The sequence below is a fragment of the Sander lucioperca genome, chromosome 19, assembly GCF_008315115.2.
Source record: "Sander lucioperca isolate FBNREF2018 chromosome 19, SLUC_FBN_1.2, whole genome shotgun sequence".
Taxonomy (NCBI): Eukaryota; Metazoa; Chordata; class Actinopteri; order Perciformes; family Percidae; genus Sander; species Sander lucioperca.
In genome coordinates this window covers 19,642,442-19,785,170 of record NC_050191.1, presented here as the reverse complement: position 1 = coordinate 19,785,170, position 142,729 = coordinate 19,642,442, and the positions used below count along the sequence as shown (strand labels likewise).

At 40.4% G+C, this 142,729-nt stretch overlaps 10 protein-coding genes and 1 long non-coding RNA gene across 32 annotated transcripts in view; 5 read left to right on the top strand and 6 right to left on the bottom strand.

Moving 5' to 3' along the window:
• Positions 1–3,464, top strand: part of LOC118493796 — a 12,228-nt gene extending 8,764 nt beyond the window's left edge. Inside the window, exons 2-3 of the long non-coding RNA XR_004895810.1 lie at positions 365–367; positions 3,392–3,464. This is a non-coding gene — a long non-coding RNA (uncharacterized LOC118493796). The remainder of the gene's footprint in view (positions 1–364; positions 368–3,391) is intronic.
• Positions 3,465–24,645: 21,181 nt separating this feature from the next.
• Positions 24,646–28,342, bottom strand: LOC116066252 (terminal nucleotidyltransferase 5A-like). The gene is made up of 2 exons (XM_031322210.2): positions 27,150–28,342; positions 24,646–26,213 (listed from the first exon to the last, which is right to left on the bottom strand). Exons 1-2 carry the CDS (start codon positions 27,573–27,575, stop codon positions 25,398–25,400), a joined length of 1,242 nt encoding a protein of 413 aa, XP_031178070.1. The 5' UTR covers positions 27,576–28,342; the 3' UTR covers positions 24,646–25,397.
• A 20,467-nt stretch (positions 28,343–48,809) lies between these two features.
• Positions 48,810–50,332, bottom strand: LOC116066506 (leukotriene B4 receptor 2-like). The gene has a single exon (XM_031322619.2). The coding sequence runs from the start codon at positions 50,309–50,311 to the stop codon at positions 49,265–49,267; it is 1,047 nt and encodes a 348-aa protein (XP_031178479.1). The 5' UTR covers positions 50,312–50,332; the 3' UTR covers positions 48,810–49,264.
• A 2,082-nt stretch (positions 50,333–52,414) lies between these two features.
• Positions 52,415–56,159, top strand: LOC116066058 (serine protease 23-like). Its single transcript, XM_035995169.1, has 2 exons — positions 52,415–52,659; positions 53,263–56,159. Exon 2 carries the CDS (start codon positions 53,267–53,269, stop codon positions 54,665–54,667), a length of 1,401 nt encoding a protein of 466 aa, XP_035851062.1. The 5' UTR covers positions 52,415–52,659; positions 53,263–53,266; the 3' UTR covers positions 54,668–56,159.
• Positions 56,160–56,169: 10 nt separating this feature from the next.
• snap91b (synaptosome associated protein 91b) lies at positions 56,170–81,638 on the bottom strand. Of its 16 annotated transcripts, none has more exons than XM_035995156.1 (23): positions 80,983–81,637; positions 80,592–80,866; positions 74,107–74,249; positions 73,632–73,707; positions 72,598–72,700; positions 72,354–72,447; positions 72,141–72,252; positions 71,933–72,039; positions 71,802–71,843; positions 71,114–71,187; positions 70,877–70,882; positions 70,311–70,323; positions 70,094–70,218; positions 69,345–69,418; positions 69,133–69,147; positions 68,371–68,541; positions 66,405–66,503; positions 63,004–63,069; positions 60,506–60,592; positions 59,896–59,957; positions 58,749–58,826; positions 58,523–58,636; positions 56,170–57,612 (listed from the first exon to the last, which is right to left on the bottom strand). In XM_035995156.1, exons 2-22 carry the CDS (start codon positions 80,719–80,721, stop codon positions 58,550–58,552), a joined length of 1,764 nt encoding a protein of 587 aa, XP_035851049.1. In that variant the 5' UTR covers positions 80,722–80,866; positions 80,983–81,637; the 3' UTR covers positions 56,170–57,612; positions 58,523–58,549. The 16 variants fall into 16 exon arrangements, 15 of the variants coding, with proteins under 15 accessions (XP_035851049.1, XP_035851051.1, XP_031177679.1 ...); XM_035995158.1 differs by having other exon boundaries at positions 60,506–60,577; positions 80,983–81,636; XM_031321819.2 differs by having other exon boundaries at positions 59,926–59,957; positions 80,983–81,635.
• Positions 63,078–66,394, bottom strand: LOC118493825 (clathrin coat assembly protein AP180). 2 transcript variants are annotated; one of them, XM_035995171.1, is made up of 4 exons: positions 64,442–66,394; positions 64,108–64,182; positions 63,674–63,760; positions 63,078–63,187 (listed from the first exon to the last, which is right to left on the bottom strand). In XM_035995171.1, the coding sequence occupies exons 1-4, from the start codon at positions 64,794–64,796 to the stop codon at positions 63,183–63,185; spliced, it is 522 nt and encodes a 173-aa protein (XP_035851064.1). In that variant the 5' UTR covers positions 64,797–66,394; the 3' UTR covers positions 63,078–63,182. The 2 variants fall into 2 exon arrangements, with proteins under 2 accessions (XP_035851064.1, XP_035851063.1); XM_035995170.1 differs by having other exon boundaries at positions 63,078–63,760.
• Positions 81,639–82,197: 559 nt separating the features above from the next.
• Positions 82,198–87,455, top strand: pgm3 (phosphoglucomutase 3). The gene is made up of 13 exons (XM_031321966.2): positions 82,198–82,290; positions 82,949–83,157; positions 83,502–83,686; positions 83,876–83,943; positions 84,078–84,211; positions 84,362–84,557; positions 84,954–85,111; positions 85,197–85,280; positions 85,364–85,462; positions 85,650–85,769; positions 85,906–86,028; positions 86,562–86,735; positions 86,817–87,455. The coding sequence occupies exons 2-13, from the start codon at positions 82,951–82,953 to the stop codon at positions 86,904–86,906; spliced, it is 1,638 nt and encodes a 545-aa protein (XP_031177826.1). The 5' UTR covers positions 82,198–82,290; positions 82,949–82,950; the 3' UTR covers positions 86,907–87,455.
• Positions 87,456–87,494: 39 nt separating this feature from the next.
• Positions 87,495–91,532, bottom strand: ngs (notochord granular surface). 5 transcript variants are annotated; one of them, XM_035995124.1, is made up of 12 exons: positions 91,065–91,531; positions 90,673–90,838; positions 90,312–90,458; positions 90,017–90,136; positions 89,783–89,878; positions 89,208–89,342; positions 88,940–89,050; positions 88,743–88,853; positions 88,487–88,611; positions 88,271–88,348; positions 88,055–88,225; positions 87,495–87,942 (listed from the first exon to the last, which is right to left on the bottom strand). In XM_035995124.1, the coding sequence occupies exons 1-12, from the start codon at positions 91,259–91,261 to the stop codon at positions 87,849–87,851; spliced, it is 1,551 nt and encodes a 516-aa protein (XP_035851017.1). In that variant the 5' UTR covers positions 91,262–91,531; the 3' UTR covers positions 87,495–87,848. The 5 variants fall into 5 exon arrangements, with proteins under 5 accessions (XP_035851017.1, XP_035851019.1, XP_035851016.1 ...); XM_035995126.1 differs by having other exon boundaries at positions 87,495–87,937; positions 91,065–91,530; XM_035995123.1 differs by having other exon boundaries at positions 88,055–88,348; positions 90,673–90,835; positions 91,065–91,532.
• A 230-nt stretch (positions 91,533–91,762) lies between these two features.
• ccnc (cyclin C) lies at positions 91,763–100,147 on the top strand. The gene is made up of 12 exons (XM_031321969.2): positions 91,763–91,915; positions 92,279–92,385; positions 94,278–94,362; positions 94,870–94,939; positions 95,054–95,105; positions 95,214–95,269; positions 96,550–96,585; positions 96,690–96,781; positions 96,892–96,959; positions 97,064–97,143; positions 98,044–98,162; positions 98,410–100,147. The coding sequence occupies exons 1-12, from the start codon at positions 91,884–91,886 to the stop codon at positions 98,462–98,464; spliced, it is 852 nt and encodes a 283-aa protein (XP_031177829.1). The 5' UTR covers positions 91,763–91,883; the 3' UTR covers positions 98,465–100,147.
• Positions 100,148–101,113: 966 nt separating this feature from the next.
• Positions 101,114–109,056, top strand: faxca (failed axon connections homolog, metaxin like GST domain containing a). 2 transcript variants are annotated; one of them, XM_031322283.2, is made up of 6 exons: positions 101,114–101,592; positions 103,313–103,448; positions 103,794–103,990; positions 104,230–104,447; positions 105,193–105,309; positions 105,700–109,056. In XM_031322283.2, the coding sequence occupies exons 1-6, from the start codon at positions 101,333–101,335 to the stop codon at positions 105,996–105,998; spliced, it is 1,227 nt and encodes a 408-aa protein (XP_031178143.1). In that variant the 5' UTR covers positions 101,114–101,332; the 3' UTR covers positions 105,999–109,056. The 2 variants fall into 2 exon arrangements, with proteins under 2 accessions (XP_031178143.1, XP_035851020.1); XM_035995127.1 differs by lacking the exon at positions 101,114–101,592 and adding an exon at positions 101,642–101,722.
• Positions 109,057–117,862: 8,806 nt separating this feature from the next.
• On the bottom strand, positions 117,863–121,039 carry pou3f2a (POU class 3 homeobox 2a). The gene has a single exon (XM_031322437.2). The coding sequence runs from the start codon at positions 120,273–120,275 to the stop codon at positions 118,899–118,901; it is 1,377 nt and encodes a 458-aa protein (XP_031178297.1). The 5' UTR covers positions 120,276–121,039; the 3' UTR covers positions 117,863–118,898.
• Between the last annotated feature and the right edge of the window lie 21,690 nt (positions 121,040–142,729).

Genomic DNA, 142,729 nt, shown 5'->3' with positions numbered 1-142,729 from the left:
AAAAGAAAATAGGTTTTCCAAGACTCAATACTCAATTTTTTGTTTTCCTTCCTTTCAGAGATGCTCCTGGAGCTGATTCACCTCTGTCAGGGACTTAAAATGTGCATCTGTGAGTAGCTACCTCTTACTGACATCTTTGATTATACTCACTTTTGTCATTTTCCCAGTCTGTCCAACTACATCCTCTAAACCCTCTTATATTTATATATATATATATGCTGTCCCAATCCCATACTACTGTACATATATATATATATATATATATATATATATATATATATATATATATATATGTAAATTGATATGTAAAATGGGATTGGGACAGCATTAGTTTGACTGTAGGTAGGCACTGCAGGTATAGCAGTCGGTAGTTAATCCTCTGCCCCAGAGAGCTCAAAGCCTCTCAGCCCTGTCGCGTTCTGTTACTGTTAATCTGAACTGGATGCATGGCCAACGGGCTGACCCACTGCCTGCGACCCTGCCACGGCTGAAGTCAGCATCTGACGTCACTTAGAGAAGCAAGGTTGACCTGTGCCAGTGTGTTGCAATGTGAGAATTACCAATTACCCGCCAGTGTGCCAATTACCTGGTTGAAAATGCCAATGACCTTTGATAACATTTTGAAACTGAAAGTTTTGGAGTTATTTGGTGGATAAATAATTATTTTCACATTCCAAAGGCATATGAATAAAAAAGGAGAGTAAATAACTATATGTGTATATATGTGTGTATGGGCTATTACTAGTTTAATTTGACTTGCTTAGCAGACAATGAGAGAGACCAATTTTGTTTTAATAGATCCACTGAGGTGAGTTATTAATTCAGAGGGAAAGCAGATCTGCTGTTCTGTGTACGGATGCTGCACAAGATGTGCCAGCACCCTCTTTGTGATGGACACTATGTCTGAAAAGATGCATTTTAATTTAGCACACCTCACTACCACTCTGTACCACATAGGCAGCCGCTCTGTGAAATGACTGCATCGAGGAGACATAACAGTTGTTGTTTTCAGGAAGGAATTCAGTTGTTTGAGTGGGTCTTATTCAAAACATTATCATCACTCAGAGTATTGTGGGCTTACAGTCTAGCCCATGAGTACACAGAATAGACCAGGCATGTAGGAATTGGTTTGCTGCATGCACTAAAGTGCTATGTTTTCTTGTTGCTTTTAAAACTGGGTGTTTACAAAATTTTGGGGGCAAAAAATAGTAATAAGTACATAAAGTTGCTGTTTTTTTAATGTGAAATGAGCCCACATTAAAATACATACAGTAATCCTTGTGCCAACATGAGTAAATAAAAAGCATACTATTGCTATTATCAGTGCTTTTATATGTAACAGTGTTTTTTTTGCGAGTGTTAGAGATGGAAATTAAATAAATTGAATGAAAATAAAATTATGGCTTAATGTAGGATTAGGATATTAGCCTAAACTTTTAAATTATACAATTTTTTTCCCCAAAAATCTTGGGTTAAAAGGAGAATTTAATAGAAAGTCTGCATGCTAAAATTGATCCATTCTGTCCAACCTAGCTATCAACCCATAATGTTTTATTCAATGTTATACAAAAGAATAACCTCACTTTTACCTTATAAAAGCCAACCTCCAGCAAACTTTTTTGAATGACATGTTTAAGGAAAATGTGCACAACATACACCATGCTTTAATAATTGCAATAGCAGAGCCAAAAAAAGAACACAATCTTTACATGGGTACTAATCTCTCATAGCCATGATTTCATGGCTAAACTGTTAGTAAATGTACAGCTTTGGCTTGAAAACAGCTACAGAAGTTAATTTTAAAACATCCAAATTTAAAAGCCTGCATGAGACATTTATGTGAAACACCAGTTTTCCCCAAAGAGAGATTACTTTTTGAAATGTAGAACAGAACAAAAAAAACCCCAACATTTCCCCTGTATGATCTGGAGCTATTTACCATATCTAAGGCTATATACCAAATTGATTTGAGATATTTGTTATCATTGGGGTATGTTTTTAGCTGGCTAGATGCCATGCGTACAATATGAGCGCACACAATGTTTTTATCTTTCATTACCTTTCCTCTATTTATTTAGATTCTGATCCTGTGTACAGTAAAGCCAAAAATACAATGATCGTAAGTCACCAAAGGATAATCACATTTTACGTAGGAATAATTTATTAACACAGGCAGTAACTCAGTATAGGAGAATAAGCAGTTTGGGGCCTTTCAGTTTCCTGCTAAGAGTTAAATGTGCAGTTCAAAGGGACTTTTTTGAAGAAAGTGGCCTGTTATAAAGCCATGCTTTTCAGTTGTAATGGATCAGTGCAAAACGGGTTGTATTGAAGACTTTTTGAAGAAAGTCTTTGTTGTTTGTGGCCTGTGATCTAATTTAAAGACAGCATTAGGGGTTTGTCTTTGAATGGATAAAAAGGACTTTATTTGTCTATTTTCTAACCAGAGTTTAATTTTTTTGTTTGTGTAGTCATTTCCAGTTGTCCTAAGGACTTTTGGATGTTTCACACACACATTTACATTGTTAGTTTGATGAGTGGCATTATGTTGTTCTTGCAGTTACACTTACAGCAACAAAAATACTGTATATGGTCTTTGGTGTGCATGAATAAAGGACAAAGTGAGACAGAAAGTGGGAGAGTCAGTGTGTATGTGCGAGCTTTTTCATGCATGTTTGTTGGGTGAAAAGATGTTTGTTGCATATTTTTTAGCCCGTTGCCAGCTGGTTGACTAACCCCATTCTACCATAACTCTTACCTACATGCAGTAAAGCTGTCTCGTAATATTTAATGAGAGACTAAGTATTGCTAATTGCTCATTTCAATTACACCAGACATTTATGTTAATTGATCCTTCCCTGACCAGTTAACCAAAACCTCTGTTTTGGTTGTGTAATTGTGGCTGGGGAAAAGCATGATTAGCATTCTTTTGGGGGGTTGAGTTTCATCAGTTTTATTTAACAACAAAGAAGAGGATCCTATGAAACAACATTAGAGGAATAGTTGCATTTTAGATATATGCACTTAAAGGGTAACCTTTGTGTTTTTCAACCTGGACCCTTTTTTCCTATGTTTTTGTGTCTATAGGCGTTTTCTGACCAGAGGGATTTTTGCAGTTCCTAGAACATAACGTTCCTATAATCCTTTTTTTCTCGTGTTCCGACTGGACCAATTTGGGGATTATTAAATTCCTCTGACTGCAGTTCCTGTAACTCTTTCAGCTCCTACTTCAGGGCAGAGCCTTTTTCCTTTTCCCTTTTCCACATAAGAACCCTTAGTGACCTAGCAACGTCTGAAATACAAACTACATATTCTTCACTGTCTGTTACAATTCGCCTACGTATGCCAACTCATCATGCATTCCTGTAACTACTTGGTCGGAAAGTGGCTTAAGTGACTGATGGGAACAACAATCTTTGACATCGGTCCAGTATTAAGAGAGAACGCTGCTGTCGGCAGTCAGCGAATCAAGCTACAACGTAAGTTAATAGGGCAATTGTGCAGCTTCTATTTCCGTTCATAAAAGTGCTTGTTTTGCCATTGACAGGCTCAGATTAATATTCTAAGCGTCTGACAACATTATGGAAAGGATTTCTAAAGAGGTTGTCCTTTCTGTTAAAGAGTAAGATCCTTTTTTTTTTAAACAAGGTTGTCTTGCCATGTTTGTAGTAAATGAAACTGGCAAGACTTTCTTTTGTTCGACCTGATATTCATCTTATTTATTCATCTGTTTCTTCACTGTGGAACCGGATGAACAGTATATGTGTCATGCTATTATTTAGCAATAGGAGTACAACAGCTAATGGATTCAATAGATTTTAAAAAGTAGTTCATTTTCATCATCGATTAGTTGGGACTATGTTATGATGCACAGCATCATACACGTGTCTCTCAGAGTCAGATCTCATTTTGAAACCCAGATACAGTAAGTTTTGAAAAAAGTAGTGATTATGTAAAACCTGACACACAGCAGAATATTTCCTCAGGGAAAGGGCTGATTTAGATTTTCCTGCTGAGATGTTTTCAAAATGACACGGTAGATTTTGTCCTACATCCAAGGAGCTCATAATTGGAAAGCATTAACAGAAATGCAATTCAAAAGTGTTCCATTTTCTTCAAACATTTCACAAAACCACAAAATGTCATGCTTAAGATGAAAAGAGACAATATTAGTCATTATTAAAACATAATGCTCTATATGTTTCGGAACAATAAACTATTGTCTGTCTGAGTTGGAAACTTGCATGTGTGTGCTTCGATTGTTGTTCTTTATTACAAACACTTAATCAGGCTATCACAACTTCACCCAAAATGAATTATTGATTAGGTATGAGACCTGTGGAAGACACAGCTGCCATTAGAGTGGTTGATGTTGTTGTGAAACAAAAATGTTTTGCTTGAGGAGTTAGCAAAAGAGAAAACAATTGCACCAATAGACGGATAGTTTGAAGACTTGTTCTTGAATTGATTTTCTCATTTTAATTGCCAGGGAAATGTTTTCTCACCAAATTCAAAAAGCAAAAATGCTGGGTTTGATTGTTTTCTAAATAGTGCTTGCGTGCAAAATGTCAGAAAAGATTACTGGGAGATCGTTGGCAATGCAGTCACATATTTACTCCCTTCAGCAAAATTGTACAAATACCAAGATTCAGCCGACTTTAAGGTCTTTTCTCAAAACACCAAGGACGCGGAGATTTCTGTTACAGAGGACACAAAAAGCACATTTCCACATACAGTACCCTCACACACAGACACACGTGCACACCATCCAGACACCCCTTTGAGCTTCCTCTGGGATGAATCATCCAGGGGTCTGATGTGGTTAACAACGACCAATGTTTCCGTGTTTGCTCAGATTTCGCCCTCACAGCCACATGGGACTTGATAGGTTGAGAAGCTGCGTTTAGCTTAGTCATCACAAAGTTTCCCTCATTCCCACGATTTTTCCAGTGGTTGCTGACTGGCTGAAAGACACCATTTTTCGACTGAAACAATACAGCCAGACTTCTAAATATCCTTTGTGACATTTGAATATATTTCCAATGACTTAACAGTTGCGTTACCTGGCTATATCTTACAGATCTGGTCTATACAAGACTTTAAAAAAAGTACTCCACCAATTTAGCATTAGGCTCCTATAACATTGTCGGACTCATCATGAACAGTTTTTGTTAAAAAAAGGATCAAAATCGCTGCAGCTGAACAAGAAATGTTGTCGTTATTTATTTCACGCAGTCTTACCTACATAACCCACAATTCATCTTGATTGCTGACAGTTGGTTCAAAGATTTGGATGTGTTATGGTAGTAGCAGCTAATGTAGCCTTGAGCCAAAAGCAGATTTCCTTTTATTTTTAAACTTTAGGTCTTCAGCCAATAGTATGAAACGATATACACTTCCTGTCTGATACATGGGCGTAACCTCATTTGAAAGTGTAGTGAACGTCATGGATTAAAAGTTAATATTTGCTTTTGCTAAGATTAGATATTTACATAGCTAAAAGCCATATTTAGCATTAAGAAAATTTGTTCTGTTAGGGCATTAATTGATGTTAGCTTATCCATGCTACCAGATCTCGTGAGAGTTTGTTCCTGAGACGGAAACAGGTCTCGAACAAAGTACATTTTCACGGAATTTATCCGTCTGAAAAATACCATTTTAGTGTTAGAATGTTCAGGAGATATGTGGCTTGTGAAAAATAACTCCAATATTTACTTACTACATGGTGACTATGGGGCGAAATAAGTAAGGGATAATCACCTCAAGGCAGAGCAATAAACAGTTTGATATGCCCGGCTTGTGGACGGCTTACCGCCCGAGACGAAGTCGAGTGCGGTAACCTTCCACAAACCGGGCATATCAAACTGTTTATTGCCCTGCCTTGAGGTTAGAGCTTAGATCGGCCCAAAAAATCAAGCCCGAACCTACCCGAGCCCGAGCACGTTGCGTCCGAGACCGATTTAAACCCGACATTTTTTTAATACGTGGGCCGTTATAACTGACGTTCTCAACTACAATTCAGAGTCGTTTGAACTGCAGAAATCTGTTTAGAATAATGCAACAAGGACGAAGCCTGTAAACTGCTGTTAGTTTATTCAGAATGGAACGGATCGCAAATGGATCCCAATGAAGAAACGTAAAAAAAAGAAACAATGATGAACAACATATTGTTATCACTGCCCACGACTTGTTTAAACTGCTTCCATACGTCCGACTTTCCTCCACACTTGCTCAAAGGTAATTCTCCTGTTTTTCTTTTTTTCTTTACATCTTCAAGCTCCATGTTGCACTTAAGATACACAATACAGCACAGCAGGCCCGGTGTGATGCGTGATCAAGGGCCCGGCCCGGTCCGAGGTCGTGTCGGGCTCGGGTCAGGCTCAGGCTCGGCGAGAATCTAAACTCTACTTGAGGTGATTATCCCGTTTATTCTACTTCTTGCTTGCCAACATAATAAAACAATTCAAATACTTTAATAATTATGCTTTGTCTTATTCATATTGCATGCTTATTAAATGTATACTGTGTTTGAGTTCATCTCCCTCAAAAAGTAGTCCCCTTTAGAACTACGGTGAATAACGTTAGCTCAGCTGTAGCTAATTAGTTTCTATAGCAACCACACAAGGTTCTTCGGCGCTGCAGGTGTCCGGTCAGTTGTCACTGTCAGTCTATCCTTCAGATCTCGGAAACGGGTACCCTGGGCCTTGTCTTTTTCTTTTGTCATTCCGTCGTCCTCGTCGCTCTTTAACCAGTCCTCAAATGTCTTCCCTACTCCAAATATATTAAAATTGACAAAGAATTCGTCCATTTTTAAAACACTGTAATGTTTAGAACTACGGCGAATAACGTTAGCTCAACTGTAGCTAACGTTAATTAGTTTCTATAGCAACCACACAAGGCTGCATCTGATCACTAACGTTAGTTTAATAACGTAGTTGCTACATTGTATCTCGCTTGCGAAACTATGTATCGACTGACCCTCCGATAGATTTCTGACACATTTTAGAAACTTTTTTAAACCTGTTTATTTTTACAATGGACCTCATGTTTGAAATTTCTGTGATAGAAAAAAAATACAAGCGGCGTATTGATCTACTATTTGATGACGCTGTGCTCAGTCAGCGGGCAACCTGCCGGGTTAATGCCCTCCTCCCAGCCAATCAGAATCAAGCATTCTTAAAGAAAGTAGAATAATCAGTCATAATCTGTGTTCATGCTCACTTCTCCCATTGGTATCAATACACTCAGGACAGAAACCCACGTGACACAGATACAGGAAACTAGAGTTTCGGTTCTAAACCCTCGGCCATATCTTGTGTACATCATATCTTCTTATCTCTCTGTCTTACTATCTTTCTGTGTGTGTGCGTGCGTGCGTGTGTGTGTGTATCACGCTCTCACCCACACATAAACAAAATGACACGCACACATGCTCTCACACACACTCACAGTGTCTGGAAGAGATCGTGTTAAAGTAAGAGATGATTGAATGCATCGCAGACGTCTGCCGTCACTGAAATTCCTATTCTTTCTGATAATTTACCAGACCAGTGGTGGTGGTGTGTGCAGCTTTTCCATTATACAAACATGTCTGAGAGAGTCAATACTGTGACATTGTACCAACAAACTTATGCCTGTGGGGGAAAAAACATTCTTTGAGTATTTCACTTTGTTTTATCGTCAAATATGCATTTTCAAAACCCTAACTGGAGATAGGTCTGTTCTTTGTTTGAGCAGTCGGTGGAACATGTGACCAGGCAGTATATTGTGGGCCTGTTAAAACAGTCACATACTGTATGTGTGGGAAGTCATCTTCTATTTAGCATGACATGCAAATAAATAAATGAATGTACCTTAGAACAATTGTAATCAGCAGCCTTCCACATTATTAATTTTGATATGCCCTTTTGTTTGTGCAGACTCTGCACCTTTTGCAGCATGTAAAGATTACTATATAATGAACAGTCACATAGTGATACAGGTTCAGGCTCCTCCAGTAACACAAGGACATTAGTTGAGCCACATCAATCATTTGTCTCTATGAGAACCAGATGAAACATATTGAACAAAAAGTGGTCAAGTAATAGTCTGGAACACCAGGACCTTGTGTTGTATTAAAATGGCTTTGTCAAAATAGCCCATTGTCACAAATTAGTGGTGATCCTTAGAGCATGGCCTACCTAGGGCAACCATTTTGTCTCCAGACATGCCAGTTTTGCTTACACTAAATGACAGAATCAGGGTCTAGCTCCAGGAAGTCATGTAAATGTAAAAGAAGCGGTTAAAGTGATTCTTTAACCCTGTCTTGTTTTCCAGTATACTCATTGAAGCAAAGAATAAAGGTGAACTTCTCTGAGGCAATACATTATGTCTGTTATACTGAGAAGTGACAGCACAAATGATGTGACTATGTGCTGAAAGAAGGTAAAGGCTGTAATTTGGGAGAGGAGAGGAATAAATGCTATATTTTTATGGCTCTTCACACCAGCAGATCACCACGTTATTTATGATTCTGTCAGCGCAGGGTACATGGGAGGGGTTGGTATATTTTTGTCAGGGATGTCAAATGAATTCTCGAAGTATTCCTACCAGCAGGAAGGGGATGGCCCGCTGTATATCACAATCTGGAAATGTCAACTAATCCCATCAAAAGGCCAAAATGAATCATGTGTTAGTCCGTCTCTTAATGCTTTCCTTCCCTACTATGTGTGGCTCTCAGCCCCAAGTCCATTCATTCCTACCGAAGGACGTAAATCTTTAAAACATTTTGTAAAAGGCTTATAGCTTTCCTAAAACAGCTGGGCACTGTAGTTTTTAGCAAACATTACTCAAATAGGAGTAAATGGTGCATTTGTTGGGGACTATTTTCAGCTGCGGATTTAAACACATTATGTCAGCTAGTGAGTATTTATGGCAGCAGGATGGTGTATGTGGGATTGATTCAAAATAAAAACTATAGTGCCCATGTTCATTGTAATAAAGGAACAATGTCAGCCAGTGCAAAGGTATGGCTTTATTTGATTTAATAGTTTGTGGACAACAATGGAGCTCTATTGCACAGAGGAATAATATATATCTGGCTTTGGATACTCACACACACACACACACAAACACACACACACACACACACACACACACACACACACACACACACACACACACACACACACAATTGTTGCTAGTAGGACACAGGTTTAGGTCTTTTCAAGGAATTTCTTAACAATAAGAAAAACATATATCCAGCCTTATCCTTTATTTATGTAATTTAGGTTTATCATAATCTATATTATAAATATTCCACTTGAGTAAAAAAAATGGTTCCTTTATTTACCAGAGCCAATTCAAAACACTTTTTTTTTAATGTTATTTATTTCCAACCTTTCTATCTTTTATACACATACAATCATTTTCTGCTCATTTTCTGTGGATGGTGCTTTGAAAATCATAGTTGAGTGTTACATTTTCTTGTACAGATCATATTTTAGGTTTAACATCAGCAGCATGTCAAATGGGGAACTGAGTTTCATCATCATTTAGGAGGAATTAAAGAAGGAAAAACATAAAAAGCCATCTGTTTCCAAATGACTCAAAAAAAATGTAATAAGCTGCTGTATTGGAATAAAAATGTCAGTGTACATTGGCATTTATATTCATCATAATTTTTGTAGTTAAACCTTTATGGGGCCTTCTGTTGTGATGACCATTTTATTTGATTTCAAAAGGTCATGTCCCATAAAAGCAAATGACTCAACAAAAAGTAAATCACTGTATTTTGCCGCACAACTGTACTGTAAAATATTTTTTTTATTCTCGCCACATACAGTATGTTTTATTATGTGCAGAAGCGTTGTTATCCATGTTTGACATAGCATGTCTTTGTGAGAGGCAAATGGTTTTCAGCATCTTCATGTTTTGTTTTTACTGCCTCAAACATCCAAATGGGAAAACGGTCTCTGCCTTATTAGACCATAAATAATCTTTTATCTGCTCTTGTTTTGTTTTTCTGATAAGCAATAACGTCATCTCTGGAAGGTAAAGGCTGCTCATCTTCCTTTCCGCTCTCTTGTGATGTCTTCCTCTCTCCCTCCTGCTAGAGGACAGTAATCAGTTAACTCCAGACAGGAGCTCATTTCCTTCTCTTTCCATCTATTTAAATACACTTTCTTAGGACTTTTTATTGGATCTCAGTATGAAGTTTTCCATGGCAGTAACCTCACAGTGCACAAACTAAATCTTTGACCAGCAGCTTTTCACTGACTGGTGTGTTTATCTGCGTATGTGTGACATCTTTAAGAATGCGTTACATCCCTTGTGTGGAGATATAATGACTTGGACACGGCCTTTGACAAACTGTTTGCTGTTGTTGGAATCTCCTGTATAGTATCTCGAAAAAGTGTTGTTAGGCTACAGCCGCTCAATCTCCTCTCCTAGATTGAAATAACATGGACGTAAACAAAACTGTCAGGGGTGTGACAGAGTGGAAAAATCTGTATGTGATCATGTGAAAGAGGGTCAGAATGTAAACGAATGGGTAGATGTAGTCCAAAAAACACATCAGTAAGGAAACTAAACAAACTACAGAACTAAACAATTTCCCCAGGAAAATCTATGATAAACGCAACTGCAAAACCCATTCAAACCTGAGTATCTACTCCTTCCCAATCCCTGCAGACCAAAAGCTGTAAGAAAGTGAGCAAAATGTGTCATTCTTTAAGCAATAAAAATAAAAATAAAATAATAAGCATGTCACCAAGGAAGCTTTCATTTATTACTAGAAAGAAAACCAAACTATCACAGCTGTACACGTTTCCAGATGCCGTGACCCTGCTTGGATTCTAACTTACACATCCATATTGATAGATGTCTCCCCCTGTATTCCCTTTGTCCCCGCTATCACCCCCTCTCTTTTTCCCTCTCTGTCTAACTTTCTTCGTTCCTCTCTTTCCTTCCTGTGTCTCCCCAGCTGTCTGCTCACCAGCTGTGCTCAGATGGCTGAGAGGAGCAGACACGATGGGTTTTATTAGAGCGTGCCCACACACAGACGCCCACGCAAACATACATGCATCCCAGAGTGACCCGCCACAGCAGGGATCCAGGACTTTTGTCCCTGTGTTGAGAGATTTCTCTCATTTTTCAAATTTTTTTCACTGTCTATGACCACATCAATATGAAACAGATGCCCCTAACAACAAGTCTGACTGCAGACAAACTTGGAATATGGTCCCAGAAGGTCAGGCATTTGGCTGTTTCTCAGCTCTAATCGGATTAGTGTTTCTTTTCTGTGTGTTTGACTAATATGGAAGTGATTAGACTGCAGCTTTGGGCCCAGACAATGATGAACGTTTGTCGTAAAAACAGGGTGATTGAATAAGCTTTGTTAAGTCAGTATTTCTCTCTATGTATATGATTTATCCCGAAGCTAATAAGAAATATCTGCTCGAAGGAGGTCTCTAGTGTGCCTGCTCAATGGCCCGCACAGTGCGGAAGCAGCACAGCACCGATCATCCGGGTAACTTTTGGCTCCATGATGGCTTCATGCGCTACTAAGCAACTCTCATAGGAATGAACCGGCCTCCCCCTTGAACGCTGTATCCAGTTCTTATTATACATTCATGGTTCTTGCATAGCACATATGCTGTTGTCACACTGGCAGATTTAGAATTCAAATGTCTTCCTAACTTTAAAACAATGGGTCCTTGATCTCAGAAAGAGGCAGACTAAAGCCAGCTGCTCAATTGTAGTCGGTTAGCGTCCATTTTGTCAGCTGAAATTATGTCACGTGCAGATTTGATCAGCTGTAGCTAGCTAATTTAGTTAATTAAGCTAAAGTTAGCGTCAAACGTTGTCTCCGACTGACTTTTTTTATTGTTTTCAGCTGAATCGTTTTAAAAAGAGAACCTAGAACAAAAGGCAATTTACCGTAATATACACTTTATGGCTGCATACATGATATCATGCTAATAGATGAGGCTAAAGCTACATGTAGGCAGAAAGTCAGCATCCTCACTTGTTGATAATCCATGCAGAAGGCAAAGACATGAAGAAACAACATTTATTCTTGTATTTCCATGTAGAGCTAGCTAGTGTTAGTATTATAAGCATGATATGGAAAACATCAAAACAAGATTAGACTTGTATTATATTCCAACATAACCCTGTATTGATGCTTAGCTGACTTTAGCTGTTCATATTTTCAAACACTATGTTTTACCTTTAATGTTACCAGAGAAAAAGCTTTTAGAATGAGGACTAACCAAAGTGTTTGGCAAATGCTATGTCAGATAACAAGTTTGGCTACAATTCAGTTTAAACTTTAAATCCAATATAGAGCAGAACAGATCCACTACCCTTACCCATAGTAGCATCTAGGAGTGGCTTCCATACAGTGTGAAAATTCAACAGTTTTTTATATAACCTCTAACCCCACAAAGTATGAAGTGCTCCTTGGTCTGGGAAGTAACGTTGGGTTACTATAGTAGGAAGTAAGCTCTTGCTCATGTCTTTGTTTTTGGAAAGGCTGATAAAAAGATGCAACCCTTCAAACTCTTTACTAGTGCCCCATGCACACCTCTTCAACACGAGGAGAAGATTCAAAGCTTGGCAGGCCTGACTTGCCTAGTTACAGTTACCAGGCTATTATTGGACAATCGTTCAGGGGAGGGTTTAGCAAACTGTCAATTAGCTTAAATTCTCACATTTTACTGCTAAAATGGCAGTCTATGTTTTCAGTCTGTGGTGTTGCCATGGTGACAGGAAGGACGGTGTGATGGCAGTCCCTCTGACCTTGAGTGAACCGTGACCAGATGTACGACTGTGTGTGTGTTTGTGTGTGTGTGTGTGTGTGTGGGTAGGCGGGTAGGGGTAAAGGAGGGATTGAAGGGGAGGAAAGAAAGGTGAAAGTATGGTCATGGGGCAAATGGACTGAACAGGTTTCAGAGGATGTGAAAGATGGTCGGCCTCATGGGTAAACATAGCTCTAGCATGAGATGAGAGAATACTTTGAACTGTGTGTGTGTGTGTGTGTGTGTGTGTGTTTATTCATATCATGAGTACTTTCCCATAGTTCTCCAGTCCAGCTCCTCCTGACCATCACCTTGGATTTCCAAACTTTGAGATGATAAATATTCCGCTCAGTTCATCAATCAGGACATGCGAGTGTCCCAGGCATGAAAGAGTGAAGTGTTTGGTCAGATCTACAGCTTCTTTCTAACACTTTGCTCTCTCTTTCACGCCCTCTTCTCAGCTTTCACTCTCTCCTTTGTTCTACCAGCGCCCCTGATCTTTGACCTTTACCCCGGTCATTTGAGAGCCCACATTGGAAGGCTATGAATTTGTCGACAAGCAGTCAGTGATCAGTGAGATCAGCTTTTGGACCTAGTTTTTAAAGGAGATGTTGTCCACCAAGAAGGAGTTGTAGTCCTAGCATGCGCACTAAATAATCTAGGAAGAAAGCTTCCCTCACCCTTGGCAGTACTCCCTCAGTGAGAATTCAGAAAACCTTTTTCCCTTGTTTTCTTTAATCTAAATTTCACACACAAACATCTACAATACAAGTCAAGTTAATTATTTTGGTCCATTATCACATATAATATCTCCCTGGGCTTTATAGTCGTTCATCAACAACATTCTCAGACCAAACTCTCTATTAAAGAAGGAAAAAATCTATTTAAAATGGATGGGGGTGCAATAGTAACAGTAAGTGGGAAATTACATTACAATGAGCAGGAAATTGTGACAATATACAGTAGTTACATAGTCCAGGAGCATGCTGGTAGCCTACTGGTTAAGCCATATATCTCCACATCGCTGGTTTGACTCCAGCAGGGGACCTTTAGTCACGTTTCTACCAAGCAGTCTAGTTGTTAGAATCCACACTTTGAACAGGTGGATTGGAGATTTTCATATCCTTTGTGTTGGGGCACAAATTCTCAGTAAAAACCTTAAACAACAATTTCTTTTAAATCTGCACACCAATTGCTCTTGACGTTTTACCTTCCAAAAAGTACGAACCACGAAACATAGTTTCCACTATGCACATCAAGCAAGCCAATTTTCAGAAGGAAACACTTGATGAGCACAACAAAAACACAGCTCTTTCTCTCTGAGGCCATTCTTGCCATTTGTGTGTAAAAAAATATATGTACAAACCAAAACAAAGCAAAAAACTGATTCTCTATAAATCCCCTTGATCAACCATAGCCACCAATTAAATGATAAATGGAATGCAGAGGAGAAAGTGAGCGAAAAATAGAAACACCAAAAGAATGAAATATAAGGGAAAAGTGGAAAACAGTCCAAAAAAAAAGGTCAAATGTGGAGAAAATGTGAGAGTGGAGAAAAAGAGGGATGTTGAAATTTCACTGTGTGGGTAACTTTTCCTTTTTCTTCATAGAAATGCAAACATGTTGGTGAACTCGGTTTGAAGGCCACGGTTGAATGGGTACCGTCTGACCGTTGCGGTCACACCATGGCGCTATGATTTACTTGACTGCAATTAAAATACACATTACCATGCAATTAGTTGTTCTGTTTTTAAAGATTTTGCTTTTGTAAAAGAAGAAAATGGTTGTAAAAACAACCATCTGTTTTCCAAATCGGTCAAAGAACGCTACAAAATCCCGATAAACATCTGACCAGGCAATCGGATAAGGAAGTAACTTTTTTGCAGATTGGTAACGGTTGGATTGGAATCACTGGTTTGTCTGACAGGCCAGAATGGGATGTTGATATTGGCACTCAAACCTTCTGTAACAAATTAACGGTCTGAGAATTCTTCTTCATGAATATAGACTCAGTAATTATTTTGAAAGGATATCGGCCAAAGAATGAAGGGAAAAAGAAAGAAATACTGTAAGCTGGTTTAATATACTGAGTATGCTGAAGCAGGCATATCATGTATTGTTTTGTAGCATTAAAATAGCTGTCAACTATTGCCCATTAGTCTGACTAAAACATATTACTAATGTACAGAAATGTCACATTCCTGCTGTATGTACCCAACATGTTTATCTTTTAACATGTTGGCATCATATTTACGTTGCTGGAAGTCAATCAGTTCTTAAAACTTAACTCTCTTTTGTTGAATGAATAGAAACACCACCAACTTATCACTCTTGTTTGCTGTGCACACATGCCAGACAACATGCACATCCAGTGGCAGCGACGTGCACACACAACTAGTCACACACACAGGCATGGTCATGCACACTTTCCATGGTGCTTGCCAAAGACCAGGAAATGGGATGTACAGCCACCTCTGTTCTCTGAAGGAAAACTATAACTTCTCTTCTCTTCTCTTCTCTTCTCTTCTTATTCTTCTCATCATTATTGCTGATAAAAAAAAAAGTTGTATTCATGGCGATGAGGTTAGCCGGTACACTTGACTGATGGTAGCAAGAGTTGGATTAAAAAAATATTTTTTCAGCTGATTTTGAGTGCATCTGCATAGTAACTCCCCCGGTATTAGCTTATTGATGACAGATGAACAGTACTCTCTCTCAAGCACTTTATGCAGTGAGATGACAAAGGAGACAGAGCCAAAGAGGCCCAAGATCATCCAAACTAGCTTCCCCTTGGTGATTGATAGAGTTCAAAGTTAACAAGTTTCACACTGATGTAGCAACATGTGATAGCGCTCTGTCAAAGGCAACACTTTGGTGCATCAGTTACAAGACTGACTATGGATACAGTATAACTAAGGGCCACAAGAAAAACATATTTAAAGCTGGTATCCATAGTGTTTTTAATCAATAAACCCTTTATATCTATCTCTGTGTTGTAGTGTCTTCCGCACATTGCCCAGACTGTCACATACTCTGCTGTCAAGAAATACACAACAATACACAGTTGTTGTAGCTTGACAGGTTGCATCTCTCTTGTTTGCCGAACTAATAAAGATTAACAACTGTTATGTCTCTGAAGCAAAGGCACATAGCTTGACATTGTTATAGAGCTGCAAAACCTCTTAGGTTTGGGTGGACGTGTACACAACGAGCTTGACTTTGATGCCAGTGACTGCAGTACAGTAACCCTGTCTTTTTCCAACAGTCAAAACTGGTTTCTTTTAACCATGATCTTTCCTTAGTAGTTTTAGCTGCCAAACCAAACTCTAAACATAGGGGTGGCAGATTAGAAAATGCTAATGTGAATCATTTTTGTGATGATCATGTGAGTTAATCATAAGCTAAGTAATATCAGACTCTCCTACGTGGGTATTTGTCCAAGCTTGATGCCTGTTTGGAATAATTGCCAGACTTCCACACAAAAACTGACAAATGGAAAATGACAGATTTAAACCTCTAAATCTAAGAAAAGTAATTTGCACAGCTGGATCCAAGCTATGACAAAATCTGAGTAAAGGATTTATCTGATATGGGCCATTGGTCCATTTCCACACAACATCCATTCAGCAAAATGGCCTTTTACATTACATGAGCATGTGTCAAGGTACAGTAGGTTAGCATAATAACATATATTGTTTTATTTAAGAGCCCTAAAGATTGGTTTGTCAGGTACAAATGCACTTCTTGGATTAACGTGTACATTACAGTAAATTTACCCTAGTAAAGGCAGCTGGCATTTTGTGTTTATCAGTGTTTTAAGCCCCCAACGTCTCCTTCCAGGCAGCGCTGCCTGGAAGGCACTAGGATTAGGCAATGGTTATGGTTATGGTTAGGGTTAAGGTTAGGGTCAGGTGCCTTGAAGTCAACGGTCACAGCGCTGCCTGGAAGGAGACGTTGGGGGCTTAAAACACCATCGAGCGCATTTTGTTTCTCTCTGTATAATTAATGTCATTTGCAAATGTCATACTGCTGCAGCAGCAGAATTTGATGAAAAATGAGCAGCTGTGTCAAACTGTGGGGCTTTGGGTGTTTTGTTTTTTTTCTGGCTGGGAACATTGCTGTGAAACTGGGACCAACAAACCCAGTCTGCAGACTTAGCACAGTCTGCTTGTGTTTTTTTTCTGACCAGCAGCATTAAAAATGCATAACTCCTCGAAAACATTTGTCCTGGTTGCTGTTCGGAGACAAACTGTTGTGACAAAAATGGTTTCTGTGATTAATCACACAGTGCAGCCGCTAAAACATGTTCCCCATTTTCCAGCTTTTTCCTTCATGTAGAGGGGAAATTGTTTAATTCTCAGACAGCCTTCAGGAAATGATGACACATGAATGATCAATGCCATACAGATACATGGATCGGATGATATATTATGCTATAAAGCTGAAGAAGTAAACATGCCCACATATGCACGATCGTTTCTCGAGGCCTGTTTCCCTATAGTGACAAAGCTGTACTTAACCACATACAGGTGTGTTTTTGGCACGAGCAGCGAGCTGGCAGGTGTGTTTGCTATTACAATGTGATAATGACTATCATTACAGCCCAGTAAGAAGAGACCTGTGAGCAGGAGGCTGGGACCAAGAGGAAAGCAATAATGTTTTTATCAGGATGTGCGTGCAAAACCAGCATTTCTGCGTCTTACACACACACACACACACACACACACACACACACACACACACACATATGAACAGTATGAGGGAGAGACACAAACAGAAACATCAGAAACAAGCATCTTGGTGATTTAAATTTAGCTCCAAATGAACCCTTTAGAAGGTATCTGTGCTGAGAATAAATGCCCATTACAGATTACCATTGTTCATCGAAGAAGGGCAAGTCAGTGTTTTAGACTATAATTGCTTATAGATAACATGCAGCATAATGATAAAATGCTGGACCTATGAACCTAAATTCTATTAAATAGCACTCATGATTCATAAATTAATACTTTACAGTAAGTGGTTTGCCTTTTTTAATCACCAATATGTGGACAACCAGGAGATGTGTTTCACAGATATATATATATATAAATATTTTTTTTTTTGGACATTATTACATATACACACGGACACACACACACATACACACACACACACACACACACACACACACACACACACACACACACACACACACACACACACACACACACACACACAGACAAATCCAGGGTAACTGTAGTTAGGAGACAAACTGATATTTTCTCAGGCTTGCTCTTCATTTCTGCTGCCTCACCATCTGGGGCAAATCCATCACAGCTTTACAGCCCCTCCTTGGGTGCTGTAAACAGGCAGATGTGTGCTCACGTGCATGTACACACATGCAACACACATCTTTGAATGATTATACCTGTGAGGGCTTTCACTGACTTTACTTCATGATCAACTTTGTCCCTTAATCCTAATTCTGATTTTACCTTGAATCCTAAATCCATGTCCTAACATAAAGCTAACCCTTGAAGTAGGTAAAGTATTTAAGGATCAGCAAAATGTCTTCATGTTTCTATTATTGCAAGCTAGGGGTGTCCCCGATGAAATTTATTTTTTATTTTGCAGGAGAGAGGAGACCAGCCTCTCATGGCCATTTGTAAAAAAGCAACACTGATGTGGTAAAATAGAACTATCTCTGACGCTACAGCAGTCTGAAATGTCTGAAACTGGTACCACTTTCTAAGGTACCCTTTATGAAGGGTTTATACATTTTAATTAATTGCTTTCTTAATTGTTAATTAATTATTAATTAATGCTTTTTAGATTAGTAAGAAACTATTAATAGGGACAACTTTGTAGCTGGTTTGCCCACAATTGCTTTGTCTTTTAAGATAGTGGTTTTTAGCTAGCTTTTTACAACTTGATGAATTATTGAATGAAGAACTATTTATTAAGAACCATTTATTAATCTTTGTAACTGCTTAATAAGTGGTGTTGGCAACCCCCAGCGTCTTCTTATGAATGGCATCTAACTGATTTATAAAGCATTAGTGAGGGTTAAATTAATTATTACTTGCAAACCCTTTTAGCCAAATAGCAGCATGTAGGCTACAGTAGTTAGCATGCTGATGTTAGCATTTGACTCAAAGCAAGCTGTTGTACCTACTGTAAGAACAGCTTCTCAGAGCTGTAGCATGGCTGTAGACTGCTAGTCTTGTTAAAGGGGGCCTTATTAAAAAGTGATACCAAAACACTGAATTTAACTTAATTACATTTAATAGAATTATGTTGAATTAAACTGAATGTTTTTGTGCAGCCCCGTGCATTCATACACACATGCAGACACATGAGAGACGTTGCACATCTACGTATTTAAGGATTTATTACTGACTCCTGTTCCTATTGAGAAACAAGCCAATCATTTTCATTTCTGTGTGTCAAATTACCACTATGTCTCTACCTCTCTGTTACCGGCTGGTTTCTGCCCCGTAACAAGCCAATCGTATTCCGGCCCCAGTCCAGCTGGCCAAACTATTACACACAGGCATAACGACTTTAGCTGTATTGCTCCAGCCAGCCAGTTGTTTGGCAACTCATGTCACTGAAAGCAAGTAGAAATTATTATTATTGTGTTGCCTAATAATCAAGAGGATCGAGTTTTGCTTAAGGCTGCTATTCATAATCTCTAAAAACAACTTCACCCACACATGTCTCACACTAAAAACTAGACATGTTTTCCGGTAACACAAATACACAAACAGCACAAATACACAAATGCAGACACACAATGCCCACACACTCTTTTTTTCTCGATCTCACAGATCTCTTTTGCTCTCTTTCACACACACGGACAGACACGCATCGTTGTTTCTCACAGTCTGGTCTTGCTTTTGTTTGATTTACTCGGGGGCCTCTGACCCTGGCTGGGCTGAGCTGGATGGACTCTTGGTCCTGCTTCTGCTCCATCTGGTTCATCTCCAATTTAACTCCTCTGTGTGTGGAGTGTGTGTGTGTGTGTGTGTCTATACTGATACACATCTTCACATGCTATCAATTCCTGTGTGTCACTCTGTGGTCCAAAAAGCACAAGTATCATGCATAATGTGGCTCTGTTATTTTTAAAAGTGCATGCCTAATAATCATTCCATTGTGTGTCTGTGAAAAGCTGCATCTGTGCTACCCGCTGCTTCTAAATAAGAGTTAAACCAAATTAAGTTGTCTTCATGTACTTCTACGCAAATGAAAACCATCTTTTCAGCACTACACCCTTAATTCCATTGTTTTACAAGCTGCTAACTGACCTTTTGGTGCTATTCATTTCCTGTTATTATGAAGCTCAAATCAATTAAAGATGGCAATAGTGATGTGACTCCATCCAACCTTTGCCTGTGAAAATACCCGCACATGAGCCTGAGAGAATAACAGTGAGCAAGGAAAGAGTTTTGATCATTAAAAACACTAAATGACCACTTGAATAATTCAAAAAGTACCTTATACAGAAATAACATCACAATAACTTTCTATTTAAAAGAAAAACTGAATAAAAAGTGACTTATAATTTGAATGAGCTTCCTTTGTGGTTCACTTAGCCCACTTTTTTTTTTTAAACCACATCTCCTTCAGATCTCATACCCCATCTGTCTTATGTTAGATTATGGATAGGCTTCTTCATGGTGGTCCTTAACAAATGTAATTATCATTTCATTTAGACAATTATATCCTCTGAGTACTTACATTTTAACTGACGTTTTAATGTTAAATATAATACATCATTCCAAATAGTCAGCTTCAACAGATCCATCGGCACAATGTGGATATCTATCATGCCGTCTATAAATCTCTCTCTCCAGTCTGAATCAGTGTCTGTAAAGCTAAAACAAAACAGTGTGGTGATAGATATAATATCCTCCTGGACTGCAAGAAATAACTAAATCTTCAGTAAATAAATCTGCCAGTGCTTATTTGAACAGGTAAATCACAAAGAAATCCTTTTGTCATCATATTTCTTTGATGGCTCCTGCTAAAGTCGTAGCTGTGGTATTTTTCTAAACACAAGACTCATCTTTCCATAGCTCTGAGTTTTTCAACAGATTCCTACTGTTTTCTGCCTCACATGTGCCATCCCAAAAAAAGAGTTGATAAAGACTCACTGTGGGTTACAACTTCTTAGAACAATTGTTTGACATTTTTGGAAACGAGGACAAGTTAGATGAGAAGATTAATACCACTTGGATTTTTGTATGATAAATATGAAGCCTGAGCCAGCAGGTGGTTAGCTTAGCATAAAGACTGGGAACGGGGAAACAATTATCCTGGCTCTGTCCAAAGGTAACAAAAAAAAGGTGGATTATGTTATATTTAGCCAGAGCCAGGCTAGCTGTTTCCAGTCTTTTGCTAAGATAAGCTAACCGGCTGCTGGCTGAAGCTACATACACTGTGTACAGCAATAAGAATGGTATCAATCTTCTCATCTATAGCTTGGCAAGAAAGTGAATGAGAATATTTCCCCAAACTCTCCAGGTCAGAAATCAGGGCATTGCTTACATTTTTCATCAGCTGGACATGAGCTTTAAGCATAGACTGTATAAAACAAGGCTTTAACCCTCTTAGAAAACTGCCTAATACACTTCCTCAGCTCAGCCTACCTGTCAAGATACTACTTACTGTAAATGCACATATAGTAACACACTACCTACACTAACGAGGAAAAGATTGTCTGTGTTTTTGGTTTAGCTCTTTTCCTTGTTGTGCAACACACTACATGCCTCAATCCCTAGTTCTCAGTTCCCCTTAAACCCTTGAGAAGGAAGTGGCGAGAGTGACCTAAAAGACGGCGGGAGATGGGGGAGCTATGTGTTACAGTACAATAGCTGGTAAATCTCTCGGCAGTAACCACACCAGAGCACTGAGCACATGCTTATGGAGGAGGCTAATCAGCTTTCTGCATATGGGCTAATGTCCTTACAGTGGCTGAGAGGGGGGGCTATATTTAGTGTCCACTCTCTCCCTCCTAACAGGGGATAACATTGGCCTGTTGCCTGTTTTCCTCTCCATAGCTCATCTCTCTCTGCTTGAATTCATCAAGAGGCCCATGCAGGCAAAGATGAAGGGAAATAAGTGAGGCCAAAAAACAGAAGGTAAAGATGGCATAAAGCTGTGTACTCTGTGACACTAAAGTGGCATTAGACTTGCACACAACCACTTATAAAAAGCAGTGTATCATCAAAGAAATAAAGTAAAAGTTGAAAATAAAGAAGAGAGAAAAAAACAGGACATCAAAGAGACAGACGGACAAAGAAAAAAAACATGAAAGAGAGACTAAGGATTTTTTTCTTTCTCAATGTCAGCAGGGAAAGTGACATCTGGAGGCTGGGGCCTTTAGGCATTAGAGTACTGCAGACGTGGAGCCAATCTACTCAATCAGATTCCCTGGAGACCAAGGCTCTGCTGGTAGTAAGTTATGTGCATATACATGACATCTACCTGCTGTTGCAAATACATTCTCATCTAATGAGGTCTGTCAAATGGTGCGATGAGCCTGCTGACGCTCGTTGACACTCGTGACGTCTCGTGGAGGGAAAACCCGTCAAGTTCAGATGTCACTTACTGGCAGCAGCAGTTGTGCCTTCTGGGATTGTGTGGGCATCTCAGGGCTTTGACCTGATGAAGGCTTTTCCTCTGTCTGCCAAAGCCTGGGCACAAAACCTAAATGCCGGAGCTAATAACCTCGGCTAAACTGAGGTTAAATAAGGTGAAACGTCTAAAAAAAATATGTCATGCAGATTGTTATTGTAGCTGGTAGTGTGTATGTGATGAGGGGGATAACAAAAATGGAACTGAACAACTATTGTTAGGTGGTCTTTTTTTTGTTGCTTTTAATTCTCAAGTTGGTCAACTTGGACACATATCATTATTTTCATGTCCAAACAGGACAGCAGTTAAAAACATGTAGAACAGTGAAACAATCTCTTTAGAGCAACAAAAACCCAAATGAAACACAAGCTAAATCGGCATCTCAGCATAGCCGCCGTGTCCACCTGCACTGCTCTTCATCAGCCAAAACACAAATTCGCACACACCACAAAATACTCAACACAGCTTTGAATCCCCCTGCTACATCAGCCAAACTGTACAAAAATAGAGATCGATAGAAAAATAGATCTGACATGTTTGAGAGAATACGCGGAGTCTCTTGCACTTGTAAAGCTAGAAATGTACACCTGTTATTTTTACAATAATCACAAAAGCCTACTTATCTTATTGCCCTTCAAATATCCATGCGATGGTCTTTGGTTGGTTTGGTTTGGTGCTTTTCCATGCTAAGGAGAGATAACATTTTGACAGCTCGCAATTACCTGCTTATACAGCCCACATTTCTACACATCCCAAACTTTGACTCTTTTCCATAAAGAAGATGAGAAGATGAAATATACATTGGCCAATATTCACTGAGCTTACATCATCTTTGAAGCTTTTCAGGCTTCATGCAGCACATGTTCTGAAGATATTCTCTGACTCTACCAGTAGTATGTTTTTACTCCTCTTCATTCAAGACTTGCTCTGCTGCTAAATCCCTGCACACACAATTCATCCTCCACCCCGCTGACATCTCCTTTCTTTCTCTCTTACAGTGCATACAGCATGTCAAAATGATTTCAAACTGTGTACAAATGATGTAAAAATAATTACCATTTTATATATTTGATAAGAAGAAGAAAATATAAAAATAATGTAATTATATGCAAGTGTATTAAAACTTTCCAGTGTAATTTGAGAAAACCGTTTGTCCCTGTTTTAGAATGCATTTCAAACACATTGGCCCTTTTTTGAATGTTTAATACGTATTTGAAACTTAAAGGTGCCGTTTAGAGTTCTTGACCACCAGTAGCGCTATGGAGCAATGTTTTTACCAGTGGGCCCGTTTTGTTTTTACTGTGCACGGCACCAGGGTGCTTATGAACACATGCAACCATGCGTCTTATATCCTGCCTTTTTAAAGGCAATTCAATTCAATTTTACTCAGTGTCAAATCATAACAGACGTTCTCTCAGCACACTCTTCATATAGAGCAGGTTTAGACCACACTCTATAATTTAAAGGGACCCAACATTCCCCAGGCAGTAATGAAGAAGCCCGCTGGCTAGCAAACATGTATGTAAACAATGCATGGATTTAAATATTCCAAATCAACACTAACACTAACCCTACACACAATGCGTTTTGGTGAGACTAAATGTAAACATAACTTCATTTTTACAATAAGACATGGCACCTTTAAGTAAGCTTGAGTCTAATATCTCAAATTTTAAATGCATTTTGATATGGGACTACATGTGATGAAATTGCATTTTGAAATGCATTATGGGCAAAACGTTTACATATCCAAATACACTTCTCTATGTTGCATTGCATCCCCCAGAGATGGTTACATTATCTCCTGTCTGTGATAAATTGTTTTTGGTTATTAAGCTGTGCGTTGGACCAGCTTATTTTTGCAATCCAATAAAAATGCAAATAAGAGCAGTTTTCTCTCTCGTTTGCTCTCTTGCTGCCAAACCACTTTTTTTCTCTGTGCATTTCTCTCAAAATCACCATCTATTTTCCCTTTTATAAGCATTTTTGATCCAACCTCCACCTCCCCCCTTCCTCTACAGATGATGAGATTATGTTGCTACTTCCTCTTTGGTAATCAGGGTGTGTGTTTGTCGTGCAGGACTGCAGATAAGAGCAGAGTCTTTAACTAAACATTGTCGTGAAGAAAATCAGTTGGACCAAAACCTCCCTCAGTGTAAGAGACCTTACTCAGCATAGGTAAACTCTCTGTTCTGCAGTACATTCATTATCACCTTGAAAATCAATTACAACTCAACAGTTCTCTAAGATAAAGAGTCACAAAAATATCTCTTCCCTTTAGGCTTTATCTAGGCACTTAAAGACAATTATTCCTGTACAGAAATAAAGCATGCATTGTTTTGTTGTTTTGTCTAAGAATTCAGATAAAGTTCAGTATCAAACTAGATCTTTGGATTTGTAAACAGTATCCAGTTCCTCATTTTGCATTGCTTGTGAAAATGAGTCCCATACAAACACAGTGCAAATGGACATAGTCACAAGGTCTCCGTTGTTTGACCATGAATGCATATCAGCACGTCAAGTGTGTCCTCCGTTACTCTCTGTGGCTGCATGTGAGTTTGTTTTTTAATGTGAAGAGGATGTGAATATTATACATGTTCATCATTTCAAAAGTAAGTTCCGTAACTCACAAACGGACAAGAAAAAAATCCTTGTATCCAGGCTGTTGGTCACTCTGAGGGTCTGCCAAATCAATCTTAGTGCTGATGAGAAGAGAACCTTAAAACTGATGGGTCAGCCTCTCTCATTGGCATCTCTCCCTGTGTGCTCAGCTGCTCCTGCTGTGGCACCCTACCCCAGGGAAAGGCCTTTCTCTGGCCCACTGCCTTGATCCAGGTTCCATTTCCCTTTTATTCTCTCCTTTTATCTAATTTTGTCTCATGTTCTTCCTTCTCTCATTTCCCTCAATTCCCTTCTCAAGGAAGAGATAAAAAAGATCATCTCTTTCAAGAAGGTTCCGCCGGATACACAAAAGTGCATGAACGTACACAAAGTTTAGTTACAGGGCAACCAGGTGGCGTACATGGGATGGTGATGAGAAGGAATGTACTGCTGGGGAGGCGAGGGATGACAGGGGTAGATGGGCTGAACCTGCGCTACGTAATAGTTGCTGAAGTTGCCGTCTGAGACATAAGGAGCTGGCTGATAGAAGCAGGTGACGTTGGCGGCGTTGGGGATTGCGTTCTGCTCGGCCAGGACCCGCAACGCCAGAGAAGAGATGAGGCTGAGTGTCTGACGCCTCTCATGGCTCATCAGGCACACCGTGCTTTCCTGCACCACCTCGTACAGCGTGGCCAGATAGTCATACTTCCTGTCCTCCAGGTCTACAAAGTGGTTCTGCAGATAGGACTCCAGCTTTCTCCTCTGCTCGCTCACATCAGGAAAGTCTATGAAGAAGCGTGAGCACATGTAGCGCTGCAGCAGTTTCATCTCTGTGTCAGAGGCTGCGCGGAAACCCCGCACCAGCAGGTGGCAGTACTTCAGCAGACCCCCACCTCGAATCTCCTCGGGTCTCCTGGTGCAGATGAGGCGCTTGCGCAGGTGATCGAGGGCGGTGGGGAAGTCGCCGTAGACGCTCTCCCCAAGGATGGTGGGATGGAAAGTGGCAGCCATGGGGTGCTCCGAGCACTCGTAGAAGAGGAGAAGTGAGTCCAGGCGGATCTGGAAGGAGTCCACGCTGAACTCAAACTGCCGTCGAAGAGAGTCCACAAACTTGAGCTCCACGTTCTTGCCACGGTTGTTGGAGAGGGAGATGAGACTCCAGCGGTCTGAGTCATTGCACACTTTCACCATCTTTTGCACATAGGCTTCCTAAAACGGACACAAGTTAAAGCATTAAGTGTCATCACAGACTAAGTCCAATGCATCTCATGTATGTGCAAGTTTTAGGTCAGTGACTGAAAACTAAAGTCAAGAAATTGAAGACATTGTTGGAGTTAATAGGTACATATAGGCAGCTTTAACTTCCATATCCATACTTCCATGAATCAAAAAACACCTGCATATAGTTAACCAATAAACCATCATAAAAGCATTTGGCTCTGTGTTATATTAAAGTTATAGTGTGTTTTTATATTATTATATTTTAGTGTTATACTGTATATTTGAGTCATAAAGGCCTACTGCCTCCTCTGTGTCTGTTCACTAACTCCTCCTCCTCTCTGTCCCTCCTTTCACAGCTGTTAGTTCTTGCACCAGTGCATCAAACACTTTTTTTTATTCTTCTGAAAAACACAATTATGCATGGTAGTGTTTAAGTGTTAAAAACCAGTTATGTTTTAAGCAGGCTTCAATAACCAGACAGTACTGCTGTTTGCACCAGATACAAATCTTGGATTTGGTCTGTTAGTCATAATGTTGTGCTGATTAAATATGTTGGTGAGCCATTAGTAGCCTAGGTAGTCTTCGGTATCCAGGTAACTGAGGGCTGACTTATTAATGTGGATCCGACTCCAATTGGATTAAACAGAATCCTCTCTGAACTGGAAACCAACCTTTTCACTATCTGAATTCATGTATTCAGGGCAGATCTGAATATTGTTTGTGTAAGATTTATTTATATTTAATGTAGGTGCATTTGCAAACAGAAAATGCACATAGCTGCTGCAGGGTGTATAGTGTAAATAAGTGTGAACGGAAATAAAACCATAAAAGTTCAATATCTATCCTGTAAGGTTTAAAACTTTGACACACACAACATGATATCTACATATGTGAGTCACATGTTATAATAACTCAATATACTACCTTTAAGGTCATTGGCGTGATCTTTTCCTTATTCACTCCCTCGGGCAAGAAGTCTAGAAGAGAGTCCAGCACTATATCTTTAACTATCTGAAACTCCATCTCTCCTTTCAGCTCCGCGCAGAATATTAAGTCCAGGTCTTTCCATCCCAGACCACTGTCCTCGTGCAGGACGTAGCTGGCCGCGGAGCCGTTCAGTCGCACCTCCCGGACATGTATCCGCTTCTCCTCCATGCGGCTCCGGACCACCTTGACGATATCCCGTGGCTTCACCTCCAGAGTGGGGAAACTCCACCGGCCATGGATGGGTATGGAGCCGGTTAGGATGGTGTCCAGCCGCTGCACTTGCTCCCAGTTGAGCACGCTGAGGTTGATGCTCTCCCCGTCCGAGCAGCTGTCGGACGCTGCAGACTCAACACTCTCGTCCATGTTGAGAAGAGGTAGACAGAAGGATGTAAACGACAACACGTTCCCCTGACTCCTGCTGGAGTAGTGGCATCAGGCAGCTGCAACCTTTTGAAGAACTGACCGTTCAGAGCTGGAGCTGATGTCTATCATAACAACAAGATGCTGGACGACAAAGCGTCTTTACGCATGACAGAATTAACTAGTCGGGCGGTGTTGCGCTTGTCCTACTTCTAACTTAGACAAAGTTTGTAGTCCAGACAGTTTCAATTCATGAGCTTTCCAGCCACAGGCTTAGTCACTGTCCAGCATCTGCTGCCACGATGCGCGCTCCGCTCCGGCGCTATCGCCAAACTCTGGAAATCAACTGTAAAGGTCGAAATGATTGTTCATCACAGTGTCAGCCCAAAGGCTCACTGACGCATCCATCGCAGCCGAGAGAACGTCTCCACCACCGCACAAGTTTTACCTTTGTCCTCTTTTGACTAACTTTTACGCACAGATTATTGCGCGTCCCTACTGCGTAGCAACAACTTTACGCATTCGTTTTAAGACTGCTCGACTTCTTCACTGCACACCTACTTTCATAAAGTGGAGTATGGCTGTTTTTCCTTCACATTTTGGCCGTCTGTTGCTCGTTGGTACTGCGTCATGCCACAAAGGTCCCACTCCACAGCTGCTGTAGAAGTTGTGAACAGAGCGCTTCCCGTCTGAGAGGCGTTGGGGCGGGTCGGTTTGATTGACAGCCCACACCTACTAATAGCTGCCGCTGCTTCCCATAGTTAGTTCGAGTGGAGACTGAGGCGTGTCCGGAGAATGGGCGTTGGAAGAGAAGAGGAGAAAGGTGGCAGACGCTGACCCCACACAAAAAAACTTTTCTCTCATTGAATCGATTTCTCAGCACTTTTCTCTCCTGTCCAAACGCCACTCTGCACCTGTCCTACATTTTTCATTATCAATAGTGCAGCTTATTTTAACAAGTAGACATTTGATGAAGACTGTGATTAATTTGAACCTGGCACAGTTATGGTCAGACAATCACAAGGGATGCTTTGGCGGCTGCACAATGATGACTACTGAGCAGTAAGTCTGTTCTAATTCCCTCTGGATAACAGCATCGCAAATGTATATCATTTCACTCTTATATTACAGTTCGTCAGAAGTCTGATCATTCACAGGTGAGGCTGGGAATGCACATGCACCCAACGCCCCTCTAGGGGTAGTTTTTCACCCACCATCATTTGGCCCTGCAGGCATTTGTGTGTGCAGGGGGTTACTTTACAAACTTAAAGCGCAATTGCAGAAAAGCTACCTGTATGACTATCTAATGCAATATATATTCAATTAACGATGAAAGATCTGTATTCAGTGTTTGTGATGAGCACCTCTGATGGATGTAAGCCCTGTGTCAGTATGTAGGGTATAGGCCATATAGTCTGGCAGGTTAGTTGTCATGAAGAATCTATCAGTGCAGAGCTTGGCGTGGATATCTGCGTCACTGCAGACGAGCCCATAAACCAGCTTACTGCAGATTACCCTATATGTGCAGTGACACACACATTCACACAGACACACACAGGCATGCGCACAGATACCCATGCATATGTGTACACTCACACCTCTGAAGATATTATAATCCTTTTGCCACTTTAAGGTGTATTACTGCATGCTCTGTGCATGCTCAGATCATTAAAAAAGAAAGCATACTGTACATACTTCCACACTTTTACATAAGAGTAGTTTCAAAACCTGTGATATCTAAATATTTGTCTCAATATACTCTGTATCTGAGAGCACTCTATCCTTCGAGCATTTGAGTCATAAAGGCATATATATCACATGCAATATGATACATATTCACATCATTTATATACACATACATATATGTTTGCTGTAAGTCAAGTTTACTGGAACTAATTTCAGTATTACTGGCATTTGATATTTAGTGAAGTATTTGGGAGCGGTTTTCAGTTCTTGGTATTGTTTTTTCTGAGTCTCATTGGGAAACTGTGAGCAGAGCAGAAGCTACTAACAACTCTAAGTTAAGGAACATTTTAAATGTAAATACATTTCAGTGCAATGCAAAGCCTGAAACGTTATTCACGGTAAATTAAAGACAATTATTGCATCAACATTTTCAGACAATGTAGCTCCATGGTTTGACACAAAATAGCAGGTGAATCACACTCTGCACTTTCACTGTTCACCAATAAACTCAATGTCTTACTGCTGGGGATGCTTACCATGAAGCTGCTACTGTGCTTACCTGACCTCTGACTTGTCAAGTGGATGACACCGGCTTGGTTCCCAATGTCTGACGACATCAGAGGATTGGCGAGGGTATTTCAGACAGACCCCTTGTCAGGCTGCCAAACCAATCGCCACATATAGAAACAAATGTGTGTGTTTGTTTGTGTGAATGAGCCATTTGTGCATACATCCCTCTTTATACTCAGAAACATGATAGTAATTTGAAGATACGCTTCATTCAAAAAGTCAGAAAGACTTGTTCAACACATCACTGCTTCCTGATCACATCTAAAGTATCTCCTTCACCCTGTCAATCCCTTATTCCCTCCCTCCGTCCTATCCCACTCTTCCCCCTTTTTTAGCTCATCCTCGTTTCCATTTCCTTTTCCACCATTCCCACACGTAGAAGTTCATTAAGAGATTACAGTTAGCCCGTTAGCTGAATGTGCCTCCACTTTCTTGCTTCTTCACTTTCCCGCCTCACTCGCTTAACACCTTTAACTATTTTTATTCTTTCGTCTGGATTTTCATTAGTAGGGGAAAATGTTGACCGAACATACACTCTTTACTGAGGCCATCTAAGTACTACTCTCTACCTCCTCCACTGTTGTGAAGTAAAATAAGTCTTTTACAACTGATACAAGATAATATAATCACCTTGTCTTTGAATTGGTAAAGGCTAACTTGTTTTAAGGTAAAAGAAAATAACAGACTAATAATCTTTTTTCATTATGATTATATTTTTCTTTTTACAAGTGACCTGGCGTCCACATTGCAGGTGTTGGTGTACAAAGTTGCTAACAGGGACATGATTCAGTGTCCTTTTTAGTAAAACATATTTTTTGGTATGAATATTTTTATAGTCGGCTATCCTTCGGCATCACGTTGACTAACAACCAAATCTTTAACCTAGCTAATTTGAGCTAATGATACCAGGAGTTTAACACGTTACAGTAAATACAAGCTAGTGGTGAGCTAATTTGTGTTTCTCCAGTTTAGAGACACCACAGGGGGCAGTAAAGATGTAACGTTAGCTGGTTGAAATTTAGCTACCTTCTTTATGTCGAATAATGTGTTTCAGTGCATTGTTGCACATTAGTGTTTGGTGTTAACATTGAGCCAGATCACATTAACAGTAAGATTTTATTTCAAGGGAAGAGTATATCTGCTCTATGGAAATGAAGTATCCTATAACATCTTCACCCGGTTGCTATTAGGTCCAGACCAAGGTCTGTATAAGAAAGTGGCTAGCTAGCTACAATAGATTTACCTCACCTTCCATTTTAAACGAAGAAACTTCTACCTCCTTTTCTTTCTCAAGCCGCCTACACCTGATCAGTGGTAAAACCGCCCTGTGCTTGTCGTGCTATAGTTTACCTATTGGGGGAGAGATGGCGACATCTAGGCCGGAGCGCTATCCTTGGCGTTGTGCACCGCTCAAAGAAGCCACCGAGCGCTGCACTCAGTTAAAAATATTTCAACTTCAGCATTGGTTGTTGCTGACCTTTTAAAGCGCAACCAACAGCTGCATGTGACATAGCCAGAAACAATGATGACATATACTTACGCTGCGCCTTGCCTTTGCAAGTGTCTGCACTATGCTCTGTACCTTATCTTGCGGTGAGCAAAAAGCAAATTTCTTATCATCTGGAAGCAGCTTTAGTCCCACAACCTCCTCGCATATCTACCTCTTTTAATGAAAACAGAAATCAATACTAAACTTCCTACTTTGCTACTAATTCCCTTGCATGCCTGTATCTTAAAATATTCCTGTGTCACAGTATTTTATTGTCAAGGAACTCTAATCCTTTAACTTATATTTTAGTTTGGGAACCAACAATTCTTATCTATCTTGTATTATCCAGTTTTTATATCAGAGTTGACAGAAATAATCCATGGGGTTGCAGAAATAATTGTACTAATACTGGTTCATGCTGGTTGACGAACAATAACTGCTGAAGTTGTCAACTTACACTTTAGCAAGCAGTTACAGCACTTCCTGTTCCTGCTATAGCCTATGCATGAAATTCACATTCTCAGTCCATTGCATAAAGCACACAGTAGCTACGGACTCTGTATGCAGGCAAAGACAAACCTAAACAGTATTTCCAATCAGTTTTAACCCTGACCTCAGTAAGAGACCTTTCCTGAGTAGTAGTGTAAGCCCCCTCTAAACTCTTTCACAGCCGCTAATGAGATTCGCTAACGTGCCCTGCGCTGTAAGCCATGCTGCAGCGCTCCAAGAAGGTGCTCCATGTGGGACTATGTTAATGATACATATAAGGAAGTGTGGATGTTGTGTGTCTTATACCTGCTGCTGTAACATATTAGTTTCCCAGTTTGGGATTAATAAAGTCCATCTATCTATCTAAACTGTAAGAATATCGTGTTGAAAAGAAGACAGACACTTCTGCAAACGTTTCTGTCTTTAAATTTAATTTGTGCAACAGTTACTGTAATTGTCCGAGCACACTTGACCATGCACACTTTCACAAATATGCATTACCCAAGCAAAAACACATGTACATCTATGTCTTTGTAGTCATAAAATGCAAACAGCATTAAATAAAGAGGTTTACAATTCCCACAGTGGCTATTATTTGTACAAAAACATTCTGTGAACTGAACTCAGGCCAAGCAAACACAGGTATTTTTAAAAACTGGGTTTGTCTTCAGTAGTACTAAAAGAAAATCTGTCCACACATGTACTGTTTAGAAAAATCTCCGTCCACATGATAACGCAAAAATGCAACTGAAGAGCTGTCAAGAGCATGCCAAGCCAACAGGCGGCGATATAACCCCAGTCGCGCATAGAAAAAGAAGATGTTGGCCAATCAGAAGCCTGCCATAGCACATTGTGACTCGTCTGTTCCACAATACAAAAAACGAGTAAGTGTACATTTATGTGTAAACATGTAAAAAGTCCTGGTAGAAAGCCTGTTACCAGTACTGTTTTGTCCACGTCTGCCATTGCAAGAAATGTCGCCTCATTTGTGACGCCTCACAAAGGAGATAATGGTGCACACTCTGGCTTTACACGCCGAAAACTCTGTGTTCCCTGTCTTCATGACCACACACAAACAGTGCTTCCAAAAGTCTTCACCCTGGCCAGATTTTTCCTGAAGGTCAGTTTACAATGACCTAAAATGCTGTTTGTGTATGAATGGAAGGCCAAAACGCATAGAAAAAGCTAAGTTTAAAAAAAATACCTGCGTACGTGTGGACTAGGCCTCAGGGCGTTTTCACACATGAAAGTCCGGACCAAGGTTCCTGTTTTTGTTACATTGTATACATTTGATCCGGTAAGTTTTGCTTTCACACTGCAGTTATGCAAGCGCACTAAAGATCTATACGTGACAAAACTACGTCCTGCTGTCATCACATACGTGAGCTGCGTCTCCAGATACTTATAATTGATTGGTTTCGTCTCTTCTCTCTGTGTCGGAGTTTTTTCAGCTGACTGCTGCTCTCCCCTACTGCCGCGGCTCTTTTTGTTTTGTTGTGATGTTGAGAAGCAAGACACTGGAACTTTCTGGAGAATTTATTCAGAGACAAACGGAAACCTACACTGTACATTTACTACCACTTAACAAATAAACTGCTGATGTATTCTCTGCTCTGATAGCCGACAGCTGTCTGCTCTGAGCGCATTCACCGTCACTCTCACTCTCTCATGTAGCCTACACACTAAGCACCAAGTTATTCCTTAAAGGAGCTATTCCCCGGTCTTGTAACACAAGGAGAGCCTGCCAGAGCTTCTTGTATTTGGTCCGAAAGTCCGAACCATCCAAAAAATGCTTTCACACTGTAAACGAACCGGACCATGGTTCAGTTTGGTCCGGACCAAGACCACCTCTTTTGGTCGGACCAAAATTTGGTCTTTTGATCCAGACCGTGGTCCGGGGGAGGTTTCACACCTCTAATTTTGGTTCGGATCAAACTGAAAAGTCCTAAAGTCCGGACCAAATGAGGTATGTGTGAAAACGCCCTCAGTCTAATACAGCCCCAGAGACTCAGAGAATCCCCCTGCCAATATGTTTCCCTATTTTGCTAAGATTGTTCTGCTTTCTTGACCTGCCATGACTGAGGGCAACAAACTTGGTGACAAAATAAACAGGAAGTAAATTGCTCTCGATCAGTGACTCAGCTTCCTGTGTGGTACTGTGGCAGGAGATGTCAAGACCACATTGATACATTGTGCTCTCTGTCCTATGTAAACAGACACATGCAGAGACACACATGTACAAACACACATCATGAATTGACTCCTGGCCCTTAGCTGTGACAACAATTTTTTTTAACAAGTTTTATAAGCAGTTTGTAAACCAGTGGTTCCTAACCTAGGGGTCGGGGCTACCACAAGTGGCCACAAGATAAATGTAAGGGCTCCTGAAATTATAAATAAGAAAAGGAAAGCAGGATAAAAAAAATCTGCAAGCCTTTTAAAAAGTATTGAAACAAAATGGGGAAAAATCTTTAGTCTTTAGTTCAACTGGTTACAATAGTAATAAAGATGGTTCCCGTGTGAAAATTTTGTTTTAATATCACTATTCCAGTTTTGTGTGTATATGTTGCAAATTCCTAAACGTGTTTAATCAGATTTACCAAACAGCAAATATGGCGCCAGGTAGTGAGCCTTCTGAGAAATAAAATGACAAAGAAAATGAATTAATTGTGGCTCATTTACACTCATAATGAGATAAATAACTTCTTAACTCTCATCTCACTTTTCTTTCAGTTTCATGGTGAAACTGGAAAACCCCTGTCTAGTCTCAACAAAGATCACACAGCATGAAGGTATTACAGTGCCATCTGCTGATTTGAGCAAACTACCCATTTTGTACTGGATTGACTGGAGACACACTGACTGTTGAAACCTCCTCTGATATCTCACGAGGTGGCGCTCTTTTCACACTCCTAACCCAGTAGTTCATTATACACTCTTCCTTTCTTTCCTCTCTCTTAATTTCATGTTCCCACACTCCAGACTCCACTGAAATGTTAGCACATGTATCTGTACAGCTGTGTTGGGTAAACAGTGTCATCCACGAGCCAAGTTAGGTAATTTTATCCTTTAATGTGGCGTATGATTCTGCTATTAAAAGCTGTATGAGTAAAGTGCACTAATGAAATACATGCGGCTATGACAAAATAACCCAAATTAGCCATCAATCACTCACAGCGTCTCCTTCTCTCTTTACATGTGTTTCATATGTGTGACGTGATTTAGGGTGAGACTCGTGTTCTGTTTTGAATAATGCTGCCATTGGAGATATTGTATGTATCTGCTGTGGGAAATCTTTGTGTCATTCAGGTTGCATGACTGATTTAACCGCTGTCTCAGCAATTCAACATTTTAATTATTTTCTGCAGATGTATTGTTGTCGAGACCTGTGTCAGCATTATTATGTAGCCACGGCAACAGCTCACAACTTTGTCTGTTCCTCGTCTGTGGGTCGGATGACTCAAGTGACTGGTGCAGCAGAGGCGAATGCTTAGGATCAGCTTTCTTTTGATTCTGCAGGATGATTTATGGCGATGGAAAAGCAGCTTTAGTCCCACAATCTCCTTGCATATCTACCTCTTTTAATGAAGACAGAAATCAATACTAAACTTCCTACTTTGCTACTAATTCCCTTGCATGCCTGTATCTTAAAATATTCCTGTGTCACAGTATTTTATTCTCAAGGAACTCTAATCCTTTAACTTATATTTTAGTTTGGGAACCAACAATTCTTATCTATCTTGTATTATCCAGTTTTTATATCAGAGTTGACAGAAATAATCCATGGGGTTGCAGAAATAATTGTACTAATACTGGTTCATGCTGGTTGACGAACAATAACTGTTGAAGTTGTCAACTTACACTTTAGCAAGCAGTTACAGCACTTCCTGTTCCTGCTATAGCCTATGCATGAAATTCACATTCTTAGTCCACTGCATAAAGCACACAGTAGCTACGGACTCTGTATGCAGGCAAAGACAAACCTAAACAGTATTTCCAATCAGTTTTAACCCTGACCTCAGTAAGAGACCTTTGAGGTACCAGCCAAAGTTGTGTGTGTGTGTGTGTGTGTGTGTACGTGTGTGTACGTGTGTGTACGTGTGTGCGTGCGTGCACACATTTCTTGCATTTCCCTTGTAATGGTTACTGTTTATTGACCTCATCTTACTGTCCGTATCTTCTGCATGTGCACAAGTGAATGTTGTGAAAGATGACATTTCCACTGTGCTTCTGCATCTGCAACCTGTCAGCTAGCTACCATCATAAGTGTGGCCTCGGTCATACCACATGTTGAAATGGGACTGAAAAAAAGCACACCAAACCGTCACAGTGCAGTCACACCCTCCTGGTGACAGTCTACTCAGGAGTTCAAAATATGACAGTTTACTGCTCAGATCAGATTCAGGGTGGCTTTTATGGAGCTGTGTTCAGCTCCAGAGCAACAAATACAATCTTACTGGTGAGATCTTGAAGAAAATCCACTCCTTGGTTTGGTGAAGCCCTGCGCGAGCTGCAGCTGCAGGTGATGTGGCAGTAATTTTGTGCCGTGGTCAGTCATTTGGCACTTTGCTCTATCATGAAAGGTTTAGGGTGGAGCCCCACTCCTCTGCTCTTCTGTCTCGACGAGTACAACCTTGGTTAACAGTGATTTAGGGTGAGGTGTTCTTCTCTAACGCCCAACAAGCAGAACAGTGGTGGGTGATGGGAGGGAAGAGGACAGTGAATGAAAGATGAAATGATAAAAATAGTCTCTGGTGTATAATTGAGGTCTTGGGTGAAGAGACAGAAGAGTAGACTAAAGTGAAGATTGCATAGAGTGATGATAAGTTGGACATCAGGGAAGGGTGGGAAGGAGGGAGGGGGTTGGGAAGCATAAACAAAACATTAGGAGCAGAGGTGGACAGATGATGAAGAGCCTGACATAAAATTGCTAACTCAAGCCCCAGAGGACCACGTCACCGCCTCACATACGGCAATCCAGCCAGCTGGGTCCATCTGCCTGATGTCACATACACAGTTTACTCTCTTTAACTCTCATGCTTTCCTTCCACGACCTACTTCTCACACTGGCCCATATTTCCTCTTGACTTTGTTTGCCTTTTTAAGTTTCCTCTACCTTTTTATCCTTCTTCAAAGCCAGTTTTTAGCTCCTGATGGAAAAGCTTTCTGTCTACTCACAATACAACTTCCCTATAAACTGTGACTCTATTTCCCATCCAAGGAGACATATATGACATGCCCTTTCTCTTTTTGTGCAACACAAGAAAAGAATGATTTAGTTTAAAAATCTGAAACGTTTGATAGTAACATCAATATAGACAAATATAAGTGATAGTAAAATTCTTCCAGTTTGGTTCACATTGTATAGACCAGGGGTCACCAACCTTTTAGAAACTGAGAGCTACTTCATGGGTACTGAGTCATACGAAGGGCTACCAGTTTGATACACTCTTCTGAAATACAAATTTGCTCAGTTTGCCTTTAGTTATGTATGATTATTAATGATTAATGATAGTCATCTATGTGAGGACACTGATCACGTTAATGATTTCTCATTATCAATTATCAACAATGACTTAACAAGGTGGGAAACAGATAATATCAATATTCAATTTTCATTTTTAGAACAGGCCTGAGGGCTACTCATGTGGTCCTTGGGGGCTACCTGGTGCCCGCGGGCACCGTGTTGGTGACCCCTGGTATAGACAAACAATCCAGGATGTGCGCTTGACAGAGGGGTAGAGAACTCATGGTAAAACATGGAATTCCAGTGAGAAGCGGCAGCTAGTAGCAATGATAACGCTAACATAGACTACACAATGTTAGTTTTAACTGTTACAGGACAAATTATCTGTGTCCTAAACCATCAATTGGCAGCACCGGTTAAAAACACAGAAGCCCTCACACAAACGTTAGCATAAAAAAAGAAGTAATGTTAGCATAAACATTTGTTTTTCTTCTTTTTTTTTATTGTTAAAATTGTTTAACAATGATAAACCCACCATTTTTTTGTCATTCAGCAGACAATGTTTGGTTACACTTTACTTGAAGGTATCTACATAAGAGTGACATGCCACTGTCATGAACATGCCATAAAGATTATAAACAAGTCATAAACGTTTATGACATAACGCTTCTTTTAGTGTCATTCGGTTTTTGTCATAACAAGTTATGGTTAGGGTTAGAGTTAGGGTTCATGTGTCATGACAGTGTCATGTGTTCATGACAGTGCCATGTCACTCTTATGTTTTTGTGTGCTGCAGAGAAAATTGTTAGATGTGAGGACTTTGGAAATTCCTTTTGGAACATCAGCCTAAGTATTAAACTGCCTTATGTTTTTTTATATCTCTGAGTTTATTTTTTCAGAAAATGAAATGCATTGCTCTGTGACTTGAATGTAATTATAATACATAAGAGGCACAAACTAGAGATAGAATATATGGCTCTGCATTTTGCAGGTTAGAATCATTTTTCATTTCAAAGTGTCTGTGTGTGTGTGTGTGTGTGTGTGTGCGTGTGTGCGTGTGTGCGTGTGTGCGTGTGCATGCGTGCGTGTGTGTTTCTGTTTGCATGTCACTGTATGATTGTAATTGTGAATTTCAAATTATATGTTTTTTACATTCAAATCTTTACCACAATTTGATATAGCCAAGGGACCATCAACAGCTTTCAGTGATCATTCGCACTGGTTCAACTCTTCAACTATTTGTATTATTCCTGGACTGTGTTTCACCAAAAGTATTTATTGTACTGGATTCTCTGCTGTTGACTCATAAATAGTGTGTTCATAATCAGAGCCTTTCCTGTTTGGAACAGAGACGAAAAAACACTTAAAGGTTGATTGTGGTCATGGAGACGTGTGTGTGAGTGTGTTAGTGTCTTTGCATGTGTGTGGTGGGTAAGAAATGGCCAGAATTACACCAGAGGGAATATCTTTCTTTAAAAAATAATTAATAGATGACTTCGCCATGTAGCCTGTACATGCTGAGTTGGACCAACACTTCACGTTTTGTTCCAACAGATCATTTAAATGAAACTCAGTGATCCATTCTGTTATTTTTACCCTAATATTAAGTAATTAGGTCATCACACCTTTGTGAAGCTACAAAACTATTAACGCAATGGACAGCACACTCTAATCCATATCAACGTTTAAAAATCTAATCAGGGGCGCCTGGATATCTCAGTTGGTAGAGCGGGTGCCCACGGATAGTGGTTTACTCCTTGATGCAGCAGGCCCCTTTGCTGCATGTCATTCCACCTCTCTCTCCCCTTTCATGTCTTCTGCTGTCCTATAAAAAATAAAGGCTGAAAGTGCCCCCCAAAAAAATCAAATCAATCCAAATTTCCTGCCAGCTGGCTAAAATTTGGAAACCCAATCATAGGAATGTGCAACAGACTTGTATGTAAAAAGCCAGATTAAGATCAACAGCTGGATTCACTTCATTATTATTCTTATTATAAAAAGTCTTGGCCAGCCACATTTCAAGTATCCGTATCAGCAGGCTGCATATGGCGTTTGGTTCTCTCTGTAGCTGTAGTTTTTCCTCCTAATTTCATTCTTTCTTCTTCCTCTGTTCAACCAAGATTGCATTTTATTTAAAGGAACACACCCACTTATTGGGACTTTAGCTTATTCACCGTATCCCCCAGAGTTAGACAAGTCCATACATAACCTTCTCATCTCCGTGCGTGTTGTTACTCTGTCAGAGGCACCCACCGCTAACCTCGCTTAGCACAGATCCTGGAGCTAACCGGCTCCATCTAGCCTACTGCTAGTGACAAAATAACGCCAACATTTTCCTATTTACATGTTGTGATTTGTATAGTCAAAGCGTATACAAATAACAACGTCACATGAGACACAGCCATCTTCTTACCGTACACATACTAGGAACTATTATTCTCAGAAAGGCGAAGCACTGCTACTTCTGCTACTTGGGCGGAGTGATTTGCTTGCAGCACCTGAGAAGCGCTGTGGTGAGGAGCAGAGAGTAACAGGGCGTTGTGTCTGAGGCGAGGTTACCATGCAGCAAAATTGCCCTTAAATTACACTGATGCAAGCTTGTAGTGTCCCCTTTTCCAGGTCCTAAATCCTCATAATCGAGATAAAGACACTATTATTTAGCACCACACCCTAAGATGAAATGCAGTTTAGCAAAAAGTCTGTCTCCTACAAAGTATACATCCCAGAAAATATTGGCCTGTGTCTTCAAATCATACCGTAACCAAAAGTAACCAGTTTTCATCCCAGATTAGTTTCCATAAAATGCTTCTAGCAGGCAACTGTTTTTCCACAGAATTCGAAATTTTGTCCACATGATAATAATATAATGCACAATGATTTAATTTTCCAAGATGTCACATGTTGTAATTACACCAAGACTGCAACTTCCTGGCTGATTACATTTAAGCTACAGACAAATACGGATCCAATTAACTTCCTATTTTAACAGGGCAAGCGTGAGTCAATTGCCCATGACTCCAGTTCTCATTTATTACACTGATGAGCGTTCAGTCCACTTTTTCCCCTTTTGGTAAACACGCAGAGAGCCATTTTTCAGCAAGGAGGAAGAGAGAGAGATACACTACCTGGCCAAATTTATGCAGACACTTAAGTATTACACCCAAATGTGATTATTGATCTAATCATTCCAAAACTATCAGTAGTGATAAGCTGCTGTAACACCCTCTTCTCTTGAGAAGACACCTGGATGCAGGGATTATGCCACAAGAGCATTAGTGAGGTTAAGAGATCGACCGATATTGGTTTTTCAGGGCCGATACCGATTATTAGTAGTTAATGAAACCGATAACCAATATTTGGAACCGATATACATTTACAGTGAAAATGAAAATCTTTAAGTCAAAATTAAGATTTTGGAATGTTACGAACTCCAACACAAAACTTTGTTTAAATGCTTTAAGCAATAATTTAATAAATTAGAAACTTTCAACATAATACACAGTAAAAGATAGTAAGATAGTGTTGTGGGCAGGACATTAAGTCAGACTCAATGGTGAGTGAAACCGAAGCAGAGGGATAGACACAGAGCTGTAGCTGAGCCAAAGTAGCGCACTTTTAAAATAAATAACTTTATTGGTTGTCAGGCAAATAAAATGCAGATACAGATCATCTGCCATCTGCCAAAATACGAGCCGATAATCGGTCTATCCCTAGTGAGGTTGGGCATTTTACTGGGCGATAAGGCCTTACTTGCAGACGCCGTTCCAGTTCATCCCAAAGGTGTTGGATGAGGTTGAGGTCAGGGCTCTGTGCAGGCCAGCCAAGTTCTTCCACAAGCCAAAATGTTGGGAACCACAGCTTTAGGGAGTTATGGGGAAGTCACAATAAACTGTCACTCATAGATCAATTCCTCTGAAACTGATAGGAATTCAGAGGCACACCTGGCCCCCATTTCAGAAAGCTGGTAAGGGCGAAAACTCAGAGTTAGTTGACATAGAGTTCACTGAAACTCTGGGTTTTGGGTTTCACAATACATGACAAAATTTAGTTGGGGGGAGGCCTTTTTTTCTTCAGCCTTTTTTTCTGTTGGCTAAAATGGAGTTCAAATTTGTTTATTAAGCACAAATTTGGAGACTTACATGCATAAGTGCATTTAGTGTTATTTTTAAAGTTGCTGCCTGTAAATCGGGAAGATATGACCGTGAATTTGCAGTGTGTTTAGTGATTGTTGCCGTAATTCTAAGCCAATAAAGTGTGTTCAGTCGGGTGGCGAGGACGGCAAGGTAGTGTTATTTTTAGCAGTTCTCACCGTAATTCTAAGCCGAGGAAGTGTGTCTGTCCGTCGAGTGGAGAGGACAGCGAGGTTGTTGTGTTTTTAGCGTTTCCTACCGTAATTCTAATCCGAAAAAGTGTGCCTGTCAGTTGGGTACAGAGCTCTGGGCTTCTATGACTGTCAATATAGCCATCATCTAACGTTAGCTACTCCGCTGTGCTGTGAAGTAATGTCTGACTATGTGAGACAAGCGTCTAGCAACATTGTTGTGGATGCCGCAGTCTCAGCCTGGCAACCGGGTCTGGGGAGGAGGGGGCATGGGAGACGACTCTCTCCACTATTTTGAATTTGTACTGCAGTAACTATTTTAAACACTAGCTGTCAGTATTACATATTGCACCTTTAATGAGAAGACAGAGTCTTGCATTATTTATCGTAAATGGACACTTGAGCCTGTTGCTAACTACAGTTTTTGGTTCACTCTCAGCACTCATGAGTCTTATCAGCATTGTTTTCAGTAACAGCTGTTGCTACGCTATGCTACCTGCCTAGCACCAAAACACAGACGGACAAAGTTAGCAACTAGCTAGCTGATTAACATTTAGCAGCTATAGAGCCAGATTTTTCGCTCAGTTTGCGGAGACCAAAAACAGATGAAATCAATGCTAATGTTGTTTTAATTAGGTCTATGTGCGCTTGTTTGGCCTGCTTTTGCGATTGCTGCATTCAAACCTGCCCAAACTAACCACACCAAGGGGGAAAATAAACCTAAATGAGGCAGGTGTGAATGCCCCCTAAGACAAAATATTTTGTTATAAATCTTGTGAAAATAATCAGTGTCTAATACAAAAAAACACTACATTCAACACAACAAGTAACCGGAATTATTGAAAATAACTTTAATTTCCTAGGCATTAGCATTTGACATACTTTACATAACATGTACATTAAAACCTCCAACCCACCCAAAATATTGGTATAGTCAAATGCAACACATCACCGCAAAACCAAAAGTTGATGCCTAAATAACCACATGATATAAGGGACATCTAATTGTGGAATACTTGGTATCTAGTGGTCAGTGAATAAAGCTCTTGGTGGGAACCAATCATGTACAACAACCATTGCTTTTTAATTACATTGCAATTAGATTATAAGACATTCATTTTTCTATGATCTGTTCAAAACATTACTCATGCCCAAATGTATAACATCTTTAACCCTTTGTTAAGTTGTCTGAAAGATTTAAAGTGTCTGTATCTACTGCCTGTATCCTGCCCGGTTTAGTCCACAGCACAACATTGTTTTTCTGTTAGCTAAGAACTACACTGGCCAAGCAAATACACACCTATTTCTAGAGAACAGGCCTGTAATATAAATCGTCCACTGAGACTGCTGAAAGCCAAAAACACAGTGAGCTCAAATTGCCCATAACATTGATGTTCTCCATCCATTTCTGAGCTGTGGCTGATTTGTTTATCTCTCTCTGAAAAGATGTTAATAAAGGCATCTATAGGCAGCTGTGGGAAAGTCCCTGTTGTAAGTTATTGAAGAACTCAATTTGAATGTCCCTGAACTGATGTTTTAAAAAACGTCAGATCTCATTCAAATGAAAACAAAAAGTTTCTGGAAAGCTGTGTTGCAGTAGACTGTTCTGTTGTCTGGATTATTTCAGGCTAATGCATGCTTGCTTTTCATCCAGACTTTTGTATTTTCTTTATATCAGCCAGTCAAAAGCTTACAGATGTGCCTCTTCACTAATGTAAAAAAGGAACGACTAATCACTTTTATTCAGCTAATTTAAGTGTTAAACCTACAGTCATAAAATGCTTGTGGGTTAATGTGATTGCTCAACACAGCCTGTATTTGATTTACAGGGTGACGCCCAGCTTAGTCTCTTTCACTTGATTAACAAAAGCAGGTATTGATCATGTTGTAGTTTATGGTTTCAAAATAGGAATTCACAGCTGTTCACTGAAAATGGTGTGTGTAGGAATGTCCGTGCTTTTGAGTGTTATTGTGGCTCACATGAACATATAAGTGGATGCACGTGTGCGATCTCTGTTTTTAATTTATGCATCAAATGCATTTTCTACACATACATTTACAGTATATATAGTATTTCCATTTAAGCAACTTTAAACATCTCAGATGCAAATGTGCATTTTACTCCACTACATTTTTCCGACAGCTTTTAGTTACTTTTCAGATTACAATTTTTTCATATCCTTCCTGTCCAGTGAAAAACATGTATCTCCAGATTTGGTGATTTGGAATGTGAATGTTTCTGATAAACTGAAAGATGAAATTTTCCTTTATGGGTTGAGAAAATTATTCTACTTCTTAAGCTAAATAAAGTCTTTAAAAAGCCTCTTGGATCAGCTGGAAAACCCATCGTCACAAAGCTGAAAGCAGGCTGTTTTTATAATGAAAAGTTGACTTTTTAGAGATATGTGGTTCTCACAGGACAGAGACGCTACACACATATGGTGATCTTATAAAACATGACGCATTGCTGTAGATTAACCTACCCAACAGTTTATAAAGCAGTTCAAATTAGCACAACCTTAAACATCTATAGCAGTGAAATGCAGCATACACATTAATGCAGCAGTAATGTTAATCCACAAACATCATATAAATAGGAAAACACTGACAGGGAACATTTTACTGCACAATGAGTACTTTTACTTTCAGTACATTTTTCTGAAAATTCATACTTTTTGTAAAGTAAGGTCGAATGCAAGACTTTTACTTGTATTGGAGTATTTTCACAGTGTGTATTAGTACTTTTACCTTATTAATGGATCTGGTCTTCCACCACTGGCATTACGTATGTGTGAATTTGCTTTGTTTACCATGTCAGACATCTCATGACATTACATCCTGCATACCCTGGAAAGTAAACAAACAAGAAGCCATCCATCCTCCCATCAGAGCATTGTTATTGTTTCAACCAATATTGTGGTGCACTCTGCACACACTGCTTAATTATAGCTTTTAGTGCGTGCACTTTAATACCTGTCTGTCTTTATGACTCTTTTCACTTGGAATGCTCTGTCTATATAAAACAACTCACCCAGCAACATGTATGCACACGAAGAATTAAACAAACACTGGTACACACCCACACAGTCCTCTCAATATATCTTTATACTTGCAGCTGGAGATATCAAAGCATCCCAAGGTTACGTTATTAAAAATATCACAAACGCCAACTCAGCAGGTCACGCCGAGCCTGAATATTCTATATGGGGGGGGGGACTTTCCACTTAGCTGCTAAATCCCACTCAAGCTAAGAATTATGATAGGACAGGAACCAGTAAAGCTCTATAACATGACACGGGGACGTGTAGAGAGCCAAGATAAACCAGCTCGTCTTATCCTCCCTGCTTTCTCCTCACACTCTAGAGCGCCTGGCTGCTCTGAAGACTGCCAGCTGGAAGAAACCTGGATGAGAGAAAGAAAGAAAAACTTACTAGTTGTCTTTTTTTAAAACTCAATAGAAAGAATGAGGATAGAGTGAAAGAAAGGGCAGGATGGGACAGATGAGTAACTGAAGGATGAGGAGAGGGGGAAAGGCCAGCAAATCCTAGATGCGTGAGAAGAGGAGGAACGAGCAGGCAGCAGTGAGTCATCTACCATCCCAGGGCAATAATGTGAATGTTATCACTAGTCCTCCACAGACTTGACCCAACTTATTTGAAAAATTCTCATTATGTAACAGCAAGTTTCTTTCCCATTGCTTTGCTTCCCACATCTTCAGTTATTAAATTATCTAGAAAAATAAAAAGCATTTTCCTTTACTGACTGAATGTTCTAAATTGGTTGTAGGCCTTTAATTAAAACCACAAATGATTTACCAAAATCACATAGCAAAGCACTATTTAAAAAGAATAGTTTTACATTAGAGAAATACACCTGAAATACACACTACGCTCTTTTTTTGCAAGAGTTTTATGAGAAGATTAATGCCACTCTCATGTAAATATGAAGCTATTATGCCAGGAGACGGTTAGCTTAGCTTAGAATAAAGACTGGAAACGGGGAAACAGCTAGCCTGCCTCTGTCTGAATGTGACAGAATTAAAGTGTAAAAACAGCATGTTGCTGGACTATTTCTTGCCATTCTTGTCATTTCCTTTAGTCGTCTTCACTGCTACAGTAGCTAGCTCGTCATCTTACACACACACACACACACACACACACACGCACACGCACGCACACACACACACACACACACACACACACACACACACACACACGTCAGGGTTGGGGCATCTGTGTGGTACAACTTCTGTTCTCGTAACTTTAACTGTCCTGTTTTTGTGCTTGTCTGTCTGGTACACAATGCACTTTTATGCTATATAAGGCCTAAACTATAGGCTTAAGCTAAACCACCTGTGCATCGGAGACTGTACTTTGTACGGGGAGTGCAAATGTGCCTCGCCTGGAGTACTTGTAACCACTTCCTCAACACAGCTCTTTTGCAATGAGCACAACTTTAACTGTCAATATTTCTACATAAGCTAAGCTAACCTTCTCCCGGCTGTAGCTTCATATTTACTGTACAGACATGAGAGTGGTATCAATCTTCTCATCCAACTCTCAGCAAGAAAGCAAATAAGGGCTTTTTCCAAAATGTAAAACTATTAATTAAACATCAAACAGAAAAAAAACAGGACTAAGCTTATTGCGTTATAATTAGCTTCAGAGTTTTTGGAAACACGCCCTGATTAGATGGGTAAAGCAGTGAGTTGGAATTCATCATGGTGCAATCTGAGTGACTAGAATCTAATTATAATTTAAAAAGTAATTTAAAATGCTGGATGTGATTTATAGGCATCATAACCTTAATTACACCATCATGTATTCTTTGCATGACTGAACTGTATCTTTCACCACGCTGTATGCAAAGCATTGACAGAGAAATAATAAAACTAATACAATTTGTTTTTAGGTAATTTTGTTTTCATGCTCACAAACAAAAAAACACACCTCTACACTGCCAGACTTTCATCATGCCCATACACTTAAAAATGATTCCTAATCAGATGATTTCTTACTACCTTACGAGGGTCGGGATAACCCCCCTTGTGTGAGTTACAGATCATGAAAATTGTAAGCGAGCATCTTGGCAGCAGTACATACACTGAGGAAAAGTAATCCTTGCATGGGAAAGGGATGGTTTCGTTGCTGAGAACTGGCCAGAGAAAACCCTGCCTGGGCCCAAAGGAGCAGCTGGGGGAAATAGTGAGTCACAAACAGCAGAAACACAAACTCTCTCCCGCAGCAGTCCTGACCCTTTGGTTAGACTGTTTTTTATTAACAGTGGCGTCTAGACAGAGTTCAGCACAAAAAGGGTTATGAGTTGACCCAGCCTGCTATCGACACAGCCTGAGGAGAGAGGACGTAAATGATGGCGTTTCCTCGGCTTCTGAGGGCACGACCGGCAGAGATCCTCCAGGAGAAAAAAAAAACTCTTCTCAGCCACACACACAGGGGAAGACCCCCCTGAACCTTCTGGTTCACCAAACATATCAAAGTGTCAGTTCCAGTCGCGCCGGAAATTAATGAAAAGAAGCGCAAAAGGTGAAGGCTGGAGAGAGTGTAAAGAAAAGGAGAACAAAAGGATGCAATGATGGATGTAGCCAACTATCATGAGACACAGTAGAACAACAAAGAGCTTTATTAAAAAAAGTATCTGCACAGCAACTAAGCATATTCACAGAGGCCGTAAAGGAAATTAAGTGAAACATTTAACAATAACAAAGAAATTCCCTGGAAGAATACTATTTGGAAGCACACTGCTACTACTAGGGGGGACTGCTTCTCATGTACTGTTAAAGGTGCTGACACACCAAGGAGACCGTTGGCCATGGGTCCAAGTCGGGTCGACGGTGAGCGTCCGTTGCCCTAGTTTTTGCAGTGTGCCGCGTACCGAGAAGCTGGTAGCGAGAAGCCAGGAAGAAGACATCCTCACAATGACCAACATAATATTTGAGCACAGTCACACAACGAGTCGATTATAAACAGTTAGCGTGTACTCAAGTACTGTACATAAAAACAAGGTATTTATACTTTACTTGATTATTTCCATTTTATGTCACTTTTTTAGATTTTTTTTTAGATTTCTTTATTTAAAAGGGACAACGCACATTAATCAACATGAGTACAAGGTCCAACATGTAAATGTGCCAGATTTAGCCATACAGGCTAATTTTCATCTGCAGTCCACTTTATACTTCTACCTCACTTCACTTAAGAAGAGAATATTGTAGTTTTTACCCTATTGCAATTATTTGACAGCTGTTAGTTTCTGGTTAGTTACATATTGTACAAAACATATGATGATAAAAACATTTTTTTTTATAGATTAAACTACAGTTACAGTAAACCTCGACCAACTACAAAAGTAAAATACTGCTCACTTATCAGTAACAGTTACTGTAGCCTACTGTAACAGTCACAGGGCAGGGACATGTATCTGCACTTTTCCTTTTGATACTTTATGTGCATTTTGCTGATAATACTTCTGTACTTCTTTCTTCCCGAGAGTTAGACGAGAAGATTGATTCCACTCTCATGTCTGTATGATAAATATGAAGATACTGCCAGCAGCCGGTTAGCTTAGCTTAGCATAATGACTGGAAACAGGGGGAAACAGCTAGCCAGCCTATGGTAAGATAACAGATTAGTGCTATGCTAAGTTAGTCAGCTGCTGGCTGTAGCTTTGTATCTACCACACATGAGTGGCTATCAATCTCATCCAACAAAATGTCAAACTTTTCCCTGTGTAGCTTTTCTTTTAGTAACATTTTATATGTTACAGTGCGCCACAGTTTACTGGAGACAAACATATATACAATATACAAAAAACAATAGCTGAAATAGTCTGCCTGAAAATCTGTCTAGTTTCTACTGGACATAGACAAAAGAAAGAAGAATAAATGAATCAATAAATGAGTTTATACATCTGCTGGTATTATCAGTAGAGCACACTCTCCCTCTCTCTGTGTCCTTCTTCTTGTCTGTATGTCTGTTGCTAAACATTAGAGACAAATGGTTATTTCTCTTGTCGGATGCCCTCCAACACAAACATTTATTCAATCTTTACATTAATTGTTGTTTCCTCTGACTGGATTGCTCCCTTTAAAGCTAAGATGCGATAGAAAATGTAATTATCAGTAAAAAAGGGTTGTTTTACCACATACACATCCACAACAACAACACACACACACACACACACACACACACACACACACACACACAAAATGAAAAATACATGTATGATGGATGAAGTAGAAAAACATATTTCTGGAGATTATGACCTACATTCACTAAAAACATATGTGGAACAGGAAATCAAAGTTGTATTCTAAATGCAAATGAATCAATAATTTCCACATTGTTATTTAACGCTTTGCCTGATTCATTTTACCAAACCTTTATTTTTACAGCTCTGGCTGAGGACCAGTTGTAATCAGCACACAGTTGATTTTAGAGAAGAAAAAAAAACATCATTATACCAGAAATCATGCACAGCTTTCTGTGACAATGAGAGAACCACACCCTCAAACTGTAAATCAGCAGAGCAGATGAGATCTTTTGACTAAAAACACCTTATTTCAGGATCTGGGCTCTGGTGGCTTTTCATCGATCATACTAAATCAAATGATTAGACTTCCTGGAACGGTGAGCTTCTGCATAATAACAGTACTAATGTTCTCTTTTCTGGCACACAGTGCACTTGTTTCTAAACGCAAATGCATAAAGGAATGGATTCAGGCAGCTATTCACAAATGCCAGTGCTGCAACAACGCCCCCGCTGTCCGTGTAAAACTTCAACAGGCCTTCGTTTTTGAGAGAAACAGCAGCCACGCCAAGCACATTTGTGATATGATATGGCATCCATAGGACAAAAAAGGACACAATGATACTTGTAATCAGCCGGGTGGTCTGTGCGTGGTTGAAGAAAGCTGCCTGGTTCACTTTTCTGTGAAGACCGATGTATGAAAATGCCACGACAAAACAGCAAAGAAATCCAATCAGGGTCTCTGTCAGCAGCACGGCCTCCTGCTGGGCCGGGGAAGAGTAGTGAAACTCGCAGTGTATCCAGTTCTGGTCTGGGGTCAAATGTCCATTCACTAAAGCAGGGATGGACAGGATCATTGCAGCCAGCCAGAGCAGAACCAGCAGCCTCTTTGATCCTACGTGATAGAAGTACCTCTGCAGGTACACCACCTTTAGGTAGCGCTGGACACTCAGCACTGTCACTGTCATTAGGCTACCATAAAGGCTGCAGTATGTCAAATATGCTACGAGCTTACAGGCCACAAGGCCAAGTGTCCAACTGTACAGTAAAGTGTAAATCCACAGGGGCAGGGGGAGCAGGCAGACCAGGTCTGATATGGCCAAATTCAGCATCAAAATCTGGCTCAAACTGGACATGTGCTCCCAGTTTGGTCTGAGGATGATCACAGTGATGTTTCCAGGAACTCCCAGCAGGAAACAGAGGGACAGCACCACTGCAGGGGCCAGACTGCTGGAGTCCCAGGAGGCAGTAGATGGATGTCCAGGAGAGGAGGAGATGTTAGAAGTGACCACAGTGGAGTTGAGTTGTTCCATGCTGCAAACTTGCTGGCAGACAAGCTGAATGTGCACCCAGCGAGTGATGATGGAAACTGTGCCAGTCAGTCGAGTTAGAGGATGTTCCATTGTTATGCATTCAAAGAGGAAATTACAAAGAAACAGTATTGTTGACATGCAAATGAAGTTCCATCATCGCTTCATTATCTGATGTTTTTTTCCAGATTATATTTTCTGCACAGGGAACAGCTTTCACCACAACACCTTCACAGAAGTAAAACAATTGTATGATAAAAACTAACCTGAGGACTACTTTTCATCAGTGGCGCAAAAAGTGGGTATGCGCTATATGCGGCGCAGCACCATGGGGGGTGCCAAAGCATGGTTAAAAATGTATATGTAGCTGCTGTTGTGCGTTTCTAAATCATTTCTGCATTTCCTCAATGTTATTATATAACATTTTAACATGTATATAACAGGCTAGAGTAGGCGCCCTGTCTCATAAGATTCCATCATAGAATGTTGACATAGAAGAGGGAGCGGGGAGCGGGTGGGCGCCGTGAGCGCAGAGCAAGCAGGTACGAATAGTGAGTTGTCTATGGAAAAAGAACAAAGCAAAACTTTGGGGCTAAAAATAGAAGAAAGAGGGAAAAAGAGATGACATGTTAAGGGATGTGACAGCAGTTAAATAAGTGGATGGTGAAAGGCAACAGGTAGGATTTAAATCTTGACGTCTGTGCTTGGAGGCGTGCAATTATTCATGTTAACAGACTAACTAGTGTTTGCTAACACTGGGAATGTAGCAGCCAAATGGGTTTACAGCTAGCTTAGAATATGCAAAACCAAGGTTGCTGAGCTGAAAACTGGAAAATATAAGGTAGCATGTACAATAAATGACAAGAATCTGGAAAACATAACTAATGCAATAACTCTGGTTTACCATGGAATCATGCATAGATTTGCTACCAAACTTGGAGGCTTGCAAATATTTATGTTAACAGACTGGCTAGTGTTTGCTAACTTAATGCAAACCAATGTTGCTGATAGCTACATTTAGATTTTGGTTAAACCCTATGGTACCAATTCCATGCATGACATATCTCAATTTTATTAAGGTCAAATAACAACTGGTAAATATAAGGTAGCATGCACAATAAATGACAAGAAGAAAAACAAATAAATATGAAATATATATATATATATATATATATATATATATATATTTAAAATACAAAATGTGAATGTAATTTCAACAGCAGCACAACCTTACTGCATAATAGTTGTCTTACCTGATGCCATCACTAGGCTGATTTAAGAATTGAATTTAGGCTGCTATATTTAACAGTGAGTTCATTTCATTCAGGTGTGAGGATGGTGGATCAGGAAAGACAGGGGAAGGCAACAGGTAGGTCTAACATTAGGTGGAAGAGTAGGGGGAGCCACTTGATACCAACAGATTCATTTCTTAATATTATTAATATGGAAAAATGAATCTCCAACGGAAAGTTCACCGATGGATATGCCAAATGCGAAGCAATCCATCTGGCGGAGTCAGGTTAGGGGGGGGTAGTTGCGCCCCTGCTTTTCATATAGATACTGCAACAGTGTCAACTCCACATATTCAAATAGGATAACAGTATTATGTCAAAATCAAAGCATTTTTCCCACCTCAGTCATTTTTATGATAAAACAACTAATATGTGTGCACATGCTTTTACCCTAAATGTTTATACTACAATATATTATAGGCTATATATTCTAATAAACCTTCCGTGTTTAAACAAAATAATCTCACCACAAGGTCCATTTTGTGTGTGTGTGTGTGTTCGTTTGCGCGCGCGCGCAGTTAGTGCACGTGTGTGTTGCTGTTTCACCATCTAATCAAGGAGAAAGGAGGAGTTCCTGCTCTGAATTAACTCTTGTTGCACCAAGCAGAGAGACACTTGGAAAAATAAACAGAGGTTAAAATACAGGATCCCCAGATCTGTGTGTGTGTGTGTGTGTGTGTGTGTGTGTGTACACACCTGAAATCTAAACTTACATTTTTTGACCGCAAAAGCACCGGATAAACACGCGCTCAAAGGCAACATTTTGTCGGTATAGCTCTGTAAATAGCTTTACATCTAAATTAATTTCCTACTATTGAAAGCGTCACTGTTCTGCGCGTATTCCCGACGTAATCAAAATATTTGCCGAATCCGAGAAAAAATACCCCAAATTCTCTCCACATGGCTCCACTTTTGACCCAAAATGTAATGTCATGACATGATCAAAACCTTTATTCATGCTTGTCCCCTCCTGTCTGACTCCCCCCTTTCTGGCTGTTGGCTCGTCGCTTTTTTTCTGCATCAGAGTGGGATGTAGATTTATTTGAGGATCTTGCACACACACAGCTTCTCCTCGCGCTCCAGTTTTTTTTTTAAGTAAATAATGGAAGCCAGTCTGCTGGAAGCCGTTTGGATGGAGAGGATTTCTTATTAATGAGAAGGACAACATTTACTGGAAGTTTGTATTAATGTTTGCAGGTAAGACAAAGTTGAAGACATTTCCTATTTCTTTACAATCTTTTTAAAATAAAATCACACCACCATCTTTCCTCTTAATGTTCTTTATAAAAGCTATGCTATGCTTTCTCTCTATCTTTTTTTTTATTGTTTTACCAGTACTGTTTCTTCTTGGGTTTCAGACTAGCTTACTTCTTCTCTAGGATGTATACCTCTTTGAATATGATAATAGAATAATAGCATACTTCTAGACTTTATTAATATCTGAAAATAGTCAGTGTCAATGTGTTACTAAATAAATGTTGCATGTAATAACAATAGCATTGCCTGTATTTTGAACTATGTATCATAATAATTTAATTGCAGACACATTTGATTTAAAGAAGAACATAACAGTTACACTTTACTCCTCAGTTGTTTATTGTTTAGAAATTAAGCTTATGCGCCCTCTGCAGGCCACATAGAATATAAAAGCAACATGCTAGTATGAGCTGTGGGAACAATCACCTGCCTGATCAGCCTGATAAAAGCATAAGGGATGTTAAGAGGTTTGGATCCATGGTACAGTATTTCTCTCTTTCACCTTGGTATTTGAAATTGCCATATCTGTGTCTCTTTTTTCAGTGGGATGGGACTCAATCACTTCCTGTGTCTGCTGCTCTGTGCAGCAGCCCTGACAGTTTCTGGAGTTTTTGGTAAAGATGAGAACAGCGAGGCGAGCAGGTGGGCCAGGCAGAGCCTCCCGGTGCTGCTGGACACACACACAGAGCCTTTAGACACCCCTTTGTTCAGAGGGCAGCAGGAGGATGAGGAGAGAGGAGGGACAAAGACACTCTGTGGAATAGAGTGTCAAAGCAGCCTACCACCTATGGACCAGATTGAGCAAGAGAGGATTCTGGGATATGAGACAATGTATGAGAATGGCACTCGCACACATACAGATATCAGTTTGCAGGCTTTCAACAAGACGTCTGCAGGGACGCCAGCCCACTCACCAGCTCGCACTCGCAGGAAACGGCAGGTTTATGGAGTAGATGGACGCTTTGTGATCTCTGACTTGCATTTCATCACCAACTATCCTTTCTCTACTGCTGTTCGTCTCTCCACCGGCTGCTCTGGAGTCCTGATATCCCAGAAACACGTGCTAACAGCGGCACACTGCATCCATGATGGGAGGGACTACCTAGGGAGTGCCAGAAGGCTTAGAGTTGGGGTGTTGCAGCTCAAGACTAAAAGTAGAAGAGGGGGTAGGAGGAGAGGAGGGCGGCGGAGGGCTGGGAGGAAAGAAGAAGGTGAGGAGCAGGTAATGGAGGAAGGTGAGGAGCAGAATAGTATAGATGAAGATGTAGTGAGAGGGAGAAAGAGAGGCAGAGGCAGGAGACGCAGGGGAAGAAAAGAGGGTGAGGAGGGTGTAGCTGAGTTTGAGAGGGGAGGGAAACAAAGAAGTCTCAGCCGTATACGGCGTAGTGCTGAACCCAGGAAGCAGCCCGTCTTCCGTTGGACACGAGTCAAACAAACCAGAATCCCTCAAGGATGGATCCAAACCAAGAGCTCCACCAACTCAGTGTCCCCTGACTATGATTACGCTCTCCTGGAGCTGAAACGGCCCCTCAAACAAAAGTACATGGAGCTGGGAGTGGCACCCTCTGCCACCCCCTTGGCACGGATCCACTTCTCAGGCTATGACGCCGACAAAAGCCTGCTGGACGGGCGTGGAAATGAGAAGGTGGTTTACCGGTTTTGCTCGGTGGCAAACAAGTCTGACGATTTGATGTACCAGCACTGTGACGCGCAGCCGGGCGCCACGGGAGCAGGTGTTTACGTTCGTCTGAGACAGGAAGTGGGAGAGGAAGGCAGGAAGGGGAAGTGGCAGCGGAGGGTGATCGGGGTGTTTACAGGCCATCAGTGGGTGAAGGTGGAGGGAGGTGAGCAGAGGGACTTTAATGTTGCAGTGAGGATTACTCCACCCAAATATGCCCAGATCTGTCACTGGATCCATGGAGATCCAAGTCTCTGCAAAGAGGTTTGACTGCAAAGCGATGGATCTCGAAAAATATTTGTTGTCAGTTTCAAAGAGACTCAAAGATCCGGGCTCTGTGTATAAAACTTTTTTTTCTTTTTTTTTTAAGTCTTAAGAATGGTTCTAAACTTTGACTTATGACTAGAATTTATTTTAGTAAAAAATAGGACTTAGAAACTTTGTACAAAGAAGTTAACGTTTTAGCAAAGTATGTGTGAGTCCTGAGTGCAGACTGAAGTGTTGTCAATTAAGGACTACAATCATGTCTGCCCAAAATGCACTTCCTAAAGCACTTCAGCTAATAGCGCACCTCCAAAGGTTATGTGTCATTGCTGCATCACAGCGTCATGCTTCATGCACACCTTGTCGTACTTAAGCCTACCCCGTTGTGTCCAACATTATGTATACGCCAAATATATTGCAGCATGCAAGAAGAAAGCTTATAGAAGATTTCCCCAACAGCATAATGACAATGTTAATAAGTGCTGTTTTGGGGTATTTTAAAAATCCTAAATGAGTTTATGAAGAATATAATAACCATTTTAAGACATCTTATGTGTGGAGGCACCATGAAATGTTTGTATGTGAATTAAGTAAACGTTTAATAGTTTATTTTTTTCCCCAAAACAAACAGCACATCATTACCACCATGTCATTACATGTTGTATAAGTGTGGGTATTAGAACAGATGTATCTTTTATTAATGATCATCCTACATTTCCAAAATATGGAAAGTGTGTAGCCACTGCCTCTGCTGGTCACTCCTAACTAATGTAGCAGACATCTGGAGCTGTCTGGAATCATTATTAAACCAAGTATTAACACTTCATATTATTTATACATGGCACTTATTCTTAAGTGTAAGAATAAGAACAAAATTACTGTAATTTTTGACACATTTAAGACCAACATTTCACTCTGAGCAGTGTTATACATACCAGCCCTGGAATTTTGATCGGAGTTTGTCAGGCAAATCTAAATCCAGGAATGCTGCACATGTTCCTGGCTCTGGATCTGTGGCCTGTTCAATCAGCCATTATCAGTTCATTTAGAGGATGTAGGAAATCCTTGTGGATGAGTCACAAAGGGCTAAAAACATGACAAAGTGTTTGAATTTGAGTTTCCTTGTCACCTTTTCTAAAAATCACGTTTGTTTGTCTGTTTCTGAAATACCTAACTTATATAACTCTGAAACTTTAATTATGTAAACAAAGAAAAGACAAAACCCTATTTTAAATCCTATGTTGCACAATGTAGACATTTTGCTTTGTTTAATTTTGTATAGAAACATACATAAGTGAAACCTGTTGGTCCTCATTTCACTTCATGTTAAAGGAATACTGGGTCCACACAACATATATATTATTTTCTGATGTTTATAATATCTTGTATTGTAATTTTGTCTTATTTGTTAACTGAAATTGTCATGCCACAAACATATTTTCTAAGAATTCATGCTGATAACAAATAAAAAAGCAGAACAGTAAGTGATAAGCCGTGAGGGTAGTTTGTATCAGTGTATTTGTCTTTTATTGCATCTCATTTGGACTCACATGCAGGTGGGGGTGAGGGAGAAAGAACGATGCCATCCATAATAACCCCCCAAAAAAACAACACAGCCTTCATTTGAATACTTAGCAAACATTATTTATCCACATTATTGTTGTTTTTTATGCGTCGTCTTTATTTTTCTTTCAACACTTTGTTAATGCCACAATGGATTAAGATACAGTCACTTTTGGAAATAAACACACAGAACATCCAGCGTATACTTGAGTGCTTTACAGTGAGAGTCCTCAGGACTTCCAGTGGCAGTACATGAACAAATGTACTGACCGCTGCTGCGTCACTCAAAGAGGACTGAGGCCACATCCCAACCACATACACAAATGCTTCCTTGTCCTTTGATTTCCACCCTAACATTAAGTCATCTTGTGTGGAGACCGAGACAAGGAAATAAGTATTCCCAGATTGACATGTGTCGCATGCTACGATGCAGTATCACTCCACACCAGCTGAGGGCCCAACAGCAAACTCCCAGGGCAAAGTTTCCATTCAATACTGCCTCTGATTTCAGATTGAGGGGTATGTACAAAGAAGGCGGGGATTTTTTTTGTCTACTTTCCTTATTTTTAACCATACAATTTGACTAAAAATATATGATACATTTTTTTTCTCAAAATAAAGATTAAAGAAAATATGTATAATCCATTATTTAAAATAGTCTAGAATGCATATGTCAATTTGAACACAGTTCACAAATTTTTGCATGTTTTATACAGTCCCTAAAAAAAATTAAACTGAACACAATTTCATGTTTGATGATAAGTCCAGATTTGCAGTGCAAATTGTTACCAGGTGCATTTGTTCTCCAAAAACTTGAAAGTAGACAGGTGGGAGGATGGATGGCCAAGCAGATATAGGTACAACCAAGTTTTTTAATGACATAAACATAGCTCAGTATTAGTTTGGACAACGGGGGCAGAGGGGTGGAGGTGGGGGTTGGCCAGTGAAGTTACACACACCGAACACAATCCACATTTAACAACACAGTCCTCGTCTGGGAGATGCGTCAAGAAACCAACGTTTATCCACCATTCCAAGTCAGCTGATACGTGAAAATCCAGAATGAATCTGAATACACATTTATTTATTTTTTTGTTCATTTTCCATAGTATATTAAGTAAAGGATAACACTGAATTACACACACACCCACACACACATAAACTGAGTTTTGTTTTTCTGTATCTAGGGTTCACATTCACAGTTGTGCTACAACATTAGATAAGGAGGACAGGGCTTTTTTTAGGGGTGGCGGCTGGTAGGAGGTCAGAGGGCAAAGATCGTGGATGTAATGGCTGGTTGGCTGAAGGGGCTGGGGCATGACTGAGGGGAAGGCAGTGGGGGAAGTGCAGACATCCACATCCACAGAGCTCCAGACACACTGACAAACCTACAGAGGAGGGAGAGAAAATTAAACTTGATTAAAACAAGTGCTCTCAATAGAAATAGGTGAAGTCTAATTATGTATGCTCTGATAAGACAGACAGAGAAGCAGATTCAGAAACATAGAGACAAAAAAATATATGTTCAGACTGGCAGCCCAAGTCAGATTCTTAACATGTGAAGCTTGTAGTTGCACTTCCATTAAGTTTGGGGACTTGCAAGAGATAGAAGGAATGGTCAGAACTGAAGCAGATATCCTAACTTTCAGTCAGTAGTGTGGGCCAAGCTGGATTTTATTTTTTCATTGGAACCTCCCAGCCTGGTAAATTTACATCTTTCCACACCTCCAGTTAGTAGTAGCGCCAACCCTCTGTTATAGATTTGTAGTCTCCAAGGCCAAGCCGAGATAATCCTGACGACAGCACTATGATCTCATCAGAGGTTATTCTCTCAGACCTGACAAAGCTCTCAGAGCAGCAAAATACATTATACAACTGTTTTCACAGGTTGAGTAGTCCTTTATAAATTCCCCTTTAAAACAAGATGTCTATTTGTGATCTCAGATTATGTCTAGTCTAGTGCAGACATGGGTTGTGAGCAAATCTAAAAAGTAGTTTTTCCTTCTGAGATTATTTCATTTTCTAGTATTTTCAAAGGCCTAAAGAGCTGAAAGTATCCAGTATTTCATGAGAAATATGAGAAACATCACTCCCTTTAATCGCCTTGTGACATTTCAGACTTTCACATTCAGGGCGCATTAACCCTGTTAGCTTGCCAAGACTGCAGGATTAAACATGTCTCACATGTGGCTAATGCTTGGTACAACAGATGATTCTGCTCCATAACATTTGCCATGACATGACAAATGTATACAAAATAATACATCTCGATTCTTTAAGTTGCCGCTTTTTATATACCTTGGGGGGTTTTACAGGTCAGCCAGTCTACATGAAGTCCTTAATGTTGAGGTCATCCAGAGCATTCCTCGGTGGTGCAGGCTTTCTGGGGCTCTGGGCTGCTCCGGGAGACATCTGCAGACACATATTCTTTTAGTATTTAAACTCCTTTTGTCAGAGCAGCTGTAACCTTTATGTATGAAATTGTCATGAGCGTGTATAATCCATTAAAGAGTGAGTGTGTTACCGGTGCTCCGGGGGTTGCTCCAGTGGCAGGGAAGCCTGGCCTCACCATGGGCATCATGGGAGCTCCTGGTGCCCCAGGCTTACACAGAGACAGAAAGAAGGGGAAAAGAGACAGTAAGACACAAGTGTCGGACATCTGATGGGTGTGAGGGCCACCTAATGGGATAATTGTCCATCAATGTCCAGTAATGTCCAGAGTGGTTCAGAGACATTACTAGACCATACTGGACTGGTGGTCTTACCATGCTGAAGCTGGGGTGAGTCCCCATAAAATGAGGAACACCCATGGGTACGGTCTAAAGGTGTGGAGGGGAGGGAGAGGAGGAGTTGGGATGTTACTACACTACATATAAGACAGACACACACACACACACACACTGCAAAACAATACACAAACACAAATGTTGAAAATAAATTACACGGAAAGATTTCTAGCGACACACGGAAGTGATAGTGAAGACAGAGGCACGCCAAACTTGGACAAAAAAAGCTACAACAACACAACAAGAGCCCTAACTTAACCTAATAGTTAATAATAGTCCTTGATTTACACATGCTCAAAGATTTAGAGAGCAGAGAGGAAGCCTTTTGCAGGTAGCCTTAAGATGAGAGAGTCATTTCTGTTGTTGCCAAAAAGACAACTGAAATATCCAGAAGAAGCAAATGTGTCAATGAACGAGTGAGTTCAGCTATGAGTGGCTTGCCTGGACTCTAACAGGCTTAACAGAAAATAGAAACTTAAGAGAAGAAGGAGAAGCTGTTTCTTAATTTTGCGCTATAATTTGCCACTTCATCACTCTCCAGTAGATATTCCAGAAATATAAAAAAACATTTTGAGCCATACTGCATGTTAAAATCTGCTTACATTTTGGCCTTTGGTTTGGATTTTCTAAACATTTACAACCATTGCGTGTGCTCTATTGGAGGTTCTATGAGATGTGTCATTTAAACAAAATCCACCAGTAACTTATAGTTTGCTATAAGTCTTGTTTCCTTTCCTCACTGCCACACCTCTCAGTTTCCTGGGTCTATGTTTGGACCTGAAACCTGGAGAGCCAGATGAAGGCAATGCTTGTGATGGCTGCTATGCCCTGTCTGTTGCTGCCATGCAGCTCCACTCCATGCTATAAGACACAGACAACATTTACCATGGGAGCACCCCAACAGGGGGGAGCTACCTGAGGTGCCGCTGGGTTTCCCATTGTGAGATCTGAGAGAGAGAGAGAGAGAGAGAGCGAAGTACTGCAAAATCACTGTTTTCATTTACTGACATAATGACCACATGGGATAAGAAGATTGATACTGCGCCATGAAACATGGTTTGCCATTTTTACACTTTGGTTATTGTTCAGATTAAACAAACAAGATGTAATGTATTAATAAAATAAGCTTTATAGGAGCTGCTAGACAGATTTTGTTACGGTTGACTGAACCAGGCTAGCTGTTTGCCCACTGTTTCAGTTCAATTCAATTCACTTTTATTTATAGTGTCAAATCATAACAGATGGTATCTCAGGACACCTATAATTTACAGAGACCCAACAATTCCCCCCATGAGTAAGCATTTTGGTGCAATTCCAGTCTTATTTCCAGTCTTTATGCTGAGATAAGTTAACCAACTTCTGGTGGAAGCTCCATATCTAACGGGCAGACATCAAAGTGGCATCAATCTTCTCATCTAACTCTCACAAAGAAAGCAAATCAGCGTATTTCCCCAAGTATTTAAATCAATATCTATGACATCTAATGACTACTTACTACTTGCCATGTTAGCCATGGAGGTGTCAACATCCCCTGCCTGAGGGGTCAAAGTGGGCTTCATTACATCGCCTAGTCCATCAAATACTACAGAAGGGAGGGAAGGGAACAAGGAGGGGAGAAGAGGGAGATATTAGCATCCTTCAATGCGAGCAATCCTCACACTAGCAGTCCTCCTTACTACTGGGGATTACCATGACAACCAATAGATGTCTCCATGACAACAGTGAGAAGAGAGGGGCATTGAAATGTGAGCTAGAGAGCAGGTTAATATCATAAAATATTAAATTAAATAAGATCTATAGCAAATAGTAAAATAGACAATTTCATAGTGTTAGATGATGATAAATGGTTTGTTGTTTAGTGCAGTCTGTGTGTAAAATAATGTGTATAATAAATCAAGTCTGATGGGAGACATCTGTCAGGTCAGCTGCTTACTACTATGGTTTTTTGCAATGTGCGCTTAGGAAATAAGAACTTGTATGTGGGATAAATACCAAGCAGAGTTTATGATCATATGTGAAAAATAGAACTGCATCGTACCATCATAACAACATGCACAAGGGAGTCAAGAATATATTTTGTATTGCTTGTTGGTAAATTACAATTATTTCAAGATATTTACTGTATGTGATTGCTGCAAAAATTATGATGAGAGCAAAAGCACTGCAGCTACAATGAAGCCGGGTTAATTGCTAAAGAAGCACTACATAATACTGCTACTTCATACACTCTGTAACCGTCAAGCATCTCGTGGTGGCAGGGACAGTGCAGCTGAGCTCGCCTTGCACCACTGCAATGCAGCAGTGCACTGTGGGAAATTAGCGTGTTATAGAGCAAGGGAACTCACCCAATCAAATGGCAGGAAGCAAGCAATGAGCCAGCCCAAGAGCCAGATGGAGAGGGAGAGTGAGGAAGGGAGAGAGAGAGAGCAAGAGAGAGAGAGACAGAGAGAGAGAGAGAGAGAGAGAGAGAGAGAGAGAGAGAGAGGAAAGTAAAAAGCACAGATGCCAGAGAGAAAATGCAGTGAGGTTTAAAGGAGCGGGTGACAATGAAACCATTAGAGTTTATTGCATGAATGATAGAAAGAGAAGGGAAAGAAAGAGTTAAGCCTTAAAGCAGTAGTATTGCAGACCATCAGTATTTATAACATGAAGACCAATGGCACAGGACAGGAGATGACTAGAAACCAGGTGAACAGGGTTTGTGTTGCCATGGTAACAGATACCACAGGGGCCGTGAATGGTGGCAAAGATCAGAGGGAATCCCCAGAGACTAATGACCACAGTAGTACTATGCAAATGAGGTGATGCGATGATGACGTTAATATAACCATATATGGACATTGTTTGAATCCATAGGACTCAACAGGGAATTTGCTTTACTGACCCAATGACAAGATGAGTCAAAACATTACACCCAAGCTTTTATTTGATGGGGATATGGTATTCAGTGTGATAATCAGCAAATGCATAAAAAACTAAAATGCACCTTAGCGAATAGCAAACCATTTCATTAACCATTACCAAAGATAATAGAAACAGTGACTGACTGACTCCACAAAACAGCTATTTTGTCAGGCAAACACTGTTGTAAACAATTGAATGGAAGATGTCAACAAAGTACATGATATTATAATGACAATAACAAGGCGTCATGCAATTATTAATAAATTAACAACAGCTACAGTCATGGATGGATTATAAGAACAAACATGTAAAAGACCCCCCACCCCTTCTACAGATTATAGGAGTAAGACAGCCAGATTGAAAGATAACAAGCATCTCTATTCGTCTCTAGCGTCTCTTTTAGTGTAACGACATTTTGCAGGTAAACCAGAGCTCTCAGGTTCTGCTGTTGTTTGAAAAACTGCAGTGCCTCTTCGTCTGTGTTATCTGTGTATTGTGTGTCATTCATGTCAGTCTGGTTTGTACCTTTTTTCTGTAAGCGTGCAGTCCATAACGTACAGTGTTGTGAATAAGAATTTCCCCTTGGGGACAATAAAGTCTAAAGTCTAAAAAGTCTAAACCTCAGCATTTAGATCACACTGGAGATGAAGAAGCACACTATAGAAAATATAGGAAACTGTCAAAGTTAGCCCGAAAGGCATGCTATATTTTCTTAAAGCAGAGCTATTCTGCTGTTAAACTCATTTTAATAGCTTTACTAATGTGACTGTGTTTTGATGAAATGTATAGCCAAAGTATTCTGTGCAGCTATAATATGAAAGAAACAATACACAAAAACAAATATTGGAGTTGTATACTGGATTTGGTCTACAGATACTTGATATAAAAAGACTCTGATCAGGATCAGAGGCCCTTTGGCCTTTGACCAGAAAGCCTGTTTGGTAATCCATCCATGGCTACAGCACAGTGTGTTTCCCAGAAATGGAAATATTTCTGTGAAATGTCTGCAACGTGTTGGCATTCCCTCTACTGTACACACTATGCATGCAGAGTGAGATTTCATTTGTTTTTTTTATTTGTATTTTTTACCTGACATGAGCTCAGCACCGGGGGCAGCAGGAGCAGCAGCAGCTGTGGCATCTCCTCCTGTGGACTCTGGCAGGTCAACCCAAAATACACCAAACCATGCCATGCCATGCCAGGTCAAAGTAGGTTGTTGAGCCATCGCAGCATAAGGGCAAAGAAGGGGTAATAGTCAGCCTTCGGCTTCACGCTGGTAATGCCAAACAAAGTGCATAGAGTTAGATAAGAAGACTGAATACACAATTATGTATATTTACATAAAACCAGGAAATATTGCTTTCATATGCACACATCCACACATCTCAGCATAATGCCATACTCATTTGACAGTCGCAGTAAAGCATCCACCTGCATTTTCAGAGACACCAAGGCCAGGAAAAAAGAGGAAAGTAAAAAACAAAAAACAAAAGTGAAGTCGTAGCTTGCAGTTCAGAAATAATTTGACTATTTCAGCATGATCAAGATTCATCTCAGGTATTCCCATTGTTACAAGATATCTATGAGTTTCAACACACAAGTACAATATGCAATAGCATAACTTCCCAGTATTTATAAAGCCTAATATTAATTTAAGTAGTTTCATTTGATGTTTCCCAGATTTTACTCTTCTTCTCTAGTAATGTCTTCATGAACAAGGGAGGCAGAGTGAGGGCAGCCGGACATGTGAGTTACCCACCACCAAACAGGTTCATGATGGCTCCCGTGTCAATTTTGGGTGGGGGTGCGGAGGAGAGGATGGGGGCAGGGGAGCTGAACATATCTGCTGGGAAGGGCAAGGTGGAGATAGTGTTTAGAACCCAAACATACTCACGCACAAATACACACATACTATTGACCCGTTATTTATTATAATGCACATTTATCAATTGCAATCGCAGTGCATGCAGTACATGCTGGAATGGGAAAGTAGGTACGAGTGATTTAGTAAATGTTTCAGACAGCTCAATAGCTTTAAGCTGACCCATAAGAGAGCAATCTCATTTCCCTTTTTTCCCCTTCCCTGATCAAAGCCAAGGACAAAGCTGAAAATCAGTCAGAGCAAGACAGGATATGAGAGTAGAGCACACGAGAGATTGCAGAGTAGGTGCAAGAGTAGGTGCAATCGGGTACCTGCTGTAAACAAGTCAACACTGGGAGCGGGGTCTGCTTTGGTGAAGCTTGTGTCTGGCATGGAATCAAAGAGATCTATGAACACATGCGCACCCAGAGAGGAATATTAACAAACACTTTAAAATGGTGAGGTTGCTCTCACACACAGCAGCCAACTGAAAAAGGCCTTCAATATGTGCACATACATCTGATGATACCAATGAAGAAGAATAAAAGAGAGGAGAGGATGACAAGCAGCACCAGATGGGGGGAAATCAGCAGGATGCTAATCAATACGACTAAGAGCACAAGACATTAAGATTAATACTGGACCACACACATCTCTAACGTTTACCGCTGAAAAGGTCAGTCGCAGGGTTGGCAGCGCTGGGAGCTGAAATGGTTGCAGTGGTGGTGATGGTGATGGATGCAGAGGTGAAGAGCGGGGAAGGGGAGGGGGATGAGCTAAAACAGGCATCCAGTGAACTACCCAGGTTATTATTCTCCACAGTCATCATGCCGAAAAGGTCTAGACCTGAAGACGCTGTGTTGGTGCTACCATCCGAGGGAGCAAAGGGGTCTTTGGGGAAGAAGTGGGGTGGGGTGTGAGGAGGAAATGTAACACATACATAGGAAGGGAGGATGTTAAAGGTTTTAATACAACTTAGACACATTTTATGTGATGATGATGAAAATACTGCTATAAACATGAAAGCGGAGGAGAAAAAGAATCTGAGAGGAATGATAGGAGAGAATGTTCAGAGCTCCAACACACTCCTGCTGTCAGTCCAAACAACTAAAAATAGCATCTGACAAATGAAGCAAATATTGAGCATCTTCACAGTATATAAACCTGAGGAACAAACCACAGCTGAAACCAGGGAACTGCCACAGGCAACCTTCTCCATAATCAACAAATCTTCTGATGCCAAAAGATAAAAGACAAGTAAGAGCATTGTTCTCGATCGCCATGGTAACAACAATAGTACTGTCCAGACACCAGCAGTAATGAATAGCAAATCTATACGCCTACTGTTCCTGCACAAATCCTTGAGATGAAGCCATGATTAAAACGTGAGACCAACCAGAAATGCACACAAACACACTGGCACAAACAGGTCTATACAAGTTATTGAACATCTTTACATTCACAGTCATGGCACTCAAACCAAAAAAGGGTTTACTGGATTTGTTTAGGGGGATTTATTGACAGAAATGGGATATAATATTCATAGTTATGTTTTGATTAGTGTAGTGTTTTCGTTAGCTTAGAATGAGCACTTCATATCTACATAAGGATGGGTCTGCTTCCACAGAGTCTGCCATGTTTCTATAGTAGCTATTAAGGGACAAACCAAACACTGGCTCTAGAGAGGGTCTTTCACGTTTTTACGTCACCTGAAGGCCACCGTAGGTTCTCCTACATGCTTGGAAATTGAGGGGTGAGGGAAGGGGTATTCAGTTGGTTGCAATCTGCAACCTCACCACTTAGTAAATCCTACACACTAGTCCATTAAGTAAAAGAAGCAATACCACAATATAGACATTTTCCATTATGAGTCCTATTTTAAGCCTTACTTAAATATAAAATGCATAATTATTGTCAGCAATATTTACTTAAGGGAATAGTTTTACATTTTGGGGAGAAAAGTTTATTCGTTGATTTACCGAGAGTTAGATGAAAGAGCTACCACTCTCATGCCTGTACAATAAGAAAAGTTGTGTTTACTAGGATGGGAAAGGAATGTCCCACCCTACCCTGCCTTACTCTGCATCTGATTCGCTTACCCTGGTATTCTTACCCTAACCCTAACCAATCTCACTCCTCATAACTAAGCCCAACCAATCCAACAAAGGCAGCAATTAATGGCCAATCAAAGGCAGAATAGAACAGAACATTCCTTTGCCATCGTAGGAAATGCAAATTTGCGTACGATAAACAGCATTTTTCTACAGCCAGTAGCCGGTTATCTTAGCTTAGCACAAAGACTGGAAATAAGGGGAAACAGCTGGCCTCGCTCTGAAAGTGATGTCTTTGCACACCTGCTCCTTTGCTTTTCCTACGGATCCTAAATATGCATTTGTTGGGTACATCCTTGATATAATGCTAAAATATCAAGGTTAAAGGTCACCAGGGAAAAGTCAGCATCATCACCAGTTGATGATCCTTGTAGAAAACAGCATTGTATAGCTCATTCAATTGTAGGTACTTTGTATACTTACAGTACACATTTACTTTGTTACTTTCCATCACTGACTCAAACTCACTCACACAAACAGACACACACACACACACAGACAAACTTTCTGTCACCCACCAGCTCCAGCGTTGGCGGCGGGGGCGGACGTGGCGGCGGCCCCACCTTCAGCAGCTGCTGCAGAGGCCTCAGTGGAAGGAGCAGATGTTGCAAAGGCATCTGGGGTTCACACAAACCCCACCAGAGGACAGAGACGTCCAGAGAGACAGATGAAGAAGTAAATAAGAAAATAAGGAGTCAAGAAACATGAGGAAGAAAAGAGAGCATCGGGAAAATAAAGGTAAGCTTCTTGTGACAGTAGCCTATTCAACTGTAAAAAAATGATAGCTTGCAGCCTTAATATAGGACATTAATGACTGACAGATGAATAGACAAATGGGAATACAGACAGGAGGCACTACAGCAAGTTTAATCTACTGCACGAAAGTAAGCCTAAAATCTACAAGTGTTACAGCTGCCATTTGTAGCTGAAGCCAAGTGACAGGGTTTGATAGAATTGCTTTTCACTGAGGTCAAAGAAAAGCATGTCTGCCTATCAAACAAGACGCATGTGGAGAATGACTGTAGCAGTATGTTTATGTGCAAGCGGAAGGTGAGTTTGTGGCTGTACATAATTACATAATGCAGAAATGTCTCTGAGTATGTGGAGTGCAAGAGAGAAAATTAGATAGTGTGTGTTTCTGTAAAGTATCATCCTATTTTCTATGGAAACCCAAAGTGGTCATATTAAATAAATGAATAATTATAAAATATATAATCAAATGAAATAATTATGTAAAATGAAGCAATTATTTGTGAAATCAAACCACTCATTACTCAGAAATGTTATTTCATCATTACTTTCAAAGTGACATTTGACACACTTTATTGGAGTTAATTTGTTGTCCATTTTTCAGAAGTCTGTTTTTATTTCATATTGGCATTTTCCCTAATGACACTTGATATCATGTCACATTTTATTTCATAACATCACTTTTCATGACAGCTGTCACAGCCCTCTCACCTTTTCGGCCAATCACATGCCCCCTGCCTCTCTTAAGCAAGCAAGCTGAACAACCGCTGGCAACTTTTGCCAATTGGGTTCATTGTTAACAGTTGTCATTTCACAGTTAAGTCTGCAGTGTTTTGATTCTAAAGATGTTCCTCAAACAAAGACACAGAACTACAGAGTTGAGCAAAAAGACAAGCTCCAGCTAACTTGAAGCTAGCTAACACTGCTAACGCGGTCTCTGATGCTGAGTAATAGTAATATAAGCTCACAACCCAGCTAGGTAGATAGCATATGTGGCCTTGTTGAGCAAAAACGGGGAGGTGAGTTAGTGTGTGTGTGTGTGTGTGTGTGTGTGTGTGTGTGTGTGTATTGTGTTTATTTACAGCAGCAGCCTCTAGTTTGTTGATGAGGAATAACTAATATTGTTGTTGATCTAGCTAACAGGAGCTAACTGGCTAAATCTGGTAGCAGTTGTAGAGGCTGGAGGAATGTGATTGGCTGAAAGGTGAGGGGATGTTGAAAACAACATTGTCACAGAAAGTTCTATTTCGTATAGGCTTCACCCTCTAAGAGCTGTCGCTATTGGATTAAGGTCGAAGGGATAAACCCAATAGCGACAGCTCTTAGAGGGCTGCGCCTATACTCATAGAATCTGGAGTTACAATACGTAACTCGTATCTCGTATCTCGTAACGTAATCGTTATGTTATTAAATAAATGTGTTATCGGGCAAATGTCATTATGAAATCAACATCATATATCTATTTAATATTGGATACTTTTCTAGGAACGGCAGTTGAGAGCTGAAAATGATGAAGGTGTGCATCAATGCATCATTAAGACTTCACTGTTTTTGATGATGCAACTTCATTAGCAGAATGCAGACAATATCAGTGACAAATCAGCGTAGTTCGTCTACATATTGTATGTGTTTGAGCATGCAGTCGTCTTTGTGTTATCATATTTGTGTGATGGTTTTAGGGTCGAGCTTCCCAGAGTGATTCTTTCGTAGAGAATTATCTGGAAGCCCACTGACCTCCCAACAGATCCATATTGGTGGCGCCAGGGGAGGTGGCGGCTGCTGTGCTAGTGGGAGGAGCTAGAGAGACTCCAGGTTCTGCGGCTGCAGGAGTGGGCGTTGCTGCTGCAGAGGAGGGGGCGGGCTCTGCTGTGAGGGTGGGTTCAGATAGCAAGGAATCGCCCATTTCTGCGAGTACCAACGGGGTGTTTGAAATCCCCAAAGAAAGGTACCAAAATAAACCCCAAAAGAGCAACCAAAATATGCAGTCGAGTCACCGTTACAACAGTGAATAAAAGCAAGCCAAAACAAATGTCCAATACAAATTATAGCCAATTAAGAAATTTTGGAATTGACCAAGCAAAGTAAAATCCAAATTTTAACCAAATTAAAGTTAAATTATTCAACACCATCCAGTCATAACCAACAAATAAAAACAACCAACCAAAATAGCCCCCGTTGTAAACCAAAAACAGACAATGGAGTATGTGGAGGGAAGGGAGAGAGAAGGCAGAGAGAAACAAAGAGACTACTCAGACTAAAGAGAACAGCTTGAGGAGACAAACAGGGAGGATTTGTACATTACAGTCTATTTTCATGTTTAATTTGGATTAAAACATTGACATTGTTTCCATGCCACCTCAATTTCAGATTAGAGTTTTTGTTTTGTTTTGAAAGAAAGTCAATGTCATTGAGGTGTCCCAGAGGATGCGTTAAGACTACACTAGTCTAGACTACTGTAGAGGCTGGAGGAGAATAAAGAGTAGAGTGAAACCTCACCTGATCCAAGAAGATCTTTAAAGCAGCAAACAACAGAACAAGGAAAATACATGTTAGTTTAAGCCCAAGCTAAAACAGTTTTTGACAGTTCACTAACAGAAAATAGATTACTTACTGTATATGGCGACTTAATCTACTGTGAATGCTAGAATGTGGATTTGTATTCTTTCAGATGAACCAGCAGCTAAGTTGACGGAAGGAGGGACACTTACCTCCCCAAGACGTGGGGGCAGCTGATTGTCCTGAGGGACCCGAGGAGGACAGTGGATCCAGGTCCAACAAGGAACTGGTGAAGGAGGCAGATACGGAGAGTGAACAACATGCAGTTCATCATCCTTTGCAGAAGGTAATTCTTTTACATTGGCTTGTTGCGGAAATAATTAAATATTAGTGTTATCAGTGATAGCTACAAACAAGACTAGAGGTCTACATTCACGCAGTGAGGCTGTACTTAACGATGTGTTAACATGCTAACATTTGCTATTAAGCACTTAGCACAAACTACAGCTGGGGCTCATGAGAATGTCCATTAATTACTGTAGCAAATTTCATGGCAATCAATCCAACAGAGTAATTTCACTCAAAAACAAAAATGTCAACCTCGTGCCACTCAAGGAAAAGTCAGGTGATCACCACAGTCAGTTGGATTCATCCTTTGGGAACCATAATGCAACCCATAAAACAGTTGTTAAAATATTTGAGTCTGGACCAAAGTGGTGGACCGACCGACTAAAATCCATCCCTAGAGCCACACGATAGCTTGACTTAAAATAAGATTGTTACATCCAGAAGCGTTTTAGGGTTATACTCAAACTATATCAGCAAAAAGTCCACAGAATCGCTGCAAAGTGAGCTCTTAAGCATGGTTTTCAAAGGTTGCATGGGCTATTTATTGCCAAATGTTGAGAATCATAGAAAGGCAGAGAAGCGAGAGGAGGTCATAGAGTTGACAGGCCCTTACTCTTCAGCTGGCTCAGCAGCAGCAGCAGCGGCAGCGCTCTCCCCAGGAGGAGGCTGCAGTGTGGGAACAGCGTTTGAAGATTTGGCCGGAGTCGATGTTGGAGACACGTTGTTTGTCGGAGACCCCTGAAAGATAGACAGTGAAGCCCCATTTTCAGTAGTGCATCAGACTGGAAGAGCTCAATAAAATTTTAGACTGTTTTGACTGTGCCTCTTACCTTTGTTGGCGACCTGAAAGATTGAAAGAGTAGAAGGAATTGTTAGTGCTTTTGCTTTAAATGGACAGAACTCCTGGACAAGACTGAAAATGATTTAATGGATCTATTTTTTAAAGGTGAAAAAAAACCTCAAGAACAACTATGCAAGACAGGTTGCATCATACAGTATGTGATCCAATGAAGAGTTAATTTCCAAAGCAAAACACTGTATGTCCAATTGTTTAAAAGACTCTCATTTTGTCAACATTTTTAATCAATTCAACTTTGGAAAAAAACCTGTCATATACTGAATCACATTGCATGTCAGGATGTGATAATACACATGAGGTGACCTTATCAAAACATGTGTTTCTCACGTGTAATCACATCAATGCACACATTTCCACATTAAAACCTATTTAGCTGTGGTGCAGTTATGCTTCTATTCACATGGAGATCCCACATACTGCAATTCCCGTGAATAATGTGTAAGTTTACCTGATGAGGCCATAAGGGAAATGAAATCAATCTACACAGTTTTCTAACAAGTTAGTAAACTCCAAACAAAACATACAGCATATGCTCACCCTTCCCTGGTGATTCCAAATGAACAATAAGGGGGATAAAAGAAAGGAAGGGTTAAAGGAAATTATAGAAATATAGGCCTGTTTCTACCAACATTTCTCTTGGTTACATACATTTATTTTCATGAAAAACTAAGAGGGAGTTTCTCAGACCTCAACTTCTTTTACTTTTGTTGTTATGTGATCCTAATTCTTCTAATCTGGCTTCACACTGAGTATCATAAACTGATGATCTCTTACCCCTTCTTTCCGCCCTTCACATCTTCCAGACCATTCATGTGTGTTTCCAGACTCTCCAGGATACTGCTGGGAGCCTGACAAAAAAAAAAAGTGGAACAATCAATAAATAATCCTAATCTATTTGTCTGCTACATCACAATGTCAGGCTGTGCAAGTCCATGTTTAAAAAAAGAAAATCTCTGTTCAAGGTTCTTTATTTGTCATGTGCACAACAATAACAGAAGTAGTCGATGGCTCACTGCATAGCACACATGCATGTACAAACACACACACACACACACACACACACACACACACTTTTGTGTGTCTGAAATTCAATTAGGATCAACATGCCAACACGCCATCCTGTAAACAGGCACTCAGCCAGGGCACCCTGTGTTTTTGTGGTTACCGGGTCCTCTAGAGGTGTAAAAGGACAGTCTTCGTCATCTGAGTCTGCTAGATCCACTACTACCCCCGGGTGGAGACACTGGGGTGGGGAGATTTATAGTGGGTGAGTTGTGAGTGTATATGTGTGTGTGTGTGTGTGTGTGTGTGTGTGTGTGTGTGTGTGTGTGTGTGTGTGTGTGTGTGTGTGTGTGTGTGTGTGTGTGTGAGAGGTGGAATGGGTGGTATTCATTTGAATTACATTCTTGGTCGCAATCCTTCCAGGAAAATAATGTAAGAGCCACGATATGTTTTAACTTACGTAGTTGATGTCAGGAATGTCGTTTTTCTCAACTCCAACTGTCTGTTAAAGGAAAAAGAGTTTAAGAGTTTTGTCATGACATATATGCATCATTATGAAGGTGGCATTAAGAACCGTTGATTGCCCCATACCTCAGCCAGCTTCATGAATTCCCCAATCTTTGTCACCCTGGTCAGGAACCTCTTGTAGATCTCCAAGGCCTCCTTACAGTCACTCTTCTTCATCTTGAAGTATTTCTCTACGTACGGGAAGCAAAAGGTTTGCAGGTTCAGATTCTCTGTGATGCATGTTTTCATCTTTGGAGAAATGCCAAATGAAAGATACTCATGGACTACCGACCTAATAGGTTGATGACTCCGTCATTGTAGGATGCGAACAGTTTGACCAGGTCCTTGAAGAGAAGCAGGAATGCAGCATTGATGATTCCATTGTTCAGCTCCTTGGGATGAACCTGAGAAAGGAAACAGAGGACATGTGAGAATTGCAAGCCCTGGGAAAACCTCTGTCTTGTGTTGCTGCATAGTGCTGATATGAAGCCAAAGTCTGACTCACATCGAACTCCAGGAGTGTGTCAATCTGAGTCTGCAGAACAGGCATGCCTTTCAACAGCTTCTCAGTGGTCATGGTCCTCATCACACCCTCAGCACTGAAAGAAACAGAGAGTGAGAGGCTCCACAGGGATGAGAACAGCCATTGGATATAGCACTCAAGTGAAGAAAAAGCCTAGATGGTAGAAAGTAGAGATGTGAGGAACAAAGGCCTATGCACAACCTCTCTGCCTCCATGTTTGACGTACCCTTTCTTCACTCTGGTGAAATCAAAAGCCATCTGGCGGTAGGCGAAGGCTTTCTCGTTCAGGTATCGTCCATACCGTCTGATGAATGTAGACATGTCATATCCTAAAAAGGAAATGTATGTCAAAAAGCAGGCAGAGGTCATTGTGTTTATTTTTAATATTAAAACGTTTTTTTTTTTTTTTTTATTATTTATATATATTTAATTCAATTCATTTTTCTCCTCACTTTCTCCTAAGCTTTCCTTGGGCCAAGGTGACTTTGTTTTCTACAAATTGGGTTGAACAGTGGCTTCTTGCAGCAGGTAATATAATACTTTTTGACAACATAGGAAGCTAAAATCTAGATAAATATCACAATCAATCAATTTAAATCTTTATATTCTTCAAGGGAAAAACATAAAAAAACAAAAGCCTTACAAAATGGGCTGAAAAGTAAAACTACACATGTATCCAAATTTCGTGAAATTCAGCTGAAACCATTAGGAACTGCAGATTTGGCCTTTGTAACAACCATTATTATAACACTGATACATTCTTTGCAGGTTCCGGGTAACAGTTATCTGCACAAAACGCTTAGAAAATACCTGCACGCTGCTGTCTTGTTACCAATTTCTTCTTTTATCCCACATGGACAAGGATGGTTTATCTCAAAAATGACTACGTGTGTTTGAAACATTTCAAACACACGTAGTCATTTTTGAGATAAACCATCCTTTCATTGTTTTCTTTAGAACATCTGAATTGAGGTTGTAGATTCATTTTCTTATATATTGTCAAAGAAAAAATGCACTAAAAGATAGGGCAACCCAATACAGCTGGGTTGACTAAGAATGTAAAAAAAACGTAACAAAATGTACGAATATGAGCGTAATAACACATGAACCATTAGACATTCGAGACCGATGCATGTGTGAATGTGTATGAGTGTGTGTACATTTTTTACATGTGTGTGATCATGTCCAGTCCCATCTACGTATTTGCCAGATGGCTGGTTTATTTCCTGTTTCTTTTTTGCCAGATGATATTGTTCTTACCGTGAGAGCCGGTTTTGTCGATAAAATTGCTGAGGTTGAAAAGGGAGGTCCTGGAAGCCAAGTACTGAATGAACCTCTGAGGAAGAGAATAAAAACACATTCAAGGGCAATAGAGGAAAGAAATTAAGTTAAAGTTAAACACACTGAACCCACAGAACTTATTTCATTACTTTGAGGAATTGTGGTTAAAGCCTTTATTTGTCTAACTCCACTCAGCACCACACACAACCCTCAAAGTACTCAGAAGGCTGATTTCAGCTCTCCAAAGTGGTAACCTCGCAAGTTAAATATCAAGACATTTAGTATACATTTGGAATGGGTGATCATTTAGCAAATCCATTCAGTAATTTCCACCATGTATTCCAAGACAAAAAATCCCAAACAATCAAATCAAACCTTTGTATTTATCTTATATCTCTGAATTAAACTAAAAACTGAATTGCACCTGATTGGTCTGCCTGTCTCACACACTAACCTCGTTGCCGTGGACACACATGTGATGACTGGTGACAAGGGCCTTGAAGACGACCACCCAGCTGGCATTGGTGGCTCGCTCAAACAGCGTGTCAGCCATCTGAGGGATGTTCACGTTGGTGGTGTTGGTGGCTGACACCAGGTCTGCAACACAGCCACACGGAAACATTATCATCATTGACATCATGTGAAATTTGGAGGTCTGAAGACATAAAGTAGTTTTTTAGAAGGGGAAATTTCATACAGGGTGGAATGTAAGAGGAGAGTTAGTCTAGTCAAATGCCTACATAATTTGAACAGATTTGATTAAACTTAGATTAAGTGAGCAGGCGATTAGTGTTCGCTGCAGAGCTGCTCTAGTCACCCATGAGAATATTAGGCCAGGAGGAAGACCTGATGTACATATCAAATGATGTTGGTGCACAAGCCCACACACACATGCAGGCACACACGCACGCATGCTGACAACGCAGAAAGACAAAATAATGCTTTGTCAGCTCTTGACCCTGGATGCCAGTTTAGACACTAAGACAGACAGAGAGGTGTCCAACAGTGGTGTCCAGACCATTGCAATAGTACAATGTGGAATAAGTGTAAAATGTGATGCATCTCATTTCTCAATCCATTTCAAGCACAATTCCTCTTAGTCCACTCTCACACGCATCTACAATATTTTCTGCCAAACTCTCCTCCTCCTCTAAAGTATGAATACTGCATCTTCTTCTGTGGGTCAAACAAGCCACTGCTGCTTCATGGAAATACTAACAGTTAGCCAGAAAACTTATTTCATTTCTTACATATTGAGAACATTTGTATTAAGTTTATTCTAGACTATTTTTTTTTAATGGATAACATACTTTATATTAAGACTGAACATAATGATCCTTTTAATCTGCCAGTTATCTTTTTTTTATTAACCAATTGGTCTAAATTGGTCGAAAATTCCAGTCCAAAACCAAAACATATTCAATTCATCATCATACTGTATAGGTCAAAGAGGAGCAGCAAATCATCACATTGAAGATGCTGGAAGCAGAGAATGTTTAGGATTTTTTGCCTGAAAAAGGACTTTTTTTTTTTTTATCAAAACAGCTGCCAATCAAATTCCTGTTGATTAACAGATTAAATAATTGACTAATTGTTTCAGCTCTATACTACAGTATAGACATAGTTTTGCGTACCTGGGGCGCCCAATTTGCAACATGCAAGCTGAGATTTCCTCTCAATCATTTTTACATCATAATTTGTGGCACTTTTCATTTTGACACAAACATCATACTTGTAATTTATCACAAGATTTGTGAACAATCTTTTGTGAAAAATGATACTGCCACCATTTGCAATCTGCATGTAAGCAGACATAACATATATAACATCTTATTATCATATTATTAGCTTTAGCAGAACTGCTGAAGGCATGTTATCATATTCTTTCTCTGATGTGGGAGTTTATTATTTGATAGAGAGAGAGACAGATGGCCACAGAAACAGTCAAATATAAAAACAGAGCAATTGAAAATGTTTTATTAATGAAGTTTATTTCAGAATGTTTGCCAATCATGCCAACCACACTAGAGGCCCTAAAATATGTTTACCATACCTGACATAAATGTATACAGGGGCACATATTGTATTGAGGGCACAGTTGTGGTAGAAAAAGAACAGAATTAAAATATCCTTTAAGTTCTTGAAATATAAAACATTACATGCTGTGTATACTGCAAATGCATTTTTTTAGTCCGTCCCTCTGACATTGACAGCTGAGCAACGAGGGCAGGACTGACTGTATGTATACCTAGTGCCAGAGAGGAATGCAGCAAATATTGGCAGGCACCTCTGATAATGGAAGGAGTGGAAGGCCATTATATCGAACAGGCCTTGGCCTTGTTTTGAGTAGGTAGATACCAAAAACCAAAGACCAAAAATACAGCAAGGGGATGAGCAGGAGGGGGGCAGAAGGGAAGAGAAAGAGAGGCCCTCAAGGTAAAACAGCAGATAGTCTGATGAGTGCACTAATGTAGATATGAATGTGTAAGAACTGCTGTTGAAGGTGTTGGAATTGTACCTCCTCTGTGTCCCCCCCTTTTGGGACAATGTGTCTGACCCCAATAAAAGACCTATATATCCTCGCGCATTCGTTAAATTGGAATTAAATTGATCCTAATTTATGTATTATGTCTCGTTGTCATTTGTTATTATTACTCAATGTACTTTGCTCGAGGCCACTGTGACCCTGACTATCTTATAGTTATGGCTTAAGCTAAATAAGCATACACCAACACACACTTGGTCTCTTATGGAAACCTTTTACATTCTTATTATATTTATCTGCAAATAGTAAGAACATTATTCTACAAAGGTCATAGTGGCAGGCTGGACAGAGGGGTTGGGGGTTAGGGTGGTTGGGGAGGTTGTAAACAGATTATCACTAATCACTGGTCCTGGTCTTTCTATGGTGGCTGTCTCACTACCCATCCCCCGAACAGGACACACACATACCTCTCTTGGCACCACCTGTTTCACTCTACGCTCACCATCTAACACATCTCTGTTATCAGCTTTGTGTCACTAGTGCGGTTGATATATAATGATTCAGGTTTATTTGATTATCTTCCCAGCACAAGAAGAAATAGACAATGTCAGCTTGACTATCCCCACATTAGCGTTTTTATTCCACACTTTTGATTGTTCTCGTTTTTTCCCCGTTCCTTCTTGAGCTTCACTTCTCTGTGAAATGGCTGAATATTACATTCTGCCTGCAGCCTTTTCAAATAACACACACAAACCGAGAGACATGGTCCACAATGGCTGAAATGTGATTATGTAACATTATCATGTCACTGGCACAGCTACAACTTAATATTCATACTAGCATGATGAACACAGCGCTATCCACAGCCATACTTTCAGCTCATAATAGCCAATAATAACTGTGTATGTAGCTTATTTTTATGGTATTATCTATTGTATGTAGATATGTTATTATATCTGTTTACTGGTGTTTAACTGGCCATATCATAGGATATAATCCATGAATTCTGTTTTGTGTGTGTGTGTGTGTGTGTGTGTGTGTGTGTGTGTGTGTGTGTGTGTGTAATGAGGATTGGCTGAGCTAAATAAAGACTAGACGGTAATCCAACGCTCTAAGAATGAACTGAGGCCTCATACTGTGCAATTGTATGTTTGTGTGTGACACTGTGTGTCTTTTTCTAGTCTCTGTGTGCTGTAATCGTTTTTTTTTTATGCACAACAAATCACTCTCATAGTAGCCAGAACATTCCAGATTAAATTAGAAAGAAGTCACACATTAACATTGTGTTGATGTGTAGATTCATCCAGATAGCCTAACTCCTGTCAGCTATTTACAGTAAGTGCCATCCTGACAGCCTTTCTCAGAAGCATTCACACCAAGTGTCCAAAATAACTTCCTCGTTAACTCATTCACTACTCCCTATATAATACACACGCAATAGTTTATGAGCAGTAAATTGAGATTTCGAACACATACACCGGTGTAGAGTTGTACAACTGTTCATCTTTGCATCTATAAATTGTGACAAAGTGTGTGGCATTGTTAGCGCAACGCTAACATTGTGGGAATAGAACATCAATCTCCCTCTCAGGATTCAGATACTCAAATAAAATGCAGGCCAGTAAATAAAGTGTGCTATATAGGAAATAGGGGGTGGTTTCATACAGAAATATAAGGCTACAGCCAGTAGCAGGTTAGCTTAGCATAAACACTGGAAACAGGGGGGAAACAGCTAGCCTGGCTCTGTCTGAAGGTAACAGAATTTACCAACCAGCCTCACAGTGACGACAAGAAGTTACTGCTCCCTGCCAAGAAAAACTCTGGCACATAACCCCCTTGAAAACAGCAGCCTGTCTTTTTTTACACTTCAGTTTTTGGAGGGATCAAATTAAACAGATGCAACGTGTTAATTGGTGAGCTTAGAGGTGCTGACAGTTGGATTTTGTTCAAACAGAACCAGGCTAGCTGTTTCCCCCATTTTTCCAGTCTTTATGCTAGGCTAAGCTAAGACAGATATGAGAGGGACCATTTCATTTCTCAGCAAGAAAGCAAATAAGAGCAACTTCCCAAAAATACTATTCCTTTAAAGACCACATCCCTGCATGCTTACTGTGGCTCCAGCAAATGTGTCTCACACATGCACACCATCATATTACTGGACACATAATCTAACTGCTAAATGCTTATGTAAATGTGGTCCACTGCTTCCTTCAGGTTGGTACATTGATTCCACTCCTCGAAATAGCTATTTCTACACCCAGTATATTTTTAACATGACCTCAGATGAATTTATACCTATTGCCTTTGGTGTTGAGTAAACTCTTTTATTTGACTTTGCATGGACTACATGTTCCCTTTAATTTGTAACAGATGCCCTCCAGTGCACTTTTCACTACAGCTACTGTGTCTATACAGTGCACGACTAAACAAACTCAAGTATGAAATTGGTTAGCAAGAAATAACACACAATTGACACATGGGTTTCATTCCCTGCACTGAAATCAAATGCAGACATTAAAGCCAGAAAAAAATAGATGTTTGCTCTTTACTGTATATAGTGGAAAGTCCTGCACACATAATTACCATTGCAGCTTTTATTTTGTAGTTATTCAAACCAATCACTTCAGGCTGTTCATCGTTTACATTTTGACATGTACAATTAGAAGACAGTAATGGCCATTCGTCCTCCTAAAAATTGCCACTTGTTAGAAAAAATGTTTAGTCAGTCGAGCCACACTCGAAGACTATTGCAAATACAGTACATTCAGTGTTTGGTTCTAGTTAAAGAAATATACATTATGATTGTCTCTGCGCACTAGAGATAACAGGCCTGTCATCTGTCCTCTTTCTTCTAACAATTGCCCTCTGTCATTACAGTGCCATCCCTTGACACTCTTAATCTGTTGTCATGGAAACGCACTGAACCACCACCACCAACAACACACACGCCCACGCCCACCCCAAGGGTCACTGACTGTGTCACTGTGGAATAAATATGACTTATTGGCTTTCTGTATATATCTACCATCAAAGAAGCTCTTGTAAATAAAATGTACTGAAAGATAGTTCATTATTTAGGCAGCCTTTACTTGTACTTTTCAATGATTACTTTGCTGTTACTTCTTATTTTCAGCCTAAACTATATCAAGACAAAAAAAATTAATCATTGAGTTTTTTGAGGTTAGGAATTTCCTCCAGCCAAGACACACATACAAGAGAAGCACAGTGGCCTACATACAAGAGGCTTGTTAAATCGCCCTAGTAACAGATACAGCATAACCTCATGGACTAAAAACCTTAAGGAAGACAACAAATCCATATGTGTGTCTTGCTTATTTCTCTCATAAGTAAAGTTCATAAGGATATTTCCATATGTCTGGAGTGTTTGTCATATCAAGAGGTCAATAAGGTGTCTCCTGTAGTTTTGAGAAAGAGGTGAAGGCTTGTACCAGTGACAGTTTGCTCAACAGTCCAAGTCTGTGCAGTCGAAATTTAAAGACACAGAAAACAAACCTACGGACACAGCTGAGAGTGAGGGAGCAATGGTCTCTAGTGCATGGCTAGCATTAGCATTGTCACCTTTGGCTGTGTAAATAATGCAAGGCAGTCATTGGCTGATTTTTAAATTATTCAGCAGGGGAGCGGATCACAAGATATAAGGTCCTAACCCAAGACACAGGACCAGACCTGCCCAGCGACCACACACAGACACAGACAGACAAAAAAGGAAGACATGGAGGGCCAATCAGACCACCCGCCATCTGCAGTGCCACCGCTACCGCTTTGGTCTGACTCACTGTTTATGCTATATGACAGTAATTAATCATGGTTTGTCATAAGGTGGCCCCTGCTGTCATCTGGAGATGTGTCAATAAAGCTGTGAGGTTTGATGTTATTCATCTGTGACTTTATGGCCCTATACTGGCCTAACGTGACTGATGGAACCCAAATAGGTCTCTTTGCATGTTTTTCATACAGCATAAGCTTGAAATTTACATTTTAATTTAGTAGGCTATGTGTAACACTTGCACTTCACTTCACTATCCACACTTGCATGCCTTCAGCAGTTCTGCTAAAGCTTCAATGTAAAGAGTTAAGGGAAGTGCCTTTGCAGAAGCACAGAGAAGGGACATTAAATGGTCTAGTGCTGAGGATTACTTGTCAGTATGCCTTAAAATATGACCTTTTCTCCCTCCCTCTCTCCTACTCTCCCTTTCACTCTCTGGGTTTCCATCATCTGTATTGGAGGCTGACACAAAGGGTCACCAGAGGGGTCATCACCATGGCTGCATCAATTCATCATGGCACCACACCCATTTAAGATAAGGGAATTAAGGAAAATGACTATGCTATGTCTGTAATAGCATGTGGTCTGGGTGGATGTGTGTGGTGTATATGCCTTTTAGCCTAGGCCCTATAAGGCAGTAGGAAAGAGGAAGAAGGACTACACTTACACTCCAGGTGCTTTTTCTTGGGCGCCATCACTTCATGAGTGGTAGCTTTGCAGACAGCCCGGGCCATATCTGATCCCGTTAGCTGGTGTTGCGCAGCGGCGATGCGATCCGTGAGCGTTTGCCCCGACATTTTCTCTCCGTTGAATCGACCACCTCAGGAATGTATTTCACCACGGGACGATGAAAAAAATGTGTGACTATAGACCGGCTGCTTCCCGGTGGTTGAGTTGGCGGATCCCCTGCTTTCCTCTTCCCCGAAAGATAGGCCTGACCTTCTGTGTGGGCGGAAAAAAGGCACATTCAATGAGCTCAAACCACTACATAAACCTTATTTTTTTCGAATCAAATCGTGCAGTTACGTTGATGATATGAGCGGTGACATGAGACTTACGCAAGGTTGTGAATTTCCCTCGGCTCGTCCCGGTATCGGCTTCGTTCAGTTCAGCACCTTGGACAGCTAATGCCACTCGGTTATGTAACACTAAACCGGCAATGAAAGCTATTTTCTCAGCCCGCAGCAATTTATTTAAAAAGAAATAGGCCAATGACAAATGTGTTACAAGCGAGGCTCCTCTGAGTGTCCAAAAAATATTCTTGGAAAATGACGTAAATCAACACTCCATCGGTCGGTCAAATATCCCGTTAGGAGGGGGCATGGGGTTTGGCTGTCTCCTCCCGAGTCAGGGCATCAAAGGGTTTTCAAAATAAGACAATAACCCACAATTTCCTCCTTGGTTGTCAGATTGTGGTTTTTCTATCCTCTTAGATTTGTCCGTTTTGGCTCAGTAATGCCGCTTCAGATGCTGTGGTCCTCTCCTCAGATCGAAGGAAAATGCGCACCGCTCCCCGGTGGTGTCGCCAACACTGCGCAGAGCAAGATGCTCGGGAAGAGGAAAAGGCAGAAAGGAATTTCCCTTTTCTCCTTCCCCCCTGTCGTTTGTTTATGTATTTGGCCAATCTATACGTCCATCTATACTCTCCTCCTCCAGAGGGGACAGGGCCGGATGACACACGTCGCATCCCACATCTTTTAAAGGGGAGTCACTATAGGCTATAAGAAACTCATATCACTATGCGCCAAAGGGTTAATATACGAGCGTGATGGTGGCTTATGTGCCGCTGCATGTAGGCTATGCATCACACGGGTTTGCACGCACAGCATGCAGTGCAAACCTGCCATGACAGATCATGAAGGTGAAAACATTTTTCGGTAGATAGGCCTGTAAGCAGATCCTCTGTTTGCCTAAATAGCCTACACTTTGCACGTTTAGATTGTATGGTTATGATCAGCTAAGGTGGTCAAATAGATCCGTTTTATAATTTGGCCCACAATTCTGTTAAGAAACAAACAAACAGAGCAGTTGGCTTGGCCTAGAATTGCGTTTTAATGCTTTTCTCTGAGATATTTTTGCCTAAAATGTGTTTGCTTTTTTGTTATTGTTTTTTTTTTTTTACAAACATGCATGTAACAAATAAAATACAATAAGATATAATTGCAGTTAGAGATTTGGTTCGGTTGTGGTGTTCAGGGCGTCTGTGCATCACACTATTGGAGAAATTCATGCATGGGGAAAAGGCACGCTATGCGTACTTGCGTCACGTGACGTACACGGAACTGTAGCCACGTCGTCAGTGGGTAGAAGAAACAGGAAGCGTTTCATGACAACGCTTCACTGCTAAACATCCAGAAAACAACCCAGTAAGTGAATGAAAAACAAGTTAATGCATTTACATTTACAACGTTAGTTTGTCTCTTACGTTCAGCGCTGGTAGCACTGTTTTAGCGGTGTGTTAATGTATTTTCAGCTAGTTAATAGGTTGCTCTGTCATTGAATTGATAGGCTATGATTCAGTTTATTGAGTTTATCTGTTTAGTAGGCGACAGACTGCTGCTGTAATTTGGTGCAAACTTTGCCCTCTTCTTGTCCTTTGACATGTTATATGAAAGCTTGGTCTAGGGCTAGGCGTTGTTGTCAGTAGGTATTTCAAAAACATATTAAATATGTTTTATTAATCTGTTTAAAAAACAAACAACTCAAAAGTTTTCTCAGAATAGTTTATATAAAAGAGTTCAAATTTGGTCAGCCCCAACCAGCTATGTCAAAATACTTCTTTATGGAGTAATACTAGTGATTTAGTAATGATAAACCTCTAATATTATGATATAAATAGGACAGGAATCATTCTGCTGCGTAATACATACTTTTGATACTTTGGATACTACATTTTGGTGATAATAGGCTACTTCTGTACTTTAAATTAACATTTTATTGATTGAATTTGATTTTTGTATTGGACCTCAATACTTCTTCCTCCACTAACTGATCTGCTTGTTATGTCTTTATAATGTGTCTCAGTTATGCCCCAGTTTAAGGAAGTATCAAAGCAGTCTGGTCTGCACCCCAAGCCTGCAGGGTTGGTTTTGCAGTATGGTACCGCTGGTTTCAGGACCAATGCCAAACAGCTGGACCACATCATGTTTAGGATGGGACTGCTGGCCACTCTCCGCTCCAAAAAGACCAAAGCCACCATTGGAGTCATGGTCACCGCATCACACAACCCTGAGGTGAGAAAGGCATTCAGAAATATTAATTTCTCTTTGCATCTTGCCATAGATTTATGATTTAGTTTGTATTCTGTGTGGACATTTTTAGATTATTGGTTGTATTTCCTAGTCATAACCTTGTTTATTTGCCCCATAATGTTGTTTTCTTATCATATTCTCAATAGAAGATTGACAGGTTCCACCTCTCCCTTTCCCTTAGCTAATTTTATGTGATCCTATCAGTTTAAACAACTCTATAAACGCATCATAATCATAATCCTCCCCTCCAACTTCTTCCTGTCTCTCTCTATATATACCTCTATATCTATATCTCTCTATATATATCCATATCTGCACTCATGCAGGAGGACAACGGGGTGAAGTTGGTTGACCCCATGGGAGAGATGGTGACGCCGACATGGGAGGGCTACGCCACCCAGCTGGCCAACGCTGAGCAGGAAGATTTGCTCGCTGCTCTGCAGGACATTATAAAGAAGGAGGCCATAAACATGAGCCAGGAAGCTAATGTGTTTGTGGGCAAAGACACCAGGTATATGATCTTAAGTCATTTCTTGTTTTTATTTTATAAATACACCTGTGCTATCCAGGTAACAGTGCAGATATGCACTTTTATGACTTTTTATGCCTTTTTGTATTATCAATTTCAATTTTACTGTGATAGCAAATTATTTCATGATACAAAAGGCTAGAAAACATGTGTCACTATATCTAATTATAGGAGCAGCAGTGCCAGCCTTTCACAGGCAGTACTGGATGGAGTATCTGCACTCGGTGGTCACAGCAAAGGTGGGGTAAATTAAACTTGTATACCCTAATATTTAATTAATTTGTTTACTTAGATAGTTGTATTCATTTGTATACCCTTTGTCTTCTCCTCTTGCTTTAATCTGCCTTCTGACTCTCTCATCTAATTGCATCAGACTATGGTTTGGTGACCACCCCACAGCTCCACTACATGGTTTGCTGTCAGAACACACAGTGTAAATACGGAGAAGCCACAGTGGAAGGATACTATAAGAAACTCTGCCAAGCTTTCATTCAGCTCACGAAAAATGTAAGAAACTAGGACGTGTCATGTGTTCTCATGAATTCATTCAAGCCCTGTACATTTTATTGTGTTGGTGTGGATGTGTTTTTGCAATATATCCATCTAGGTCCAGGAATCACTCCTTTCTACCTTCCTCCATCTTTTTCTCTCTGGTAGGCGTCCAATTGTACAGACGACCAGAAGCACCTCACTGTGGACGGCGCTAATGGTATCGGGGCCCTAAAGGTGCGTGAGATGGAGAGTCACCTGAAGAGGGAGCTGCATATATCGCTGTTCAACGATGGCAGTAAAGGAAAGCTCAACCACCAGTGTGGGGCTGACTTTGTCAAAGTGCAGCAAAAACCTCCAACAGGTGCGTCTTCACTTTTTAAACTTGTCAGAAGAAGCAACAAAAGTTTTGATGCAGATGGAAACGATTTGTCTCAAAAGGAAAATACTTTTTATTTGCTTAGTAAGTATAGTATAAATAGAGTAACAACCAAAACAGTAGATATTATATATTGTTTCTGTGGTTTATGAAATCACAGATGCAATATATGACCACAAGATAGAGACAGTCAGTCAGCAAATTGCCAAAATAATGACATGATTGATTTTTTTTTACATCTGTGCAAATTTCTGTTTCCCTATAAATGTAGTTTGTTAGAGAAGTTCCAAATAAACGTGTACGGCCGAGAGAAAACTTTTTTAATTTAAATGTACCACTTCCATCTTGCATCTCTCTCCTCTTCTGTCTCTCTGTGTGAAGGCATTAAGATGAACCCAGGAGAGCGTTGCTGTTCCTTTGACGGTGACGCTGACCGAATAGTTTACTACTACGCTGACTCTGAAGGACAATTTCACCTGCTGGATGGAGACAAAATTGCTACTCTCATCAGCACTTTCCTTAAAGAGCTGCTCACCCAGGTGTGCTCTCAAATACAAACCCGACAACAATAATTAGGCACATGCATGCAAACTTTTAGTAAATAGTTTGTTTCTGTTCACACAGGCTGGTCTGGACTTGGAGATAGCAGTGGTGCAAACTGCTTATGCTAACGGAAGCTCAACAAACTATTTGGAAGACACAATGAAGGTGAGAAAACACAAGTGCGTTTTTTTTTTTTAATATATATATATATATATATGAATCAGTTCAAACATTTTCATGTGATTTAGGTGATAGTGAGGTGTACTAAAACTGGAGTGAAGCACCTTCATCATGCAGCCCAGGAGTTTGATATTGGTGTGTACTTCGAGGCCAACGGTCATGGAACTGTGAGTAGATCAGACACACTTAAACAGATCACATGAAGCACCAACCATCACAAATCTAGCATAATAATAAAAGCCATTATTTTCTGTGACAGTGTTGTAGTGTGTCTGATGTGATTAATGGATTCGTAATATAAATCAGAACATTATGCGATGTGTTGAGGCCTGCGTCATAATGTGTTGCGTTTAGGTGTTGTTCAGTAAAGCAGCTGAAGAGAAGATCCAGCGGCTAGCTGAGAACTCCAGCATCAATGACGAGAGGAAGAGAGCAGCTCTCCTGCTGCAGAACACTGTCAACGTCATCAACCAGGTACACACACACACACACACACACACACACACACACACACACACACAATTTTACTGAACCATTAAAGCAAACACAGCAGTATTATTACACTCACTCGCAGTTCTGATGTGTTACTATGTGTTTTTATCTTCTAAAGACTGTAGGTGATGCCATTTCTGACATGCTGCTGATCGAAGCCATATTAGCCATCAAGGGTATGACTATCCAGCAGTGGGATGCCATCTACAGTGACCTGCCAAACAGGCAGCTCAAAGTCAAGGTACTCATTCACTTATGTATTATAAGGTATAATATTTCTGATAGATAATCCTGTGGGGAAATTGTTTTTCTTTGCCCCTCTAAAAGTAAAAGGAAATATTATGTGTAAAAAATATTGTACCTAGATTAATGAGTAGGCCTCAGTTCTCTCTATCCTTGTATCAACACTTCACATCCTGAAGAGCTGCTTCTGATGGATATTTTTTATATAACAGCAGTTTTTAATTTACAGTAATCATGAGCTGGGTTAGGGTTAGGGTTAGGTCTGGTTTTGACCAACAGCATGTCTTACCCAAAGAGTGACATGAATTATGAGTCCTTAAATTCCATCAAGGCCTTTATTATCAACATAAAAGTACTTCAATTTGATATACCTGTGACTGCAGTAACCCGAGACCTGGTAGGGTGTCGGTGTCTTGCTCAAGAATACTTTCAGACTCCAAGTTTAACTCTAAGTAGTACTCTCATCAGTGCCACTTCAACTTCCACACAAATATATTGTATGCTGTATTTGTGCTTGATTTGTTGCTGTAGGTGTCGGACCGCAGGGTGATAGACACAACAGACGCAGAGAGACGGGCAGTGAGCCCAGCAGGACTGCAGGAGGCCATCGACAGTTTAGTGAAGAATTACAGAGAGGCGCGCTCCTTTGTGAGACCCTCCGGCACCGAGGATGTGGTGAGAGTTTACGCCGAGGCAGAAACACAGGTGAGAATTTATTTTTGGTCCTCTTTTGGACATTTGTCTGTCCTTTTGCTTTTATTCTCTGATACATTGTTTTTGTTTTAGGAGAGCGCTGATGCCCTGGCACATGACGTCAGCCTTGCGGTTTATCGTCTCGCTGGGGGAGTGGGGGGTGAACCCAAACCGTTGCACTAGAAACACATACACACAATCATACAACATAGACTAATCAATAGGTGCTTTTTGAATGCAATCTCAGTTGACAGCATCATTCTCTAATGTTGTATTTTGTTAACATTGCTTCATTTCAGTCAGGTGTCAAATTATTTTGTACTGTTAATTGCACTCTAGTTCTCTATTTCTTTGTATTTGTCAATCATTGTGAATATATGGGATGCACTGGGGGGGGGGGTACTCATGGCCAGTTATTATCTCCATCAGGTTGCCAGTAAATTATGGGTTTCTGTGTAATATAAAACTTGATACATAAACTGTATATATGCCATAATTAAAACATAAATTGTATTCCCACACAAATTAAGAAGGTTTTAATGGTTTCAATTAACTTTCGGTTATCTTATAACTTCCTACTAAATGGAATCTTTTTGACCGGTTACTGTAGGTCATTTCTTTGCTTTATGAGTGACATCACAAGTTTACATGAGGGGAGTTGTATCAATTGTTCTTCCCTTGAATGTCCGTTGGAAAGCCTTTGCTGCTTTGGTTTTAATAAATCATGGAAAAGATTGTGTGTGTCTCTTTAGATTAAAATGAAAACCACAATTATGATTGCTTGCTTTTTATTTTGTTACTTTGAAAGGCACGTTTTCTGACACACAGGAGGATTAAAAGAGCAGAAAGGCAGCGTGAGGCTGACAGGGAGTTAGGAGCAGGCAGAGCAGAGGGACTGCACACAGTGTGTAGCTTTCTTAATGTAAAGTCTCCTTGGAGGATGAACACAATCCTTGAAATAGGCACATGCTGCTTGAGTACAAGTTGTGTTTTCTTTTCAATTCAATATTAAATTCTAGGATTTTCAAAGCATTGGAAAAAAACAGAATACCATGACGTGGAACGTTGTTGCATAGCACACAGTTGGCAAGGGTCGCTCTGTGAAATTTGGGGTTGATAAACGGTCTATTCTTCATCTGTGTCGTCCGCTGCTCCAGAAATGATGATGGTGCGCTCCTGTGTGTCACTCTCATAAGTGTCCTCATCTGTCTTAACTGTTCTGGGAAGAAAGTGGTGGGGAAATAAGACATTTTATCGTATCAGTAAAAGATGATTGAGAGCAAATCATAAATGTTAGGCGATAAAAATTCTGTGCCAAAGTCACCCTTTACCTGATGAGGACAGTCTTCCTCTCAGACGTCTCAGTTGCCTGCTCCTCTACGTTACCATCTATCTGGGTGTCTGATGAGACCACCTCCACTCGAGCAGCCCCCGCAGCTTTCTCAGCCCTGCTACTGTCACTGGGGGCTCCATCTAGCTTTGAAGTGGCTGCAGGGGCTGAGCTATCAGAGACTGGGGCTGACGCAGCATGCATGCTAACACTAGAGGTGAGACGCAGACCTCCAGTCAGGGACAGGTTTCGGACCATGGTGCTCAGACGGCTGTCCTCCCCCTCGATCAGCTTCCTGAAACACATGAACAGAGGGAATGAATGCTGCATACAAAACTAAAAAGACACACCCTGTGTGTCTTATATTTTCTACTTAATGTAAAACAGTCAGGTTTACATGCTGTGGAAATGGCATGAGTTTTTTTTTGTTCACCTGTAAGTGGTGATCTCAATCTCCAGAGCCATCTTTACATTTAGCAGGTCCTGGTATTCCCGTAGCAGCAGGGCAATCTTTTCCTTGGTTACTTTTAGATCCATCTTAATCGCTTCGATACGCTCCTGGCGCAATAGAATACAACAGAATTGCTTAATTTTAACAACTTTCAAGCCAGAGAATGACTAGAAAATGTCTTTATATTCATTTAAAAATTTCTCATATGTATCCTGCAATGGTACATCCTGTCAATCACCTCCAAGTCCTCCTCCTCCTTCTTGTATTTTCCTGCTGCATCACGAATCTGAGCCTCCAAATACTCGTTCCTCGTCTTCATTGCTTCCAATTCACGTTCCTTGTTGAGAAGCTATACACACACATATACACACACAATTCGTTTTATGCTAAAAGTGGTAGCAGTAACCATAAACAAGAACAGAAAATCTTACTCACATCCTTCTTATAGCCTGCGATTTCCTCTCTCAAACTTCGAGCGCTTTGAAGGTGTTTGGTGGAGGCGCTGCTCAGGTCCTGAAACTTTGACTTGTACCAAGTGTCCATTTCCTTGGAGAAGAGCAGACAGTGTCTATAACCCAAACACACTAGTGAACACGTGTCAGTAATGTTAACGACATACCTGTGTTTGTCACGATTCCATCATGTGGTTAAAGACTGTTGTGCATTGGAGGAGTTGAAGTGAATATGACTTGTTGCACATTACCTGTAGGTTTTTGGCGGCAATGCTGTCATATTGAGACTGAATCTGTCTGAGAGCAGAGGAGAGGTCCGGGAGGCCAAATACAAGGTCCACCTTGCTGGTTGCTGAATAGATCTGTTGCACCAACTCCTCAATTTCCTTTCAGTGGATCACAAACAACCAGAGTTAGAAGAATAGCGATATATGCAACACTAAAACAGTGTGGTCTGTATCGCAAATTAAGTTTAAAATACAGGTCTATTTTTAGAAATACATGGAAACAGTATTTGATCTATGGAAGGAATATGGACACATTTATTTATGTTATAAAGGAAGGTTCACTCCACCACTGCACCAACTGTTAGTCACAGTGTTTCTCTTTAGCTTACAGTATGAACCCATCACACCATGCTGATAATTGCCATGTTTGCGTCCTTACTTACTCTATCCATCAACAGGTCTCCATTTAAGTATAACCGGTCATTGCAATAATTACCCAGTAAACAATTAATAATAGAATGAAAGGCATTCCAGCCACCAGCCACTGACTCCTATACATACTGTAGTATGCAGTGAATGGAGAGTAAAATATATATTACCTCCTTGTGAACTCTCTGCAGGAAGGCAAGTTCAACCTCCAGGTTTTCCAGCTGTGTCTCCAGGGCAATCCGTGCTGACGTTGCTTTATCCACATCCTGGAACATTGAACCACATAAGGTTTGAATGGTTTGGTGATATAAAAGCAAAAGCATGTTGATAAGTCTTGTATTAACTTAAAGCATTGAATTCTCACAACATTCAAAGTTGTGAAAAGACTTTCTACAGTTTCTTACTGGTCGGAGATTCTCAATGTCATGCTCTGTCTTTTTCCGGGCATCCACAGCCTCACTGTATTTGGCCTTAAGCTTGTCCAACTGGCCCAACATCGCCTCCTTGGCTGCCAAAGACATATCCTGCACAGATGAGATATATAATGATCAAACAGTTGTTAAATGGAAAGAAATCAGCAGATAATAGGGTGAAAAGGAGCACCACTGTTACCACATTCTGAACCACACTTGCTTTTATATTAGCCACAACAAACCATGATCTAAATATGTTGCTGCCATGAGATATGACCTCCCTCACCCTCTGGACTCTCATTTTCTCGGCGTCCCTGTTGAGCTCCTTCAGCTGAGACTCATACAGCTGCCTAAGGCCTGGTCTGACATAGCGGCTCTTCAGAGCCTCAATCTCAGCCTCCAGATGCTTATTTTTTGACTCCAGGGTTCGCACCTACAAGAAGAAATACAGTAGATATAGATCTACCTGATGATTACAAGTTGAAAGTACAAAAACTAAGTAATAATTACAGTACATGGTTTTATTCATGTAGGCCTATTGCTTTTTTGTTATAATGCTTTATGTAGGAATAATTGAAATAAAGGTTATGGGCTAAAGACCCAAACAGTCAATAAATGAAAATGATGATTTGTGATGGTCCTCTTGCCTTTTCAATATACGCTGCCAGGCGGTCGTTGAGGGCTACCATCTCCTGCCTTTCAGTGGTGCGAGTCGTCATAAAGGCATGGTTCTCTGCTGCAGCCGCATCCAGGTCCAGTTTTGGCCCGAGCCCCATGGACATACCAAAGCACAGTGCTCCCATACTCACACTGCTGTAGACAGGACCAGAAAAGCCAGATTAATCATTTTTCTTTTCTTCATTTTGACACATCTATACCCATTCAGTGCGTAGTACACTGTAGCCTACACTGTAGGCTAATAAATTTATCTCTGATTAAAGCTGCATTGAAAACTGATCATACATGTAGCTTATTGATTTAGATGATTTAGGATTTAATTTTGTTGCACACTTAATCAACATTATGACAGGTGACTCACCTGGTGATGCGAGCCTTATTGGAGATGGCCCTGTGCCCCATCGCCCCACCACTCCGGGTGAAGCTGGCTGACCGGTGGCGGGTGTCCCTGCGGGTGGGAGAGGGACTGGACACCCGGAGCTGGTAAGCAGGAGGGGCGGCCAAGGCGCCCTCGAAATGCCGGCGGTATGAAGACATCCTCTCTGGACTGCGGCTCATGTTGACACTCCTGTAACTTCTGCAACTTCAACTGTGGACTGGAAACTGGTCACTCACACCTTTAAGTCTGTGGTAGGGTCTATATACCACCAACCCTTCCCTAAACACTACAGAGGAATGTTGAACCTTCCCAACACAAGGGTGAGTGTCCCGACAAACATCTATCAAGGTTACGTCAATTAACTTAGCCTATTATATGCGGTCGAAAGAATCTTAATTTTAAAATGATGACATATATCTGTTGGGAATGTCTGTGCCCACATTAACTGCACATACTGTACATTTATTCATAATGTTGCATTAGATGTTTTGCTTAGTGTATTTAATTTCATGGCACATGCATCAATGTGTCAATCCACCCACCCATTCATCCCTCCGTCTATCATTTTCAACTTTTTCCAGTTGAAATGATATATACACACATACTTGTTGAAGAAAAAAATCAATCTTTTGACGTTTTAAAGGCGGAACTAAAATTCCGGAACCATTCCATTAAGTTCTCTATCCTTCCCCGGGACGGTTTTGATGTCACTCCAGTGTCTGCATAGCACAGTGCTATTCGCTTCTTTGTAGTAGAGTTATATTATTATAAAGTTTTCTTCTCTACCTCAGCTGCTACGAGATGGCGGGAAACTTTTGGCAAAGTTCTCATTAGTAAGTTTTTATAAACAATTGGACATGTTACGTCTTTATTTTGTAAGTCACCGTCTGTGTTTTGAGGCCTAGCGTTAGCTGTGTCTGTGCGGCTGCGCTAACAGCTTCTCCTGAACTGTTGCTACGATATAAAAGAAACCAAACTTATTAAAGAGAAAGGCTGTTATAAAAGCTTAATTAGACTAGCTTCTTTTTATATTGTTCATGCTTTGTGACAGAAATATAGAAGGCTAACAAAGTGGTTTACATGTAACGTTATGTTGATACTGTTGTGCTCCCCGCTAGTTTGGTTGATTACAGTTTGAATAACCAACGTTAACTCTGACTGTATTGAAGTAATATTTTTTATTTTATTCGTCAAAGTCTGCAGTGGGTTCTGGACAAACAGGACCTGATGAAAGAGCGCCAGAAGGATCTGAAGTTTCTCTCAGAAGAGGAGTACTGGAAGCTGCAGATTTTCTTTGCAAATGGTTAATAACAACATTTCGTAGTCTGAGATCTGCACTCATTTACAATTTCCTGCTGACTTCTTAGATTGCATTAAATAATACAGCATCTTATCTACAGTGAGGAAAATAAGTATTTGAACACCCTGCTATTTTGCAAGTTCTACCACTTATAAATCATGGAGGGGTCTGAAATTGTCATCGTAGGTGCATGTCCACTGTGAGAGACATAATCTAAAAAAAAAAATCCAGAAATCACAATATATGATTTTTTTAACTATTTATTTGTATGATACAGCTGCAAATAAGTATTTGAACACCTGAGAAAATCAATGTTAATATTTGGTACAGTAGCCTTTGTTCGCAATTACAGAGGTCAAATGTTTCCTGTAGTTTTTCACCAGGTTTGCACACACTGCAGGAGGGGTTTTGGCCCACTCCTCCACACAGATCTTCTCTAGATCAGTCAGGTTTCTGGGCTGTCGCTGAGAAACACGGAGTTTGAGCTCCCTCCAAAGATTCTCTATTGGGTTTAGGTCTGGAGACTGGCTAGGCCACGCCAGAACCTTGATATGCTTCTTACAGAGCCACTCCTTGGTTATCCTGGCTGTGTGCTTCGGGTCATTGTCATTGTTGGAAGACCCAGCCTCGACCCATCTTCAATGCTCTAACTGAGGGAAGGAGGTTGTTCCCCAAAATCTCGCAATACATGGCCCCGGTCATCCTCTCCTTAATACAGTGCAGTCGCCCTGTCCCATGTGCAGAAAAACACCCCAAAGCATGATGCTACCACCCCCATGCTTCACAGTAGGGATGGTGTTCTTGGGATGGTACTCATCATTCTTCTTCCTCCAAACACGGTTAGTGGAATTATGACCAAAAAGTTCTATTTTGGTCTCATCTGACCACATGACTTTCTCCCATGACTCCTCTGGATCATCCAAATAGTCATTGGCAAACTTAAGACGGACCTTCACATGTGCTGGTTTAAGCAGGGGAACCTTCCGTGCCATGCATGATTTCAAACCATGACGTCTTAGTGTATTACCAACAGTAACCTTGGAAACGGTAGTCCCAGCTCTTTTCAGGTCATTGACCGGCTCCTCCCGTGTAGTTCTGGGCTGATTTCTCACCTTTCTTAGGATCATTGAGACCGCACGAGGTGAGACCTTGCATGGAGCCCCAGTCCGAGGGAGATTGACAGTCATGTTTAGCTTCTTCCATTTTCTAATGATTGCTCCAACAGTGGACCTTTTTTCACCAAGCTGCTTGGCAATTTCCCCGTAGCCCTTTCCAGCCTTGTGGAGGTGTACAATTTAGTCTCTAGTGTCTTTGGACAGCTCTTTGGTCTTGGCCATGTTAGTAGTTGGATTCTTACTGATTGTATGGGGTGGACAGGTGTCTTTATGCAGCTAACGACCTCAAACAGGGAATCTAATTTAGGATAATAAATGGAGTGGAGGTGGACATTTTAAAGGCAGACTAACAGGTCTTTGAGGGTCAGAATTCTAGCTGATAGACAGGTGTTCAAATACTTATTTGCAGCTGTATCATACAAATAAATAGTTAAAAAATCATACATTGTGATTTCTGGATTTTTTTTTAGATTATGTCTCTCACAGTGGACATGCACCTACGATGACAATTTCAGACCCCTCCATGATTTCTAAGTGGGAGAACTTGCAAAATAGCAGGGTGTTCAAATACTAATTTTCCTCACTGTATATCCAACTGAAATATATTAGATTGCATTTTCTACTCTTGTATAGAATGTATGAGTATTGTAGTCACCTTTTTTATTTTATTCTGTGTGCTTATACTTATTATTCACAACCCAACACATATTTTTTAATTAGATAATGAAGTCTGGATATTTTACTTTTAAGTTATTTTATGTCTATTTCTGTCGTTTTCAGTGATCCAGGCTTTGGGGGAACACCTGAAGCTGCGACAGCAGGTCATTGCTACCGCAACAGTTTACTTCAAACGCTTCTATGCCAGGTAAGGAAGAGGTATCAGCATAATACTGTGATATTAGATATATTAAAAAGTGAGATTAGAATACATCTCATCTGGGACTTTGGTTATAATAATGTAGCAGCTGTAATAACATTACCTGAATAGGTGATTAAGTCTGACTGCTTGATCGTCATATCCACATTACTAATGCTATTTTTCTTGTCTGAAACCATATTACCCACCTCTAGTTTTGATTAGAATATCATATAAGTACACTAGTATCATTGTCTAAAATATATCTCAATAATGTTTCATGCTTTTGAAGCAATACTGTGATGATATTTAATACTGGCAATAGTATAGTACCATAGCCTGAGTTAAAACTTAGAGCTAGTGCACATCTTTCCCTTTTCCCGTTGTTGTACAACATATTGCAGCTCTGAGCAGTTTAGTATGATCTTCATCATCACCTTATCTCCACTGCATTTCTTTTGAGCCTTCATGCTACTTGTCCAAAGCTGATACATCTTTATTTTCTCACGTTTGCAGGTATTCCCTGAAAAGTATAGATCCAGTGCTCATGGCTCCTACCTGTGTTTTCCTGGCTTCTAAAGTTGAGGTATGGAAGTTTCTTTGGTGTCAGTAAGGTATGAATTTTACACTTGTTAAGTAGTAGCTCCTTTATATGTGCTCTATTTATCTAATGTGAGCTCAAACTTTTATGTCCTTTCAGGAATTTGGAGTTGTGTCCAATACCAGGCTGATCTCTGCAGCAACATCTGTGTGTAAGTCACGATGTTGAGTAACACCCAAGTAGTAGTAGTACAAATCTCTCAAATTGTGTTTCTTCTGTAGTGGAGACGGTATAATCGTGTTTTGTTTTTCTCAAACAGTGAAAACAAGATTTTCCTATGCCTTTCCAAAGGAGTTCCCTTACAGAATGAATCATGTAAGTAAAATGTCTGTGTAACAATTTACGTTCTAGGCATTTAGATGCTGTTATCCCGAGTGACTTACACAAAGTGCAACATAAAAACCAGCGTCAGAAATAACATTCATCAGTAACTGCAGCAACATGATGAACACAATTCATAATCCTGACACACAAAGACAGGTGACTAATTAAGAGTGTTTAAATGTGTTAAGTTAATAAGTTTGAGCAAGGGTCAGACTTGAAAGGAGGGCTTGAGGTCAGGGGGCCAGGCAGAGTTGAAAGCGATGTGTTTCAGCTCGAAACTAAGAAGAGAGAGGCTGTAGTTTAAGCTTAAGTGTAGTGCACCCTTGCCAACACAGAACCACTCAAATAACCGTATGCTAGTGGATCAGCTACGCTATGAATCAACCACCTGATTGTATTCCTGCTTCCTCTGCAAAGTTATTTATGCACTGTCATGCTACATTACAGCATACCAAGAGCCCCTTACACTGTATCATAGTGTTGCCACGTCGGTGTCTATCAATATGTGAGATTCCACAACTAATGTTCGCAAAGCTCCGATAAAAATCTTGTTGCCGTGGGAGATGGCTTCGACCACGGCATTTGTTCTGCGCAGCATTTCTCACTGTGGTGTCAAGTGGTGTCCACCATCAGTATTTTATTTATCCAGCGTCTCCACCCAGTTGCAAGGACGTCACCGGGGCTGTTCAGACACGCTGCCTGTCTGAAAGCTGTGTAAACTATTATTTATAGTGAGCCACCACGGAGCGATAAATAGAGGGAGTGGTTCACACAGCAGAGAATGAGTTAGTGAGCTACTGCAACTCCTACACATAATTTTTCGTGTCCAACCTGCGGGCATAGTAATAGTGATGGTGGCACGGGGGAACAAAGGGCAACTTAATGATAACAGCTGTAGTGTTTGTTGAAGGTAATAAAAAAGTTTTATGTGTTCAACATTTGTGATTGGGAAATGTTGTTCGCAACTGTAAAAAGTAATTACCAGCAAAATATAGATTATGCTCGATATATACAGTAAATATTTATTATTTAAATAAAATTTCCGTGAAGGAGTATAAGCTTTTAAGTGCCATTTTACAGGCTGTCGCATAAAAAAAACATACACTGCACACTATAACAGAAACATAATACACTACCAAAAGATATATTCTAATTAACTATGAAGGATTATTTTCAACCTGACGAGGGTATATTTTGCACATGAAGTATATGCGAGTGGCCTCAAAAACAGGTTCAGTTTAACTGGTCTGATATGTTGTATGTCTTTACAGATATTAGAATGTGAGTTCTACCTTCTGGAGTTGATGGTGAGTGGAGAGAGCTTTGTATCCTTGCTATTGGATTGTAGGCTGTATTTTGCCCGATTTGATGTATGGTTGGATAACTTATTGTTGATATAATCTTTTTTCAGGACTGCTGCCTGATAGTGTACCACCCCTACAGACCACTGTTGCAGTATGTGCAGGATATGGGACAGGAAGACATGCTGCTGCCCCTGGCCTGGTACGATACTGTCTCTGTATTCATCGGTCTCTTTTGACATCCCTGAATGCTAGATTTAGCTGTTGTTGGTAGGCTTACTCAGTGTCTGTGCTGTTATCTTTCTGAACCAGGCGAATAGTGAATGACACATACAGGACGGATCTGTGTCTGCTCTACCCTCCCTTCATGATTGCCTTGGGTAAGATTTGTCCCCATGTATTATCATCACAGCTATTTAATGTAGTTACTGACTTGAAACAAGATGTATTAGATGTAACATGATCAGCTCTCTTCCTCCCACAGCCTGCCTGCATGTTGCCTGTGTGGTACAGCAGAAAGATGCCAGGCAGTGGTTTGCAGAGCTCTCTGTTGACATGGACAAAGTAAGAACGGCTTCATTTGCATTCTCAAAAATCTTTTTTTAAATGTTTTGCTGCCTTAAAAGGTAAAGGTAGCATACTGTAACCTTTTCACTTTTAAGGCAGCACAGTGCTGTGTTAGTCGTCTCCTAGTTCCCCAGTTGATGATCTTCATGAGTAGTCCGCCTTACAGCAGCATCTAGCCTGAGGGCTGAGCTAACTGGTATCCCAGAAGTCACAACAGGTGCTGTAAAAGCAGGTGATGAATGCAGACCATAGGGCTGGGATGATACGCTTTTGTCTGAAATTTCGTGTATTCCGATTCTTCTAGAGACAATCTATCATGAGGCATTTCTAAAAACTAATTTTCTAAAAGGAATGCACATCACACACAAGTTAAACAAAAATAAATAAAATGACAGGTTCAAAGGGGCTTTAGGCATTAAACACACAGTCAGACAGACTGATCATATAATGTATAATGTATCCACTCAGTGTATAGCTATTTTAACATGAGACAAGTTGCATAGTGGTTGGAATCTAGGAACATCTGTCTGATTCACTGTTGAATTAAAGTAATAGTGAGGTCACACTGATCACTGTATCTCTGAATGTCCTGTTTGAGCAATGGAAGCCATGCTAACCAGTGTTGTTGTCCATTTGGGGCTTAATAGGTACAACAAGGGGAGTATTATGTAGGCTTATTGGATTTGGATTTATAATGTGTAAAACTTTAGAGTGTGAAAAAAATGGTCTGACTTTGTCACTCTGAACTTGGACTGGAACTACATTAGCTGTTTTATAAACATTATTGTACAATACTATATATACTGGAAGAGAACCCATTTTACTTTTGACTATTTTGTATTGAGCAGATGTAGATCCACATTAGTTAACTTCTGTTTTTGTGTGTTTTCTGTCAAGATCCTGGAGATCATCCGTGTCATTCTGAAGCTCTATGACCAGTGGAAAAATTTTGATGACAGAAAGGAGATAGCTGCTGTGCTCAACAAGATGCCAAAGCCCAAACCTCCTCCTAACAGGTAAACCTGACTCGGCTCTGTGTGTAACCCTGCCATCATATACAGTATACATTTTATTTTATCTGTCTTTTTCAAGTAAAATATACAGTAAATAAAGTATAGTAAACAGTTTGAACTGTACATAAACAACATAAAGCTCAATTTACCTGGTGTCATAGTAACATATAACTATATTGTCAAACGGGACACTTGTACTATACTGTATCTCAATGAGCTGTATGTAATTATTTCTTCCATCTGTCTACAGTGAAAGTGACCAGAGCTCCAATGGGAACCAAAGCAACTCCTACAGCCAGTCCTAGCGTGGCGTCTATATTTCTGTGGGAATCCATATTTTTGATTTTTAAAATGTCACCTTTTGTGACGACAGCTGGGGGAAAAAAATAAATCACATTTCAGCCAACCAAGATGGTTCCTTCATCTACGCCCAAAAAAACTCTTGAGAGCCACATCTTCGCTTTTCCCTTCTGTGATCATGGGTTTATGGATTTAGCGAGCAGCCACTGAAATGCCTGCAGTGAGCAGCCGATCTGTGACAACAGTTTTGTCGTCTCGATGAGGTTCTGTACTCTGCTTCAGACTTGAAATGAACTCAAAACTAATGAACATTTGGAGGTATGGAGAGGGGAGCTGGGAATGTGGGACCACTGATAGAACAGATGTGATGGTTCAGTAGAAACCTGCTTTAAGGTCATTGTGATGATCCTGACATCCTTGAACAGCCCAGAGGAGCGAGTCCTTTCATGTGGAGCTCCGTGGGATTCGAGAAAACTTGATCACAAGGTGTGTGTGTGTGTGTGTGTGTGTGTGTGTGTGTGTGAGAGATTCCTCAGGGACTATAGTAGTCTGTAAAATGATTAGATCCTGTGCAGATCTGATTGGATATCACCCTGTGATGTGATCGGATACCTCTGCCCTGTGAGGTCTCTGCTGGTTGATCATGAACCATGGCAGGAAAAATCCCAAGAGAGGTTCCTTGTTATGGTAGAAAATAACTCTTTGAATCCAAGAATTTACTGTTTTGAATCATGTCAACTTCACCTCCTCCATACCATTCCCTCTTCCCTTTTGTAAATAGCCGTATAATTCTATTCATTTATTTGATCTTACATGTTTTGGTTTAATTAAGGAAACTTAAATGGAAATTGTGAGCTGGTTTTTCATTTATTCTGCTTGAGTTGTAGAATAATGTGTTGCGTAAAGCTGTATTTTGTAAATATTTTGTTTTTAATTTGTCAAAGAATGGCTTTTTGGACTAAACACAAACCACAATCGTTCTAGATTTGTCTGCAAACTTTTGGTTGTATATTCTTATTTTCAAGCTATCGTCTGCCATCTAGTGTATTTAATCACTGAATTGTGACAATATATTTGTGTGCATACATGTATACCTGTAGATGTCTCTATATTTTTGTGATCTAATACAGTGGGAGTTGTGTGTGGCTGTACTCAAAACAAGGTGCTTGAAAGCCTTACAAAATGAAAGCTGCTAATTACAGAGAGAACCCTTCATAAAAGCACATTGTCCAGTTCAGTCAAATTGTAAAATGCATTTTAGGGCTGGATGTTGTATTACTTGGATGCATCTTCAATTTTTTTCCTCAAGGGCTTCCTGTTCACCTCATTTTGTCACTATTGGAAAAACAACTGACAAGGTACAAAAACATGGTGTTAAATAGTCACTAGCACGTCACTTTCTTATACTGAATGAAACAAGACAAGTTTGACAGAGAAGCCACTGAGGCAAGTTGGATGCATCCTTGTTCTGCCTTTGCCATCTGGCATTTTCCTCCCCTTCAGCAGCTCCATCTGTTACGTGACATGTTCACATGAATGGGTGTGAGAATGTAAAGGGCTTCACCCAACCTAAATAACCCTACTAGTTCTGGTAAAAACATTGCCCACAATTGTTTTATTACTTGAAAGTCTCTGTTTATAATTTTTGGAGGATCATTTATGGTAATAAAAATGTATGGTGTGCATAACAAAGTGGTGTTATTTAAGCTGGACTTTGGGGAATCTACCAGCATGTTACAAAAGTCCCATTCAGTCCCATTGCCTAACTTCAATGTCGCTTCAACACACTGGCTGTAGTAGGACCCCTAGTGGCAGAAACAAAAAATATATCAGTTTTGACATAAAAAGTCTATATTTTCAATAACCGAGAGGTTGGAGTTAAATAAGTCATAGTAGACACAAGAAATTACACATTTCCTCTGTTTGTGGTTAAGAAAACGTAAATTGATTCACTAAAAAGCATCAGATGATATATTTACCTTTAGTTTCCTCAAGGAGATGGTACCACGGGTAATAGTCAGTCTCCGTGACGTCACATGGCTGCGTGAAGCCAGCAGAGGATAACTAACGCTTCCGCAAGCTAGAGCATTTCCCCTTTCAAAATAAAACCTTTTATAACTTCAGAAACAAAACCAGTAGAATTATCAGAATGAATAACCGTAGAGATAAACTGATATGCCTCATGCATGGAAGATAGTTTCACATGTTACCATAGCAAAGGTGTAATTAATACAATAATTGGAGGATAATGCTTTACGATGGGTGGAGAGTTTAAAAGAAAATATATTTGCAACAGTTATGCCACAGCATCTCTCAAAGTTGTAGAAGTATGTTTTTTTTTTTTAAATATATATATATATATATATATATATATATTTATTTATTTTTTTCTTGTCTGTTTTGGTTGTGTTGTAATGTTACATTGTTATTATTAGTGGGCCTGTAGCAGTGGCTCTACAGGCCTAAAATCAGTAGGTTAGTTTGTACTAGTAGTATCATGGTCCAGTTAAAATGTCACATCTTAGTATCAGTCAAACTGAAGCCTTTGGTGGTTGTCAAACTTTGGCTTTTACTCTGGCATTTTGTATTACTCCTAGAACGTTTCAAGGCATTATCATGTTTTATTTTGACAGACTGATCCGGAAGCGTTGTGGTTTATTTGTCTGACTTGATAGTGATAGGAGGGAGGCAGCCAGCAAGCTCCGAGCGGGCTGCGGAGGATGTCGACCCCGCTGCGGGGACCAGCTCCGGGCGGGACGCTTGTGTTTCTCGCCCAGTCGCCCCGCACCTGCAGCCCTCTGCACCCATGAAGCCCCCGCTGATGAAGCCCCGAGCTGCCAGAGTGAGGCGGAAAGTGGCCGGAGACAGAAAGCATGTACTGGCGCGTCGGGTTTGCCTGGACGCGGTCGTTTGTGGTTGATCTTGGCCAAAACCAGAGCTTCTCCTCTGGCCTGCTGGGCTCCGATGAGCAGCTCTCGTTGTATGGGTACATCATCGCCTACCCACTGCAGGACTACGGTGGGATAATGTCAGCTTTGGGCTCGGACTCGTGGTGGCGAAAGACGCTGTATTTGACTGGAGGGGCTCTGCTCGCTGCCGCTGCTTATTTGCTGCACGAATTGCTGGCCATCAGGTACCAACAACACAGAGGCTGCCAATGGGAGTCACTAGAAGCTGCTGCACCACACTCAGGCCTCTTGGGCCAGATCAATCTGAAAACCACAGTGCTGATTCTGTTCATAGTGTTAGTCCAACTCTCCCAGGTCTGCTGTATTTTCTCTGGGGTTTTATATTACTTAATCTCGTCAGGCTGGGCGGGGTGAGAGCGGAGTCGGTGAAGAATAAGGAATCGTGAGTGGGTGGACTGTGATGTAACGAAACCCTCCACCACCCCAACTCCCTCCTCACAATCACACACATTAGGACATTTCTTCTTTATTGGCTTCTTTTTGTTTTTTACTGAAACGATATTAGTGACACGATATTTCTGGCTTGGTTATTCAAAACGATTACAAAACGATAATGGCTAATTTCTGTTGTTTGCTGTACAGATTAGTCTGTAGGTCTATTTCAAACAGCTCTTTTGTCATACGAATTGACATTATAAACTATGACAGCGGTCACTTTAGTTTGTCTATCTCAAGGACGGGGCGACACGATAGGTTCATCTTGTTGATGATAGGTTCACCCCCCCGCTCCACACTCACGTTCGGTGTTTGGTTTCAAGCAGCACTGCAGTTATGTGGGGGGGGGAAAAAACCCTCTAATGTAAACTAACGCCAAAGCCCCAAACATACTAGGTTATGTGATTTTCAACTGGCAGGGAAGGCTGTTGTGACGGGAATGGAAATGTGATAGATATGAATATATATATGTTTATTATTATTCATTATTTATTGGCAGGAATAAGGGGGTTGAGTCTGTTGTCCTTAAAAAAAAAAACTCTGGTTACCTACAGTCCAGGCCTACTGTTGTTGACGAATCACAGGCCCCCACACCAATACTACAACATAGCCAATATCAGAACAAAAGTCATTCACCATTGACGATCAATGTTTAGCCTCGTTGGGAATATTACAATTATGTTTGAGTAATATGAAGTGTTTTTAGCTCAACTGACAGCGAGGGGCATTCTGGTGCTTAGGCCCTACATACATTATACAGGTATAGGCTACTAGCTGTCATAAATGCTGGGTCGATGTTGATACGGGAATACAGGCTATTTGTTATGCAGTTATCATTTGGTTTTCTCCCCACAAGCGGTTGTTTTGGTTCCGTGTGACGTTAAATGTTACAGCTCTGTCTCTCACTGTATGCTAGGCTATATTGCACAGTACCTTCATTCGGTTATTGCACCAAAACCAGTCTATTTAAGAGTGAGCAGGCGTTTCAGCACCACACTGAAATAGACAGTTCTTCCTCTCTGTTTTTACGTTTCAGCACTTGACGGAGTGGACAGCTCCCTTTAATTCTGCATTGTGCTCACGTGAATTTGTTGCCATTTGCTGGCCTGCCCTAGTCCATGAAATAGGCTCCAACAGTATCCATGTGAATGCACCATAATCTTTCACATGGGTATGATTTATTATTTTGACATTGCAGTTTTTCCTTAGCTGGTATAAATGGCCCAAGGCTGACAATCACTCAGTGCCGGATAAAGGACCTTGGTTGCAGATCATTGTAGTTTATCATTTGGCACACTGGTGATACTGGTGACACCTTATACACACACACACACACACACACACACACACACACACACACACACACACACACACACACACACACACACACACACACACACACACACACACACTTGTTTGTTCAGCTCTGTCATTGTGTCCTCCACACAGAAAGGAGGAAGAGCTGGACTCTAAAGATGCCATCATACTCCACCAGTTCTCCAGGCCCAAAACTGGCGTCCCATCCCTGTCCCCTTTCTGCCTTAAGATGGAGACCTACCTTCGTATGGTGGACCTGCCCTACCAGGTAGAGCTGTGGTGATGTGTCTGCACCACTACTTAATCTGTTTGTCTTTTGTTCTCCTAAGGTGACTCTCTAACAGTGTGTTTACAAATTGAGTGTGAGGATGTTTTAGTCCCCATTTCTTTTTGTTTGTTCTTTTGTTATTACTAATTATTGTCCAACTCTGAGTCTCTGTTGTTACCATCGCTCAGGTTCCTGCAAGGGAGAATACAATTTTTGTTTGTTGTTTGTTGTCAGTTTTGTCTGGATCCAATTTCAATTGAATTCACATGATACCAATTACCAACTGCTTTCTCTATTCAGTATTTTTTTTGGTATCTTTTTTCCTGAATCTCGTTTCTCTCGCAGAACTACTTTGATGGGAAGCTTTCACCACAGGGAAAGATGCCATGGATTGAATACAACCAGGAGCAGGTGTCTGGTACCGAATTCATTATCGACTTCCTGGAGGAGAGGCTGGGCGCGAGCCTCAACAAGAGCCTGACGCCGCAGGAGAAGGCCATTTCTCGTGCCATCACCAAAATGGTGGAGGAGCATTTCTACTGGTAAGGGACCAGGGACGTTCAAACTGCATTTTTGTTGTCTTAGAATAGCAATTTACAGCAGGAGTGGAAAATATAAATATTCAACTTTTTTTTAAAAGATGATTCTTAAAACAGTTTTTGTGAAATTTAACTAACTTGTACTCTATTTTTCCACCAGGATCATATTATGCTTTTTTTTTTAAATTCTAGTAGTAGTACTTGAATATTAATCCTGACATGTATGTGTCTTTATGTTGCAGGACCATAGCTTACTGTCAGTGGGTGGACAATCTGGAGGAGACCCAGAAGATGCTGTCAGTGAGCGGGCCGTTGAGTGACCTGCTCAAGTGGATCCTGAGTCACTTGACCGGCGGGATCGTCAAGAGGGAGATGTATGGGCACGGCATCGGACGGTTCTCTGAGGAGGAGGTTTATGCCCTGATGGAGAAGGACATGCGCACCCTGGCCACTCTACTAGGTGAGAAATCTGGAAGAAAAAAAAATTTAATTTATAAACAATTATGCTCGTCATTTGGAACATTTTAAATCTATTATAATATATTTCTTGGAGCATTTATGAGTGTAGTCTGTATCCAAAGAGATTATTAAGGATGTTCACTTTGTAATTGTGAGACTTTGTCACAATTTGTGTTCTACATAGTTTACCCTGCAGATCAACAGCTTTATTGGCAGAACAGAACTATGGCTTTTCAATGTGTGCCATGGGAACTATAACCAGCCTCATCGTCTTTGTACATGTCAAATAATAACACAATACTGACCTCCTGTGGTGGAAAGTTAGCATTGCAGTTTATAATCAATACAACCTCTGGCAGTTTATGGTAGGAGGTGTAAGAGAGACAGATCTGAGAGCATGCAAATAGAGCTGTGATTTGAAGTGGTGCTCGCTAAGGTTAAAGATGCATAACCCTAAAGGCATCAATTGATCTCTGATGCCTTTTACTTTGTGGCCTGAAAGGTTTTTTTCTCTCTGTTTCCAGTATGTATGCTAAGCTAAGCTAACCAGCTTCTGGTTTTATATTCAGCGTACTGACATGATAGTGTTATTAATTCTCTTATCTAAATCTCAGCAAAAAAGCGAATAAGCGCATTTTCCCAAAAGGTCGAACTATTCCTTTAAGAGGAAAAGAATGTCTCTACATGGATTGTATTTGTGTGTTGTTATTTGACATATTTGATTTTTTTTCTGTGTGCTGTCTAAGGTGATAAGAAGTATCTTATGGGCTCTAAGCTTTCTACAGTAGACGCTGCAGTGTTCAGTCACCTGGCCCCTGCTATGTGGACACTACCAGGAACACGGCCGGAGCAGCTGATCAAAGGTAAGATCAGCCATTCACCCATGTTATAAAGAAACATACTGTATTTTCTCCCATTGGGGACAGTTTAAGTTTTATTAGCTAAGATTTTCAGATATCCACCATTAAATCTTCTGCCGTCAATCCAATACAATGAAGAAGGATAACATTTAATTTGTAAGATAATTTGATTTGATGTGTTCATTATCACATAAGACAACGAAAAAGAAGCCAATCTCCACAATTTAGAAGGTGGAACCAGATAATGTTTGGTTTTTGCTTGAAAAATAAGTAATTATTATATTAATTATCAAAATCAATGCCAATTGACTAATCAAGTGTTAGTGGTGTTTTATTCATCAATAGGATTGAATGACATTTTCAGAGCCCTTTATCCAATCTGTCCTCCTCCAGGGGAGCTGATCAACCTGGCCATGTACTGCGAGCGCATCCGCCGGCGATTCTGGCCCGAGTGGTTCGTGGACCTGGAGGACTTCTGCTACAGCAACACCACAGAGGGCAGCGACTCACAGTCGAAACTCCCCGATCTGGGCCTCTACTCCCGCACGGACACTTTCCAGGACGATACGCACACGCACACTTCACACACTGGCACACCAAAGGACCCTCTGTCACCCGACAGCGACCAAACAGGCCACTCGCTGTATGACTCTGACATGGACACGGAGTGCTCTGAAATCGACAAGTGTTGACAAAACATACATGTGTAGTACACACCACATATACGCACACCACAGGAGGGAGCTGCATCCCCCCCCCTACTTCTTTGAACAGAAAGTAACTGGGGAGTATTGTCGGTGTCTGCTGTGTCAGTGAAAAGGTTGAGGACGTTGAGGTCTGACTAGCACACTGTGGTGGAGGAATGACTGCAGCAGAGGGAAAGGGAGTGACACATGGTTTAAAAGTGAAGAAAAGTGACAGATGGAGAGAAGGAGAATGACAAAGCAGAAAAATTGCAGTGCAGGGAGAAAAGAGAAGATTGAAAACCAGGAGTAAATGACGCCACTGCTGATAAACTCCTCCACGTAGTAGACGTCATCTGCAGTCACAACTTCTACCTGGTGTCACATCGCCGTAACCATGGCAACTAAGTATGTGCGTGACCCCTGTTGTCCCTGTAGAAACTCGCACCACCCAGCCTTGTGTGTGTTTTGACTAACTGAACCCTTAACGCCTTGTATTGATATGTCATCCACACATAGGGAACTGTACAGTGATTCATGTGAATGAATACAATTCAGTGTAAATATATAAATGGATCAGATTTAATAGATAGATTATATATGAGTATAAATAGTATAGATAGCCTGCAAATATAGAATCATCCCCCCTGTCATATGGTGTAAATGCTGTAGGTGTTTCTACTTTGTGTTGCACACAATGACTCAACTTGTCTTGTAGTAGTCTCCACACTGCTGGTCTAGGATCAGTATAAGGAGCCCTTTGACCTCCTGTACTGTATGTATCTGTCTACACAACTGGGATATTACAGTAATGCCTGCTGTCCATATTTAAATAGTGCAGTAAAAGTTCATGGAAGATAATGGATAGGAAACTGCAATTTGCCATAAGCACTTTGAAACTATCATTTGTCTTATTGAGACAATTATTTTGCAAAAAAACAAACATGTTGGAAGCATAATGTGACATAATATGTTGTCAGACGCCTGTCATTGAGGACAGTAGCTTTGGGTCAAATAGACATTTCACATGCATTCAATCCTTGAGAGCGAGTCAAACAATCATGTAGAAATAGATGAAATAGATAGTCTGAATGAAAGTGCATGGCTGGTACGTGCCAATGAAAATCTCCATTTACACTTCACATAGATCATTTTATTAACATTTTTTTGCTGGCTTATTCATTAAGGTTGATGATGTAGTTTGTTTTTGTCGGTCCCTCTGGCCAAATCAGCCAAACAAAGATGTAGTTGATCCTTTTCAGCAGTTCAGTTGTTGTGATGGAAACTCTATGATTCAAAAGGAAGCAATAACAGAGCAGGCGCAGGTTAATGTTATGCTGTAGGCTGCGTGCTGTGTGTGAAGGTTCGGTGCAGGTTTTATGTGTGTTTGTCACTCAGCAAATGCACATACCAACATATTGTGTGTTTGTGAGGTGAGGAATATTGATGCAAGCAAGGAGTATTCTGTCCATGCTGTGCATGGATGAGTCACCCTCTGTCTGTGAATGATGGCACACTGGTGTCGTTTCACAGCACAACCTTTCCTTTCTAACACACACACACACACACACACACACACAAATACATAGAGAGAGAGAATTGAAGAAAATGTTTATGTGTTTTCAAAAATAATCATATTGGCTAAAATATTGTCCCCAAATTTTTAAAACTCTAAAGTCCAGCATCAGTCAGGCTTTCCTTGTGAAGGTGCTGCTCAAAAAGAAAATGTATGAGTTAAAAATATGTAGCATTAATATGTAGCATTATATAGTGAAATAAGAAGAAACAATATGATATCATAAATCTAACACTTACTGTAGCAGAGGGTTAGGTTTTAAGGTCATAGGGGTTAGAAAGAAGTCATTACGACTCTGCTGTCATTTGTTGAATTAAGACCATGATGTCGATGGCATGATGAATTATATGAAAATAATGTCAAAAACATTAATTTGTAAGGCTTCAATTCAAAGCATTTAGTAAAGAGACAGTAAAACCTTTATGTGTGTGTGAAATCCAATACAATAACTAAAAAAATGAACTGAAAAATGTCATTCTGTGTCTTAAAACCCCTCGCCTGCTTGTCAGATTAAAACTGACTCCTAAAGCTGTTTACTTTATATCAGTGCCAGGATATGACTTATGTTTTTAAATAAATGTATTATTTATTTATTTATTTATTTCATGTTGTGTATATTTATTAATTTTGATGGTGGATGTGATTAAAATGAGGAAACAATAATATTGTTAATAATTTTTTGCACTTTTCTTCTTCTGTTTACACATCTTTTCGTCTATGGCTGAGAGTTTATTGATCTGTGTATTAGTGAAATACTGTAGATTCTCGGACATCCACTGAACTAACTGCATATTTCCACGTTGTCATTGCTGTAATTGCATGCGTGTCCATGTTTTGAGATTTGATGTGATAAATGTTATTCATATAAATGTATATTCATATCATAATATCAATGTCATTGTGTTCAAATGTTACAGCCCCTCATCTGCTGCACAGTTACTGTCAAAAGTAGATTTTTTTGCTCTGCAGAGCTTCAGTTGAAATCATAAAAAATACATGAAATATTGAGGTGAAATACCAAACTGGCTGCTAGAGCTCAGATTAGCAAGGTGAGGTCAGCCATCCTGCTGATCAGCTGATGATCGGTGTCCCTCCTGTAAGCTCACCCATTACAGGAAGAACTGTCCTTCCAGATCAGTGTCTGTAGGCAACTTCATCTGTCTCAGTGTTCCTCAGCATTTTGAGGTCAGGGGTCGGGTGTTCAGCCCTGCAGTGTGTGTCGCTCTCTATTGAGATTTCTGCTTGTAGACTGTAGATGCCATATTGTCTTGTGGTGTTGCGTGTGTGCTGAAACACTTGTGGAATTTCATCAAACTGTAAATAAGAGAGCCAGGGGGGAAAAAAGTCAAATTAATACGCAAACATGAATTAAAAGAAATCGCTCTGTACTCATTAAAAAAAATTCTTATGAATGTATCATACCTAGAGATAAAAAGCTGTATGACAATGGATTACTCCTAATATTTCATTAAATATAGCTGTGGTATTTTCCTCTTGTTTTGTTTCAGTTATTGTGTTGAAATGTGCCTGTAAGGTCTACCTAAGGAGAAAAGCTGTGCTCTGTATCAACACTTCGAGCTGGGTATGCTCTGGCATATATCTGTCTCATAATCCCTCTCCCTCTGTGCCTGGTACCACATGACAATACAAAGCCCACCCAATGCTGAAGAATTAGCTCTCTGCCCTTTTCTTTGTGCTTGTGCTGGAGCACTGGAGAAACGGAGAGAGAAAGAAAGTCGTGGGAGCACTGCTGTAGAGACTTGGCGTGGGTTCGGTGGAGGAAAGGGCATGAAAAGGGAAAGAGACAAACAGTCAAATGATATTTGATGACTTTGGCTGCTTGCATTTCTGTGGCTATTGTGCAGAATCCCTGGGAGATCTCCTTCCACACAAGACAGAGAAGACAATTCAGAAATGACAATGACACCAGAGTATAAATCATCTCTTGTGAGTCAGAGATGGCTTATAGTGTCAGAGTTGGCAGCTGTGTGTGTGTGTGTGTGTGTGTGTGTGTGTGTGTGTGTGTGTGTGTGTGTGTGTGTGTGTGTGTGTGTGTGGCTGGCTGACTGTCTAACACATGGCTGTGTGCATGATGTGTGAGGTGGAACAATGTGGTGAGAGTGAATGTGCCTTTGTGTGTGTGTGTGTGTGTGTGTGTGTGTGTGTGTATGTGAAATATGAATAATGCAGAGGAAGCCTGTACGAGCGTGAGGGCCGGGAGGAGGGCAGATGGTCGCCTGCTGATAGGACAGAATCCAGGCAAAAGGGTCCTGCAGAGAGCTGGGTTTAGACCTGGTTTAACACACACACACACACACACACACACACACACACACACACACACACACACACAAGGCTGTTCTCAGTCAAGGTTACATATAATACGTATACCATATGCCTACAAAAAGTAATGGAATATAATTCGTTACAAACTGTGTATGTGGATACGTTTCACACACTCTCACACACTCACAGACACACGCACGCACACACACATGCGTGCACACAAACACACGCACACACATACATGCACCTGCAGCAAAAATTCTTTTCCTAAAATTGAATATTCTGGGTGATATTTGTGTGAATGCTGATTCAGCAGTATTGTTATCCATATGACATTCGGTCGTCTACTACTTCTGCATACTTTCAGCTACAAAAACCATTAAAATATCAAAATGTTGGGCTCTTTAAGGACATTTGTGCTCGTATTAAACTTTTTCTACCATTTATACTTTTTTAAAATATTTAGCTTTTTTTCCTTTTTACATTGAAAGTCAATAGAGAAATCTTCAAATCCTCTCCAGGCTTCTTCCACTTCGAAATGGTACTCCTCCCACATACTTTCAACTATAGATGTAGTTCAAACTTAAAACTATTTACAAAAACCTTCAGCTATTAGCGAATGATTCTGCTTTTTGATATCTTTTACAATTTTTGTGTTATCACTGTTTAAGGTTGGTGCTTCTTTAAAGCTTTTTCTGCGTTAATAATGGGTGTGTATTGCGCTTTCAACATACTATACTATGACTGTTTTCGACATACTATACTAAAACTTTTTAATCACTTATTTTGACATACTATACTATAACTGTTTTCAATATATAGTACTTTGACTTTTTTTATTACTTTTTTCGACGTATGATAATATGACTCTTTTCGATCTACTACACTATGACTTATTTATCACTTTTTCAACATACTATACTATGACTTTTTGATCCTTTTTTTTCATCATACTACACAATGACCTTTTTCGACATACTATACTATGACTTTTTAATCACTTTTTTCAACATACTATACTATGACCTTTTCAACATTCTATTCTATGACTTCTTTCGGCAAACTATAGTATGACTTTTTATCACTTTTTTCAACATACTATACTATGACTTTTTTCGACATACAATACTATAACTTTTTAATCACAACTTTTTCTACATACTATACTGTGATTGTTTTTGATATACTATACTATGACTTCTTTTAGATATACTACACTATGACTTTTTTATTACTTTTTTGACATACTATACTATGAATTTTTTATCACTTTTTTTCGACATACTATACTATGACTTTTTTCGACATACTATACTATAACGTTTTAATCACAATTTTTTCGACATACTATACTATGACTTCTTTTAGATACTACACGATGACTTCTTTCGACATACTACACTGTAACTTTTTAATGACTTTTTTTGACACACTATACTGTGACTTTTTGATCCCTTTTTTTCAACATACTATACAATGACCTTTTCAACATTCTATTCAATGTCTTCTTTCGACAAACTATATTTATCACTCTTTTTGACATACAATACTATAACTTTTTATCCCTTTTTTCGACATACTATACTATGACTTTTTGATCCCTTTTTGTCGACATACTACACAATGACTATTTGTGTTGTGTGTTCTTACAGACCTTTTTTGACATACTATGCTATGACTTTTTATCACTTTTTTCGACATATTATACCATGCCTTTTTTATCACTTTTTTCAACATACTGTACTATGACTTTTTCGATATACTATACTATGACTTCTTTTAGATATACTACAGTATGACTTTTTTATTACTTATTTTGGCATACTATACTATGACTTTTTTAAATTTTTTTAAACATACTATACTATGACTTTTTCATCACTTTTTTTGACATATTATACTACGCCTTTTTTATCACTTTTCCAACTTACTATACTGTGACTTTTTAATCACAACTTTTTCGACATACTATACTATGACTGTTTTCAATATACTATATTATGACTTCTTTTAGATATACTATACTATGACTTTTGTATTACTTATTTTGACATACAATACTATCATTTTTTTCACTTTTTTTCGACATACTATACTAAGACTTTTTTCTACATTCTATACTGTGACATTTTTCAACATACTATAGTATGACTTTTTTATTACTTTTTTTGACATACTATACTATGCCTTTTTATCACTTTTTTCGATATACTACACTATGACTTTTTTATCACTTTTTTGACATCCCATACTATGACTTCTTATAACTTTTTTTGACGTACAATACTATGACTTTTTCACTTTTTTTGACATACTATACTATGACTTTTTTATCACTTTTTTCGACATTTTAAACTATGCCTTTTTTTATCACTTTTTTCGACATACTACACTAAAACTTTTTAATCACAACTTTTTCGACATACTATACTATGACTTCTTTTAGATATACTACACTATGACTTTATTATTACTTATTTTGACATACTATACTATGACTTTTTTCACTTTTTTTCGACATGCTATACTATGACTTTTTGATCCCTTTTTTTCAACTTACTACACAATTACTTTTTTCGACATACTATACAATGACTATTTGTGGAGACTTTGTGTTCTTACAGACCTTTTTCAACATACTATACTATGACTTTTTGATCCCGTTTTTCAACATACTATACTAAGACTTTTTGATCCCTTTTTTACAACATTCTATACTATGACTTCTTTCGACATGCTATACTATGACTTTTTATCACTTTTTTCAAAATACTCTACTATGACTTCTTTCGACATACTATACTATGACTTTTTCATAACATTTTTGAAAATTTTTAATATACTATACTATGACTTTTTTATCACTTTTTTTCGACATACTATACCATGACTGTTTTTGATATACTATACTATGACTTCTTTTAGATGTACTACACTATGACTTCTTTATCGCTTTTTTTGACATACTATACTATGACCTTTTTTCGACATACTTTACTATGACTTTTTCACTTTTTCGACATACTATACTATGACTTTTTATAACTTTTTTGACATACAATACTATGACTGTTTTCACTTTTTTTTGACACTATACTATAACTTTTTAATCACTTTTTTCAACATATTATACTATGACTTTTTTCGACATACTATACTATCACTTTTTAATCACAACTTTTTCGACATACTATACCATGACTGTTTTCGATATACTACACTATGACTTTTTTATTACTTATTTTCGACATACTATATTATGACTTTTTATCACTTTTTTCGATATACTATACTATGACTTTTTGATCCTTTTTTCAACATACTATACTAAGACTTTTTTCAACATACTATACTATGACTTTTTTTCAACATACTATACTATGCCTTTTTTATCACTTTTTTTCCGACATACTATACTATAACTTTTTTATCACAACTTTTTCGACATACTATACTATAACTTTTTCATCACTTTTTTCCTCATACTACACTCTGACTTTTTGATCCCTTTTTTAATTCAATTCAATTCAATTCAATTTTATTTATAGTATCAAATCATAACAAGAGTTATCTCAAGACACTTTACAGATAGAGTAGGTCTAGACCACACTATAAATTACAAAGACTCAACAATTCCAGTAATTCCCACAAGAGCAAGCATTTAGTGCGACAGTGGTGAGTCAAAACTCCCTTTTACGGAGAAACCTCGGACAGACCCAGGCTCTTGGTAGGCGGTGTCTGACGGTGCCGGTTGGTAGTATGATGAACAGGGACAATAATAGTCACAATAAAGATAATGGAACTATGACTAAAAATAGTAGTTGTTGTAGTAGTTCATGGCATAGCTGGGCACTGCAGGGCGTAGCAGGGTGTAGCCGGGTGCAGCAGGGCACTGCAGGGCGTAGCAGGGCACTGCAGGGCATAGCAGTGCGCCTAGTAGGACCACGGCAACAGTTTCAACCATGATTTCGGTGCCACCCTAATCCAGGGAAAACTGTGGGGAGAGAAAACACAAGGGCTCTGGCGAACAAGCTCCCCAGAGCTAGGTTAGTAACAAGCTTTTGCACACAGATGAAAAGAGAGAGGAGAGAGGAGCTCAGTGTGTCAGAGGAAGTCCCCTGGCAGACTAAAACTATAACAGCATAGCTAAGAGCTGCAAAGAAACAGAGAGTGGGAGCGGGTGCGTCGTGACTGTGGCTACACACCCTCTCCCGCCGGTCTAGGCGAATGCTGCAACTCCTCACTCCCTAAATATAAGCTTTCTATGAAGAGAAGCAAAGATAGGGAGAGGGCGCGGCATGACTTTTTACAACTTACTATATTATGACCTTTTTTAACATTCTATAATATGACTTCTTTCAACATACTATACTATGACTTTTTCATAAGTTTTTTGAAAATACTATACTATGACTTTTTTAATCACTTTTGTCAAAATACTATACTATGACGTTTTGTCACTTTTTGACAACCTATACTATAACTCGTTTATCACTTTTTTCCACATACTCCACTATGACTTCTTTCGACATACTATACTATGACTTTTTCATCTTATTTTCAACACACTATACTATTACTTTTTTAATCACTTTTTTCGAGATACTATACTATTACTTTTTATGACTTTTTTTTGACATACTATACTATGATTGTTTTCGACATACTATAACTTTTTTTGACATATTATACTATGCCTTTTTAACACTTTCTTTAGACATACAATGTATATTTTTTGTCATACTATACTATAACTTTATAATCACTTTTTTGACATACTAAACTGTGACTGTTTTCGATATACTACACTATGACTTTTTTGACAAACTATACTATTACTTTTTTCACTTTTTTTCAACAAACTATACTATGACTTTTTTGACATACTATACTATTACTTTTTTTAATCACTTGTTTGACATACTGTAATATGACTTTTTGATCCCTTTTTTTCAACAAATTATAGTATGACTTTTCAACATTCTATACTATGACTTCTTTCGACATACTATACTATGACTTTTTTTAATCACTTTTTTCAACATACTATGCTATGACTTTTTTAGAATTTTGTTCGAAATACCATACCACGACTTTTTTTTGACGTACTATATGATGACTTTTTTTTTTTATCACTTTTTTGCTCAAACTGTGTGTTTTGAACCCTTTTTTAAAAACACTATACTATGACATCTTTCAACATACTATACTGTGACTTTTTCATAACTTTTTTTAACATACTATACTATGACTTCGTTAACACTTTATTTAGTATACCAATGTGAAAAAAAACAATGGCGCATATAGGCAAATCATTTGAATCCCTAACATTTTTTACTTTTTATAATAATACTATAATAATAATAGTATAGTATAATACATACTAATTAAAACCATTCCCAACTATTGTCACTTCTTCACCTTCTCCTTACACAATTATGCCAGCAAATGTAGCTTTTCAGCATTCACAAGTATTTTCAGAAGGAAATGCATTTTCTAGTTCAAAATAAAAGCCTGGATATCATAGATTAAATTATAGTGTATATGAAATAATGTAGTTGTAAAAAGGCACATTTGAGAGGAAAATGTAAGCCTGTCCTTGCTTGATGTCCTTCAAGCTGTTTAGAAATTAGAAATAAATGGATGAAAATGTTTCATTAACTCTTCCTGATGTTAGATCTTATTCCCAGTTTATCTTAAATTAGTTTTTTTATTATCACTATTTTGGACAGATTGTAAAGCCCACAGAGCCAAATGTGTTATTTGTGATGTTTGGCAATATAAATAAAATGATCTTACCCTATAAATTATAAGCAGTACCAGATTAGTTATGTTAGCATCAGTTTACATAATTCTTTCGAGGAAACTTCCCCTGAATTTATTAGGAAATTACAGATCTGTAAAATAAAGCGTTTCATCTCCCAACATACATATTCTAAATGCCTCAACTTTTCATAGCCCTCCACATACTGCCAATAATTCAATTATGGTGAAGTAATGAAGTAGTCATCCTAAAAAGTGTGCTTTTTTTAACTGTGGAGAGTAACTCCTCTTGGGTTGATAAACCCCTAAAATCCCAGAATAAAATACAGAGGGCATGACTCAGACCCAGTGTCATAAATCGTAGCTGGTTATAAGTTATCACTTAGAAAGGTGCATTGTCACATAAAAAATACCAACATTCACTGATGCTGAAGCAACCACCCGCCCTCCATCCGACCAACCCAATCCTGCTTTAAAAACTACTAACAGCCACTAGATGGCAGCAGCAGACTGTTTCTCATTTGGCCACTGATCAGCACACACATGTAGCCTAATAAATACTAGACATGACGTGAAAGCAACTGGAAGAAGATGTGCTGAAGAATATGAACCCCCATTTCTAACAGGTCAAATTAGACCAGAGATCCTCCTGCAACAAAATACTAAAACATGTCTGAAAACATGACAAGAGTGAGGTTCAATATTACTCTTGAAATTGTACACTGTGGTCACAGCGTTCTCATCTCTCTAATTAAAAAAATATTTTAATTTTCACTCTATATTTCAGTGTGCTATGTTTTATTTAGCATTCATACAATTATTCAAACGATTTCCTAGGATATGGAAATGATTCATAGTACATGTTTAGAATTATTTTATGAGGTGTAATGAAGGCAACAGGCCAGATTACACGTAATAGCCTACACTAATAAACCTTGTTTATAATGCATCAGCTTCTGTCCTACACCTGAGTCAGGTCTATCTTGTTGTGTAGACCTTCTTTTTTTTTATGCAGGCCTGCCGTTGGCCTGTGTGCAAACAGAAGAGCTTCTGTTTTTTTTGAAATTGTTTTGATTCTAAATGACGTCTCATAATTGTCAATTAGTTTCCATGTTTATCCTGATGGAAATATTAATTAACGCTACGGTGTTTCAATTTCAGGCCATTGACCGGCTGTCTGAGCATCTTCACGGGTATCTTTCCTAACAACAGTATTAGTGCAACTCAACGGTAGTAAACACTTAACCAAAACAGCTGAAGGACAATTTTAAGCAACCGAGACGGATTGATAAAATCTATAATCATAATGCAAAGAAACAATCAACTAGATGGTCGCCAGAGTTGCGACTTTTCCTGAGGCTCAATAAATGTTGCAAAGACTGCAGGGTTATAGAAAACAAATACGATTTAATAATGACAAAAAAAGCATATAGAAATTGTGCAATCGTTGATTTCTTTTCCCTCTTCGTTTGATCACAGATTTCAGGTCGATGCTATTTTGTTTTGGTTTTTTTCCACCTCAAACTCAAATTCAGCTGAAGGATTAGGCCTACTTGAGATGTAGTCAGAATTACAGAAATTTTGGGCCCCATTTAAATTAAGGGCGAATTATTATGTAGGCCTATATGCACTTAAATAAGGAAACTGCCCTGGTCGGCGTATTAAATATTGCTATGCGTCATTTTGAATGATTGGCGATGAATTAAAATAATGATAATATGACCCAATGTCAACGAGATGTTCCACTGCTCTTTTCAGTGGAACATCTCGTTGACATTGGCCTCATACATTCAGAAAGTGTTTTAAATGCAAAACAATCTCATGGAAATCGTCTAAAATTCACATTGTTTTTTTTTTTTAAATACAACATTTCCTTCTATTCATCTACATCCTTCAGATGGATTTGAGTTTCTGAATTTTTATATTTTCTTTAGATTTCAGTCAGAGAATTCATCCACAACTACTCTGGATTTCCCTCAATAACCCCCCCACTATTAGATCAGGTTATTCATCACAGGATTTAAGTGGCACAAGAACACGTGTCTGTGTTTGTGCTTTGGCACAGACTGACAGAGAAAAACTGAGCAAACAAACAAATAAACAAACATATAAACAAACAAACAAACAAACGAAGCCATACAAAATAACAATTTGAGATACATCCCACAAATAGTCTTCTCAGTGGATGAATAAGTCATACAGTAGAAGTATAGCCACTGCGGCCAGAGCTGGTACCAGATATATTACGTTTTTTTAGTTTTTGTTTTTTAAATCTTTTTAGTAAAAGGAAGGCAAAATGGGCTGGGTTGCTTTGAGTGTTCCAGCCGGACAGTCTCGGTCTTTCTCATCACAGCATTTTGGAAAAATACAGAAATAACAAACAGCAAAAACACACTGTAAACAGGCGCACAGAATGTCTGCACAGAAAGAAAAGCATTAAAGTGAACCAATACTCAGTATGTGGTAGCATTATTATTATTATTATTATTATTATTATTATTATTATTATTATTGTTGTTGTTGTTGTTGTTGCCTGAATGTAAAAAAACAAAAACATAAACCAAGTCAAGAAATTTCAAATTAAAATAAATTATGGATGCAGCTGACACTACAATCAATGCATCACATTCAATTTAAATGTAGGCTATCATCAGAATTGTATAATAATAATAATAATAATAATAATAATAATAATAATAATAATAATAATAATAATAATAAAAGCAGTTGGCTGGTATTGGCTTGAATGTTGAACATTGTACAGCAGGTGTCTGCCATTTCAGCCCTCTCTTGCCACAAGCTGCGAAGAACCCCTGTTGCTTTTGTTATGACGGAAAGATGGCGTTTATTTACCCACACTGACTGCGACTTATCATCGAGCCCGAAGCTTGTTTTTATCCCCCCCCCTCCCGCGGACACCTTGTGCCCACATCCGACTCTGTCTTTCTTTAATGACACATTACATAACGACACATTAGCGCCTCGGTAGAAGGTAAAGAAAAGCATTTTCGTATCAATGTCGCTGTTTTCTTTTTTTTTGGTTAGCACACACCAGCCGTATGCTTGGCAGTTCCGCGGCATGAAACCTCTCCATACAGCTCTCTGCTATGCGTATTTATAGTGCTTGAATGCCGCTGTATATCCCCACTGTGTGTGTCCGTGGGTCCAACGTTTAAACTGGCTGAGGTCCAGTTCCGAGCGGTCCAGCACAGAGAATCAAACAAATAAGGAGGCATTATTCCTCCTTAAGGGGTCCGTGTCTTGCTCAGAATAATGGACTGGGGTCACTGCACAGGAGTTTGTCCTCCGTGATGAGGAGGGGTGTCCCCGTACATGTCCTCTCCTCCTGGTATCTGTCCCCCAGCGGGTGTCATCCTCTTCTCCTTCTGCCGCCTGTTACAAAACCAAACCCTCACCACCTCCTTCTCCAGCTGCAGACTGTCCGCTAAAGAGTTGATCTCCGCTGCTCCTGGTTTTGGACATTTGAGAAAATGGCTCTCCAGAGCTCCTTTGACGCCCACCTCGATGGAGGTCCTCTTTTTCCTTTTCCTTCCCTGTGCCGCGATTTTATCCAGACTAGTGGGGCTGCCCGAGGTGGAGTCCGCCTCCTCCAGCCACTTGTTCAACAAGGGCTTGAGTTTACACATGTTTTTGAAGCTGAGCTGAAGCGCCTCGAACCTGCAAATGGTGGTCTGAGAAAAGACGTTTCCATACAGCGTCCCGAGAGCCAGTCCAACGTCCGCCTGGGTGAAGCCCAGCTTGATGCGTCGCTGTTTGAACTGCTTGGCGAACTGCTCCAACTCGTCGGAGGTCGGCGTGTCCTCGTCAGAGTGGTCCTGGCCGTGCTGGTGATGGTGTGAGAGAGACTGCTGGTGGGCCCCAGGGCCGCCTCCGTGTTCACTGAGGTGCGGGCTGTGGCTGTGGTGGTCCTCGTCCCGCAGGGGGTGGTGGTGCATCCCCCCTTGCTCTCCCCCTGGCATCAGACCGAAGCCGGACTGGGAATACACCAGGTTCTGGCCCTCAGATGTCGCCATACCGGGGATGTGCGTGGTGGCTGTGCTGGTTCGCCATGCTCTGGCGTCGTGATGCGCCTGCTGGTGCGCTAGGTGAGGGTGTCGCTGTTGCTGCTGCTGTTGCTGCAGACTGCTGGAATTCTGCAGCTCCTCTCGGTCACTGTCGTGCAGTACGGGCTTCACGTCCTGTTCTCCGAGGGGACTAGATGGCCAGGGCGCCCCGCTGTCACCGTGAGACAGCGCCGTTATCCACTGGTGCGCGTGGCTGAGCGGATGTCCACCGCCCGGTAACGTGCTATAGTCGTTCTGGAGCAGGGTGTGCGCGTCCCTGTACGCTGCCGCCTGCTGCATGCTCCCGGACTCCGAGTGCGGCGGCGGCGCGCTGCTGGGGGTGGTGAGGACGCTGTAGTGGTTGGATGTTGCGGTCGCCATAACTATCGGAGCCAGAGTGATAGCTGGAGTTAAAAGGAGGCTGCCTTTGACAGTAACTCTTTTGCGCCACGGGGCAGCTAGGCGTCTCTCTCCAGCATCTCCCGGGCGCTGTGCCAAGGGGACGCAGAGGCGCGCACCTGTGGTCCGCCTCGCTCCGTTCTTTATTGGCCAAGAACGGTTGACAGATGTGGTTACCCCTGACAGCACCCCGCTCATTGGTCACGGGAGATTGTACAGAACCCCCAATCACTCTGCCCAACAATACTAGCAGTCCTGCAGCATGCATGAGTACAAAGTGGAGGGAGATGGAGCCGGCGAGTGTAAACACAGAAAAGACTTAGCTTAAGAAAAAGAAAAAAAGTAGCCTAGGCCTATTTATTTTGAAAGTTCCTTATTAGTTAACATTGATCTGGGTCAGTGGGTTACGTTTATTGGTATCGTGCGTCAAACCAGTTCGTAAAAGTTTCATAAGGTATACAGATTTGAACATTAATTGATGTAGGCTAGCGAACACATTTATGCGATCAATAATAGGCTATAACTTTCTTTGTCCAAATACTCAAAACTGCCAAACCAAATTTTCATGCATTTGAAGTAGAATATTAGGTATCTTTTGCGCCATGAAACAGTAAGCAGTGATCATGAGGAGGAGAAACTTCCAGCTGCCTCTCTGCCCTCAGGATGCTGTCCAGAGAGAGGGGCCGCGTGCTTCCAAGGCCTCTGCCCCGTTGCCATGGCGAACGCGTTGAATGGAACAACAACGCCACGTCACAGCTGCAATTCGCTCCTTCTTTTCGTTCCGTTCCAAAGGGCTCATTGGGGCCGCGCGCTCGGCCGTCGGGACAAATAATGGGGGGCGAGCGGAGAGGGCAGCTCGAGGCCAAAGAGAGGAGGCTGCAAGAATGGATCTCTCAGCCTTCTCTGCCCCAAACGTGCCCCCTTCCACCTGCTTGTTGGGTAAACTTAGAGAAGGATGCACACACAGTCAGCCAAATCTCCTGCAAGAAAAAAACAGCCCTTGATTTTTAATATTTTTACATTACATTACATTTAGCCGACGCTTTTTATCCGACACGACTTACAGTTGCAATATTACATATTACAATATAGTAATACAGTTACAATATATATATATATACACACACACACACACACACACACACACACATATATATATATATATATATATATATATATATATACACACACACACACACACACACACACACACATACATATATATATATATATATATATATATATATATATATATATATATATATATATATATATATATATATATATGTATCAGAGTCGGACGCCTCTGGAGCAAGTAGGGGTTCAGTGTCTTGCTCAGGGACACATTGGTTGATGTATCGCAGTGGGAATCGAACCCTGAACCCCCACACAAGATTTTGAAGAGGAAAGATGATCTCTTCCCTCTAATGCACACAAATAGAGATGGCTAACAAGGGCTCCCAAATTTTCCTTGACACGCACAAATATCTGCCTCATAGAGCAGTGAAAATACACCTATGCAAGTATTAAAACCCAAATACATTTTATAGGTGTACACTTTCCTTGAGTATTTCCATTTTATTCTATTTCATACTCCTGCTTCACTACATTTCACAGCCAAATATTGTGCTTTTTATTCCACTGCATGTATTTGACAGCTATAATTACTAGTTACTTTGCAGATTAAGCTGGTGCATAGGCTACAAATTATGACCCTATAAAAGGTGATGCATTTTCTTTGATTAAACTACCCATACAGTAGCAACAATTAGCTTCACTGTGACCAGCTGCAACATTACAATGCTGCTTACTTGGTAATGAATCTGAAATAATAATCCAGCAATATATAATCATTTCACACGTTTAATGAGTATTTTCAATACACAGTGGTATTACTTACTTACTTAGTATCATTACAACACAGGACCATGAAGGTGTTGACTCTGATAGTACAGTTTTGTCCTTTGGCACTGTTGGGAAGAAAATAACAGTGGAGTTGGTTAGTGAAAATTCATCAAAGCATTCATTTTGCACTATCTGCTGGTCCTATCTTTAAATGAATGCAACGATATTGAAATTAAACTAATCCTCATTCTGCTGAGCCCCCCCTGAAACCCTTTTAGACCCCTGGGGGGTCCCTGGACCTACTTTGGAAACTACTGGTATTTAGGAGATGGGATTTTATTGGCTCAAAGTGGGACACTGGCTGTAACACATAACAGCTATTAAGAGGTTAAAGGAACCTCAAAGGGAAAAAAGAAGCAAGTTTCACCTTCAAACCAATGCACCAATGCAAATATGTGCACATTTCTTTTGCAAATTTAAAGTCATAGCTACACTCAATACACACAGACAATACAAATCCACCTGATCCTGTAAATTAAAGACCATAGCACAATCCCATGTCACATTGGAAAAGATAGGTTAATTGATAAATACTTTGAATGTAATCAAGCTTAGCCTGCACAGACATAAACTGACGCACATTGAATTATAGGGATCGAAAGAACACTGGATTATGATCAGGGTGTAATTCTGAGAATTACCTAATGTGTCGCCAGGGGCTCTGGCAAGCCGTGTGTTGAAAGACGCAAAACATATTACCCTAATAGACTAATATGCAAACTACTGGCTGCCCAATTACAGGACCTAATAACGCATAAAAGATGCAAGTCCTGTTCTTACAAGACGAAGAGGTCGCTGTTAATTCAGTCAAAGGGCTGGGTATGCTGTCAACACATGTAACGGTTCCACACACATACTGTCTGTTTCCATGTCTCTCGTTCTGTATTCAAGAGTGAGAGTTAATGATGAAGAATCTGAGCGTTAAATTAACAGTAATTATAAGGCCCCAGTGCTGTAAAGATTCAATTTCTTCGCAAGGCTAATGGGCCTAAGTGTCCCTGTGCGCAGGCAGAACTCTCTATGAGATATTTATGATTGAAACGCACACAGACGGAACCAAAACAAACACACACACACACACACACACACACACACACACACACACACACACACACACACACACACACCAGTATTCTGGTTGCTTTCACTTTCTCCAGACCAGTTTTTGACCGGCCCATGTCCCTCCCCCTGTGGGAATCCTATTGCAGGGGTAACTGGGGCAGGGGGGCTTCTTTATGCTGCCGGACACAGAGAGATAATGGCCATTCCTCCACAGCTGGCCCACACAATCAAAGGGAGAGGGGGCTCGAAGGATTCCAGCTTTAACCAGACCATTGTCTGGGCTAATTACATCTGAATGCAAGACCCCAAGAACTCACCTCCCCCCTGAGCAAAACCTGCACAGAATACCCCAAACAGCCCTTCAGGGATGAGGGAAAGTGCACACACACTGAAAAAAATAAACCCTGGACTCCTCTACTACCCCTAAGCACACACACACACACACACACACACACACACACACACACACACACACACACACACACACACACACACACACACACACACATTCCCAGCAGGCTCTCATCAAAGTGTTGTGTCTTGCTCACAAACACACTTGCATGTGGTACTCGGCATTAGATCAGATCTCAGCTTGCTGCTCTCAGAAGAGATGAGGAGGTCTTAGAGGACTCAGGTTGAATAGAAAACACACTGAAGAGCCTTTCCCCAATGCACCACCATAATCCCAATCTATACACTCCCTCTGCCCCCCAACCGCCAGTGCTCAGCTCCATCTGTAGCCTCAGCTCGGTACAGTGCAGTTTGTGTCTGTAAAAAAATCGCGAGAGAAGAGAGAGAGAGAGAGAGAGAGTTGTGTGAGATAATCCTAAAGACATACTAGAAAAGGCTAATTTAATTGTCCTTGCTTCTGCTGAAAATTGCAGGCACAAACACTATTACAGGTAACGTGTAAAATGTCTTAAAATGTCAATTGTTTGCATCTGGAGATGTTGAACAGGAGTTGCAATTTATGTTGCAGCACTTAAAGTGCTTTAAGTGTCAGCTGAAGTTGAAACACTGAAAGGGTTTGAAGTGGCTTTTCAAAGTGAAATTGCTGAAAGCATTTTAAATTAAAATTTTGATTTAGCAGTGAAAGCTGTTGAACTGTCAGTTGAAAGATGAAAGCGACTGAACTGTCATTTAAAAAGTAATAAATGCAGTTGAAATTATAACAGAACTTTAAGTGCCAGATAGAGTTTAAGTGCACTGTGAATAGCTGTGTCAGTAGGTATGTAATTAGTAAAACCAGATGAAATGTCACTTGGAGCATTTGAGTTGTTAGTTGAAAAGTACAAATTAGTCTATAAGTCTATAAGCACCGAAAGCATGAGCAGTAAACCTGTCAGTTGAAGTTAACGCGCCAAAGATAGTTTAAGTGGACTGTGAATAGTTAAAGTGTCAGTTGGTATGTAAGGAGTAAAAGCAGTTGAAATGTCAAGAGTAAAAATAAGATGTAGTGTCAGTTGATGTGTAGAGGCTGGGCACAGTTCAAATTTCTGTTGAAGTTGATGTGGTAGTGATAGTTGAAGTGTGTGCACTGTAAATGGTGGAAGTATCAGTAAGTGCAATAGAAAACAATCAAAAAAGTCAGAGGAAGAGGCGTGGAGTCAAAATGTCACAACTAAGAGCATTAAAATCATTCTAACAAGAGCTATTTGGTGTGCAGATCTATTTGTTTTCTATGATAATACTTTGATCCAGCACCCATCCCACTGGGCACTAGGGATGTGCATGTCTTTTGTACAGTTTTTTAAATATAATTTATAAATTAGTAAGTGCAATACAAAGCAGTGAAGAAACTAACCCCCCTTTCTTTCTCTCTCCTCTTTTAGCTTATGTGTGTTAAGGTTTTTATGGATATGTGGACACTATTTTTCCTGGACACGTTTCACATTGCTTGTGTGTGTGTGTGTGTGTGTGTGTGTGTGTGTGTGTGTGACAGTTTCAGGGTTAGGAGGTCTCACTGGTGCTCAGTTTAGCATTGATTTATTCTCTTTCTCCAATTTATTTCCCCTTCGCCTGATCTGCCTCTGGGAGGACAAATGGAGGAGAAACGCCAAGCACAGTAACCATCCCTCACACACACAAACACAAACACAAACACACACACACACACACACACACACACTATAAACACAAAATGACAAATCTTTTCACAAGCAGAAATGCACTCAAATTTGTATTTCTGCGGGCTGGCCATGCACGCACACACACACACACACACACACACACACACACACACACACACACACACACACACACACACACACACACACACACACACACACACACACTTTAGAAGCTCAGGTTCTCTGGCATACTGTGCTGGACCAATCAGAGTGGTGGCCATTCTGTAGAACTATAAATTCACAACACTCCCCAACTCCCAAGGCACCAGGGCTCCTATAAGACTTCCCATGTTGTCCCATATAACTGTCTTCAGAGAACCCATAAAGACATAAAGGGACGCTCCTACCTCTAGGTGAGTGGTCATAATTCATCAGCAGGTATTTTTACCGTGACATTGCTGTCGCTGTGCACAGATTCATCTCATCTCCTGCTTTATAATGTCCAACACAAACTCCAGATAGGAAAAGCATGAGTGCAGTCATATTTTACCGGCAGCTTGCTGTCACAGCCTACTGTAATGGCTTGGTGTTGAAGGGGTGTGTTGGTAGAGGAGTGTGTGGGCTCGTGGGTGTGAGCTTAACACCTTGTGTCACTTCTGCTTTGGGGTGTAATAACCAACCTCTCTCTTTTCTACCCAAGTAGAAAAGAGCACATCAGAAACAGGGGAGCGAGGAGCGAGAGGAGGGGCAGGTATAGGTTGTTAAACCCACTTGAAAGCTCAGCACCCTGATCGATAGTCTTGGGCCAAGCAGGGATTAAAATCAGGCTAAGTCTGTTCCAATCAATACTGATGGCTAACCCTGGGGTTAAAACAGGAGTAAATCTCCATACACATCCATACACAAGTCGGCACTATGGCCTACATTACAGATAAATCTACAGCTATCCATGCAAATGGACACACAATGGGTTACCCTGCGAGTGTAGTCAATATGAATGAGTGCTGTATGGGCCTTAAGCAGCAACATATTTAGTTGTGGATATACACTGTCTAGTTAGGAGATTGAGGCAGTAAATTTGGACTCGTCAATGGGGATGAGCAGAGTGAGTAAAGCTCTCATAAATGTGTTCAAGGAGGTGCAGCATGTGTATGTGTGCGAAAGAGTGAGAAACAAATGGTCTGCGGTTATACACACACAGCACAGCAATAATGGAGGGGAGAATGACTTATAGACAGAGAGCTGACATGCATGATTGACTGTTTCACACCCTAATGGAGGACAGACATCACTGCTTCGATTGATCTTACAAGCACAGGTCTGCATATCAATTACCGATACTGATCAATGCAGTTATGGGCTGACAACAGCAAGGAAAAACTGTTGCACGTCTATATTCTGATCATAAGGGGCAGATTTCTGAGCATAAAATACTAAAAAATATTGTGCTTAGCTTAGCACAAAGACTGGAAACAGGGGGAAACAGCTAGTCTAGCATAAAACCACAACTTGTCATTTTTACATATCACACAGACAAAGTATCGGTATTGGTTGTTTTACAAGTATTTCAATAAATTTTCTGTCTGAACTGTTAACATGCTAAAACCTGAACCTCAAACACAATGACCAAACCTAACACCCACATCATAAACCCTTGAAACAAGTTTTCAAAAAATACAGGCACATTTTCCGCTTTTCACTCAGATGCCAATTCTAAATCACACTTTTTTTTCAAATCCCCCGCACACAATTCACCACATTTGGCACAATCTTCATAACTAAAGTCTCTTGTGTTCATATGGACAGCATTGTCCTTCAAAATCCTGAAGCGAAATGATCAATTGGCTGCACTGATGATGACTCACAGGTGCAAACACTAGTTACTAAATTGGTCAATTACAAATCAGAGCAGGGGGCCAAAGGTGAGCTCTCCTGTTTTGGAGATGAATGGATGGCAACCATGCAGAGAGATATGGAGGGAGAGGGTAAGAGGAGGAAGAGGATGGCAAAAAAAGAGGAAGGGGGATTTCTATCTTGGATGGAAGTCTGGGCCACTTCAGTCGATTGTGTTGTTGCCGTCTTTTAAGAGTGAAGGTGGTACTTTAACTCCCATTATTTGTACTTTTAAAGTGAGACTATGCAATTTACTTTCTATGCACTTTACTCTAGTACTGCTGATAGGCCTACACACACTTTCCCTAATCATTGTACTGCGTAATACATTTGGGAAGCTGGGTATTTCTATTTGTGTCAAAAGAAATTTGTTATTGTGTTTTGCTTGTTGCGTATTGACATTTGTACATCAAAATGAAGTAACAAAAACAGCAATATCAAAGCTAAAAAATATGTACACCTTCTTAAAATAAATAAATGAAAGTTGGATTTATTCCTCTAAATTAAGTTAGCAGACATCATTTTAGATTTTCATTTTGGATATAGAACACAATATATGAATGTATTTTGTAAACCAAAACACATTCCACAAATATTAATGAGAAGAATCAACTTTTTTTTTTAACCGGGCCATGTGCTTACATCATCACTTATCGTGTTTTTATTCTACCACGCTTTTTGCAGCTTGCTTCTCCATCATCACACCAGACACCCCAGCTGTCCCTCCATCACACTGCGTCCCACAAGCTGGGGGGCAGGGCAGAGAGAGGCCTCTATTCAATGGACCTCTTACTTTTGTGTCTCCTTTTTAAACACGCTTCCAAACACACAGACACCCCCCCCCCCTCCCACACACACACACACACACACACACACACACTCACTTCACTGCAACATACAGCACCAAACAGCAAACATGCAGCAAACATGTTCTCCTCAATTTATACGGAACCTAAAATAGTAGTTTTCAACCTCATCTTCTGATAAAATATGTAAAGAAGAACCAACAAAAACTTTGTGTACTTTTCCACATCACATTATTCTTATTCTTAGCACACTCCATATATAATCAGTCCCAGTAACCTTATTTGTGCACTACTGAAATTACAGTGCTACCAAAACTGTCTTAAAAATTGTCTACGGTCATGATCATGGTCAATATGTGATATAATCGATATAATGAGACATATGGTGATGGCCTGAGGCTTGACTTTAAACTACAACTACATTTAAAGATCTCATACTGAAACTGAGCCAAGATGCATGTCCAGGGATCGAACCAAGATGGATAGGGGGAGAGACCTCAGGGAGCAATAATGGCTGTTCTCAGTGTGGTAATCAAACTAATCTCTGTCTTCTTCTCTTACTTGTTTTCTATCTCTAACACTAGCACAAATGGAGTATCTCTCTTTCTTCTTCTCTTTCTTTACTTAGTAGTGACACGGCATAGTCCCCCAGTATTGCCTGCCTCTAGTTAACATGTGATACAGATTTGTCTCAGCGTGTGGAATTTGTGTGACTCCTATAAACACAAACAAATTCACTGTCAAATACAAAATCTAAGCATTGCAGTAGGTCTGTATGAGACAGAGTATTTTGTATATTCAGGGCTGTACTTCTTTGTTATATTAGCTTATATTATGTTCAGGAAATTACACATGCACAACTATATAACCCTTGCTCTCATTATACGAGTGGCAGATGCACAAAAGTGAAGGAACGAAAGCAAACATGGCTTTTGTGAAGGAACACTGCTTTACACGCTTTTCCCCCCTCGCATATCAAATGTGTTTTGGCAATTGGAAGGCATAATTCAGGGTGGAGGAAAAACAGAGGAGCTGCTCTTGGAGGCAACCTAGCCAATTAATTTGCAGCTCAGATCTCAGAGCCTCACTGGAGAGGTGCTAGGCTACATACTACTCGGCTAATTTGTCAGGTCTGTATTAAATATATGCATGAGGCTAATTCGGTTGGTGTCGTAGCCCTGTAGCTGTGGTGAGTGCGGCGCTAGCTCCCATTAGCGATGTTTCTGCCTCCAGTAGAAATCAACAGAAGTCGAGGCCGACGCCGCTTTTTTTGCATAAAGAAAACAAAATTAAATTTACTTCGCTAAATCAAAGTGCAGTGCCAAATGTGGGAGTCTCTCTCCCTCTCTGTATGTTTGTCTGTCTGTCTTCTCTCTCTGAGGGATAAATTACTCCAGAATCATAAAAGAGTAAAAGAAAATTACAGAGGGAGAGGAAAAGAGAGATTTTAGTCAAGTGGGATTCCCCCTCCCAAACAATTCCAGCATGCTCCTTTTTTACTTGTTTCTGTGCATGTCTCTTTTGTTGTACCATGCATGTATTTACAGCATTTGTGTGTTCCTATCAGCTTAATCTAACAGGAGAATTCACATTTATGTGTACAAAAAATAAACATTTTTAGTGACTGATATGTACAAAAACAGAGGCGGGCCGTGTGGTCTCAAGCACGGGTAACGCACATGGGCATACGCTCCTCTATGTCTTTAGGGGACTCTTAACTTCACACATCTTCAACAATGCATATATTTTTACACTTATCTTGTGTTAATAATTCAAACAATAACTAAAACACATTTTCTTGGTAGCTGTAGAGAACATAGTTCTTAATGAGGTGATGTAAGAACTTGCGAACATCAGAACTTTCACAGGGTTTCTTTTTTTCCGTTTATGGGTTTTCTTAAAAATCTACCGAGCAGATCAGCGACCTCAGTCTAGGTGGCAGTAATGCACCTTAACCAATGACTCTATGACCTTACTTAACACTGGTTGCTAGCCGCCATAAAAGTCAGTCAGAAAGCACAGATGGTAGAGGGTGAAAGGTGGATGGCAAGTTAGGTTTAATAACAGAATGTAAATTGCTCTGATGTTATGCAATGTTTCCCTTTTACAACATGACATCATAACTTTACGGCAGCAGATGCAGCAGGTAGCCCCCTCCCCCACCCCTACAAAACAAATCCAAATGTAACCCCTGGGCTCAACCAGTTACTTGTGACCAACACCTAACTTTTTTGAAAGGACATTAATAGAATGTTAACCTTTAAACTTGAATTTGACTTATGACCATGTAAATATCTTGGTTTTTCTGACTCTTTCGGTACTGAAGGTTTTAAAAATTAAATTAGAGTTGATGGATGCTTGAGAATGTCAAGCAGCGAGATGTGAGTTTATTTATTTTGTGTATTTCTATTGTCAAATTCAGGTGCCAAGGTCTATGTTTGTAAAAAGAAAAGAAAGAAAGAGTGTGTGTGTTTTGCATTGGTGTGTAGCCTATGTGTGTGTGTCCAAGAGAGAAAGAGAAAGAGAGAGCTCCTTGCATTATACCGCAGAGCCAGTCTGTAAAAAAAAAAAAGGGCCGCTTGGCTGTTCCTATTGAACTTGACCTGGGGGCCAGATCAATGTGTGTGTGTGTGTGTGTGTGTGTGTGTGTGTGTGTGTGTGTGTGTGTGTGAGAGAGAGAGAGAGTGCGCACTGCCAGATCAATGTGTCTCCGTGTGCCACGGAATGAGAGAGCACACTGATTACCCAGGGGTGGCAGGAGGGAGGGGTGCAGGAGGAGGAGGGTGAGGGAGGTGGGAGGGATGAGAGGATGGAGGAGGATGATACAGAAGGGAAGGAGGGGAGGAAGGGAGGGGGTGATGAGATTGAGCAGAGGACAGAGCTGAGACCAGGATCAGGAGAGAAGCTCAGCTCATTTCATTTTCCCTTCATTTCACTGTGAACTGAGCCGTACGTCGGGGCATTCCACATGGATGGGGTGCCAAAATTTAGATCCGCAGCCAGATGGCATAGATCAGTCGGGAAATAGCAACACAATCAGAATAGAATGGGATCATTGGGGGTCAGTGATCCATCCTCGTTTTTTTCCCTATTTCCACCTTTTCTTTCTTGGTAGCACCTGAACATTCATAAACCCAAAACTCACATGAACAGGAAGATTCTGGTTTACAAGGTAGACATAAAACCTCGCCAGCCTCAAGGCCATTGACAGCATCCATTTATGTGTGTGTTTGAAGATGTTTGCTGTCTGTGTCCTCGCCCGTTTGTCTTGTTTTTTTATGTTTTCATCGTTACGAGCATGGACTGCAGCCCAATCCTGAGCACTGCAGGGGCTCCTCTCATCTCTCTCGCTCAGTATAGTTCCCGTCACTAGCAGTTCTGTTTGCAAACCCCTGCCCATGTCCAATCCGCACATAGCCAGTGTAAAGTGTATCCGTGTGTGTGAAAGAGAGAGAGATGTTTTTTGGAGGTGGAGGTGGGAGGTGTTCTGCCTTATTTTTGAAGGGCTATATTTAATCTGTGATGTATATTGTATGTGTATATATACAGCCCATGAGAATTGTACAACACATCCCAAATGTATAAGAATGTAACGGGGTGTGTGTGTGTGTGATATCTCGAGGCGCGATCTCCTCAGGCTCTTTTGTCCTTACTCCTTTCCAACCCTTCCTGTTTCAAGTAAACTGATGGACAAATGTAGTCCACACAGCAGTTTTAAAAGAGACTGAATGTGATTTAGAGCCTAATGTTCAGTCAGAATTACTACATAGCTATCAATGTGCGAAATATTGAAGTTTAACATTTGCGTGCGTGCGTGCGTGCCTACGTACGTGCGTGCGTGCATGCGTGCACAGACTTACATGGACTGGTTGTAATAGCCTTAATAAAACTCCTCCAATTTGCAATTAGCTGCAGCGATGACAGTGTTTTTTCATATTCATATGTCATATATTTCAATAATTCTTCTGTGATATACTGTAGCTTATAACACACACACACACACACACCCCTCCCTCTAACCTCTGTCTGTGCAGCTCTACCTCAGAGGAAATTGAATTGGAGAGTTGACCCTACCTGACACAAGGCAAGCCCCATTGATTTTTATTGAAACATGAGCTATCGATACTGAAATTGCTTTTGATTCTGTGTTTGTTTCCCCAGAGAACAGTACGATGTGGATCTGATTGTCATTTCAGGGATCTTCTTGTCATAATTTGAGCTTTGCAAATAAATCCTACTACTCATAAATTACTAGAGAAACAATTTCAGTTTATGGAAAAATAATATCAGATATTTACTAAATACAATTGGGTAGGGTTCCTGTGATGAAGCTATTTTGCTGAAAGAAAAACATTGGACTTTCATCAAATTACTTAATAATAATGTGATTATTATTATTGATATTTATGGGCCATGTGTATTTATTCATACTAAATATCCAAAAAAAATGTATTGTAACATATAGCAGTTGACCAAATAAGTTTACCTCAAGGTCCATTTAGCTATTCTGAAGCTTTCAATCATTTCTTCATCAGTAGAAGGAATTTGCTCCGTCTCGTGAAAATTGAAGATATTCAAATCTTTTTCTTCTGAGCACTATCTTATGTGCTCAGGAAAAAATAAAACTATTCCATGACACTGAGCAGATTCCACCAGCTGATGAAGAACATGCTGTTCCTGAGACCATGGGGAGAGACTGTATTGACATGAAATCGGAGCAAATGTTCTAACATTGTGTGGATCTAAGATTATGCTGTTTGTGACTTGTAACCTTTAATCATCTTGCTGCTATAAATTCAACAGCACACCCATACATTTATTTCATGATTTATTTTAATGTGAATATTTACTTTGCAAAAATAATTTGCCTGTTTGATGTTGAATTTGTATACTTAAGGAATGTAACATATGATTGTATAACATGACTTATAGGTTCTGTCAATAGATACTGTGACTCAGTGTCGACTAGAGACCCCTTGTCCAGCATTGCAAGTGTGATTTTCCTTTTAAATCTTCTCAGACTGTTTAAAATTCCAGTTTAGAGGACAGAAGAAGTTTAAGTATCAAACAAATTCAGAGAAAAGCCCCACAAGAACTACAAATGTGTGCACCAAAACTAAGCTCAGAATTATCTTGTGACCCCTTGGAAGGGTCCAAACCCTTATGTTGGGAACCACTGGCTTACTACTATCATGACTCTAGACAAAGAACCTCACTCTGCCCATTACAGCCTCGATCGTGGTAACGATCACAAAGTGCTCCGAGTAAATCAAATAAGCCACCTCACACACAAGAACACACACCAATGCTTTTACATAAAACAATTACAGGCACACAGCTCAGGTTGGCTACTTACCATCACACACACACACACACACACACACACACACACACACGCACGTGCACACACGCACGCACGCACGCATGCGCGCGCACGCGCACACACACACACACACACACACACACACGTCTGATGAAATCCAGTGCTGAGAGGCTGTGGTGGTGCATATTGATGCCCAGCCAAGAGCTTCCTGCTGGGCTTAGCTTGATCCCGATGCACCCCTGGATGGCTTTGCAATTCTGGAGACTGATGGTTAACCTGCAACATATATCCACAGACACGTACAGATACACACACTTCCCACAGAGTCGTGCAAAGCTTTAGCTTTGGAATGTTTTATGAACCTGAATTTGGCTTTCTGTACACAGCCACAATTCACTGTCACCAGAAAACTAAGCACGGCGACCTGTGTGTGTGTGTGTTCTCAGTGTGAAGCTGTCAGTGCTGCTCGTAGCTGGGACTCTCACTCTTTCCCTCTCTAACACATGCTGATAGACACTCATATTTCCTGTGGTAACAAGCGTGAAAATGGACTCATAAATCCAAAGTGGTTTTACAGAGACCACATCAGCAGCCTAAAGAAGATGTATTATGTAAATAAAACAACAGGCCAGCAGTAATGCTGGCTTGTTGCCGCCAGCAGATCATAATGACTCAGTGGGAAACTTATAGAGGAATACGGCAACAGTTTGATTAGGTGTGTTGTTGTACACGTGTGTGTGTGTGTGTGTGTGTGTGTGTGTGTGTGTGTGTGTGTGTGTGTGTGTGTGCAAGCCCCCACGCAGACACACTCCGCTGCTAGATAATTTGATATTTCATCATAAGTCTCCATCCCAGCATGGTGTGGCTCTTTGCAGCCTGCCATGGTCCAACGATCTGTCAACAGAGCACAGGAAAGGCAGGGCCAATCCACTTCCTTGGTGTCACGCACAAACACACACACACCAGTCACACTGTTTATTAAAGGTGAAGGAGCGAGGAAAGGTGTGTGTGTATGTGTGTGTGCGTGTGTGTGTTTGTGAGTGTGAAAGCTTGCATACAAACATAAAGTGGACTCACACACACAGAGGGTGTTCAGCGGCGCTACAGAGGTACTTTGATACATAAGCACAACTCACATATTCAGTCATTCACACACTCTCTCACACACACACACACACACACACACACACACACACACACACACACACACACACACACGCCCTAACGGCTCGCCTAGCTCCGACCCGTGATGGATTGGCTGCACTCCTGCCGTGACAGACGAGCGATGGATGGAGAGCTGAGAAGATGAAGGGAAGAAAGGGACGGAGGGGGAGAATGTGTGCGTGTGTGCATGAGTGTGTGAGGGTGTGTTAGAGGAGAGAAAAGAGCTGAGTGCAGTGGTCTTGGTGCCAGGGAGGATCTTACATGGGGCCAAGCAGATCATTTCCTCCTCTGCAGCACATGTCATTTATTCTAAACAAACATCCCTTCTGTGGAAAGGAGAGAGGCTGGAGGCCTGCCCAATCTCTCTTACCTCAGCTCTCCCTCTGTCCTTCTTCACCTTCTCTATGTGTGTGTGTGTGTGTGTGTGTGTGTGTGTAAACAAAAGTACAGTCAGTACTGTCATGGCTATCATGCATGGACTGTCGGGCCCACAAACACTGTTTATTTGCTCTAAAATGAATGCAGAAGTCATGTAATGATTAGTTGACGGACAGAAATTACTCAACAACTTTGAATTATTAATGTAAAAGGGCACTCTACCAACACTGCACATAAAGTTTCAGTTTACTCCTCTGAGTACTACTCAGCCTGTGGAGCCTGTTGTACAATGTTTTTTTTTTGGGTCTGGATAGCGAAAAAATGTGATTGAGCTTGGAGACTTAAAATGTGGAACAGGAAACCTGTGTTACTAACTACTGTAGGCATGGAATTTGAAAGAACAGGACATTTGTCATGGAGGGTCTAACGAAACTTGTAAAGTCTGCCTTTTTTTGGACTACTGTAACTGTACTGTAATACTAAATTGCTGGCACACTCCTTTAAACACACTGTAACACCACTTTTAAAATACATGGCTATTTAACACTGCATTAATGCAATGAGAGCTGACAAGCTTTAAGAAAAAAACATGCCATATTGTCCTGCAAAAAAGTGAAACCTGGCTTAACTTTTGCAGTGTCTTTGAGGTGTCATCCAGAAACGCACTGCATTGGAAAACTACATGTGACTTTTCCAGTAGATTAGTTTGTACCATGAAGACTGTAACATTGTGATCATCACTGATAAATGTTTCCTTCAAACATAACTTTCCAGAGGTGTGAAATCATTATACCGCATGGTATTACAAACTGCTGTGCACAGTTTTTGATAAGACATTGTCTCACTTGGTACCTGAAACTACATGCCCCGATCAAAGCAGTTTTTTTTTGGTAGATATCAAACATTTACTGGAAAGGCAGCAAATCATCATATACCAGGGTGATGATTTTCTGCCTTTCTTTATTTTATATCTTTCTAAACTGAATATCTTTTCAACCATGGTGGTTGCAGAAAACAAGCTATTTAAAGATGCAACCTTTCGCTCTTGGAAGATGTGATGTGGATGTATCACTATTTCTGTCATTTAAAAAAGTAATTAACAGTCCTGGTGGCCTAGTGGTTTAGATGCACACCAAATAATCCCAGCCAGGGACCTTTGTTGCATGTCATACATCTTTTTCCCCCACATTTCCTGTCTGAATCAACACTGTCAGCTATCAAATAATGCAAAAATGTCCCACACAAAAATCAACATTGATAGTGAAAATAATCTTGCCGTCCTATCTCAATACAAATAAATAGTGCATATGTGCTTGCATGTGCGCCTACGTAAATGTGCATACAAAGCCTCCATGCAAGCGCCTATACCACCTGTCCTTGTTGCATTAAATAGCCATGTTAGGCATTGTGTCAGACACGATTTGTGTTTTCCAACCAGGAGTGTGTTGTGTGTGAAAACCACCAATTACATTCGCTCCTAATTACACACTTAAAGATGTAATTAGGCCTGCCTGTTCCATTGCTACACAAAGAGATATCACACAGTGCACCAGGAGGGAAAAGGTTCACACACAGGCAAGCAAACACACACGTGTTTTAATTAACATATTAATTGTGCACACTTAACATATATGAAAACCAACTTGGAAACAAATATATTGGCTCGTTATTGGCTTTACGTGCTACGGGTTGAGTCTTTACAATGGCCGAGAGAGCTCAATGCACTGCAGCTTGCATGCAAATGAATAAAATGCAAAGAAAAATGTCTTCACTACTTACTAAAAAAAGATTTTCTGATTTCTGATATTATTCTTTGGATATTGATAGATATTAGCTATACCATATGCTAGTGCTTATCATCATAGGGTCCCTCAGAAAACTCAAAAATGTCCGTTGTGTTTGACTTGCAGCATGTCTATGTTTGCTTGTATTTTCCTGCAGCATTTTATAAAATGAGTGTGTTGTTCAAAGTAGCAAATATACTTTTATTTATTAATTATGTTTTCTTAACCTGCAGAAATTGAGTTTTTGGCCATTTCAGGGCAGCAGAAAAACAACACTGATCTATTACCATGTATAAAAAACAGTTGCTTGTTTACACAGCCAGCGGACGTGAAACAACATTGAATGGACTATGAAAGTCCAAAATTCATTCTTTATTCTTTATAGCACTGTTTTTGGCCTCCACCAGCTCCAGAGGAAAATTTCTGGCTAGTTCGCTGCTAAATGCTCCACTATGCTAACCAGCTAGCCGTTAACTCTGTCTGCTTATTGGTGCTGAACTTTTTTCAAAACTATAACTGAGAGTGAACAGTTAAGTTCTGGGCCCTAAAACCAAAAATAATTGGTTGGAAGTGTTGGAAGACACTAAAATGCTCCACAGAGTGGGGAGATTTACTGAGGGTTCATCACTGCTTTCACATACACATCATCACATACACACCATTTAATTCATTTTAAATATAAAAATATTGATTGGAGTAGCTTTGAAGTACAGAGCGTTTAGCTCTCCAGTCGGCCGTAATTTCAAACAAATTGCATCAGTCAGGATGTCCTTGCATGTACTGAGCCAAAGGTGTACTTTATGCTTAACGTCGCCCTTCTTCATCCTCTGTTGCCTCTGTCTAAACTACACGATCTAATAAAAACGTCACCTGCTTAAAAATAATCTAAAAAGTCAATAAATGTGATCAAAATAAAGACATGACACCCTGGGAAATCACAGACAGAAGCGAGCAAACACACCTAATCGTTACCTCAACAAGCATGCTGCGGCATCCGAGGCACCGAGCTACAAGAGGAATGAGGCACGAGCCTTCATCTGAACCCTGAGATATGAGCGGTGTGTGTGTGAGTGTGTGTGAGTGTATTTAGCAGCCGTGTGTGTGTGAGTGTGTGTGAGTGTATTTAGCAGCCCTCACTCTCTAGCTGGCTGCTTAAGAATCCAGTCACATCTCTTGCTAGCAGGCAGGCAGTAAGGCGCTTTCACGCTCACAGGTTTGCTTTAGTCGTGTCTAATACCCCTTACTCTGTATGTGTATGTATTTGTGCGTGTGTGTGTGTGTGTGTGTGCACATGAGCATATGCCTAAATCTGACTATATGTGTGTCTAACTCCCCACTTCTTTGTTTCTTTACTTTCTGTTTGTGTGCGACAGTTGTGTGCTAATGTTTATGCCATGTGTGTGTGTGTGTGTGTGTTGGCTCTCGGCGGCACTGATAAACCCACTTAGACTCTACCCTGATCTGTTCGCTCTGGGCTGGCAGCCCCCTGCCTTGGCTGACACACACACACACACACACACACACACACACACACACACACACACACACACACACACACACACACACACACACACACACACAGAGCCCTCTGCTTTAGCTGCTAGCTGATCTGTGACGGCCTGCCACTCAAACACAGCTCTGTTGAGACACTGCACAAAGGAGGAGAGGAAGCTGGGAGTGGAGGGAGGAAAGGAGGAAGGGAGGAAGGGAAGGAGGTGGTGGTGGGGTGGAGAGAGAGAGAGAGAAAGAGAGGGTATCAGTGTCTTTCCTTCGGGTCCCTGCTAGCTCCCGCTCTCTGGCTGCCTCCTTATCTCACTACTCCTCACTCTCCTCCACCTGACTGGCTTTGGCAGCGGCTCTTCACTCTCCAACTCCCCTCCCCTTTTCTCTCCCTCTATTCCCCTCTCTTTCTCTGCCCCATCTCTATTTCCCTCCTGTCTTTATTTCCCTACCTGACCAAATGCCAGGTCATCTCTACTCATTTACTTTTCAAGAAGGGAAGACTCAAAAGAGAAAAAGCAAAGAGAAAGAAAGAGAGGCAGAGCACATCATGGAGACATTTTGCACAAAAAAAAGCACTGTATGGAACAGAGAAAAACGTTGTTTGACAAGGAAATATATTGATGTACAGTGAGAGAAACAGAGAGAAGAGGAGGCAAATACAGAGTATGAGCAGAGCAAACCTGTACAGTTGTTTGTGTCTAAGCTGTATCACTGGAATGCAGCACAGTAAGCCATTGCCAGCAGCTCTGGTCGTGCTGTGCAGCTCCCACTGTTTGAGTTTCTACAGCAACCCCATACATCTACTCCTTATCATAAAGTAACCAAGCAAATAAATAAAGGTTCAGTGCACACAAATTACAAAAATCACATTTTCTCACTTCCAGTGCTATCTAGCCATGCAGACAGTTTCGGTTTTATTTGTCAAGGTTTTAAGCAACAAGTGCTCCAAATTAAATTTAAAAAAAAACTAATTTGTCCGTGTCCTTTAAAACGACACAAGCCTGTTTTGATCTGACACCTCTATCGTCAGGAAAACATAATTTGCATGTGCTTTGCAAAATGGCTACAAATCAGTGTTGAAAAATAAATCAGTTTTATGATGTTATAAGGCTATGGTTACGGTTTGATTAGGTTAAGGCACAAAAGCAGCTTGGTTGGGTTTAGGGAAGGAGTTGGATTGCAATGCTTTGTTCTTGATTGAGCTTCTTTGTCATGGTTACAATGATAAACGCGAGGTTACAAATCACGGTCAGGCTTAAAAGACATTGATTGTTCCTGTTGGAAATGGGAAATTAACAGCGGTTGCCTGCATTAAAGTCCGATGTTTTGTTCATCCATCCACCCTGACCTCCTCCCTATGTGGACTTTGTCGCTCTAGAATCTTTTGGGGCAGCTGCTGAAACGACTGATGCTGTTGTTCTTCTTGGGAGGACAGTTTTGTTTTGTGGATATCTGCCTCTGTGATTTCTGCTTCCACCCCAACACAATGGAGGTGAATGGAATTTAGTTTTTGGTGCTGCTGTGGTTCAACAGTAACTCTTTCTAGAAACAGTGTGTTGCTGTTACTTTGGTGAATCTACAGAATACACTGTAAACTGTTTTCATAGGGACTTTTTTTTGGTAGAAAATATTTCTAATGACAACTGTGACACCCACCAGTGACATCTTTGATTTATCCAGTGTGAGCACCACACATGAAATTATATTCACGTTCACTATATTGGGATGATGGCAGAATATATTTCAGAGACATATATAAGACTGTCCTCCCCCGAAAAATGCTCCTAGACATTGTTTGTTCAAGCAGCAAAATACGACCTATATTTACGTTTATAGTGGCGGTACCCTTTAGTGGCTGTACTAATTATGATGGGAGCTAAGCAGGAATTAAGGTTACGAAATATAAGAGAGCCAAATGTCTGCATAAGGAGGTAGGATGGGGTGGTTGATATGGATGACAGGACTTTCACCCGGAAGATGGGGGTTTGAGTCCTGTTTGAAACTAAAAGTAAACAGTGATTTTGTTTTTAACTTAACGAACGTCACGGTCAGCGATACGTGCATAACCGAAAGTGAAGTAATGCTTGATTTTAACCAAACCACGATCTTTTTCTAAACTTATCTAAGTAGTTTTGATGCCTAAACATTACCAAACTCCGACCATTTCACAACGTTACAGACGTGTTTAAAATCATGACCTTACCATTCAAAACCGCGACGGCCCGCAACTTCGCTGTTTTGGTTCCCTCTCACCACTCTGCCAAAAAGCGACACTACCAGTACCAAACAGCAGACAGAAAAGGTTATTGACTAGCTGGTGAACATAGTGGAGCATTTAGAGCTAAAGATTCAAATATTCCCCTCCGGAGTTGGTGGAGATCAAGACAGAGCTAAAAGAAGAGTGAATATTGGACTTATATTTGTCAGGAGGCCAGAAATATGATTCCAAATGAATACTCATTGTTCTGCCCCCAAGAGGCCAAAAATCAATTAGTGCAGGTTTAAGGGAATTAAAAAAAAGTGGCTCTGAAAAATCTGGAGAAGGGATTTTCCTCATCAGCATATAGCTGGGAAATCAACACTACAGCAGCTTCTGCAACTGTGTTTTATTAAGGTGAAGATTGTGTGAAAGTGAGAAAACAGCACGAGACAAAACAATTCTGATAGTGGAAGCTTCTATATGTGGCGGACCAGATGGAGAAAGATAAAGGAAAGGCACAGAGCAGGAACGCAGAGGACAAATAGAAATTGAGAAACGGAAAAACAGGCCAGTGATCCCCAACAAGCCGAGACTAATGACAGCAACAAAGTTGGCGATAAGATTGAGGTGGAGAAAAGAGACAAAGGAAAGACTTTGTGGTGGAAGAGAAAGAGCATGCTCAGCAATATGGATCCATAGCCCAGGGTTAGTGAAGACAGAGAGAACTCTTCATCAGCACCTCGAATGCTGCCGATATCGCTGAGTCATCATCGCCCGGATACAGAGCTGCAGGATACAAAAAAAAAACAACCTCTAACATCATCGTCTCCATTATCACTCATCGGCCTTGTCGTTATGACTACACAAGATAAAATCTCTTATGTCTATCATTCAATATTATAGCAAGCAACATATTCACTTTAATTTAATTTTTTAATCAAACTGTTGGTGGAGTTTATCCCTTTTCTTCCCAAAGCCTATAGGGAGACGCCTGGAGCTGTTGGGCATCTTTCCCAGCACCAGCCTCACACCTGCCCCTGGCAAAAACAAAATAACTATGCAAAACTCTCTTTCGCTCTTGCGGGCTCCCTCTCCTTCCTTGTTTCCTCTTTCGCTCTTTCAGTTTTTAATTAAACACAAGTAAAGGGCTGAGAAAACCTGCTACTAATTACACAGCCGCTGCTTCTCTCTCCCTCTCTTTCCCTTTCCTTGTTTCTCCTCTCCTCTCCTGTCCCTTCACTTCTCTTCTCTCTGTCTTCCCTCCTCTCTGAGCTGGGCTGGAGCTCCGCCAACAGCCTGTGGAATCACTTACCAGCTACCACCATGGGGGAGAAGACAGACACATGTCCACACACACACACACACACACACACAAATAATTACATGTGCACAGGCCCAAACAAACTCGTTGACAAGTCAAAAATGCAGACTTGTAAACACACACACACACACACACACACACACACACACTTCCTGACATTCTCGTGCTTACCCATTTAGCACCTTTGCTTTCCCACTGTTGCTGTGTGTGTGTGTGTGTGTGTGTGTGTGTGTGTGTGTGTGTGTGTGTGTGTGTCTGTGTGAGTGTGTGTGTGTGTGTGTGAGTGTGTGTGTGTGTGTGTGTGTGTGTGTATGGCAGGCACGAGGGTGATCAGCTCCCTAATGAGAGAGAACAGTAATCATATTTCACACTGGCACAAACACAATCACAACATCTGTATCTACTGTGGCCGCCCTCTCATTCCTCTCCCCCCTTTCCACCAATGCACAGTAGCTTCCCTCTCCTCCCCCCACCCCCATCTTTCACCTCAATTCCCTGCTTCCCCTTCCGTCCTCTCTCCATCATGTTCTCCAGCTTTCTATCACTTCCTTTTCTCTCACTCCTCTCCTCTGTTCTCTCTTTTCCTGTATGGAGTGATAAAGCAGACATTGAATACACAGAGACAGAAAGCTTGAGACTGACACCCCCGTCCCCCTTACTCCTCTTTGCTTCATCTCTCCCTCTGTCTCCCATCATCAAACTATATATAGCTTTCCCCCTTTTCTATCCTCTTTCTCTTTTTCATCTTAATACAACACAATCTTATTTAAGCTTGGGCTTTCAGGGGGGGTGGCGACTACGACAATGTAATTTAACAACGGTTCTTCCAATCCATCACATGGGCAATGTACTCACACCGCTGCCATGCATCACCTGCAGGCGAGTGTGTGCATTTGTGGCTGTGGTGTGTTTGAGTAAGAGAGAGGCAAAAGAGGGAATCAGTAGAAAGCAAAAGGGGCAAAAGAGGGATAAAGAGGGGGAGACAGAGAGAAAGATGGGGAGGAAATGATGGCAGATATAACACAGAGTGTAGGCAAAGAGTCATATCCACAGAGGAAACACACAATAATGGCTCTGAGCAGTGGGGGACAGAGAAGGGAGTGATAAAAACAGGAGTGGTAGCATGATGATATGAGGTAGAGAGTGAGCACATAGAGACATGCAGCTTTAGCTAAAGTAGCTGGACAGCAGGAGTAGGCGGGACACAGAAGCCCCCTCTGCCGCAATCAAGCCTCTGTCACCAT

What these genes read in the sequence shown, in the direction of transcription:
- faxca (XM_031322283.2), top strand. Translation starts at nt 101,333, where the DNA reads ATGTACTGGCGCGTCGGGTTTGCCTGGACGCGGTCGTTTGTGGTTGAT. An exon ending in CACGAATTGCTGGCCATCAG is followed by an intron (nt 101,593 to 103,312) that starts GTACCAACAACA and finishes TCCTCCACACAG; the next exon opens with AAAGGAGGAAGAGCTGGACT. An exon ending in GCCGGAGCAGCTGATCAAAG is followed by an intron (nt 105,310 to 105,699) that starts GTAAGATCAGCC and finishes GTCCTCCTCCAG; the next exon opens with GGGAGCTGATCAACCTGGCC.
- LOC116066506 (XM_031322619.2), bottom strand. Translation starts at nt 50,311, where the DNA reads ATGTCAACAATACTGTTTCTTTGTAATTTCCTCTTTGAATGCATAACA.
- ccnc (XM_031321969.2), top strand. Translation starts at nt 91,884, where the DNA reads ATGGCGGGAAACTTTTGGCAAAGTTCTCATTA. An exon ending in ATGCTGCTGCCCCTGGCCTG is followed by an intron (nt 96,782 to 96,891) that starts GTACGATACTGT and finishes TTTCTGAACCAG; the next exon opens with GCGAATAGTGAATGACACAT. An exon ending in TCTCTGTTGACATGGACAAA is followed by an intron (nt 97,144 to 98,043) that starts GTAAGAACGGCT and finishes TTTTCTGTCAAG; the next exon opens with ATCCTGGAGATCATCCGTGT.
- snap91b (XM_035995156.1), bottom strand. Translation starts at nt 80,721, where the DNA reads ATGTCGGGGCAAACGCTCACGGATCGCATCGCCGCTGCGCAACACCAG. An exon ending in ACATTCCTGACATCAACTAC is followed by an intron (nt 71,188 to 71,801) that starts GTAAGTTAAAAC and finishes TTTTTTTGTCAG; the next exon opens with GCTCCCAGCAGTATCCTGGA. An exon ending in CCTGTTGGGGTGCTCCCATG is followed by an intron (nt 58,827 to 59,895) that starts GTAAATGTTGTC and finishes TCTCTGTGTAAG; the next exon opens with CCTGGGGCACCAGGAGCTCC.
- LOC116066252 (XM_031322210.2), bottom strand. Translation starts at nt 27,575, where the DNA reads ATGGACGAGAGTGTTGAGTCTGCAGCGTCCGACAGCTGCTCGGACGGG. An exon ending in TCACGCCAATGACCTTAAAG is followed by an intron (nt 26,214 to 27,149) that starts GTAGTATATTGA and finishes TGTCCGTTTTAG; the next exon opens with GAAGCCTATGTGCAAAAGAT.
- pou3f2a (XM_031322437.2), bottom strand. Translation starts at nt 120,275, where the DNA reads ATGAGCGGGGTGCTGTCAGGGGTAACCACATCTGTCAACCGTTCTTGG.
- pgm3 (XM_031321966.2), top strand. Translation starts at nt 82,951, where the DNA reads ATGCCCCAGTTTAAGGAAGTATCAAAGCAGTCTGGTCTGCACCCCAAG. An exon ending in TTTGTGGGCAAAGACACCAG is followed by an intron (nt 83,687 to 83,875) that starts GTATATGATCTT and finishes ATCTAATTATAG; the next exon opens with GAGCAGCAGTGCCAGCCTTT. An exon ending in TCATTCAGCTCACGAAAAAT is followed by an intron (nt 84,212 to 84,361) that starts GTAAGAAACTAG and finishes TCTCTCTGGTAG; the next exon opens with GCGTCCAATTGTACAGACGA.
- ngs (XM_031321967.2), bottom strand. Translation starts at nt 91,261, where the DNA reads ATGAGCCGCAGTCCAGAGAGGATGTCTTCATACCGCCGGCATTTCGAG. An exon ending in AATAAGGCTCGCATCACCAG is followed by an intron (nt 90,839 to 91,064) that starts GTGAGTCACCTG and finishes TCCTGTCTACAG; the next exon opens with CAGTGTGAGTATGGGAGCAC. An exon ending in AGGAGGAGGAGGACTTGGAG is followed by an intron (nt 88,612 to 88,742) that starts GTGATTGACAGG and finishes CTATTGCGCCAG; the next exon opens with GAGCGTATCGAAGCGATTAA.
- LOC118493825 (XM_035995170.1), bottom strand. Translation starts at nt 64,796, where the DNA reads ATGTTTATAGCAGTATTTTCATCATCATCACATAAAATGTGTCTAAGT. An exon ending in TGCGACTGACCTTTTCAGCG is followed by an intron (nt 64,183 to 64,441) that starts GTAAACGTTAGA and finishes ATGTGTTCATAG; the next exon opens with ATCTCTTTGATTCCATGCCA. An exon ending in TGTTGACTTGTTTACAGCAG is followed by an intron (nt 63,761 to 64,107) that starts GTACCCGATTGC and finishes TGCCCTTCCCAG; the next exon opens with CAGATATGTTCAGCTCCCCT.
- LOC116066058 (XM_035995169.1), top strand. Translation starts at nt 53,267, where the DNA reads ATGGGACTCAATCACTTCCTGTGTCTGCTGCTCTGTGCAGCAGCCCTG.